At 35.4% G+C, this 105,335-nt stretch overlaps 3 protein-coding genes across 11 annotated transcripts in view; 1 reads left to right on the forward strand and 2 right to left on the reverse strand.

Moving 5' to 3' along the window:
- Positions 1-9,767: 9,767 nt before the first annotated feature.
- LOC127875925 (myocyte-specific enhancer factor 2-like) lies at positions 9,768-35,269 on the reverse strand. Of its 4 annotated transcripts, none has more exons than XM_052420682.1 (10): positions 35,121-35,269; positions 32,174-32,267; positions 29,177-29,380; positions 21,280-21,405; positions 20,526-20,700; positions 19,826-19,989; positions 19,078-19,162; positions 18,020-18,137; positions 16,325-16,559; positions 9,768-15,452 (listed from the first exon to the last, which is right to left on the reverse strand). In XM_052420682.1, exons 2-10 carry the CDS (start codon positions 32,225-32,227, stop codon positions 15,309-15,311), a joined length of 1,305 nt encoding a protein of 434 aa, XP_052276642.1. In that variant the 5' UTR covers positions 32,228-32,267; positions 35,121-35,269; the 3' UTR covers positions 9,768-15,308. The 4 variants fall into 4 exon arrangements, with proteins under 4 accessions (XP_052276642.1, XP_052276638.1, XP_052276640.1 ...); XM_052420678.1 differs by having other exon boundaries at positions 21,262-21,405; XM_052420680.1 differs by lacking the exon at positions 35,121-35,269 and adding an exon at positions 34,968-35,089 and having other exon boundaries at positions 21,262-21,405.
- Positions 35,270-40,423: 5,154 nt separating this feature from the next.
- LOC127875922 (uncharacterized) lies at positions 40,424-75,593 on the forward strand. Of its 6 annotated transcripts, none has more exons than XM_052420674.1 (10): positions 40,424-40,519; positions 56,364-56,775; positions 59,969-60,004; positions 61,156-61,473; positions 63,406-64,221; positions 64,908-65,043; positions 65,844-65,895; positions 72,932-73,057; positions 74,986-75,137; positions 75,408-75,593. In XM_052420674.1, exons 2-10 carry the CDS (start codon positions 56,427-56,429, stop codon positions 75,520-75,522), a joined length of 2,100 nt encoding a protein of 699 aa, XP_052276634.1. In that variant the 5' UTR covers positions 40,424-40,519; positions 56,364-56,426; the 3' UTR covers positions 75,523-75,593. The 6 variants fall into 6 exon arrangements, with proteins under 6 accessions (XP_052276634.1, XP_052276632.1, XP_052276635.1 ...); XM_052420672.1 differs by lacking the exon at positions 40,424-40,519 and adding an exon at positions 40,712-40,855; XM_052420675.1 differs by lacking the exon at positions 40,424-40,519 and adding an exon at positions 51,312-51,706 and having other exon boundaries at positions 64,911-65,043.
- Positions 75,594-102,148: 26,555 nt separating this feature from the next.
- Positions 102,149-105,335, reverse strand: part of LOC127878960 (uncharacterized) — a 5,161-nt gene continuing 1,974 nt past the window's right edge. The window contains exons 2-3 of the mRNA XM_052425524.1: positions 105,094-105,335; positions 102,149-104,053 (exon numbers count right to left, since the gene is read on the reverse strand). The exon at positions 105,094-105,335 is cut by the window's right edge and continues 813 nt beyond it. Coding sequence (XP_052281484.1) covers positions 103,677-104,053; positions 105,094-105,335 — 619 coding nt within the window. The 3' untranslated portion in view covers positions 102,149-103,676. The remainder of the gene's footprint in view (positions 104,054-105,093) is intronic.

A 105,335-nucleotide genomic window follows, 5' to 3' on the forward strand; every position in this document is an offset into this window, starting at 1 on the left:
ACATCATCATCATCAGCAGCAGCAGCTAGCATGGCGGGATGTAATGGTTGGTGGAGGGGTGGTCATGCAGGACTATGATGGGGGACCCATGATGAAGCGGGCGAGAATGGAGGAATGGACAACATAAACATAGTGTGCTTCCTGGGTAGGAGAATTAGGGCTCTGGGTAGGAGATTAGGGCTCTGGGTGGGAGAATTAGGGCTCTACTGTCCCAGGCGTCTATCTATGGGGTGTTTCAGTTTGTGTTTTTAATAGCTGCTGTGGTCCATAGTGTGGTATAGTGGAAAAGTGTGATTTGCAGCGAAATGTGTTCTTTGTTGGCTTTCTTTTTATTAAAGAAGAAATAGAGCGATTAGGAGAGAGAATTATGAATGGTGAAGTTTGGGTTGATTCCCTTTATGAGGGACAAGAATTGTAGTCATATTATTTTTATTATTATAAACATTCGTTCTTAATATATTCCAAGTTTCATTTGTTTCTTGTTTATCTTACTATGACTGTTTTTTCTAAGTGAGACACAATTTGCTACAGTTTTTCATATTTTGATGTTGTTTTACTTGTTTTGTGTTTTGTATTTAACTTATAAATAATAACAGTTAAGTGTTCTTGTTGAGTTTTAGTTAAGGAGAACTTGTTTCGACTGTTGTTTTAAAGCGTATTTTAAAATGTGTTTTTTTGTTCATTTTGTCATCACTGTGGTGCTTCTTGAAAAAAATATGCTTGGAAGATGGTTTCATGCTTAAAAGGTTATGTAATTGATGCACATTTAATTGTATTTAACCTGTGAAAGAAGGACATTGAAAGAAAAGTTGTAATTGCTATTTTATTTTAATTAATTTTCATATTTTTATAAGCTTTGTTTAGAGTTGTCAATGATATACCCGGGTATTTATTATTTTTAATTATATGTTAAGCTCCAGGAGCTTCTTGCTTTAAGGTACAGTTCAATAAATTGATTTGATAAAAAATGTGGTAATTGAAATTCATAACTGGAAAACAGTGAGGCGTTTATAACTTTTTGTTCAGTGGAATTAAGTACTGCCGAAAATGCAGAAACCTTTTTCTAAGGAACAAGAGCATCAAAATATGTTTAATTTACCTATGTTTGTAAGTTATTATATTGGAATCTTACGTTTAGAATCTACATTTAGTACTTAGTTGATCATATTGGTATTCAAGTTAACTTTACTCGTATCTAAGTCAATGATACTGTAATTAATTTGAATTTATTGAATCTAAATTTATGTTACAGGAATGTCAGCTTATTATTCTTGAATCTAATTTTACTTTACAAAAATTTACATTTATTTACTGGCATGAAAGTTTATTATACTAGTATCTGACCCTTTAACTGGCAAGTAAATGACAATTGATAAATTCTAGTTGAAGACGCATCAGATATGGCTTTAATTGTTTATTTTGTCTTTGTAAAAAGGGTTTCATTTTCCCACTTAATGCCTTGTGTAATCATTGTTTTATGTGATCATTGTATGTTTGTGAGTTGACGCAAGGGCAGCTAGCCATGTGATTGTCCACAAATTCTTGTTGCTGTGGTGATAAGTCAGGTGGGGATGGGTGGGTGGTGTTGTACTGCATTTATATCTAGATCACAGCAGTTTGTGATGGTGTTCAGGTTTGTTACTTTGGAAAAAACTGTTAATTTGTGTTGTAACAAACTTCAATTACCAAATGTTTCTTTCTTTAGAGATACAAACCTTACGCATAGATTTAAACATATTGGTTAAAATTCGCACAAAAGTGTTTTGCAACTATTTCACTAATGTTATTTACTCTGCCCCTGGCATTTTATATTGTATTTGATTTCCTTTTCATTTAACAGCCTATGTTTTGTAATTTACCTGTCTTTAACTGGTAATAGACCAACTAGTCATTGGGCAGGCACAGGACATCTTAAACATGTTGTGGGGTGAAATGATGTCTGCATTAGACAGGAGTAATTGGGGTTCATTTTTCTTGTAGTAAACGACGATCTTATTGAATGTTTTAACCTCGTTGGGGCTACATAGATGTCACAGTAGTTATTTACTGAGCACATTATGATGGATGCCCTCAGAAATGCTGCAGGCTTGTTTCTTTATTTAGGAACTGAATTGAATTTTATATCAGCTTACATTTGTGTTCAGTGTAAGTGGTTCAGACTTTGCATTTACTTTAAGTATTTCATAAAATGTTTGCCCTTTTTTTTATCCCCGCCGAAAAAAAATTCAGAGGGGATATAGTAATTGGTCCTGTCTGTCTGTCCGTCCGGCTGAAACTTTGTCCGGAGCATAACTCCAAATCTATTCAATGGATTTACTTTAAACTTAGAATATAAACAGATGGCAACTAGTAGAAGTGCAGTGACCAAGAACCATAACTCTATCTACCTTAGTTTTTTAATTATCTCCCCTTTTATATAACTTCAAAGTATTTTTTGTCCGGAGCATAACTCTAAATATACAAAAGGGATTTACTTGAAACTTGAAATATAAACATATGGCAACAAGGAGAAGTGTAGTGACCAAGAACCACAACTATATCTACCTTAGTTTTTTAATTATCTCCCCTTTATATGATTTTAAAGTAAATTTTGTTTCCGGAGCATAACTCTAAATCTACTGAAGGGATTTACTTGAAACTTGAAATATAAACAGATGGCAAGTAGGAAAAGTGCAGTGAATAAGAACCATGACTCTATCTACCTTAGTGTTTGAATTATCTCCCCTTTTATATAACTTTAAAGTAAATTTTGTCCGGAGCATAACTCCAAATCTATTCCATGGATTTACTTTAAACTTAGAATATAAACAGATGGCAACTAGGAGAAGTGCAGTGACCAAGAACCATAACTATCTACCTTAGGTTTTGAATTATCTCCCCTTTTATATAACTTTAAAGTAAATTTTTGTCTGGAGCATAACTCTAAATCTATTGAAGGGATTTACTTGAAACTTGAAATATAAACAGATGGCAAGTAGGAAAAGTGCAGTAAACTAAGAACCATAACTCTATGTACCTTAGTTTTTGAATTATCTCCCCTTTTATATAACTTTAAAGTAAATTTTTGTCCGGAGCATTATTCTAAATCTTCTGAAGGGATTTACTATAAAACTTGAAATATAAACAGATGGCAACTAGGAGAAGAGCAGTGACCAAGAACCACAACTCTATCTACCTTAGTTTTTGAATTATCTCCCCTTTTATATAATTTTAAAGTAAATTTTGTTTCCGGAGCATTAACTCTAAATCTTCTGAAGGGATTTACTTGAAACTTGAAATATAAACAGATGGCAAGTAGGAAAAGTGCAGTAACTAAGAACCATAAATCTATCTACCTTAGTGTTTGAATTATATCCCTTTATTTAATTTCAAAGTAAATTTTTGTCCGGAGCATAATGAATTATCTCCCTTTATTTGTTTTTACAAATATTATTCTACTCTCTAAAACAAATGTTGTCATACAAGCAAACACATTCTGCGGGGATTTGGCTCTACTGTGACAAGCTCTTATTTCTGAATAGAAGCTGAAAGTATTTTATTTTTGTGAATTAATAAATTTCAACAAATAGAATATTATGATGTGGATTGAAATACATTAATACATGGTTAAAATTTAGTTATTTGCTCAAAGCAAGTAAAAGCAAACATAAATGTTGGTTAAACTTTTATTGTAAGAGTAAGAACAATTATTTACTTTATTACTAGTTCTGTTTGGACAACACTTGCACTTACTCTTGGCCATGGAAGCATGGACGCTCAATTCATTGTGATAGCTTTGCAGTTGGAATCAAAATGAGTCTTAATGCATATGCTTAAAGTGTTGTCACAGACAATAGTCTGTGCAGTTCACACAGGCTCATTAGGGAGGACACATTCTACTGTAATGGAATTTTTCGTTTAAAGGTAGTCTTTTCTTTGGGGAAATCTAGTTTAGGTGACAAGCGTCGTCCCTGATTAGCCTGTGCCAAAACACCAAGTTAACCTATAGTAAGGCTCAAATAAAAGCCTTGTTTTAATATTTTTCATCAATGTTTTACCTGTTGTTTAAACTTCTTAAGGTCTTTAAAACGGCAGCCTTCTTACAAATCTTTCATAGTGCTATTGTTACTGAGAAAAATGCTGATTCTTAATTGTATGGTGATACTTTCTCACATGTCCTGGAAATTGAGACCAGAAAAGTATTCCTGTTGATATTGAAATCTTGGGATCAGAATATAACGTTGAACGGACTCAGTCATGAAAATGTGCTACATTATGTTAATTGTATTTTTTTCTGAGCCACCCTCTTGAAAAAAGTGACTTAATTCATGTGCGTTAAGTCGCATCCCATATTAGCCTGTGCAGTTTGCAGTTTGCAGTTTGCACAGGGATGACACTTTCCGCTAGGACAGAATTTGTAATTAGAAGAGACTTTCTTTAAACAAAAAATACGATACACACTGTTTTCCCAGACGTAACTCAAGTGTTGCGAGCACAAAGAAACATGATTTTTTATTGAAAAAGAATATAACTGTACATCTATAGAACTTTACTCATGAATAGCAAAACAGTGGTTTATTAATCAATATCAACCAAAGGTTTTTGAAAGGGTTTCAGTTTTCTTAACCTTTGTTGATTCTTCCATATCTTTCACTATCTTCATAATCGAATGGTTCTAAAAAAGTTGTACAAAAAAGTTAACGCTAAAGTTACATTAATGTTAGTATGTTAATCAAACAGTGTTGTTAATGATCTTAGTTAGAAAGGTTTTATTTTTCAGTTGAAAGTAAATATATTTGATCTCAAGATATGTGACAGGTTTTACAAGATTTAGTCTTATGTTTGTCAAACTCAAAGTATGTAAAACAGATTGTTCAATTGTGTTGTATGTTTTGTAAACGATTGCCTGAATGGTATCATCACATATGTATAGTTTTGTGCTCACCTGTTTTATTAAAATTAATGCGTGGCTTTTTTGTCAAATGGCCTTAGATATATTTCATAACTTAAACTTATTTGAGTATTTAAATTAAAATATTTTATGTGTATGACCGCATTCTTAAATATCATTCAAACATTTTATTGTAAATTCATGTTTTATGCATATGAGAATTTTATCATTTGGTTCTATTAAGCTGTTATATCACTTTGACAACATGAGTTAACACTCTGTTATTATTCAGTATTTTACATCCTCCATCTTCTTTTTCTTGTCATGTTGCACAGATGTGTTTTTTCAATTGATTAGGTTCCATTCTAAATGTCAAACTGACATTAAATAAGCCTCACAGGGAAATCTGGGCTTAAGTCATGTGTGTAAAGTTAAATCCCAAATTAGGCCGCGCAGTCTGCACAGTCTAATCCGGGATAACACTTTCTACCCAAATTAATTTTTTTTTACAGACTAATCCTTTAAATAAAAAAATCCATAGAAGTTGAAAGTGTTGCTGTTTACTAGCCTGTTTGATGACTGCAGTCTGGGATGACACTGTACACTCCTGCATTAAGCCTGCTGACTGCAGTCTGGGATGACACTGTACACTCCTGCATTAAGCCTGCTGACTGCAGTCTGGGATGACACTGTACACTCCTGCATTAAGCCTGCTGACTGCAGTCTGGGATGACACTGTACATTCCTGCATTAAGCCTGCTGACTGCAGTCAGGGATGACACTGTACACTCCTGCATTAAGCCTGCTGACTGCAGTCTGGGATGACACTGTACACTCCTGCATTAAGCCTGCTGACTGCAGTCAGGGATGACACTGTACACTCCTGCATTAAGCCTGCTGACTTCAGTCAGGAATGACACTGTACATTCCTGCATTAAGCCTGCTGACTGCAGTCAGGGGTGACACTGTACACTCCTGCATTAAGCCTGCTGACTTCAGTCAGGAATGACACTGTACACTCCTGCATTAAGCCTGCTGACTGCAGTCTGGGATGACACTGTACATTCCTGCATTAAGCCTGCTGACTGCAGTCTGGGATGACACTGTACATTCCTGCATTAAGCCTGCTGACTGCAGTCTGGGATGACACTGTACACTCCTGCATTAAGCCTGCTGACTTCAGTCAGGAATGACACTGTACATTCCTGCATTAAGCCTGCTGACTGCAGTCTGGAATGGGATGACACTGTACATTCCTGCATTAAGCCTGCTGACTGCAGTCTGGGATGATACTGTACACTCCTGCATTAAGCCTGCTGACTGCAGTCTGGGAAGACACTGTACACTCCTGCATTAAGCCTGCTGACTGCAGTCTGGGATGACACTGTACACTCCTGCATTAAGCCTGCTGACTGCAGTCTGGGATGACACTGTACACTCCTGCATTAAGCCTGCTGACTGCAGTCTGGGATGACACTGTACATTCCTGCATTAAGCCTGCTGACTGCAGTCTGGGATGACACTGTACACTTCTGCATTAAGCCTGCTGACTGCAGTCTGGGATGACACTGTACACTCCTGCATTAAGCCTGCTGACTGCAGTCTGGGATGACACTGTACACTCCTGCATTAAGCCCAGATTTTCCAGGATGATGCTCATATGTGTGGTAAATCTTGAAAAAGATTGTTGTTTTTTTCATACTTGCAAATGTTACCCATATCATGTATTTAGCTTATCATAAAATATTAAACATCTGTTTTAATTGTTAAAAACTATTGTCAAGATTGTTTACTGGTTCCAACACTGTTTCAGATGTAAGTTGTTTTTAAAAAGCAAAATGAAATATTTAGGTATTTCTTCTGCTTCAAGTTTGGCACATTTTGTTACCAATAATCATGTATTCATAAATTTCCAGTTTAGTACATAGCGCTTTACCACTGTAAATACCTCTGTTTGAGCCTTGTTCTCAGAAAACTGAACTGAAGGCTTGTGTGAAGTGTCTTTCCACAGGCTAATAAGGGACAACACTTTCTGCTTAAAGTGGATTTTCATTTAATAGAAACAAATTTTAAATGAAAAATTTCATAAAAGCAAAAAGTTTTGTCTTTGATTAACCTGTGTAGAATGCGCAGACTTATTTTGGATGACACTTATTGCACATGTAAAAAGCCCCATTTTTCCCTTACCGAGGCTCATTTCATTTGATCCATTTCATGTCCGATATTGTTATGGCATTCAGCTGTTTGTATGCACATGTTATTATAGTTGCTGGTAAATTGTTCATAAGTATATTTTTATCAAAGTGTGCTTATTTTTTTCATTAAAAACGTGTATTGAACTGGTAAATAAAGTCTGTGGTAAAATAGTGGTAGTTATGAGTTTTCATTAACATATTTGTATCTATCCAAGTGCCTCACTCTAAGAAAACAGGGCTTAATGCATTTTGCACAACGTGTTGTCCCAGATAAGCCTGTGCAGTTCACACAGACTCATCAGGGACAACATTTCTGATTAGACATGATTTTTGCAAAGAAATTATTTTTGTAAAAACAAAAAAATATATATAAAGGCAATATCTATATTCCCTGATTAGCCTGTGCGAACTTCACAGGCTAATATTGGATAACACTGTATGCACATGCATAAAGCCCTGTTTTCTTATTGAATGGACCCATTGGAAGCTCACTGGTGCAAGAAGTAAAAGGTAGCAGCTTCGATGCCTGTTTCAAGCCTAATATACTACTAGTCTTTCACGCACAACATAAAGGCAAGCTGCAGTGTACTTAGTGCACCTGCAGTGTACTTAGTGCACTAGGAACTTTGAACTGAACCAGTCTTCTGGGACAATGGCCATATGGAATAATCATGGTGCTCATAATTTCAAATGTTGCACATGCATAGTGAGCTATTTTTATGTCCCCCACTACTATACATAATTGTTTTTGCCCGGTCTGTTGGTTGGTTGGTCTGTTGGTTGGTTGGTTTGCGCCAACTTTAACATTTGCAATAACTTTTGCAATATTGAAGATAGCAACTTGATATTTGGCATGCATATGTTTCTCATGGAGCTGCACATTTTGAGTAGTGAAAGGTCAAGGTCATCCTTCAAGGTCAAATATATGGGAGCCATTTTTCCATGGATGTCTGTTAATCACAAAACTTGTCCACACCAACCTTCAAAACTGCATGTTTCAGAATGGGACACTAAAATACCACTGGAAACAAATATTGGCATTGGAGAAGTGAAGAAAAGCTTCAAATTCATTTGGCTTGTGAATGACTGTTGATTAAAGTTACACCACAGGGGAGGAAAATAACCCCATTACTGTATTCACCCTAAGTAGCCTTCTCCCATTACTGTATTCACCCAAAATACCCTTCCCCCATAACTGTATTCACCCTAAATACCCTTCCCCCATTAGTGTACTCACCCTAAATACCTTTCTCCCATTAATGTATTCACCCTAAATACCCTTCCCCTATTACTTTATTCGCCCTGAATACCCTTCCCCCATTAATGTATCCACCCTAAATACCTTTCTCCCATTATTGTATTCACCCTAAATACCCTTCCCCCCATTACTGTATTAACTCTTAATAGCCTTCCCACATTACTGTATTAACCCTAAATAACCTTCCCCAATTATTGCATTCACTCCTCATTACATTCAGAATGTTAAATATCGAGGATATTTCAGCCTCGCTCTAGGAAAACAGGGCTAAGTGCACATGCCCAGTGTCATTCCCAATTAGCATATGATGGTCGCACAGATTAATCAGACACTTTTATTATGAAATCTTTGTTGTAAAGACATTGTCTTCGTACAGTGGATTTCGCTTAATTGAATAGCCCATTTGTCACGTCCGAATATTCAATTATCCGGAGTATTCAGTTACAAGGAATCAGTTTATTTCCAATGTTATCACTGTTCATCCGAATTACCGATGATGTTTGTAAAAACTCTTCTACGTCACAGCATGCGCATTTCCATTTAATAAATAATGTCTTTTCTTCTGGTAAGTTGGTATTACTTTCGGGTTTTTAACCTATTTCAAAGCTATATTGTTAAATATATTTCGAAATAAATTTGTTTTGTTAAAAAAACGCATAGAAAAGCGCAGATAGTCGTTTGTTATTCATTATATGGTGCATTGAAAATAATCCACTCGTAATAGTCACTCACCGGTTACATTACATACCGGTACTACATTGTGTAAATTGGCACTGACGAGTATACTGACGCGAAACATGTACAAACGATTTAAAACATATTTTGTTGTTCTTGTTTATAAATGGACACATGTACATTATAACCATTCAGCATATTAATTGTTTCTAAGCGACAACAAACTGTTGAAATGTGTTACTCGACAGTTTGCGCCTGACTGCACACCGGAGACTCCAGTGTTTGCATTGTACATGCTTGCATACTACACCTGTAAGTCACGTGATGCTTGACATACGTTGCATACATGCATGGTGTGAAATGAAAACAAAGGCAGTCAATTGAGCGCGTCTGTCAATACGATGCGTATCCTTGAAGATTTATGACATTCTTTGCTGGATTATAGTGTGCAATACAAAATTGGCTATTCAATTAACCGAATTATTTGATTATCCGATATTCAATTAAGTGGAATCTACAGTACCATAAATGCAGTCCAGGTGGAAAGTTTCATCCCTGATAAGCCTGTTTGGACTGAACTGTCTAATCTGGGACGACACTTAATGCGCATGCATTAAACCCCAGTTTTTTCCAGAATGAGGGTCCAACTGTATGTTGTCTTGGTAACCAACATGGTAAAAATTGATAAGAATTCATGCAACAAGCCTCTTTCCTAATCAAAACATACTGGTTGTTCATGAAGATTGCTTAACAAACTACAGACAACCAATAGGCTTTCAGTGTATTTAATACTCTACAATTCATTACAGCCAACAGTTGAAAATATACAGGAATAGAGAATGCATAACATTTTCTTTACAACACTATATACAATGTTAGAAAATGAATTCTTCAATGAACAAGTACACACGATAATGTAAATATACCTGGGTAAACTAGTTTAAAATAATATGTGTTATTTCTATCTAGTTCAGAAAGCAACAAATATTCAAAAATAATCTATTTTGAATATTATTTTGCCATTTGAATACATGATTCTTAGGTTATACATGTATTTTGTTGATAAGCATATTAAGTAAATTTCTTGTAAGTTTTCATGATGTTTGCACTTTTTCGTAAATAAATGGCATACTGTCAATCCCAAGCTTTCATCAAGCACACAATTCCCAATCATGTCCTATTTAAATACACGCTAAAAGCATGAATAAACTAGGCAATAGACAAACGTGTAATCTGGTTCTGATAGAGAACATAAAGCTGTGCTATGTTCCATGATGCCACAAATCTTAATAGTTATATCAGTGCCTGGTATACTTAAGTAAATATTGCTCCTTTTTGCAGATTTAATGTTTTAGCAGAAATCTTCCATGTAATAAAGTGTTGACATGTATATAGTTAGTTTGTATACTAGTCGCATTCTGGGAAAATGGGGCTTAACAAATTAAATGCTGTCCCAGACTAGCCTGTGTAGTCTGCACAGGCTTATCAGAGTCAACACTTTTTGCTTTTGTGGAATTTGTTGTTTAAAGGAAAGAGCTGATGTAAGCAAAAAGTGTTGTGCCTGATATGCCAGTGCAGAGGGCACAGCCTACTCTGGGAAGCAATTGAATATAAAGTTACTTCCTATTGATATTTGTAGCCATCCTCAATATACAGATTCTCAAAAACTCCCAAAAGCAGGATGAGGATACAAACTACAATTTCAAAATCTCGAAATAAAATCACTTCAAAAACCGGAACAGATGAAAGTATGAATCATTAAAAACACTATGTACAGCTTAAATACCAGCAAACAATTTAAATCAAAGATACTATGTTTTCAATGCATTCTTAAAACCAGCATTTATAAATGTGATCAACAAGTTCTGTAACTAAACACATTTGTAAGTTAAATTATAGTCCTCAACCATGAAGTAGCAGAATATCAAAAATATTAAAATCAAAATGTAACAAGATTTGTCCCGTTTAAGTACTCAAAATTTTAAAGTAAGACTCCTCACAAAGCCCTGATAAGCTTGTGTGGACTGCTTTGGCTTATCTGGGACAACACTTAATGTGCATGCATTAAACCCAGTTGTCCCAGTATGTGACTAATATATTTTCATATTGGGATAATGTGTGCATTCCTATGTTTGTACAAACACATAACATTTAACATGTCACAGCACTTTATATTCCATAATGTTCAGAGTACTTCTGATAACTGTGTAACTACATTTCAGACTTGAATCATGACATTGAACAAAAATAAAAGATATACAAAATTAATATTGTTATACAAAATAAAAGTTTTTACCAAAATCAAATGAGATCCACAGCAGGAAATGGTAAATAGGAATCAGGATTTCAAGAGCGTTGGAAATTATTGAAATTTTTAAAATAAAAAAACATATACATTTATTAAACAGATTGCGTATTGAAAAAGCTTTAGAGCATGAATAGAATACATAATGATGAAATGTCCTGATTTTAAGCCACAAATGTAAATGCCTGAAAACTACCAAGTAAACATATTCTTTTCTAACTTTGCAGACTATTGCAGATTTGCATCTTTCCTTTAATTGACCAATGGGCCTTCTGATCTAGTTAATGTAAAATGAAAATACACACATTTTGGTTTTGAGTACAAGATATCTTTTATTTTTAACTAAATGAATAAGTTGGGGAATTGTGGTCAACAAGGTTTGTCTTAAGATTGAACGTGCTTAGAAATCTCAAGATGTGCCACTTTTAGTCCAGTTCTTCAAACTCACAAGTATCAAACTATTTCAACAGCAGCATTTAAACAATTGTTACCCAGGATTGTAACAAGGTCTTCCATATATGCTAAACAATAAAACCGTTGATAATTGATCAAGCTTGCACACATGATTGAATGTGAAAAAACAATTTAAATACTGACATATAAATATGTGTGTAACAATTGCATAAGATGTAAAAGCAAATAAAATTATAACAAATCTAAAATTGTATAATTTACTTTGCAACTTCTCCGACTCACCATGATTAAAGCACATGTTCAAAATAAAAGAAACACACTCATGTTATTGTGAAGTGCAGATGAAAACATTTGGAAGATGAACATTATATAAATATATATGGGCACAAACATATTTTTTAAATGAAACCTTCAAGGGACTTAACACAACATGTCATGATGATAATTAACAAAAGCACCGCCTTGCGGGTGCAGACCGCTAATCAGTTTTTCTTTTTAAAGGTGAAGGGACCAATCTAAATTTTAATCACAAAGGAGGAAGGGGTGGAATGGAGAGGGGTGTATAGTGTGGGGGTGTGGTCATTTATTTCATTATCTTCCAAAAAATGCAAAAAAAAGTTTTGGAAGGGGGGGATTCTTGGACGGTATTTCAAAAATAACATTAAAAAAAAATTGGGGTGGGGTATAGTGTGAGGGTGTGGTGGTCATTTATTAGATGAGCTTTAAAAAAAATTGGGAGGGGGGATTCGAGGGGGGGGCGTGGGGGATGGTTTGGGTGGAGTCTATTGTGGTATGTCAGGTAAGAGTTGTTTTGTCAAAGTTTCAATCAAATCTAATCATAGATAAAGAAGTTATGTCAATTTTAGCAGAATTTAATAATTTGACCTTGAGATTCAAGGTCATTCAAAGGTCAAGGTAAAATTCAACTTGCCAGGTACAGTACCCTCATGATAGAATGAAAGTATTTGAAGTTTGAAAGCAATAGCCTTGATACTTTAGAAGTAAAGTGGATATAAACATAAAATTTAACCATATATTTAAAGTTAATAAGTCAAAAAAGGGCAATTATTCCATAAAACTGACAACCAGAGTTATGCAACTTGTCCTTTACTGTCCCCTTATGATAGTTTGCGAGTTTTCCAAGTATGAAAGCAATATCTATAATACTTTAGACGTAAAGTGGACCAAAACACAAAACTTAACCAAATTTTCAATTTTCTAAGTATAAAGGGCCCATAATTCTTCAAAATGCCAGTCAGAGTTACATAACTTTGCCTGCACAGTCCCCTTATGATAGTTAGTAAGTGGTGCAAGTATGAAAATAATAGCTTTGATACTTTAGGAATAAAGTGGACCTAAACACAAAACTTTACCAAAGTTTCAATTTTCTAAGTATAAAAAGAGCACATAATTCTGTCAAAATGCCAGTAAGAGTTACATAACTTTGCCTGCACAGTCCCCTTAAGATAGTGAGTAAGTGTTGCAAGTATGAAAGCAATAGCTTTGATACTTAAGGAATAAAATGGACCTAAACACAAAACTTAACCAAAATTGTCAATCTTCTAAGTATAAAAAGGGCACAGAATTCTGTTAAAATGCAAGCCAGAGTTATCTAACTTTGCCTGTCCACCAGTCCCCTCATGATAGTAAGTAAGTGCACCAAGTTTGAATGCAATAGCATTGATACTTTATGAGAAAAGTGGACCTAAACGCAAAACTTAACCGGACGCCGATGCCAAGGTGATGACAATAGCTCATATTTTTTTTTCAAAAAATAGATTAGCTAAAAATGGTTAAAGGCGAGCATCAACAGAAGTTACTCCAAGTTATAGTTCAGAGGACTTCTTAATTAGCAGTTCTGGAAGTTCCAAAACTTATAAAATAACAATCAGGGAGGTTCTATCAAGTATGGGTGGAAGGACAAATATGTTTTGTTAAATTTCTTATGTAAACATGTTTCCAACATTTTCTGAATGAACTTGCATATAAGCAATTATTGATATAGGACTGAACTTCAACACTTGAGCCTCCCTCAGGGAGAACAGTCTTTAATGCATGTACGTACACTATTGTCCAAGATTTGCCTTAACAGAATTTTCACTAAGAAAAGACTTTCTTTGAATAAAAAATACCATAGAAGGTGAAAGTCTCAACCCTGATTAACCTATTAGCCTATGCCTACTGCACAAGCCAGTCTGGGACGGCACTTTATGTACTTGCTTTAAGCTCTATTTTCCCAGGACGGCACTTTATGTACTTGCATTAAGCTCTATTTTCCCAGGACGGCACTTTATGTACTTGCATTAAGCTCTATTTTCCCAGAGCACTGCACATTTTAATTCTGTTTGTTTTTTAACATGAGTCACATACTGTCAAAACTTGCAACTATATGTGCTACACTTCAAATATTAGAGGCGATAAGGACAAGACTTTCATTTTTTTATATTAAATTCAAGCCCTGACTGAATTATATTAATTTAAATATACATTTTCTTAATTAATTGTGTCTTGTGTTTAAATATAGTCCTTTTTCATCTAAGTATTACTGAAATAAAAAGTTTCATCAATTAAGCATAGTAAGGATAACAGCAATGGCCCTTCAGAATGATAATATATATTTGAGTACATACAAAATTTCAACTTTACACTTTACTTCATTGGTTATGTATGAATGACAGCTAAAGATTTAACAAGGAAGCCTAATTTGCTGAAGTCACCACCCAATTATTGTTGATAAACAAACAGTTTATTTGATATGGGAACAACTATAATTGCAAACAGATATAATGAGCGAAAAAATCTGAAATAAGCAATCATAACTGTTTATCTTTCGTATAAATGTCATTGAAAATGTCCACAAAGAGGATATTTAACTAGGCGTCAAATTAATTGTCACAATAGTAAAAAGCTACAATTCAATTTGTTAAAAAAAATCAACCCTCCATTCATTTAAGGCCAATTGAATGAGGTAATCAAGTAGAAAAACAAAAATAGTTAACACATGAATGATGAAAAGTAACCATCAAGTGATGACAGTAAGATTTGTATATTTCTCATCACAAAAGCAGAAGCATTGCTTCCATCAAAATGTTAAAATTCAGTGAGTAATACCATAACAGATAACTAACAATACTACATTGGATACATAAAGCACAAACCAGGTTTCAACAAACATCAATATGTGTCTGTCAAAACAACCATTTTATTAACATGAAAACATGATTTATAAAAAAACTTAGATGCCAGACACTGGGGCATGTAGCTTTGATTCACTTACAAATACTTTGTAATTCTAAATGTTATTTTCTGATTTTATGAATTGCTCAAGTATATTTTTAAATAGTCGGTGATCTATAAAACATATTTAATGTACATAATGGATAAATCTGCCAATTTCAATTCAAACCCCTTGTAAATCCACTTTGGATTAATAAAATAACTTGTTTTTTCAACAGCTTCATAAAGCCAGCAAGAGGACTCCCCCTGTCTTTATTCGCCTTTTATCCCCCCCCCCAAGCCCGGCTCAGATGATAAAATGATAATGGTAGGTATCTATGTACAATGCCCACTACCCACAGCAGGTCAAAGGTATCACGTATCAGAGTCAGTGGTGCGGGCCCGTTTGGCTGGAGACGGGTCCCCGTCCTCTCCTGACTGGTTCCCCGTAGACAGCTGCAGGTTGGGGTTGCTGGACAACATCACCGGGACCTGCATACCCTGCATACCCTTCAACATCTGCTGAAACATACGCGGGGGATTTGTAGTGGAGAACACACTTAACACAAAATAGTCTATAGCACGAGGATTTCAAGACCGTTGGAAATAATTCAACATTAAAGGGATCTTTCACGCTTTGGTAAATTGACAAAATTGAAAAAAGTTGTTTCAGATTCGTAAGTTTTCGTTTTAGTTATGATATTTGTGAGGAAACAGTAATACTGAACATTAACCATGCTCTAATATAGCCATTATATGCATCTTTTGACGATTTTAAAACCTAAAAATTATAAAGCGTTTGGAGAGTTCTGTTTTTGTCGTTAAATTTTGTGAAACTACGAAGATTGCTTATATAAGGTATAAAATACATCAAGGATGTGTACTCGGCGGAATAGCTCAGTAGGCTAGAGCGTTTTTACTTCAGGACTCTGGCAGGACTCCAGGGGTCACTGGTTCGAAACCTGCTCCGGGCAATGTTCTTTTCCTTTTTTTATTTTTTTTCTTGATTTTTTACTGGAGCTTTTTCGATCCAATGTTTACATTTATCAATATAAAGCATTTAATGAATAAGTTAAAAAAATGCCAAAATCTGTGAAAAGGCCCCTTTAAAATGTGTCAGAAATTTCAGATTTAGTATAAGGGACAAGATCTAGAATATGAAACCATACTGAGCTGAGTAGGGTACTCACAAGGAATGTGACAATGATGGAAAACACTTTGGTAAAACATGGAATGATTTACATCTAGATTGCTTTTTTCCAAATATCCTCACACAAACAAGAATATAATGTCTTTAAAATGCGCATTTTCATCAATAATTTGTTTAAAAGATTCTGCTCATCAAAACTTGTATTCAAAGAAAACATGTGAAACATAACGCACACACTTACATGTGCCGGCAATGTTATGGTGTTTGTGTTGATGCCAAGTCCTGCCGTGGAGACGAGACCAGAGGACATGAGGCGGGACAGCTGCGCCTGGGAGAGGCCCACGAAGTTCTCGGCCTTGCTGGACTCTGGGGGCTCCAACTTGATGTTCTTGTCAAGCTGGGCCTTCAGCTGGGACATGTTGATCATCGGGAACTGAAGCTGGCCTGAACTGGTCGGTGTCAGCGTCAGTCCTTGACTGAAACCAGATGACAGATTGTTATGAATCATATCTCTGACATTTTCCTTGTTTTTAACTTATATATGCATGCAGCTTGCAAAAGGGACTGTATTAAACATTTACATATAGTAACTTTATAATATTGTTTATATGCTTGATAATGAAATATGAAATTTTATACATGACAAATAAAAAATTTGAAAATATAAAAGTCTACAATCTTCTTACAGTGCTCTTATTAATAGTATCAATACATCAAAACAGGCATCAGAACTGGAATCTGCAGGACAAATCCTATTGATACATAAATTTTGATAGAACAATGTTTAAATACAAAAAATATAAAGGATATTATTTAAAAGCACCCTTTTTGGGGGTCCACATCTAAAGTGATTGATAGGTTTTTAGTACACGGAGCAAATATTCTAAGAAAAGTCGCTTTAATATGATATCAAAATCTCAAAAACTTTCATATTTTTAAAGATATTAAAACAATTAAACCGATCTTGTCAAAGTTGAAAAAAATAAATTTAAATACAAGTTACAGCAAAAAATATTTTTAAATTTTTATTGGAGTTGTGACCTAAATTAGACAATAAATTTGCCCTTATTTCTGTGATCCAGCTTGCAAAACTCTGCTTGGAAAGGGCGATTATACATGAATAATAATACAACAAAGTACTTCACAACAAGATAAATCACTTGTTTTAAAAGAGGTAGCAAACGGAATAAGTACACAAAAATGCATTGACTACTTAACATTGCTTTTGCATCCATGGGAGGCAATCAATCCCAACATCCCAGCATATCTAAAAAGTGTTCCAAAGCAATTACCAGGTAACATATGTTTAGCTGAGATTGCACGTTTTTATTAGGAAAAAATCTTGCTTTTAAATAGAAATCCTACCACATAAGCCATATGACACATATATAACATTAATTGGATTATGTTATACAGTCACAGAAACATAATCACTGCACTACTGTATATCAATTGATGACATTCAAACCACCTCAAAGTTTATTTGTGCAGCTTTAGATAATCTTACAGTAACTTATGTGGAGGTTGGTCTTGAAATAATGTCTAAGGTCATCCTGCCCTTACCTCTAATACATTTGTCACTATGAGATGTATGTGCACTCAGTACTGGTAAAATACTTGAACTTGAAATAATAATTGAAACCCTAACAGTATGGTGTAATATAGCGCTTGAATGTAGATAACGGAATACCTGACACTTTATCGTTTAATGGTTCACATTTAGTCTTGAAAAGAAATTTATATATTTGTATGACGTATACTTTGGTTGTCCGCGCGGACTACCGTTTATGTGAGGCCCTGCTTAATTTAAAAAAATAAACATGCCTTTTCAGACATATTAAGACATATTAAGTAAAATAATTTTTTTTTATCTTTAGCTCAAAAACCATCCCTGAAGACTCCCCCACCCCATTTGACCCCCGACTACTTGACCTACTTGAAGAGCCCCGAGGCCTGTACGGCTGCTGTGAGGGGCCCAACACTCATCTGGGCCCCGCTCATCTGGTTCAGTAGGGGCTCCATCAACTTCTCAAGGTCAGCAGTGTTCAAACCACCTGCGCAGAATGTTTTAATACAGGGCATTAAAAATTATATTCTTAATTTGTAATATGAACATTTAACATTTTTAATCATACAAACCAATCAATAGTCACTTTTGTGATAACAATTTTGTGTATTTCTGTTGTTTAATTAATTCATACAAGTGAGTATCATATGGCCTGCTGGGCCATGTCTTGATTGCCATTTTATACCATAAAAATTTGCACACAATCTTATTTATTTTTCAAGAACACAGTTGAACACATTCAATAGAAGATGGGATGACACTTTCTGCTCTAATGGAATTTTTTGTTTTAAGGGGAGTCTAATCTCAACGAAAATCTAATCTAGGCATAAAGTATCTTCCCTTATTAGCCTTTGGGAACTGCACTGGCTAATCTGGGACAGCACTTTACACACATTATTAGTCCTCTACCCGTTTCACAGGAGGGGACTTATGGTTTTCACTCTGTGCGTCTGTGAGTCTGTCACGCTTTTCTGGATCCTACGATAACTTTAAAAGTTCTTAATATTTTTTCACGAAACATGGAACATAGATAGATGGCAATATGGACATTATGCACGTCATTTCATCTTGTTCCCATGTTTAAAATTCTGGTTGCTATGGCAACAAATAGACTAGAAATACTGCTGAAAATGGTGGTTTTCTGGATCCTGCGATAACTTTAAAAGTTCTCAATATTTTTTCACGAAACTTGGAGCATGGATAGATGGCAATATGGACATTATGCATGTCATTTCATTTTGTTCCTACATCAAAAATTATGGTTGCTATGGCAACAAATATTTATTTTTTTAAATCTGAAATTGTTGGAATTTCTGACAATGGTGGAGCCGGTAGGAGACTTATATTGCTTGACAATAGTCTTTTTAATTCCGTTTTTCCAAGAGCTTCTCAAATGCAGAAAGTATACAAAGCTTTGTGAGACTTACTGGTGAGCAGTGCCGACTGCATGGTGGCCCCGCTAGGTGTCTGGATTGAGACAATAGGGGTCTGAAGGGCTGTACTCTGCTGCTTCTACAACACACACACACACACTTAGAATGCAGGCTCTAATTTCTTGAAAATCGTACATTTTTTATAACAGGATTAGCTTCCACTTGCAGCGCATATGACAATAAAGTATGAACAGATTTATTTAAGCAATATTACAAGTTTCAATTGAAAATAAGTATATTAGATAAACACTATGAACACTATTTTGTACAACACCTTTAAATTTAAACAGTAATATGAATCAATGAAAAATGACTGAAGACAGTTTTTTTTAAAGAAATCAGACTTGGAAATTAAGCAGCAGTATGGATAATACCATTTATTTTCACCAAGCATTAATTCTCATTTACTCTGTTTCATACAGGCAAAGCCATACTATTTTGTTACCCTCAAGTAAAAATTGTAAGAATTACGGATTGCTTTGGCTAACAGGTAATAAAAGGGATTAACTTTATCCTAATAATTTACTCCAGCAGCCGAGTCAACTCAATTTGATGGCTGGAAAAAAAATGCACAAATCTGCTTTAAAAATTGTATTCCATATTACTTTCTTGTCACTTAAATACCATAAAGTAACTTAAATTGGGATACTATCACTATGCAAAGAAGGCTTGTCCCATTCGAACTAACATTTTGCGTCAAGTAAGCATAACCTATACCAGCCTTGTACACAGATTGTCCTACCTGTGATGGAGGGCTATCCTTGTTGGGTATGACAACGCGCAGGTTGGGTCTGCCCTTGCCCTGCCCCTCGTCCTGACTGGTCCTCACCTGGTGAAGGGCCACCGGCTGGGGCACAGGGCTGGAGCTGGGCTGGGGGCCAGGGGACACGCTGGCACGACCTCCATCTGCAAACCATGGACTAATTAATAGGCATGTGATAAAGCAGGGCTAACCACCTGTACAAGTTACTACACACCCAGATTTTAGTGGATTCGTGCTTAAAACACATTTGCAAATGACTGAGACAAATTCCAAAGATTCTTTTTCAGAATAAAAAAACAACAACACTAATTAACATACCTAAGAAATTGTAATTATTTGAAAATAAAACAACACAAAATTGAAATGATTTACGGAATAATGGCACTCGTGGTCATTAAAAAATTTGGGTCAAGGATTTATTTGTAGTGAAGAGGCCTTTTCATTAGACTTTGGGTCAGTAGTTGTTAAGAGTTTACCAAAACTTAGGGCTAGTTACAGTTTGGGATTTTCATGATGACATGTTGAAAATTTCAGCTATAATCCATATATGTAAAAACTTACGCAAGTCTAATATTACATTTTTAGAAGTGCTGGGACACTTTCCAGGTCCTCAAATAATGCAACCTTAGGAGTGAAAAGACCACACAAACTTCCGAAAACACACCCCTGTAAGCCTTACCTCCAGGACTGAGCATGGGCCTGGTGTTAGTGGCCTGTAGCCCCCCGCCCGGATGGTGCTGTAGCAGGACAATGTTGGAGGCCCCGAGGTCCTGTGTGGAGAATTGCTGGCCCTGTGTGAAAGCCACGTTGGGAACCGGCACAGACACTGGCATCACCCCGGGCTGCTGCCCAAACTGTCACAACAAAATTCAGCATCAGTTTAGGGTACTCAGTCAAAAAGTAAATATACACTTCCCTTTATAGGTTTAAATTGTGAAAAAAACTTTTGTATAAAGTTTTGTATAATTCTTTTCAGTTCAAGAATTCTTTATAATTCTCTTCAAGCAATGACTCCAGACATCAGTTTTAGTTACACTCAAGGACCTATTACTTTATTAAAGTCTTAAGTTTCTGCCTGAATCCAAGCCGTTTAGGGGACAGATATAACTAAATAAACACAAACTTACTGACCATATGTTTTTCTTCATAAAACCCCATTTTTGTTAGTGATAATAAGAATGATTTCAATGTTATGTACACAAATTTGGCAAAAGAAATATTTAGCTATGAGACTCCCTTTTAGTTAATACATTAATTGCTTTATGGCTACAGCATCTCTAAATAAATTATATTTAATTAAGCTATTTCAAAAGATTCTGAAAATAGTTCACCACTACCCCAAAACTGACAATCATACAAAAGGCTTTCAATGAAAGAATGATACAATTGCAGGTAAATGGGTAAAAGTGACACACCAATAAATGCGGGACTACCTGTCCAGTCATAACGCGTGCATACTGCTCGTCGACATTTTTGTACTTGGCCTCTGTCTGTGGTGTCAGCTGGTAGGAGTCGTCATCATCCATGTCTCCCTTCTCATCGCCTTTCTTGTTCAGCATCTAAACACATGGTGTTGTTTATAAACAAGAGGGCCTGAAAGGCCCAAAGTCGCTCATCTGAGATAAAAAGAAATGACCTGTTCTTTGCAGCCCAAGATATCAATGGAACAAATGTTCTAACCAAGTTTCATGAAGAATGAACAACAAATGGCCCCTTGGCGGCCATGTTTTTTTAACAGACCTGCACCATTTTTTAACTCTTCCAAGATATGTCCAAATTTCATGAAGATTGGGAAAAAATGTGTCTTCTAGACTGTTCACATGTTGTCACTATATACATATAAAGAAAACTGCCCCACTCCCTGGCGGCCATGTTTTTTCACTGATCACGACCATTTTCAAACTCGTCCGAGACATCCACATATCTAATGTTTTGACAAAATTTCATGATGATTTGGCAAAACATGTGACTTCTAAAGTGTTCACAAGCTTTTTTACTATATAAATATAAGGAAAAAGACCCCCCCTGGTGGCCATGTTTTTTTACCGATCCAAACCATTATCGAACTCAACTGTCCTATCCAGGTGTGGTAGTGCGGTCTCCTATGAATGAACCGGTCACAGGACGGTTACAAGTTATGTAACTTTGTAAGCACTTATGTAATGCGGAAATATTTATTTGACAAACTCTTATTTCCGGTCAGGATGAATATACTGACTGGTTGTAATTCAATAAACTAAAGGCGTTCAGTCAGGGACTCCTAAATACACTCAAAGAATTTATTTATAAGTGAAAAAAAAGGCAGCTTTAACAAAAATAACTAATTTTTATTCCAAGAACTCGGAAAATGAAGAACAATGACAGAAAATTAAGAACAGGTACAAGCCAAGTCAAAAGAATCTAAGTATTGTTACAAAAATGAACAACATACAGCAAATACCTTAATGAATGTAAAAAGAAGATCAAAATCTGTCAAAAAAACTGATATACATTTGTAAATATAAATTACTGTTAGTCTAGAAAGTGCTTCAAAAATCTAGTTTACAAAATATGTCTAATTTAATCTAAAGAACAATATTTATGGAGATTAGGAAACTTCAGTGAATCAAATGTAAAAATAAGAAAAATTTACTACAGACAGTTATTGAAATAGAATAGAGTCTTTCTAATTTAGAAAATGCCAAATAAAAATATTCTAAATAATAAGAATAATTTAGAAAATAATGCAAAAATGTCTTGATGCTGGTGTTAAACATAATTTAGAGTATAATTATTTCAAAATTCCAACCTTTTTCAAGAGCTGTTAACTTTTAAAGAAAGCATCAAGAGGTGTTTAAATCAGCCCAAACAGCTTATTTTATACAGTTCAGAAGAGATCAATGGCAGAGTAGTCAATTTTCCCTCAGAACAGTGCATTTATCAATGATCAATATCTTCCCAAATTCCAGAGCAGAACTAAAAATAGATAACTGAACCAGGTTAAACTAGAGCTTTGTCACAGGCGTGACGAATACCCCCACATGCCGCATTGACACATATTATTTTGCATGTCGTCTTCACAAAAAACAGCGGACACCATGGTCAATTTTGAAAACGCACTTAGTGACACCTTGACCTAGTTTTTTACCCAGAAAGGCCCATGTTCTAACTTGGCCGTAAGATCATCTCCATAAAACTTCTGACCAAGTTTGGTGAAAATCGGATGTAAACTACATGAATTAGAGAGCGGACACCATGCTGAATGTTAAAAAACGACCTAAGTGACAGCGTGACCTAGTTTTAGGCCCGGAATGGCCCATGTTCAAACTTGTCCTAGAGATCAGTTAGATAGAACTTGTGACCAAGTTTGGTGAGGACTGGATGGAAAGTACTTGAATTAGAGAGCAGACAACATGGTGAGGTTTAAAGCGCACTAAGATACCCCTTGTTCTAGTTTTTGACCCGGCATGACCCATATTCAACTTGACCTAGACATCATCAAGACACAACTTCTGACCAAGTTTGGTGAAGATTGGATGAAAACTACTTGAATTAAAGAGTGGACAACATTGTGATGTTTAAAACGCACTAAGTGACTCTGTGACCTTGTTTTTAACCCGGCATGACCCATTTTCAAACTTGCCCTAGACATTATCAAGATACAACTTCTGACCAAGTTTGGTGAAGATTGGATAAAAACTACTTGAATTAGAGAGCGGACAACATGGTGAGGTTTAAAACACACTAAGTGACCCCATGACCTAGTTTTTGACCCGGCATGGCCCATGTTCGAACTTGACCTACATTTCATCTAGTTACAACTTCTGACCAAGTGTGGTGAAGATCGGATTTAAACAACTTGAAGTAGAGAGCGGACACCATGCTCAATGTGTAAAACGTTCTAAGTGACCCTGTGACCTAGTTTTTGATCTGGCATGGCCCATGTTCTTCAGATCATCTAGATAAAACTTCTGACCAAATTTGGTGAAGATCGGATGAAAACTACTTGAACAAGAGCACCGCCTTGCGGGTGCAGACCGCTCATCTATTTTCTTTTTAAAGGTGAAGGGACTCTCATTTTCAATCACAAAGGAGGGAGGGGTGGAGTGAAGAGGGGTGCATTGTGTGGGGGTGTGGACATTTATTACATTATCTTCCAAAAATGCGAAAAAAAGGAAAAAAAAAATCGGGGGGGGGGGGGAAGGGGGTGGAGATTGGGGAAGGGGGTGGGGATTCTTGGGTGCGATGGTTGGACGGTATTTCAAACATAAAATAATAAAAATAAATATTTGTGTTTTTTAACCGTTTCAAAAAAAAATGGGGGGGGGGGGTGAGGTGGGGGGGGGGGGGGGTATAGTGTGAGGGTGTGGTGGTAATGGGTGGAGGGGGGGGGGTGGTGGGGGGGGAGGGATTCTTGGGTGCGATGGTTGGACGGTATTTCAAACATAAAATAATCAAAATAAATAGTTTTGTTTTTAACAGTTTAAAAAAAAATTTGGGGAGGGGGTGAGGTGGGGGGGCTATAGTGTGAGGGTGTGGTGGTCATTTGTGAGATGATCTTAAAAAAAAAAAAAAAAAAAAAAAAAAAAAATAGGGGGGGGGGGGGGGGGGGGGGAATCGGGGGGGGGGGGGGGGGGCACGGGCGATGGTTTAGGTGGAGTCTATTGTGGTATGTCAGGTAAAAGTAGTTTTGTCAAAGTATCAATCAAATCTAATCATAAATAAAGAAGTTATGGCAATTTTAGCAAAATTTAATAATTTGACCTTGAGAGTCAAAGTCATTCAAAGGTCAAGGTAAAATTCATCTTGCCAGGTACAGTAACCTCATGATAGCATGAAAGTATTTGAAGTTTGAAAGCAATAGCCTTGATACTTAAGAAGTTAAGTGGATCGAAACACAAAATTTAACCATATATTCAAAGTTACTTAGTCAAAAAAGGGCCATAATTCCGTAAAAATGACATCCAGAGTTATGCAACTTGTCCTTTTACTGTACCTTTATGATAGTTTGCGAGTGTTCCATGTATGAAAGCAATATCTATGATACTTTAGGGGTAAAGTGGACCAAAACACAAAACTTAACCAAACTTTCAATTTTCTAAGTATAAAGGGCCCATAATTCCGTCCAAATGCCAGTCAGAGTTACATAACTTTGCCTGCACAGTCCCCTTACAATAGTTAATAAGTGTTGCAAGTATGAAAGCAATAGCTTTGATACTGTAGGAATAAAGTGGACCTAAACACAAAACATAACCAAATTTTAAATTTTCTAAGTATAAAAAGGGAACATAATTCTGTCAAAATGCCAGTCAGAGTTACATTACTTTGCCTGCACAGTCCCCTTATGATAGTAAGTGTTGCAAGTATGAAAGCAATAGCTTTGATACTTAAGGAATAAAATGGAACTAAACACAAAACTTAACCAAAATTTTCAATTTTCTAAGTATAAAAAGGGCACATAATTCTGTCAAAATGCACGCCAGAGTCATCTAACTTTGCCTGCCCAGTCCCCTCATGATAGTAAGTAAGTGTACCAAGTTTGAATGCAATAGCATTGATACTTTCTGAAAAAAGTGGACCTAAACGCAAAACTTAACAAAAATTTTCAATTTTTTAAGTATAAAAAGGGCACATAATTCAGTCAAAATGCACGCCAGAGTTATCTAACTTTGCCTGCCCAATCCCCTCATGATAGTAAGTAAGTGTACCAAGTTTGAATGCAATAGCATTGATACTTTCTGAGAAAAGTGGACCTAAACGCAAAACTTAACCGGACGCCGACGCCAAGGTGATGACAATAGCTCATATTTTTTTTTCAAAAAATAGATGAGCTAATAAGAGAGGACACCATGCTGAAGGTTAAAAAACGCACTAAGTGACCCCGTGACCTAGTTTTGACCCGGCAAGGCCCATGTTCAAACTTGGCCTTAAGATCATCTAGACACAACTTCTGACCAAGTATGGTGAAGATCGGATGAAAACTACTTAAATTAGAGAGCGGACAACATGCTGAATGTTTAAAACGCACTAAGTGACCCCGTGACCTAGTTTTTTACCCGGCAAGGCCCATGTTCGAACTTGGCCTAGATATTATGTAGATACAACTTCTGACCAAGTTTGGTGAAGATCGGATGAAAACTACTTGAATTAGAGAGCGGACACTTAATACGGACCGACAGACAGACCGACCGACAAGTTCACTCCTATATACCCCCTAAACATCGTTTGTGGGGGTATAACAAGGGAGATAAATACTGCATAAATACGGCTAAATCATGTACATGTTGTCTTTCTTTCAGTTATCTCTTAGTTGAAAGGCTTATCATAAGTGTTAATGACTAAAACAGTTATGTTAACTATGAAAATTCTGTGTTATGAAAAATTACATAACACAGTTAATGTCACATAATACTGACATAATAAAACCAAACTTTACTACATGTACACAGGAAACCAATGTTCTGACCAAATTTCATGAAGATTGAGCAAACTAGAAAATTAACAAGATTTTACTATAGCCATATAAGGAAAAATACCCCGCTCCTTGGCAGCCATGTTTTTCAAGCCAAGGTTACCATTTTTGAACTCATCCAAGATATCATTGGGACAAATCATCTTAGCCAGTTTCATGAAGATAGGAAAATATATGTGGCCTCTAGAGTATTAACAAGGTTTTACTATAGCCATATAAGGAAAAATGCCACGCCCCCTAGCGGCCATGTTTTTCAACCAACGGACATCATTTTCAAACTCGTCCAAGATATCATTGGGATGAATCTTCTGACCAAGTTTTATGAGGATCGGACAATAAATGTGGCCTCTAGAGTGTTAACAAGATTTTGCTATAGCCATATAAGGAAAAATGCCCCGCCCCTTGGCAGCCATGTTTTTCAAGCAAACGTAACCATTTTCAAACTCATCCAAGATTTCATTGAAACCAATCTTCTGACCAAATTTCATGAAGATTGGACAATAAATGTGGCCTCTAGAGAGTGAACAAGGCAAATGTTGACGTCCCACAACGCATGACGGACAACAGACAAAAGGCGATCACAAAAGCTCACCATGAGCACGTTGTGCTCAGGTGAGCTAAAAATAAACCTCCCTCTGGCAGTGCCTTCCCCAGGAATTTGTTCAGGCGCCCCGGGGGTGGGTTGGGGAGGGGTGTCCCCTCCCGACGTTGATTTTTTTTTTAATTTAACGTGTCAATTCACGTTCTGTGGTGCGTTATAACTCAAAGAAAAACAGCGTCAAAAGACGTCATTTGGTGCGCTATGACTCTTCAAAAAAATCCCCCAGTCATTTAAAAATATATATTTTTATATTGTTTAATTGTTTTAAAACTTTTCCGCACAGCTAGTAAATTCCCGACTCGAACAATTCCCCAATACATCCGTTTCAACCCGAATCTATTACTGTATACTTACTATTTTTCAAGTTTCTATTTATTACCCGATAATCCCGTTTATTCCGTTTTTATCAAACTCTTTCTGGTAAATATTTACGATAAAGCTTTCAGTTATTTCTTTAACACAAACCTTGTCATTTTTTAAGTGACTATTTATAGATTTGATGAAATATTGCCTCTGAATATGCGTCAATCCCCTGACCTGTTGTGTGCTTGTTAAAACGCTCAATACACGCCATTTGTATGCAATAGACGCGACGTTGTACATGCTGCATAATTTTCGCGCTCTTTTTAATTGAGAAAAAGATTCGACACAAAATAAATTTGCGCTGCTAATTTGAAGCAAAAATATTTAACGTTGCGGTAACATTTACATTCGGAAGTGTGTTTCGGATTAAAAACGCGTTAACATCGACTTACGGTAATGGGTTTCGGATTACAAATTTAATTATTCCCATTTGAGATTTCAACAAATATTAACCGTTGCGTTATAAATTCAACGATAATTTGTTTACACACTTTACGAGTCGAATAAATGTTTTGACGGAATTATGCATGAAATTCACGTTGTCCACGAGGATCACGGCCGGTCTTCTAACTATCGATTATCGGACGAAGCATTTACAAGTGTGCGTAATTAATTCAACGAAAATTTGTTAAAGCGCATTACGTGTCGAATAAATGTCAGAAAAACGAGGTGAATCAGTTCTATAAATGGACATGTTGAAATATACATGTACTGGAATTAAATAAATTGTTATCACATAATTGTAACCGCTATAATAATTAATTGTTTACCACTTGCAATTAATTTCTCGTATTAATTATGAGTCATAGGTAACACTTGTTTACAGTAAAAAGGTGTGATGATGATGCCCGAAACCGTCTTTAATGTTCTGTACTGTTCTAATTACCGGTTTTATATTACTCAAATGGTACAACTACTTGCTAATCAAGCTGCGATAAACTCTTACTTCATGCCCGACGTCAGTCAAAAATAATGGTCGATAGTTAACCCCGCCCTCATAAGCATTCGCATAACCGATTAGACGATGAACTTCACAGTTTGACGACTGGAAAGTTACCAGATACATCCTTGTCAGCATTTAAATGACCGTGTAATTCGGCTAGAATAATCGATACGCGCGTCATGCTATTCTCTTATCAGTGGATTATCCATTACCCCATGTGGTGTTTATGGCGATTACTTGTGAAAGTAGGTACCGAGTGCTCTTTTAAAACAGGGAATATTGATACACTGATAGGGAAACCTTGATTTTTTTGGACAATCTCCACTTTCTTTTACTGAAGAATACACTGATCGGAAAATTTCAAGCGCCCCGGGGACTATGATTTCGAAATTCAAGCGCCCCGGCAAGGGGCGCTTAAATGGCCTGGGGAAGGCACTGCTCTGGTAAAACAGGGTTTCATGCATGTACATTCCAGATTACTTTGTGCAGACTGCACAGACTATTCTGGCATGGCACTTTACTCACGTACATTTTGCCCGATTGTTTTAGAGCCAAGTTAAAATGCAATTCTATGAATTGTGTAAAATTTCAATTGCCTAAAAATGATTTTTTTATCATTATCTGCATTTTTTGTAATTTTTGAACCAACTCAGTGGCAGCCATGAACATAGCTGATAAAGATCCCCCACATTGACTGTAGCAGGGAGACAAATCAACGCAAAGAAGAACAGGATAGAAATTAGCGTTTTATTTTTTTTTTCCTTTCATTACAACTATTGTATTACCCTTATAATATCATTACAATTATAAATATTATTTTATTATTATAAAAATCATTTTAATGTTATTAATTTTTTTTTTTAAATATTAATGGGGAAAAACCAACTCATAATTTTCAATATTAATAAAAAAATTCGTAGAAAATTCAATTTCAATTAATTTTATATATTTTTGCATTCCAACACCACCCACCTCTACGATGTCTTTGTTGGTCTGACTGACCACCGTGTCATTGTACTCGGTGTATTTCAGCAGCACCTTGTCCATATCCGAGCTCGCATACTGGTACAGCTTGTTGTTGGAGGTGAAGATGATGAGAGCTATCTCACAGTCACACAACACACTCAACTCATACGCCTTCTTCATTAGGCCAAACTTTCGCTTTGTGAACGTCACCTACAATGAAATGTAGTAGTGATGAGGATCACAATTGTAACTGTGTAAATGGATGAAAATAAATAACTTCATTTTTAAAACCAGCGATTGTTTTCCTTTTTTTTAAGTATCTTTAAACAGCACTTTCCCAATCACTCAAAATTGATAAAATTCCTAATTGGTGTCCCCAAAAAGTCAAAAACATAGGAAAGTTTCTGCCGTTTTTTTCCAAATCTAACTCCTTGAGAGTGAACAGCTCATATCAATTAGTACAACAGCACAAAAAAAATTGTACTATAGTGGTGCGTTAACATGCCCTAAATTAGTTAGGGTTTTACAAAAGCCACACAACGAATTCATTCAATAGAGCCTTTTCAGGTATATTTTTTCTATTGATTTTAGTTCTATTTTCTAAACCTTATTGTTATTTTTACAGAAATGAGTCATAGAAGTAAATACTACGCAAAAATTTAAAGAATTGCCATCAGTCACACAGATGCGTTCCATTGACAAAGTTTGTACAAAAAACATGAACCATCTTTCCCATGACATATTAGCAACTTCAGTGAATAACATAAATCCAAGATCACTTATATTTTCAAACAAATGAAAGAGAGAGACATTGTTTTGTGAAGGTTGAAAAACAACAAGTTTTCTATTGTGTTTGTTCTTTATTTCTTTGATACCAAATTAAGTACAAAATGGTCATTATGGCATGCCTGTAAACATTATTTAAATGGGTATGTGCAATTAAGTACTTAGTAATAAGATAAACAAGCAAATTCGTTGAATTGATATCCCCCGCCAATATGCTTCTGGACACAAAAGTATTATATTTGACACTCAAAAAAAGCATTTTTTCAAGATACAAAGGGCCTTAACTCTGTTATTAACAGATGGTGTACAATGCTATTTGGCGTGCATCATCCTCTTATCCAAATATATACTCATACCAAGTTTCAATGAAATCCGCCAAAGCACTTCCAAGATATGGCTCTGGACACACACAAAAAGCATTTTTTCGAGAAACAAAGGGCCATAACTCTGTTATTAACTGATAGTGTACAATGCCATTTGGCGTGCATCATCCTCTTATCCATATACATACTCATACCAAGTTTCAATGAAATCCGCCAAAGCACTTCCACGATATGGCTCCAGACAGACGGAAAGACGGACGGACGGACAACGCCAAAACAATAGCCTGTCAGATTTTTTTTAGAGGTCAGTGACCTTGGCCTTTGACCTAGTGACCCTACAATGGGTGTGGCATGTAGAACTCATCAAGTTGCAGCTACATATGAAGTTTCAAAGTTGTAGGTGGAAGCACTTTGATTTGAGAGCTAATGTTAAGGTTTGAGCATGACGGGGACAGCAGATGGCGGACGACGAGCTGGCTATGACCATACCTTGGGTTTTCTTCAAAAACAGCAGAGCTAAAAATTACCAATTTCACATGGTGAATTTTCCAATATGATGATTTTAAGACTAGAATTTTCCCAAGTTCAAGAATTGGACTAGTACCGGCTCTTTTCCCAATCGGACAAAAAAATCGCTGAACAATTAATATTTTTTGCACATATTGCCTTATTAAGACTTGTTTATATTGCCATAAAATTGTCTTGACATTATCAATCCTTTCCCACTCAGAAGCAAAGCGAAAATGGCTATGTCATAATGTGCAAACAGTATAAAGCCATGCAGTAACAAGTAACTCGCAGTCTGTTCAGGTTTTATGCTGTTTGCTGCTCATCAGTATCCAAGGGTTGGAAATAAAGCCTTAAAAACTTGAATATAGAAAGAAAGGCCTTTAATTAAATTTAACTTTCTGTGGGACTACACATGTGTCAAAATACGTATCTAAGTAGTAAAGGGTTAATTTATAATTTCATGATGGTAGATGGCCAGAATACTGGAAACTAATCCAGAGTCATCCCAAAAAAATCCCAATTGCATCCTTTACTTTCCTCATTTGTGTTATCAACAAGTCAACAAATAAGTGATTTTTAATATACAGCCAGATGCATCTTGCTCAATTAAATAAAACAGATTTTTCAATCAATCTGGCCATTTCTGTTTTAATTTTCTATCAATTTGGCCACCAACGATTAGATTTTTTTAATTTAACAGGAATATATATCTTTATCAAAATAAGTCATACTAGTATGTACTTTACAAAAATAAATCAGAACATAAGTTGCATGATGCCTGCAGTTTCCAAAGTATGGCTTTAAGAAATCTAAATGGTCAATGTTGGCCAAAATCATTGTCACACGAGGCCCTAGCACTTAACCAGAATATTTCAACAAAAATGTGTGTGTATTTCGCTGTTTATGAGGTCCCTCCGCGCCTGAGGCAGCATTATGCGAGGACCCGGAATGTGTCCCAGCACTCCTTCCTAATCAGATTTTAGACTCACGAAATTTGGGACGAATTTTGAAGGATAGCTGCAATTTCCAGCTATTTATTGTTTTACTGAAAGGTTTTTAATTTTGAGGTGGTCTTGTGCTGTGGGGGGAAACCGGAGTACCCGGAGAAAACCCCACCTGTCCAGTATGGTGACCACCAACCAAACTCACATGCGCCGGGAACGGGAATCGAACATTTCAACAAAAAGGAAAGTAAAAGAATATTTATATGAGTTTGCACAATTAAGTCCCAAGCAATTAAAAAAATACCATAATTCCAATTTGAAGATTACACACCACAAATTTTACAAATTCCTCAATTTTTCAGGTTACTTTTTCGAAATTTGGTCTGTACAGGTACTTTTGCCAATTGAGCATAAAAATCCCTTGATGAAGAGCCCATTACCTGTCGGTTTCGCTCATCATTGATTCTTGTAATGGCGATCTTCTTTCTTCCCATGATGACCTATTTGTTCTTGAATTGCCTGCTATGACTTTTGCTGAAAAAAAACACCCAAATATTTAATGATGCATACAGTAAAACACTGCTTCAACAACCACTTCAGGATCTTAAGATTAAAATTATTATATACATGTAAAAGTAAAGGTAGTTTTATCAATGTCGAACTGTAGATCAGAATGTTAATATATCAACAAATGTTGTAGTTTTTTCACACTTTTCAAGAAAACAACAATAAATTGTCATACTTTAAATTGAATGTTTAATATTGATTACATATACATATTATTATTATGCAACCAACGACTATGGGTATGAAGTTATTTATGACGTTTTTGAACAAGAAACTAAGGCAGGCAAATCTAAGAATACTTGCATTTCTGTATAATAATTTTTTTTAAAGAAACAAATGAATAAAAATTCTTACATGTATAAAAACTAATTAAAATCATCAATTTTATAGAGAATTTTAAATATTGAAAAAGCATCTTTGTATTTAATTATTCTTCAAAATCATTCACTATCATATTAGTGTCAATAAGCATTAATTAATGTACATCGTATCTGCTTATCCATTATCAAAGCGAAAGTTGCTTTGTTTTTACACATCAAATTATATTGTACAGCAGTGCAGATGTATCCATCAATTATGTGATTAATCGAGCTGCATCACACCGATTGACGCTTTTTGCAATTACAGGCACAGTTTTGGTGTTATTTCATTGTGTTGATCTGCGCTTAGTTATTGTTATACAGTTCATCAAGGTACCTGTATAATTGGGGTTGAACACAGTTTAATTATTTGGGAAACAGCTAGATTTTTAAGGTGTCTGCATAAGCAGGCCGCCTAGTCATGAAGTTGACTTGGTTGTCAAGCGGAGTTTAAGTTTATATTCACACAATCACAGATGGAGCAATAATGTGTTAACATTTTTTCTTTGACTACTGTACTCAATGTTCAATTTAATTAAAATTAATGTTTAATTGTTTTCAGAGATGTATCGCTTATATAAGTTAAAATAATAAATATTAATCTGCAATCTGGATATCAAGTTAAAGGGATCTTTTCACGCTTTGGTAAATTGACAAAATTGAAAAAAGTTGTTTCAGATTCGTAATTTTTCGTTTTAGTTATGATATTTGTGAGGAAACAGTAATACTGATCATTAACCATGCTCTAATATAGCCATTATATGCATCTTTTGACGATTTTAAAACCTAAAAATTATAAAGCGTGGCAACGCGAAACGATTGAATAATTTGGAGAGTTCTGTTTTTGTCGTTAAATTTTGTGAAACTACGAAGATTGCTTATATAAGGTATAAAATACGGCAAGAATGTGTACTCTGCGGAATAGCTCAGTAGGCTAGAGCGTTTTTACTTCAGGTCTCTGGCAGGACTCCAGGGGTCACTGGTTCGAAACCTGCTCCGGGCAATGTTCTTTTCCTTTTTTCAATTTTTTTCTTGATTTTTTACTGGAGCTTTTACGATCCAATGTTTACATTTATCAATATAAAGCATTTAATGAATAATTTAAAAAAATGCCAAAATCTGTGAAAAGGCCCCTTTAATGGATAAACAGTGTTATAAATATCAGCAAATACACATGTACAGCAATTAAAGATCTATTTATTTTGTGCCCCAACCATGTGGTTTTCTACAATGTAAAATAAGGTATTCTGTGTATGTATATCCAGTGTTTTTTTTTTGCTCAAATTTACAGCCGAATTTCGGCTGCTTCCCAATCGCAAAAATATACGTTTTTTCCCAAAATTCTGACCAAAATTTCCCAAAAAAAGCCCAAATTCCAAAAAAAAAAAAAAAAAAAAAAAAAAAAAAATTTTTTTTTTTTTTTTTTTTAGAAAGAAGTCTCATATAACTTAATTATGATTTCTTAAATCTAGGTCTCAACTTTATTTTTTAAACATTTTACAAAATATATAACTTGAATTTAGTCATTTTTGTCCATAAATCATTCCCAAACTTGCCACTTTTATTGATTAAAAAAAACAACCAATTTGACCAGACTCCTTTTCTAGAAAACTCCCTGAAAATGCACTTAAAAACAATATCACTTCTGTTACTTATAATCCTATTTATTATGCTTAATTTTTCCCAATTTCATGGTTTATCGCGCTATTTTTCCCAATTTCACGGTTTATCGCGCTAATTTTCCCAATTCAAATGGCACTGGCTGTAACAAATTAAAGCAAAAAAAATCACTGATATCATATGTATCTCTCATTGGAGGAAAATGTTTTGCAGATCAATGATTACGTTGCAGATTTCTTTGGATGATCCAGTTAAGAACAGATTAAACACCCACACAATAAGTCACAGACACCAAACATCACATTTTTACATAGCACCACATTTTTTGAAAATGCATTACATTTTATTTATTAGAAGATTTTCAATAATTAATCTTTATGTTTGCATCATTATTGTTTGTATACAAATAACAAACAATTTAAGCAACAAATGCATGTTATGCAAAGTGTTTCCAGTTAACAGAATAACATGACTATGATAAAAGTTTTCAAGAGTTAAATGACCAGGTCAAATGCTGATCTCATCCCAGAGGCTATACCAGGTAAAGGAGCCTTAATTATTCAAATTTCAATGCTGATCAAAACTGCCTTCCAGTGTTTATTTAAAGATATATACCAGCAGTGACCATCAAACCACAACATACTATATATATGATATAAACAAACATTTTAATTTTAGAATTGTCTACAAATAATGGCAGAGAAGCGACATCCCCGTCTCGACATGGCGATTTTAGAGGGAAAGTTGAGTGCAATGTCCGTCTTCCTGGTTCAGCCCTGAAAACATTTAGATTACAAAATACCAGATTACAATTATAAGGGGTTTAGGGGACATATCTTACCAAATTAATGCGAAATGATGTGTATAAATATCCCCAGTTGCTATTTTTACTGTCCAGTCAATTCTGTCAAGCAATTCTATGATTTTGATCTATTTTGGGCTGGGAAATTCACTACGGTAAAAATAGCCATGAACCAGACGCGTATGAAAGTAGTCCGTTTTGCGACGTTGGCACTGATTACTAATAAATAAGCGTTTATACCATGGTTATGTAACATTTTTAACTCTTTTGAAACATCATTATATTATTATTTTTTCTGAGAATACTCTAAAAGAAAAACAAAAAATAAAAAAATATCGCGAACTATTTTTATCGCAAATGGTTTAGAAAAAAGGTCCAACATTGACCAAAATAATTTTTCCATAATGTTATAATTCAATTAATACAAATAAATACTTTCATTTCAAATTGCATAAGTGACTTTAAAATACACATGATTTATATTTTCAAACATTTATTTTCAGTAAGTCGCGTTGTCATGTGACGTGGCATGGAAGGGCTATTGTCGATATTGTCTATATCACTAACAATTTGTTTTATCCATGCATGTAACATAGCAGGTTTGTATCACAGGTGGTTAGCGTGTGGCTATGATATTAATTAGTGAAAACATCATTTTGAATGATAAATAATCATATTATAACGAAAAATTAACTTTTCTGAAAAAAAAAATATTTCACTATCAAATATATATATAACAAGGTATGCAACTCAAAATCAGCCCAAAACGGGGTGCATCGCTTTGAACAGCCATATCTTCATAAATTTTGCAGCGATTTTCACGATCTCGGTCTTATTCAACGCAGAAATGAATTTCCTTTCTGGAAATGTATATGTCTTGCAATATTTTAACAAATGCTGGGTCAACTTTTAAGAAATAACACGATACACAACACGCATGACCCAGTTGACAGTGATCATGCTTTCTTTAAGACTGAAATCTTCACGGAGTAAAGGGCAACTTCCCTACAAAGTTCATGTAGTTCGATACCATAATTCAATAAAACGTATGAAAAAAACATTATTACCGTTCTTGTCGTTACATTCTGCATCAAGACTAACTGTCCAGCGCCGTTTGAAACCTTTGTTTACATACATTTCAACTAACTGACATTTTAAACATACGAGTGATTTCATTGGTCCAATGCGGAGGTGTGTCTTTACAACTGGAGATTTCATTCATAAAGAATACATGATCACTGTCAACTGGGTCATGCGTGTTGTGTATCGTGTTATTTCTTAAAAGTTGACCCAGCATTTGTAAAAATATTGCAAGACATATACATTTCCAGAAAGGAAATTCATTTCTGCGTTGAATAAGACCGAGATCGTGAAAATCGCTGCACAATTGATGAAGATATGGCTGTTCAAAGCGATGCACCCCGTTTTGGGGTGATTTTGAGTTGCATACCTTGTTATATATATATTTGATAGTGATTTTTTTTTTTCAGAAAAGTTAATTTTTCGTTATAATATGATTATTTATCATTCAAAATGATGTTTTCACTAATTAATATCATAGCCACACGCTAACCACCTGTGGTTTGTATAGGTCCCTGAAAATAGTAAAAAAAAACGACTGTTACACAAAACTTACAAAGAAAATGCATTCTTTGTTTTGTAGATGAAGATGTGTTAAAGAATTTTAATTGTTTCGTGATTTTAAAAAACACCATGGCAACAATTGTGTCATATTCAGTAACTCATAATCATCATCATCCATTGACCGACTTAGCCGTTGTAGGGAAATTAGGGACGACGATAAAGAAATCCTCCTTCAGTCAGGTCTGTTGTGTGCCGCTGAGAGTAATTCATCCATGGTAAGTGATGTCCAATCTTTAACATTATCAATCCAGCTTTTCCGACAGGTTTTTCAGTCGGGCCCCCTGCAGCCCTTTAGTGAATAAAGGCCCGCGAGACTATGGAGGTAATGCCATCCTGCTGAAGAAGAACTGGGACCTAAAGAATGATCTCCCTGATGATGGCAGTGATAGAATAGTCGTCATGGAGATAACCGCAAATCCAGATATCTGCATTATCAGTGTATACTTACCTTGTCGGGGAAATAGCACCAAGGACAATTTCTGTAAGGTCATCTTAGAAATTGAGGAACTACTGGAGAAATACAGCGACACCCATGCACTCTTCATCTGTGGAGACTTCAACTCCTCGTTGTCTAGACAACCTCCCAATGACAGAGACCAAATTCTCAGAGATCTGGTAAGAAAGCATAATCTCCACACAGACTAGGATGGTGAGCCCACCTTCTTTCACGCAAGCGGCTAGCAATCGGCTGAGATAGATTACATCTTAAAAATACGCTGGCACGAGAGATCTCCTCCCCTGTAGTTACTGCTGGACAACATCACTCCAATGTATTAGATCACACTCCTGTCTCAACTGAAATAATGATCACCTTCCATGATAAAATAAATGACCTTATGACATGTCCTAAACCGAACCGGAGCAAGTGTAACAAAGATATTTATAGAGCCAGCCTTCGGCAATTAACCAAGCCTATAGGCTGCCAGGCAATATGCATCCCCGAGAGGGACATTGAGCAACTCAGGGTAGCACTCACACAAGCCACAGTCGCAAGCATACCCAGATTCAATCCTACAGCTAAGAAAAAAAAGAGGCCTCCCAAAGCTAGAGGACCAGACATCAAAGCTGCAGCAAGAATCGGTAAGCATGCGTGGTGGGTGTGGAAGTGTGACGGAGCACCCCGAGGGGACAGCCACCTAACAGCCGTAGAGATGAAAAAAACCAAGCGAAACCTTCGTAAAGCCCAAAGGAAATTCCATGCCGAGAAGAGGTGTAGTGACCTGGAAGACATCATGAATGCTACTGATGACACCACCTTCTATAAACTAGTCCGCCAGCAGAGATCCACAAGTAAGCATCTTACAAATTGCCTCCTGTATGAAGGAAGAAAACTAACTTCCCCTGAGGAAATCTCTGATGGATGGGACAAACACTTTGAGACGTTGGCAACACCAATAAACGATCAAAGATATGACCACTTTTATTTGAAACAAGCAACTGAATACAATCTTTAAGCACAATCAGATCCCAGATAGTCTGAAGAAAGGTGTAATAACCCCTGTACACAAGAAGGGGAGTCTGCAAAACCCTGATAACTACAGAGGGATTACTTAAACGTCCATTCTGCTCAAGATTGTGGAACTATCCTCAACGCTAGACACAGACCTGTTTTCTTGAAGACCCAGTTTCGCCTACAATCGGGATTCACGCGCGGCACTTCCTTCATCAAATCAGCGTTCCTAGTGTCGAAATGTCAACTCGAAGCCAAAAAAACCCAGCTGAACCTTATAACACTGGACACACGGAAAGCCTTTGACGTTGTTAACCACAATATCCTATTGCGCAACCTGATTTTAGATGGAATTTATCCAGCTGAATGGTTACTTCTTTGCAATATCTACTCAAACACAAGTTCATGTGTGAAGTGGCAGGGCCTATTGTCCGGGCAATTTAACATATGTCAAGGGGTGCGCCAGGGGGTGTCCTCTCCACAGAACATTACAAGAGATTCAACAACCCTCTACTCCTCAGTCGAGAAGAGAGATTTAGGGGAGCTAGCATTGGCCTAATTAACATACCGCATACTACTGGTGCGGACGACCTGTACTGTCCCACTCCAACTGGGAGATGAACCTCACGCTCAAAACAGTTGAAGAATTCAGTCGAAGACACAGGTATGACATCAACCTGTCAAAAAGCAGCTGCATCAGGGTTGACCCGAAAAGCCCCGACCCAAGTCCTGACTTTATACTTGAAGGCACTTGCATTCCACCAGATACGTCCACTACTAATCATGGAGTTTACCGAGACACCAAGTGTAAAGTGAACACGAAAGATAAAATAGAGCTAGGAAGACGTACAGCCTACTCGCTCATGGGAGCAGGCTTCAGTGGAAAGAGTGGACTGAAACAATCTGTAAAAGCCAACCTCTGGTCCACCTTCGTAGTACCTAGAATGTTATACGCCCTGGAGGTCCTACCCTACAGCCAGGCCGATCTCAAAGCCTTAGAAGCATTCCAATTGAAAACTTTAAAACAAGTGCAACATCTAGCAGACGGGACTTCCAACATTGCTGCCCTGTCTCTACTAGGTATTTTACCTATTCGAGCTCAATTACACAAAAATACACTTAATCTGTAGTACAGTATAATCCAGACACCAGGGACAGTTGAATACAAGGTGGCAGAGAGACAGCTGGTCATGAAATCGACAACAGATCTTAGTTTCTTCTCCAGTATCTGCAGACTGCTCCATACCTATAACCTACCGACAGCGTACATACTCTTCGAGAGCCCTCCTAGCAAAGAGGTGTGGAAAGCCAAACTAAACTGTGAGGTGGACCAGCATACCATTGCGACCTGGCAGGAAGAAATCAAGGAAAACCCTCTTTAAGGTACATCAATTCAGATGCCCTCTCGGTTGGGAAAACCCACTACCTGTACTCCTATGTGAGGCCAAACAGAATTGACATCCTAAGAGCAGAAACCAAAGCGAAGCTGTTAACAGGAACCTACACCTTACAAGCAAACAGAGCAGTCTTCAATCAATACGCTGTAAATCCAACTTGCACACTTTGCAACACGTACAGAACCTGAATGCAGAGAGCACTTTATAGCTAAGTGCCCCACGTATAATGGCAAGAGAGATAAATATAGAGCCATCTCGTTGAGTGCTTGAGTCTACACGGAAAAGAAGAACCGCTGGAGCTAGTGAACAACGCTGATAGCTTCACACAGCTGATCATTGATAGCACACATCCTAATGTCAACAAAGGACACATTCCCTCAGACAAGGAGATAGAAACCATAGAGTTGCTGTCCAGAGAGTACATCTGGAGTATCCATCTTCTTCGGTGCCGTGAGCTAGCAAAGGGGTCATGATATCCCTTTAAGGGTAATGCTAACGCATATCTGTCGCTATTCGCGATCTTATATTTTAATGTACTTGCTTTTAACTCTTAACTTTTACCATAATTATATGCGTTGGCTACGACCGGTACTATGCTTTTAAGCAAATATCGTCTTTTACTATTTACTGTACTTAATAGCGGCACACCAGACGAAAAAAAATTGTATATATCTATGTAATTGTGCTAATCCGTCGTTCCGTATTATACTTTAAGTCGGTGTACCAGATTCATTTTACATTTTATGGTGATGGACACTTTTTAACACCCGGCGACTTGATATAATGTACAAATGCATGTTTTTATCGTGTACGTATATATCTCTGTGATTGTGAGGATTCGTTCATTCAGAGCGACAGCATCAGACACTACCAGAGGCCGCCAACCTCAAACTACCAATGGCAGAACTACTAGATCTACACCTTGGGTACTCCGATAAGTCAACGGGGTAATCTTACAACAACAACAACAACAAGGCACACTAGCCTGATTTCATATCTGTTAGTGTGGTTGTTATTTTTAAGTATGTAGACGCCAGATTTAATACATGAAGATAAATGGGCGACACGAAATTACCACGCACGACAGGGCGCAGTCGAACCCACTGTGCGTCCGCTGCATACATTTTGTTGCTGCGTAACCCTGATACAATTCGGCATTATTTTTTATAATAACGGTGCTGATATAAACATTTCCCATTAAAATGGGACTAAGCAGTAACTGTGGACGCTAGTATCGTACAATTGTTTCTTTTCTATACATAGCCATTTACTGATCAAAATAGGTAAGTTGAATAAAATAATTACCTATGTTTAGAAACTGATATGCCATTTCTATATAACAGCGTTTGCATATTCTTTTCTGAAGACTTTTTTGCAAAAATCAAGTTTCTGCATGTTTTTGGCGCATTTTGGTAAGTTTAAACTAAATAATAAGATAATTTTTAACAAAATATTGGTAGGACGCTTTTGAATGTCATAAGAAGAGAATGCAATGATTTGAGCAAAACAATAAATATCTTTAAAAAAGATATACAGCGTTGATTGTTGTTGGAGTTGGTGAAAGGTAAAGAGTTTAATGAATGAGATCAAAGATAGTGCATGTCTTTTCTGTAGACTGTACAGTTCTTAGCTGCACTACACGGAGAACAGGATGTTACGCAGAGTTTTTGCGGCTTATTTTAAATTATTACATATTGCTTATCATATATCTATAGATACAAAAATGAAAAACAAAAGAAGAATGGAAGTGAAATTAAAACTTGTAAGTCAACCGGCAACACGCTAAGTATACATACATATTTTAAATATTTATACTCGCGTTCTTCGAACAAATCTGTTTAAGTGGTGTGTCCTGCATTGCTATTTGATTTGATTATTAACAGTATAGGGAATCATCGCGCTCATGCTTAACAAATTGGTCAAAATGGTTGAATAATGCTTGTTTAATTAATCAAAAATAATATTTATCATGGTATTGTTGAAAACACATTAAAAATCTATGATCGACCTACCATAGTTATATCGCCAAATATCTTCATTGAACATATTTCTGATCTAAATACAATTCCAGTTCACCTAGTTCACGCGATTGACCTTATCGCGATGACGTCACAAAAGGGGCAGTCCCTTAGCGACGGTGAAAACAATGCCCTAGATACGGTCAATTTACTATGCTGATTGAGCACCTCTGCTGATATTCGTCAATTGCATTCCTATTGGGAAGTCGATAGGTAATTAAATGTCCTGTAATTGGTGTTTAAAATGTCTTTTGACTATTATGAAGGGTTAGATTGCACTTCGAAAGCCCGATACAATCAGAAAATAAAACTTATTGGACTTAACAAATGTCGGTACAAATTCCAAGCTGGATGTTGGAAAAATGATAGGCCAAGTGGCCGATGATCGAGTACGGCGACATTCATGATTAACTTTCTCACTGAGACACCGGGTAAATTCGTTTATTCTGTAATAATGGGAGTATCCTTGAAGATGTTGATGTAATGTGTATTGTCGTTCTTTTCAGGGTTCATTCATCTTCGAACATTATAATTATATTTCTACTATGTCAATTTATCATGCTAATGTGAAGCTGTAAAATACGTAGGGACATGACTTACTGAAAGCCTTAGTTGTGTTCATTGTAATGAGTACGAGTGACAAATATTAAAATTAACACACATATATCTGTATAAATATTTGTTTTTCAAAACTTTTTTACCCCCGTTGCTGTCAAACGTAATTTCTTTTTTATGATGTCGATCATTTATTGTCGTAACATTAAATCTTAATAAGGAATGACGTCTTTTTAATTAACTGATACACGCTAAATACGTTACTTTGTTTTTTTACGTAAATTTTATAATTATTAAATACTTGAATAAATTAATCGGGCTAGTATCTTTACGGTGTAAATTTCTGATAATCTAAATTGGACATGACTTTATATTTGACCATATGTCACAATTTAATCTAATTTAAGCAACTGTTAAGTACATGGGCGTTAATTATTCATCCAAATGACTGCTTAATACTACCAGAAAGAGGAGACATGGTGGCATCTATCGTGTTAAATGACACTGTCTGGACCACCCAGTGTGGTTTATGACACCTTTTTGTCAGTTAAGTTTGGACAATATTTGATCAAAACGAGATAATCGGATTATGCAAAACAAAGGGGCAATTAAACACCAGAATACAAAAGCTTACACGATTTTAAGACTGATGCAAACAATCAAATGAAAAATATTGCATTTAATTTAATTAAATGTTTATTTAAGGTGTCGGCGTGTTTTATACAGCAATGGTATATTCAATTATTTCGGCATTAAAATTTGGCTTAAATGACTGCTCAGTATGACAAGAGATGACATAGAGGTATCATAAATTGTGTTTAATGACCACATGTGGTTTATGCAGAGCCCCAAGTATAGGTCCCCAGCTGGCTTTATGACACCGTGTTTTCTTTGTCTGGACAGTATCCGACCATAACGAGATAATCGGTTTGTGATGAAGAAAGGGGCATTCAAATACCTAACATGCGGAAACAAAAAGTGTCGAAATTGGTGTGAATTAAATAAAAACAATAACATTTATCATAAGAATTTATTTAATACGTAACAAGGTAATAAGGTAACAAATATAGAGGTTCAAATCAGCTACTATATGCTGCATATATTTAAAATTTATTGGTTGTTTGTTTTCATCCTTATTTGTGTTCGTTCATTAAATTAAATTTATTATGAAAGAATTTCTATTTCTGGGTATTTTTATTCTAAAAAATGGTCGCGAAGATGTGCCTTAACTTAAGAAAATTGCGAGCAGTGTTAAATATTTCAATGCAAATAAAATGGCGACAGCGCTTTTGTTTTCACCGTCGTCAAGGGGCATGTAACTCTAACTGAAGCAAGTGCCCGGATGTTGCGATAAGGTCAATAGCGCCTATATTATACAACGATCCATTTACTGGCCGCGAACTGACCCTGTTACCTTGCGGGTTGGAATGCAATGCATTAAAGAGAGGTCACGATTCCACTGCTGGAACGACAGCTTGTTTAAAACTTTATACTTTTACATGTTAAATGTTCAATTTCGAAAACAATTTAAAATGGTTTCTGTCCAAAACGAATATCAGGATATGGAAAAATGATACTTTTATGAACTTAAATATACTAGTTCACAGACAGGAATATGGAAGTTATTACTCAATATGAGAACTTAGCCTTTAAGTACAAACGCTCTGGTGCAGACAATCCTCTGAATATAAAGGGTGCACGCACAAACTGTATTGATGTCAACAGTTGAGTGTGAAACTGTTCTATCTATCAAGCCTTTTCATTAGAGATAAAATTGTTTCTTGCTGAGCACGCAGTAAAACAGTGTTACAAAGACGCAGACATGCTTCCAATGTTCTGGTGGTATGCTCAAATCAGCCTATGCAATAAATGAAGTGTATTCATTCGTATCTAGCTGAGGGAAATTTTTTATTGGACACTTACAAAGGTCAAGTAAGGTGAAAAGCTGACTTAGACAGCTACACCGAAAAAAAAATAATATTTGGTTAAAACATGTATTTTCAGTTGAGACAAAGCTTTAGCCTTTAGTAAATTGGGATCTTCACATTTTGTAGTTTGACCTTTGGGCTTCAAAATAGTACACACATTTATGTGTAATATGTGGATTCTGAGCTATTTTCAGTTTGGGGAATAATCAACGTGCATCTGTTTGGGGCTGAATCCATGTTGCGTCTTAGTATCTAATGCCAATTTCCTGTAATAGTATCAAAGTAATTTCACATGAACTTTGATTTTTTCTGATCAAACTTATATCAATATCATATGAAGACATTATTAATCCATTAAATGCAAGCAGCTACCACCACCTGCTAATTGCAATAATCATGTCTATAATTATCCCCACGCTTTTTGAAAAAAAGGTGGGGATATTGTGGTGATCTCCGCCGTCCGTCCGTCCGTCTGTCCGTCCGTCTGTCCGTCCGTCCTGGCCACTATCTCCTCCTACACTAAAAGCACTAGAACCTTGAAATTTACACACATGGTAGCTATGAGCATATGTGCGACGGTGCACTATTTGGAATTTTGATCTGACCCCTGGGTCAAAAGTTATAGGGGTTGGGGTGGGGCCGCGTCAGAAATTATCACTCATTTTTTTAGGTTATTTTACATTTACTTCTTTATTTCTACACCGATTCACTTCAAATTGATACTGGACCTCACCTATGACAATACGGTCAATCTCAACCATGCATGGCCCCATTCCCAAACCTGGGGCGCCCCGCCCACATAGGCCACACCCACTAAAAATTTCCATTTACTATAATTTTTTCATTTCTACACGGATTCACTTCAAATTGATACTGAACTTTTGTTATGACATTAGGGTCAATCTCAACTATGCATGGCCCCAATCCCAACCCTGGGGCGCCCGCCCACATAGGCCACACCCACCAAAAAAATCCATTTACTATAAAAAAAAAATTAGGTTATTTTACATTAACTTCTTCATTTCTACACTGATTCACTTCAAATTGATACTGAACCTCTCTTATGACAAAACGGTCAAACTCAACTATGCATGGCCCCGTTGCCAACCCTGGGGCGCCACGCCCACATAGACCACACCCGCCCAAAATTGCCTTTTACTATAATTTCTTCATTAATACACTGATTCACTTCAAATTGATACTGAACCTCTCTTATGACAATACGGTCAATCTCAACTATGCATGGCCCCATTACCAACCCTGGGGCACCCCGCCCACATAGGCCACACCCTCCCAAAATTGCCTTTTACTATAACTTCTTTATTTTTACACCCATTCACTTCTAATTGATACTGAACTTCTCTTATGACAATACAGTCAATCTCAACTATGCATGGCCCCATGATCAACCCTGGGGCGCCCTTGGGTCAAACATGCGGCGTGGGGATACGCGTCGGCCTCTGCCGCGCCATTTCTAGTTTTTGATTTGGTATAAAAGCGTTGCATGCCAATGTGTTATTGTAAAATACACCAAGGGTTTATGAATGGATTTTTTTTTGCATATGAGAACTTGACATATTTTTATATTTAGTGTAACTGAAGGAGCATTGTCCCATTATCCCTTTTTTTCTATGACAAAACTATAGTTTGTTCAATGATGGCTCGTTCGTTTAGTGAACATAATTAGGCTTGATTGATCCTTGTCGGCTTGGATACTACTTAACAGTATCCTGGGTACGGAAATTATACTAAAACAAGTTGTTTTTTTAAACCTTCAATTGGAAATTGAGTACTATTTGGAAAAAATTATACTTTTTCCATTGCGAATACGGGCCAAAGTTCAACAACAACAATAAACACACTGATGGCCTTAGTAATATGGAATAATATGACAATTATTAATGCATTGTGTATGTCAAAACAGATTTATTTGTACTGTACCAACTTTAATAATCATTACTGGAAAGTAGCTATCATTTCAATAAAACTGTTATTAATTTAAAAAAACAACAACATGCAATGCATGAAAAAGTGAAAGTCATGTACACATAACATAGTCCTATTTTCGTGCAGATTATGCTTGTATTAATAATTTTACATCCAGATCAGTTTTAGTAAACAAATAGTATTACTTCTGTTTATCATAAAACAATTTAACACTGGCTAATAATACAGTTATAATCAAATCAGCACTTTAAGGGTTTAATTAGTTTTTCCCAAATCAGTGGACTTTTTAGGGAAAAAGAATCCCAAACCTGAAATTCTATTTTTTTCCCAAAATTGCAAGAAAAAATCCTCCACATGGACATAAAAGGTTAAATTTAGTCATAAAGCATTTTGTCAGGGCTGTTACTTTCATTAATCAGTTTAAAAACAACTTATCACAAATTAGGAGACTGTTTGTCACGTGTATCAACCGTCGCCCTGCTTCAAAGGTCAAGGTCACACTTACAGGTCAAAAGTCAAATTTAGTTTTAAAATAGCTTGCTTTTTTTATATGATTTGAGTTTTGAGGCAAAAAGGATTTTGAGTGCATCTATGTCCTATAAGTAACTGTAAATACTAAGGGATTGATTTTTAGTCATCATTGTAGTTAATATAAAAAAGTCAGCAGTTTGTCTCAGACAATTTTAGTTTTTATTCATTAACTCATTGATGACTTAACTACATCTGTGGGCGTAATATGTGCTGTTTCATCATGTTTACTACTAAAACAATAATAACATTGTTTTTTCCAGCCATTTATTATGCCCCCTTCGAAGAAGAGGGGGTATATTGCTTTGCTCATGTCGGTCTGTCGGTCCGTCCACCAGGTGGTTGTCAGACGATAACTCAAGAACGCTTGGGCCTAGGATCATGAAACTTCATAGGTACATTGATCATGACTCGTAGATGACCCCATAGATTTTGAGGTCACTAGGTCAAAGGTCAAGGTCACAGTGACCAGAAATAGTAAATTGGTTTTTGAATGATAACTCAAGAATGCATACGCCTAGGATCATGAAACTTCTTGGGTAGATTGATCATGACTTGCAGATGACCCCTATTGATTTTGAGGTCACTAGGTCAAAGGTCAAGGTCACGTTGATCCCAAATAGTAAAATGGTTTCCGGATGATAACTCAAGAACGCATACGCCTAGGATCATGAAACTTCATGGGTAGATTGATCATGACTCCCAGATGACCCCTATTGATTTTGAGGTCACTAGGTCAAAGGTCAAGGTCACGGTGACCCGAAATAGTAAAATGGTTTTTGGATGATAACTCAAGAACGCATACGCCTAGGATCATGAAACTTCATAGGTAGATTGATCATTACTTGCAGATGACCCCTATTGATTTTGAGGTCACAAGGTCAAAGGTCAAGGTCACGGTGACCTGAAATAGTAAAATGATTTTCGTATGATAACTCGAGAACGCTTTTGCCTAGGATCATGACACTTCATAGGTACATTGATCGTGACCCGCAGATGACCCCTATTGATTTTCAGGTCACTAGGTCAAAGGTCAAGGTCACAGTGACAAAAATAGTATTCACACAATGGCTGCCACTACAACGGACAGCCCATATGGGGGGCATGCATGTTTTACAAACAGCCCTTGTTTGTGATGCTTTAATGTAAAACATAATTCTGTCATTCAGTTAACAGTTTTTAATGACCGGTATGCAAGAAAATCTGATATGTAATGATTAAACTCAAAATCTGCATAAGGGTAATTAAGCAGATTTTTACTACCTGGTGTATTGATAGAACAAAAGTGATTAATGCATGACATAATGAGATGTGAGAGTGAAAGAACTCCAATTTTCCTTACGTTAGTGTCATATACAAGCACTGATAGTATAAAAAATATACATTTTGTCAAAATTGTGTACATTACTGCGCATATGTACATGAATTGGAAACTGATAGTAGCCCACTAGAATGTTTGCTCAAATAATGTTTCTGGGGTCAAAATTGGTCATACAGGGACCGCCAGCTGGCATTTTCATGGTATATTTACGGGTCAGTTAATCAGACCCATTCCCAAACTGAAATTAATTTTAAAAAATCCCAATTTGATTCTTTTTCCCAATTCACCCCCACCCCCAACAAAATACATCAATAAATGTTTTAGAAAGAAGTGTCTAATGATTATTATATCTCAGTTTTATTTCAATTATATATAACAAATTATATAGATATAATGTATATGATTTTGTTCTCCCAATAAGTAATTAACATTTTTATAAAGAGTTATATTAAATTAGTTTTTCCCCAGCCAGTATACTTTTCACACAAAAAAATCCCAATCCTGAAAATGATTTTTTTCCCCAAAATGGCAAGGAAAACGCCTGCCCAGGAGTCTTATAATTTATAATAAATAATTTATTTAGATTTATAAAGAACAATTATAACTTTTCACATTATCTTCTCTTTAACTGCTAGGTCTAGAATATTTTGCATGCAACTTCCCATAGTATTTCTCTACAAAATTGTTCAAATTATGCCCCAGTTGTGTAAACTGGCCAAACCCTGGAGCATATGGTACATATAGACTAATTAGGCAAAACCACTTCATTAAAAGGAGTTTGTTTAAAAAGGTGGTGGTAGTAGTTTTTTTGCAATAATGGTAGTCAGGGCTCAATTGTAAGTTTTTTTGCCACACAGACATTTTTGCGATTGATTTATTTACCAACTCGCACAAATTCATCTCTACTAGCAATTACAGTCAGCCTAGTGAATTACTCCCTTTCGACAAAGTTTATATATATTTCTTCTACAAATTGTCCTTTAGCTGCAGTTTTCTAGTGTAGTATTTACATTTGAGCAATTATACCAACTCCTTTAGGTTAATCATAAAACCAAGCCCACTTTTATTCTGGTAGGAGCTACTGCACACTGTTTATATACACTGTAACTCCAATATAGTGCGGCACATTTATAACGCTGTGTCCAATATAGCGCGGGGGGTCCTTGGATCCCATTTTTTCTTCAACCTTCCATTTCTGATTCAAATCCATGTTATGCAACTTCATGTATTTTCTGAAAATTCAAAGAAGCAGGCGATCACAGCTTGCTACATGTAGCTTTATCCGTCTGTTTAACTGATTTTAATCCATTAGAGGTTAAACGACACTCGACAGCTAATTGGTTCTAATCTGTTGTGTAATGTCAATAAAGGTGTGAAAACTCGTGAGTCTGTGTTTATAACATGTTGTCCCTATCAGAGCGGTTCTGTGCACTAATTTCAATAAGGCAAGTGCAAGTGGAATAATGATCAAATTAAAGTTATTTAAAACGATTACCTGTTTATGTTTTGTATTTATTGTGTATTGTATTTCATTGGATAAACTATGGCTGTGTAAGTGTGTTATTGTTTTTTTTAATGCTATACATGCTTGATAAATGAAAAGATCTTTGTGTATGTTTAATGTTTCACTACGTATACGAAAAATAAATTAAAAAACCCTGACGATTTATTTACATGCTAACGCAGTGTAATGGTAAACAGAAATGCACTTCAATTTTTGCAATTTTTTTATCAGAAAGTCCACGGAAAGCACGTTTTTTACATGATGCGTATGACGCAATAAAACATTAATTTGTACATAAATCCTATTGCATTCAATCTAAATTTAAATTCGCTCGTCCCATGAAAGCTGTGTCCCATAATGCACTGTACTATTTTTTCTGAAAAATGGCGTAGGCATATGAATTTGTGTATGAAATTCGTAAACATATTTCTTGTCATAAATGTTTAACATTATTTTTTCGTAAGTGATGTTGTAATTATATTGGATTATCGGATAAATGTGCACATTAGAAAAGCGGTATGTTTACTGTTATCGTTCGATTCGGTTTATATGCATGTATTTGCTTATGACAACAACCATGACAATACACAGGACCTATATTATAGGCTATACTATACCTGTTTTTATTGCCCCCTTAAATAAATAAGCTCAAAACTTATAACGCTGTCTGCAGAGCTCCAGATAAGAGGCGTATCTGCGTATTTACGCATTGAAAAAATAAAAAAACGCATTAAAAATCGGCCCAGTACGTAACGAAACGCAATACAAATATTGGTACGTATTTTAAATCTATTAAAGTGCGTAACCGGTTTAACCAATAATCCAGTTGAGTTTTTATTGTAAGTTAACCTTTGAATCAAAAGTAAGTCAATCAAAATACGCTTGCAATAAAATTGCGGCCCATCATGTTTGTGGATCAAAAAAGGGACGTTTTAAGCGACCATTTTCTTTGTCAGTTTTCCACGGAAATGGAAAATACCCCCTCAATATTCCTAAATACCCTTTATGGCTGAAACAAAGGAGTAAAATATGCTTTAACAATAATATCAGGGGGTGAAATACCCTTTAGACTAAATCCTTATCTGGAGCTCTGGCTGTCCGTTTATAACGCTGTTGCGTGGCTTGAACCCCGTCATCCACGTTATATTGCAGTTACAGTGTAGTTAGAAATGTTTTTTTCTCAAAAATCCTAACACAGGTGAGCGCTTTAGCCTCAGGGCCGGATCCAGAGAGGACTCAGTTGGGGGGGCACAAGAGTTGTTGTGCATATCTAGGGGGGGTCCGGGGGAAAATTTTTGGTTCCTAGATCGTCTGTGGTGCGTTTTGGGGCTATTTCCTGAGCAAAATAAAGACTATTTTTATACTTTATAATGGTGCTTTCAACATAAAGAAGTATAAGAAAATGCTGTGTATAAATAATGTTAATTTTTTATTTCCAATTGTGATCGGCATTCAATTGTTCAACAAGTAACAAATACAAACAAACAAAAATATCACAATTTTCAAACTGTTATCAGGAAAATGTACAAGCTATCACTCTCTTTAACTTAACACAAGTCATTGTCTTTATTGCTAAAATCAGACTCCAAAATACAAGGCAGTTTCATTTTTCTTGGATTCTGTCTTTCAAATTGCTTGACAATGTCACTAACATTCACATCAATGTCCCTGTGCACTGACATCAGACACAGACCAGTGAGTCTTTCTTCCCCCATTGTTGAACGACAGCTTGTTTTTACATTCCCTAACGTTGAAATGCTCCTTTCGCATTCACAGCTTTTCACTGGAAATGTTGCTGCAATTTATGCAGCACTTAATGTTGAAGGGGGATTGGGATCATTTACCCACTTACACCTCCAGCACTCAATGTCTGCCTGAAGTGTTCCTGGTGAAGGGAGGTCATCTAAGTAGTACTCCAGACTGGTGTTGTCCAGGTCCTGTCTTACTGATGGAATAAGGAGGAGTGCAGAAGAAGCCCTCTCATGAAGCGTTGTGAAACGCTCACTAAACTGCTGCAGCAGGTGGTCCAGAAATGGAATGGTTAAAACCGTCTTGTAGTATGTTTCTGGAGTGTCTGCTGGGATGTTGTTTCGTTGTGTCTGTCTGCCAGTCATCGCCTTGGGATTGAAGGGTCCACTCTGACAGCTTTGGCTACAACCACAGCCTCCTCATACAGACAGCCATGAAATTTAGATTTAGATTTAGATTTTGCATCTTTCCAGTCCCTGAAAGGGCTGTTGGTTAGAGCACCACGAGTTCCATCTGAGAAGGCCACACAATATCTACAGAATGCCCCATCTGTCTTTGCACTGTACACAAGACCAGGATACAAAGTGAGCCAATTTTGAACAAAACTTCTGTTCTTAGAACCAAATTTTGTGGCTGGAAATGTTGCTGGCATTGGCCAAAATGTAGTTAAAAGCGCAAACCTTTGATGTAGGGGGCTGGCAGCTTTAACCTCACTTGAGCTGGTTGGTTGGCTCTTACAGTCATGTTCATGATGTGTTCTGAAACAAAAAAAAGTGTTGTTAGAAATGCAAAATTCAGTTAAATTTACTTTGCAAATATATTAATTTTCAAAATATTTAATTATACTGTTGGTCCGATTATTATTTCAATAACCATTGTTTATAATAAGCGTGATAAAATATGTATGTTATTAATTGAAAACTCAAATGCTGAAAAAAGTGCATAAAATATTCAATAAAGTTCAATTACTGTCATAAAAATAATTTCTACAATGCTTATATAGAGCAGAACATGCATATTTAATTGAATTGTCTTATTTATCATACTATCAGTATAAAGAAAGTTGTTAATAAATTTAAACTTTTTGTTCTTTCATTGCAATATTTTAGAGTTAAAAATTTAACAAACTGAATAAACGTAATGCAATTAACGGATTATAATACCAAAATATTTTTTTAATTAATTCTCACCTTAGGCTCAATAACTTTGGCTCCGAGTCTGTCTCTGTGTTTTTTGTTTTTTTGGATGGACCAAAAAATCGATCCAGCGTTGTTGCCTTTCGCTTCATTGTGATGAAGACAATGCTGTGAAACGCTGTATTATATACCGCAAGAAACGTCTCCATATATAACGTCCCCATGGTTATGACAATACACTGTTAATTGTTATACTTGCCTTCAAAACAACGTTCAAGATCAACCAGACGCTTATTGAATGTAAATGACAGACGCTCACTGTTATCTAGACGCTTTAAATCTACGGCCGCAAAGAGTTTTTGCTACGGTGATAATTGAGTGTTAACGTATAAAAGGTGCCCCCTGTGGATAGTAGACGGTAAGGTTGTTAAGATAAAAAGCAGGGAGGGGAGGCACTTCCTTTGTCGGAAATCGGGGAAATCAGAACATCTGGCCATGTTGGTTTCACAAACACACACAAATATTTTTTTTGTCTTCAGCCCCTCGTGCCCCCCCGGTAAATCCGTGCCTGAGCCTGACCCTCTTGTATGAATGAATAAGATGTAATTTACTCAAAAATGGTGAAAATGGTAATTTAACATCACTGAAAAGTGTGTACAAGATTATTTGGAAGATCAAAGTACTGACAGTACTGGTGTGACGATGCTTTTGAAAAGGATGGATATAAAAGCATCAATTTAAGTTTATCTACATCTCCACAATTGTGTTTGTGGGTACGAACATTTTGGGTACGAAAAAAACGGGTACGAACATTTTGGGTTAAAAAATTATGCCCCAAAAAATTGGGTATGAAAACAAAATTCTGGAGTACGGGGAAGTAGTACCCGTGGGGAACTTTACTCATTCAGCGAAACTGGGAGGCGGGTTACATTCTGGATCAAATATAACAAGAAATACGTTAATTATACACGTTTTCATTCGCAATTTATTTACAGAATCACGACAAATGTCAAATACAATACAGAAAATGCATAGTTGTTTCATTGATTTATAAACATATAATGGATTGAATATAACCGATTTAAAATTAACGTTTTCAATCTATTATGAAATCTTTTCCCCAGAATATGCTGTCCTATTTATAGCTGTGCTTCCTTTACCTTTATCAACGATAATCAGCGAGGTATGCCGATTAGAAAAATCGAGCTATCTCAATTAGACTGGCTCGGTCTTTTACATAGGTCGCCATTGTGAAGATTTTTTTTCATGGAATGATAACTTAGACGAGCTGCTTCGCAGCATCGTCAAAAAATGGCAGGAGTAAAGATACATCATTTTCCCTATTATAACCTTCAAATATATAGACTGGATGATATTGGGTTTTGTTTGAATCAACAGACAAAATATTGTTTAATGATCATCTATTGTTGAATGATTAAATGTCAGGAGTACAGATGTGTGTTATCAAATTACTCATGATCCATAAACATGATTCCTATTCATCTCTACCCATGACAATGGATTATTTAATTTAACAACATGATATTTTTCATGGTATTTTTCATTTAATGAAGTTTCTTCATAGCAAAAATCTAGTTTAGGCAGCAGTGATTTTTATGTTCCCCACTATAGTAGTGGGGGACATATTGTTTTTGCCCTGTCTGTTGGTTGGTTGGTTGGTCTGTTGGTCTGTTTGCGCCAACTTTAACATTTGCAATAACTTTTGCAATATTGAAGATAGCAACTTGATATTTGGCATGCATATGTATCTCATGGAGCTGCACATTTTGAGTGGTGAAAGCTCAAGGTCAAGGTCATCCTTCAAGGTCAAAGGTCAAATATATGGGTCAAAATCACTAATTTAATGTACACTTTTGCAGTATTTCAATATTCAAGATAGCAACTTGATATTTGGCATGCATGTGTATCTCATGGAGCTGCACATTTTGAGTGGTGAAAGGTCAAGGTCAAGGTCATCCTTCAAGGTCAGAGGTCAAATATATGTGGCCAAAATCGCTCATTTTATGAGTACTTTTGCAATATTGAAGATAGCAACTTGATATTTGACATGCATGTGTATCTCATGGAGCTGCACATTTTGAGTGGTGAAAGGTCAAGGTCAAGGTCATTCTTCAAGGTCAGAGGTCAAATATATGTGGCCCAAATCGCTTATTTTATGAATACTTTTGCAATATTGAAGATAGCAACTTGATATTTGGCATGCATGTGTATCTCATGGAGCTGCACATTTTGAGTGGTGAAAGGTCAAGGTCAAGGTCATTCTTCAAGGTCAGAGGTCAAATATATGTGGCCCAAATCGCTTATTTTATGAATACTTTTGCAATATTGAAGATAGCAACTTGATATTTGGCATGCATGTGTATCTCATGGAGCTGCACTTTTTGAGTGGTGAAAGGTCAAAGTCAAGGTCATCCTTCAAGGTCAAACGTCATATAGGGGGACATTGTGTTTCACAAACGCATCTTGTTTTTGCTAAAAATTACCACCGATTTTCGGCTGCTTCCCAATCGCAAAAATCAACGTTTTTTCCCAAAAAGCAGACCAAAATTTCCCAAAAAAGCCAAATTTCCAAAAAAAAAAAATTTTTTTTTTTTAAGAAAGTGTCTTTTATGACTTATGATTTCTTAAGTCTATATCTCAACTTTTTAATTAAACATCCTTCAAAATATATACCTTTAATATAGTCCTTTTTGTCGATAAATAATTCCCAAAGTTGCCACTTTTATCAATTAAAACAATCACAATTTGACCAGACTCCTTTTCCCAAAATGGCTAGAAAAACCCCTGAACATGCACATAAAAACAATTTTAATTCTGTTACTTATAAACATATTTATAATGCTATATTTTTCCTAATTTCATGGTTTATCGCTCTATTTTTCCCAATTTCATGGTTTATCGCGCCAATTTTCCCAATTCAAATGGCACAGGCTGTAACAAATAAAAGCAAAAACAAATCACTGGGCAGAAAGTTCTGTCCCTGATTAGCCTGTGCAGACTGCACAGGCTTGTTTGGGAAGACCATTTTAATATGCACATGCATTAAGCATTGTTTTCTCAGAGCAAGGCTACAATGTATCAATTCTTAAATAAGCTCCAAATGCAGTGAAAACAACAATTATTGCAATGTTCATTGTTACACTGATAAGCTAGAACATTTCTTCAAAACATGTATTGTTTGTTCAGTAGATTCTCTAACTTATAGAGCCTCCTTCAACTCCTTGGAGAGGCTCTCAATGTTTTATTGTGGAAAACACTTTCAAATTAGCTCAATCTTTGTGACACGACTCTCTTATCAGGGACTTATTTACTGTTCGATAGGACTCATTGATTTTGGGTGTTGTAAATTTGCATTTTTTTCTCTTGTTTGGTTAACAACTTGATTTATTGGTAAAGAATTTGTAGTGATATTGGTGTAAATGATTAATTGGATGGTAATGGTGAAAATAGGTTTATGATATTATAAAATGATTCTCATTTATCATTTATTATATTTATATTATTTTTGCATGCTGAAATAAGCTTTATATTGACAGACTCTAGAAAATGTAAATAATAATATTAGTTATCTTAACTTGAGTAATTTATCTGTAATGTTCACAGCATAATATCAGTATGTTTGCTTTGCAAACAAATCCACCATAGGACTCTTTTTGGATTTCGTCACATTCTATGCGGCTCTCTTTTGTTTGTGTTGGGATCAAAGTTGGTCAATGAAAAGGCAGTTGCTAGAATACATGGGGTTATGTGCTTTTCAAGTAAGCTGTGAGATTGAATGTTATCAATGTAGAGATTTCGAAAATTTGTATCAAAAGTTTAATGGGTGGAAATTAGAAGGTAAGAAATATATTTTCATAATGGACAGCACTAACACTGCTTTAAAAACAGAATGCTTGAATTGGAAGGTACCTTTTTTATAACAGTTCATCAGGCAGATAACTTTATTTTATTTTTATCCAATATTTTGGTAAATTTGAGGAAAATAATGCCTAGAATTATTAATTATGATGCCAAATTCTAAAGAAGCTTTAACGAAATAATCTCTTCTGTGTTCAATGTATTTATTATATATTTTTTATTACAGGTATTTCAAGTGAACTCAAAACATTTTAATGAAGTCAACAAGTTATCTTCAGATTGTATAACCATGGCAAACACAAAGCTACCATCCACCATTGGCGCTCCAAAATCGCAATACAAGATTCGCTGTACGCCGGGATCAGTACTCATTGGTGACCGAGAGTTTCTGTCAGCTACCGATGCTCTTGAAGCTTATCTCAGTCAATATGATCCACTGGGATTTGCAAATCAGCCTGTCTACAAGCGCACTGTTAATGACCTTTTGACCCCTAAGTCGACCCTGCACATGACCGCTGAAAGGTCATTGGAGACTGGGGTCAGGGCAACTGGAACAGAGATGCGATTGGCCGATCAGAAAGATGCCATTAACGAGTCCTTATTAAAGATGAAGAAATCTGTGGCTTTAAAAGCAGAAGGTATGTTTTTTAATAATTCATACATGTTTTTATTGACCTAAATTTCCACATTGAAATTGTTATGTGTTATGTGTGGAATGTAATGTATTGTTATATATTAGTATGTGCACTGAGGTCCAAACTGGCCATACCCCAGTGGTCACCTGGGCCCTTATTCACCAATCCATTCTAACACTTAAGAATAAAGAATAGAATTAGAACAAAGAAGAATACGTCCAGCGTTTGAATATAAACAGGCTACCACTGATGTTTATGTCATTAAGACAATGTTCTACATGAAGAATGTTGTAAATAGAGATCTTAACGCAAGGTGAAACTAAAAAATACAGCAATTCTTGAATATTCCATTTTAAAGAATATTCTTTATTCTTAGACTCAAGTGTAAGAATTGTTTGGTGAATACGAGCCCAGTTTTACGTAGACACAGGCCTTTTCCGCTCCATTTTGGGAAAACAACACCATGGATTTTTGGAAAATTTGTGTCGTGAAAACCCCCATTTGGGGAAAAAAAATAATCGCAAAACTAGCTCAATTGGGAAAAATAATCGCATGTAAATAGTGTTTCTTATATTTCAAAGAAGCTGGTAAATAAGGACTATTTTGATAGAATATTATTAAAATTTTACAAAATATTATAAATATGTGTGATAAGTGCAGGGTTTTTTATTTGATTTTGGGGAAAGGGCCTGGACTTTTTAGAGGGGAAAATAATCACGCGAAACGCTGGATTATGGGAAAAATAAGGAAAGTCTTAAATTATCATATTTTACTGTTTTTAAAACAAATTCAAGGCAACAGATAATTTAATTATGCAAATTTTTCTATTTTCTACACTGGATCAGGTTAACTTATATATTTAAAGGTTTAAAAAAAAAATAACAAAAATTTGTTTTTTGGAATTGGGAATTTTTTTTTCAATTGGGAAAAAAAACAACCAGATTTGAATTGGGAATGGGGCCGATATTCGGACCCATGGCATAGGGCGGAAAAGGCCTTCAGACATATAATAGACTTAAAAATCCACTTGTCTGAAATTTCAAAGCCCATTTCTTTCATATTTTTGGTACGTAGTATTTAGAAGTTGTCTACAAATTTTATTGAAATTATGCCATTTGGGCCAAATGATTCTTTGTTATGGGTGTCACTAGTTTTACATTGACTGTTTTTGGACAACCTTTTTAAATCTTCTTGACAAGTCTGAAACTGCAAAGCTTCCATATTTGGTATGTAGTTTCAACTAGAGGGTTATCTACAAAACGTTTGTTCAAATCTTGCCTTTGAGGTCAAAGCAAACCACGCCTCAGATGTCACATTTTTATACCCCCACAAACGAAGTTTAAGGGGGTATATAGGAGTGAACTTGTCTGTCTGTCGGTCGGTCTGTCGGTCTGTCTGTCGGTCCGTATTAAGTGTCCCCTCTCTAATTCAAGTAGTTTTCATCCGATCTTCACCAAACTTGGTCAGAAGTTGTATCTACATGATGTCTAGGCCAAGTTCGAACATGGGCCTTGCTAGGTCAAAAACTAGGTCACGGGGTCACTAAGTGCGTTTTAAACATTCAGCATGTTGTCCGCTCTCTAATTCAAGTAGTTTTCATCCAATCTTCACCAAACTTGGTCAGAAGTTTTATGGAGATGATCTTCGAGCTAAGTTCGAACATGGGCCTTGCTGGGTCAAAAACTAGGTCACGGGGTCACTAGTGCATTTTTTAACATTCAGCATGGTGTCCTCTCTCTTATTCAAGTAGTTTTCATCCGATCTTCACCAAACTTGGTCAGAAGTTTTATCTACATGATCTGAAGGCCAAGTTCGAACATCAGGGCCATGCCAGATCAAAAACTAGGTCACAGGGTCACTTAATACGTTTTACACATTGAGCATGGTGTCCGCTCTCTATTTCAAGTAGTTTAAATCCGATCTTCACCGCACTTGGTCAGAAGTTGTAACTAGATGATGTGTAGGTCAAGTTCGAACATGGGCCATGCCGGGTCAAACACTAGGTCACGGGGTCACTTAGTGTGTTTAAAACCTCACCAAAATTGGTCAGAAGTTGTATCTTAATAATGTTTAGGGCAAGTTTGAATATGGGTCATGCCGGGTCAAAAACAAGGTCACGGGGTCACTTAGTGCGTTTTAAACATCACAATGTTGTCCGCTCTCTAATTCAAGTAGTTTTCATCCAAGCCTCACCAATCTTGGTCACAAGTTTTATCTAAATGATCTCTAGGACATGTTTGAGCATGGGCCATTCCGGGCCTAAAACTAGGTCACAGGGTCACTTAGTGCATTTTTTAACATTCAGCATGGTGTCCGCTCTCTAATTCAAGTAGTTTACATCCGATCTTCACCAAACTTGGTCAGAATTTTTATGGAGATGATCTTAAGGCCAAGTTAGAACATGGGCCTTTTTTAACTAGGTCAAGGGGTCACTTAGTGCGTTTTAAAAATTGAGCATGGTGTCCGCTGTTTTTTGTGAAGATGAAATGCAAAATATTATGTGTCAATGCGGCATGTGGGGGTATTCGTCACATCTGTGACAAAGCTCTAGTTTATATAGACAATGTAGGAAAATAACTTTTAAAATCTCCGCAACAACAAGGCCCAGAGCATTGTAATATTAGTTTGTAACATCAAATAGCAGTTCTCCACAAAGTTTGTTCAAATTATGTTCCATAAAATGGTTAAAATGGTATTTCCCAATGTTTCATATTTTTAATATATATACATAATTAACAAAATGAATTGAAAAATCTAGATAAGGACACCGCCTATTGGTTCAATATTTTGTATATTACATCAGATATGGGTTCTCTAATAAGGTTAATCTAATGGTGAAATAGGCCACACCCGTGTCATGGTATAAAATATTTTAAATAGATTTCTGTCGTCAAAAGTAGCCCCAAACCAAAGGTTTGGAATGTTATACCAATGAGTGACATTTTCTTACGTAAAGTTTGAGGATCCTCAGGGACCTCTAGTTATTAAGGTATTTGATACTACTTTAAAAGTAATCTTTCTTTAAAGAGTTTTCTATTTTTCAGATATGAAGAATGGTTGTATGTTTAACTCCTCTGTTTAACTCCTCATAAAAAAATGTGTTGTTAATGCACAATCTTTATCTTCAACACAGCTAGTATAATACAATTTTCTTATTCTTAGTAACCTTAGCTCTGTACATCTTCAATTAAAATAGAAAAGAAAAACAAAATTCGTAGGACTAAACAGCGTGGTAAGTACGGCAACATGTTCTTGGTTTAGGGGCATGGACATGATAGAGGTAACATTGGTAAAACACAAAATGTAAACGATAATATTTTGCATGATAATTTGACATGCTTATTTTCAACGAAATGCACATTGTTTGCACAGTTCTGTTTTCAAAACTATACATAAGAAATTACATGAACATAAATGCAATCATACTGGCATAATAAATCCATGTCAATTTTAGTATAACTTCATTCAGCTACATGTTGTTTGATACCAGTTACTGTCCTTTTAAAGAACTCGGCCTATTGTTATTTGTAATTGGGCTCAAAGTTACACACACTGTCATTTTGCTGATTGGCTGGATATCATAAGTGGCTGGGGATAAACACTGCAAATCAGTATTGCACTATTGTTAAAATGAGCCTTGCTCTGGGAAAACGGGGCTTATTGCATGTGCGTGAAGTATCTTTCAAGATTAGCCTGTGCAGTATGCACGTGCTTATCAGGTATGACACTTTCTGCTTTTATGGTATTTTTCATTCAAAGGAAGTTTCTTAGCTAAAATCCAGTTCAGGCGGAAAGTGTCCTGATTAGCCGTGTGTACTGCACTGGCTAATCTGTTATGACATATTACACACATACATAAGCCGTGTGTACTGCACTGGCTAATCTGTTATGGCACATTACACACATACATTTCGTCCCCTTTTCCCTGAGCCTAGCTCATATTGTTAAGTGTTCACTTTGGGCTGTTTGTTGCTTTCTTTAATTGCAAAAAGTATCACCCACACTGTTGGCTGCATTTATACATTCACATATTTAAATATGGGATATGCATGTGTTTTCTTCTTTCATTAAGTGTCAGTATATATGAAAGTAATGTGTTTTAAACAAGTAAACCCTCTGAAAATGTAAATTATATATAAATTGAATGTTTAAAAACAAAACAAAATGAAATTCAGTTTCTCCAGAATTAAAAAGATATTGAATGATTATTTGTTAATTTTATAAAAATTAATGTAATAAAAATTATAAAATGTTAGAAAATTACACAGGAAAGTGTAACAAAAATTAAAAAAAATCATTAAAAAAAATATGCATATAAAACAAACATGATATATCCTAATACATATTTTGTTATAAAGCAAACCAAAACCTTACCTGTTACAGTGGAGGAAGCATTGAATAAATCCCAGGAGTTAATACGCCAGATCAACTCAGACGACTTTGCAAAGAAAACTGACTGCCCAAGCGATATCGGGAGCCTCACCACAGACATCCTGGTATCGATGAACCCTGCTGAGGGCTACACTGACCCAGGGGCGTTGGATGGAGCCCCACCGCCGTGGAAGAGCAAGCACATATACGGGTACAAGAGGCCAAGGGCTCGACGCTCCAAGACTTTGAGCAGTCTGCAGATCGCTCACGATATGATGGGTCTTACAGACCCTGTGCCCAATCAGAGCTTCACAGCACAGCCTAGCAGCGGTATGATCCAGGCAACTGTCTCAGCGGAAAGCGTCCTCCCTGATAAGCCTGTGCAGACTGCACAGGCTAATATGGGACGACACTTTAAGCTCATGCATAAAGCCCCCAAGGCTCAATTCATGCTGTAATCTTCCTAGGCTCCGTATAAGTCATAAACTTGTTGACTTTTCACCGCAAAAATTGAATTTTGAGGTTTGAAACTGGCTTATGAGTCTGTACACAAGATTATTGAAAAAATCTTTGTAATGTTAATGGTGTATTACACACTATGATCCTCATTTTGGTTCTCAATAGTACTGTTATTTGATTGTTTATATCTGAAAAACACTTTTTGTGAATGTAGGATATTAAATAACAACAACACTAGAGGTTATTTTAAAGCTAAAAATGTATTTGTCTTTCAAATGTATTTTTATGCCCCCGGATCGAAAGATCGGGGGTATATTGTTTTTGGCCTGTCTGTGACAGTCTGTCTGTCATTCATTCATTGTGTGTTTCCCAAAACTTTAACCTTGGTTAAAGTTTGATAACTTTGGCAATATTGAAGATAGCAACTTAATATTTGGCATGCATGTGTATCTCATGGAGCTTCACATTTGAAGTGGTGAAAGGTCAAGGTCATCCTTCAAGGTCAAAAGTCAAATATATGGCTTCAAAGCGGCGTAAAAGCTTTAACCTTGGTCATAGCTTTTGCAATATTGAAGATAGCAACTTTATATTTGGCATGCATGTGTATCTCATGGAGCTGCACATTTTGAGTGGCGAAAGGTCAAGGTCATCCTTCAAGGTCAAAGGTTAAATTTATGGCTTCAAAGCGGCACAATAGGGGGCATTGTGTTTCTGACAAATACATCTCTTGTTCACTTAGTTATGCTTTTAATATTCACACATTTTGAAATTAAGTGTAAAATATAATGTATTTAATAGGGATGTGAACACATATTTGAAAATCGACTAAATATTAGAATACAAAATTCATGTTCAAATCATCATTTTTAGGCAAACTTCCAAAGAATGTGTAAGTGCAAAGTGGCTTTTTTTTCAATTCAGATGACTTTAATGTATCAGTAATTGTTAGGATATTAGGCTGTCATCAATTGATGAGATGATAATTGCAGTACAGGAGTGTATCAGGAAAGGAATGGTGTCTTTATGGGTTTCACATGGCAATTTTCATAGGTGTTATAATTATCTTTTGACTAAGACAATTGACATGTTATTGACAGTTCAGCGTCTTGCAATTAAGACAATAGAGGCAACACAACTTGCGTTAACTGAAAATTGCCAATTGTGTTGATTGCTTTATCCATGTATTAAATCCATGATTATCTAAACAAAATTAAGTTACTCAAATATCAACCAATTAATTTTGTTTGGAATAAGTATCAATTTATTTAGACTGGAGAGTGTATATTTCAACGTCGCCATATGTTCTAGATACATCTAAAATTTAGAGTTAAAGCAAGTCAAATCGTTTTACAATTCCTCCCTCTTGTGTCAATAATTATTTTACTCGCTCAAGGGTAAGATGATATACATGAGAATCATTTTGATATGTTTACCGGAAATATCTCATATCTTTTGAAAATTGAATTATTAAAGGAAAATAAACACTATAAAAATCAATTATCGTTGTAACATTATTACTCTATTCCCTTTATAAAAGCTGCATTTAAGGTTGTAGTGGTATTTGAGCCAAATAGGAACAGTACTTCAATTCGGACGTTCGTAAGTTCGTACATAAATGTAAGGTCACAGAATCAAATATTCATATATATTCGTCTCATGACAAAAGAATATTGAATATCATTTTCAGTATTCCTTCCCATCCCTAGTATTCAAAAAAAAAAAAAGTATGCATTGTTAACGGAAGACAAATGCTTTATAAGATTTTGAATGGCTTTATTGTTTTTGTGTTGTTTTTTTTTTCAGAGAAGGCAGCAGGGCATGTGACGTTCAAGAATGACACCAGGAAACCTGACAGCAAATATGATGACGAGGTTTCCGTCTTACTGGGAGAGTCACCACTAGACTCACGAATGACACGATCTCCAAACAAAAATCTACGAGAGAGAAGTCGCTCAGTGTCTCCTTCGATTCTTAAGCGAGAACGACAATTGTTTGAGTCTGGATTACGGGAAAAACCCATTCCAGATTACTATACAGAGTTCAATACCTCAGCAGCAAAGGCACCCAGCTGGGTAGATACGATGAACATCTCAGATGTATCAGATTCTGACTGGAAAAAGCGTGACTTTACAGTGTCCAAACCACCCCCAAGTTGGGTGAATGATATAGATAATTCAGACATCACCAGCATCGTGTCACCTTCAAAACCAGTCAAGAAGCTGGCGTTTGAAGACCTTCTCAGACCTCTACCTGTGATCAATACTCAACAGGACTCGTCCTACAACAGTGATGTAAACGACACCCTGCCACCACCTGGGCTCACGTATAATGACTTGGTGGGAGACGCATCGAAACGGAATACTCAAAATGCTAACAGGAAAGGTTCCCCTACGTTATCGGAAAAACTTTCAAATCTGAAGTCGAAAACAACAGCTGCTTTACAGAAATATCATGAAAGAGATAATGACGATTTAAATTTGGACACCCCATCCAGGGGAAGCAATCCATATAGTGGTAATGACGTGCCCAGATGTTCGAGTCTCGATACTGCGGCTCTTATTGCTGGGATTGCTCCCCCACGTGGCAGTGATATTGTAGGAGCATCACCAATCAAGCCAGGTGAGTAGCAGAAAAATATTCTGGAAAAAAGGTCAATTGAGCGGTGTAATGGGAAAACTGGGCATAACTTGTGTGTAAAGTGTTGTCCCTAATCTGGGGCAACACTTTACACAAAAAGTGGATTTTTTGTTTAATAAAACTTCTTTAAAACTGAAAATTTCATTAAAGCAGAAAGTGTCGTCTCTGATTGGCCTGTGCAGATCGCACAAACTAATCTGGTATGACACTTTACATATGATGATACAGACCCTCCGATTTATTTAATTGGACTTACTTGAATGTAAAGATTCATTTGTTTGGTTGCATGATTTCATTTAATGCAAGTTTGTTTCGAAGTTGTTATCTGTTTTCTTTTGAATTTGTATACACGTAGAATGTCACTGGCAAATTTCTATACTTGGCAGAATGGCAGTATGAAATTTTGATCTCAGGTGTATGAAAAATAATTTTTGATAAAAAAAACACTAAAAGTAAATTTCTTATATATTAAAATATTGTTTGGCTATTTCCTATATCTTTATGCATAAAAATGTGATCTTAAGTTTTCTCTTAAATGCAATCAAAGTTCTCCTTTAGGTAATTTACAGTATTCTCTGTAAATACAGGCCCATTTAAAGAACCTGAAAACAAGCTATGTGTCTCCTGCAACTTTAAATCTGTGATTCATTCCTTGCTGCACATTGCAGTAGCCGGTGACAATGACAGCACAGTGACGGCCCATGGCAGCCCAGACCGAGCCCGCGCCCGGAGAGCCCGGTCCAGGAGCCCTGATACTGACATTGTGTTAGAAGGCGACCGGCCTTGGGAGAAAACTGTCCCTTAGTAAGATTATTAGCTTCTTTTCTTGTGTTTGTTTGACAGCTTGAACAATGTGGGCTAGTAAATAGAAAAGTTAATCAATTTTTCCTTAAGCCATAAAATTTATACACTAATAGTTATTATCGGTATACTCTTTTTATTTATTTGCCAAGGACTGTTACTAATTTCCTCATTCCTTATCAAGAGACCTATATATGATAATGTAACTGACGATTGCTTGCTTGAATCAGAGGTAGGAAGAGAATGGTCGAAGAAATAAGTTCATGAGCAATCCCTTCACAAGTTATGTGGTTACGCCTTGACATGAACTAGCAAGTCCTTACTTGACAGTGCTGTATTCTCTGAGCTCTTGGAAAACTGAGCTAAATGCATGTGTGCGCAGGCTAATCATTCTTTTTGGCATTTGGTGTTTTTCCTTTAAAGGAGATGTCTTTTTTTAGTTAAGGCGGAAAGTGTCTTCCTTTACTTGAATTTACTGACTGCACAGGCTAATCTGGAAAGCCATTTTACACATATGCATTAAGTCATCTTTCTCATTCAAAGTTCAAAGCTTGACTAATGGTCAGTGAGGTCAAGTAATAGGCACCTTTTAACCAGATCCCAAACCAACATCAGCATAGACATCAAAGATTGGGCAGTGCTGTAACAGCCATCAAGAGCTTTCAGCGGAAGGACCACAGTTTTCATAGGCTGAATTAAGTCACTTCTATCAGCTAGGAAGCCAAACAAGCGTGCTGACTTACAGTGGCTATATGTGACTTAGACCAAAGTGGACTTTATTATTGTTTATATTTATGTTTCAGTAAGCCACCAGTGTCTGTTGGCGATTTGAGGAAGCCAGCTAATGATTCACAGGTAATTTTTTTGATAACTATTATGATAATATTTTATGTGGTGGAATGGAATACAAAATCAAGGATGTTTAAGAATTGTTCAAGGTGAGTTATTGTGGTAGCCCTAGGTCTGGCGTCATGCAGTTTTAAGTGTATGGTGTGTGGTGTGTGTAGTGTTTGCACTCTACAGGCCACATTTTTCCTCCAATTTTAATGAAACTTGTAGGTATTGCTATAATAGAGGTAAATAAAATCTATGCATAACATTATATAGATACTAACATGCACACACACCAGCACACACAGAAACATACACAAATGCCATGTTATGATAGTCTGGACAGAAAAATATATAGTTTAAACAAACAGTAATGGTATTAAACATTTAAAGCAAAACAATACAAATTACACCTAGATTATTATTGATCTACAAATAGCTTTACAACTGCCCAGTTTAGTAATTCCTTTTCTTGATATTTTGTTTTAGCTTGAGTTTCCCATGCTAAGCAAAGGTTATTGTTCAGCCCTCTTATTGAAGGAAGTAAATTCTTTCTCTTGCATTCAAATATATACTTTTAAATTTCTAGGATAAGGATATTAATATCAGTCATGTTATTGCTTGTACTCCCAAATAGCATTGTTTGACAGGAAATCTCTGTATATTTTTGCACATCATGCAATCCTAAAAATTCTAAAACATAATTTACAATTCTCTTGGTAAAAATACAGTCCCAGAATATGTGTAGTATGGTTTCTTCATTTTTTTTTACAAAAGCAACATAAATTGTCATTTACAATATTCATTTTATATAACAAAGATTAGGTGCCTAAAATTCTGTGTATAATTCTTGTCTGGAACCACTGAGTGTATGTGTCTCTAGATATAGTAAAAGTATGTGTATGCACTTTTGACCATTCAATGTTATTAAAAAGGGTATTCCATTTTGAATGGCAAGTGGGTACATTTGTATTATAGCGAAAGCATTTATAAACAAGTTTATTTTGATTATGACCCAATACTATGTTATTTAAGTAAAACGATATAAATGCACATTGTATACTGGGCTTTCTTATAACTGAAAATCCTGATAATTTGAAAAATGCCTTCACAGTTCTGATTAAGCCTTCATGAAATAAAAAGTTCATTTTAGCACCAAATAGATTTTCTTATTCAGATTGTTTTAAAAATTCTCCAGAAGTGCATACTACTAGTATGTCCTTTACATACAATGTATCTTATTCCCCTGTCATACATATTTTTATTATATATAAAATGCATACCTATCTTGAAATTGTGGTTGTAAAATAAAGGCATATCAAGGATGTCTTCACACTGATTGATATTTTGTTTATTAATATACTCAATATAGAAAGTAAGGACATCTCTCCAAAAACAATTTGTTGAACCTATCATAATTTGTTCTATGTAACATTTTCCCAAATTGAACATTTTCTTCACATCAAACATAGAATACACCAGTTGGAAACATTTTCCATTGCTTGATACAATTTTTCTTAACCATGTCATTTTCATTGTTTTTTTAAAAGCATATATATCAGTCATGGCCACTCCATCATCATATTATTTAACAGCAATAGAATGTTTAATTTTTGCTGGCCCATCCCATTCAAAATTTGAAAACAGGCTATTTATCTGTTTTAATACTTTTTCTTCTGGGCTAGGAAGAGCTATAAACAGGTGTGCAAAAAAGGGAAGTAAGAGTGTTTTAACAACAGTTATCTTTCTTAGGGGTGTTAAAGTTCTCCTTTTCCAAAAATTTATAATATTGTGCAGCTTTTCAAGTTTACTGGAGAAGTTTATGTCTATCATTTTCTTTAAGTCAACATCAAATAATATTCTTAAAACTTTAAAGTGAGTTGTGCCCCATACTAGTTTATATTCAGTTTATATTGATTGTATGCTGAACTTTTTGGAACCAATCCATATAAGATTTGTTTTGTCATAATTAATTTTTAATCCAGAGCAAATGGCAAAGTTATTTAACAGATCAAGGGTAGCATTTAGGGAGACATCGGTGCCATCTAGAAATAGAGATGTATCATCTGCAAACTGAGAAATTTTATATTCAATATTTTGTATCACTATCCCTTTAATTGCATTACAATTTCTTATTTTAATTGCCAAAATTTCAGCACAGAGAATAAAAATATACGAACTTATTGGGTCTCCTTGTCGGCAGCCTCTTTCAATTGTAATAAATTCTGATAAAAACCCATTGATTTGAATTGCCGTTAACTTAACGGTTAAGGTATGATGTAGGAAAAGGGAAATCCATTTTTTTCGGCGTAAGCTGCATAAGCCAGCTTTTCACCTTAGCCTGACCTTTGTAAGTGTCCAATAAAATTCCAATAAAATTTCCCGCGGCTAGGTACGAATGAATACACTTCATTTATTCCATTGGCTGATTTGAGTATACCACCAGAACATTGGAAACATATCCGCGTCTTTGTAACACTGTTTTACTGTATGAAACAATTTTATCTCGAATGAAAAGGCTTAATAGATAGAACAGTTTTACACTCAATTCTCGACATCAATACAGTTTGTGCGTACACCTTTAATTTTCAGAGTATTACCAGCGCAAGAGCGTTTATACTTAAAAGGCTATGTTCTCATATTTAGTACTTACTTCCTTATTCCTGTCAACATGTTAACATGTAAAAGTATAAAGAGCAATGGAAGCGAGGCCTCACTTTAAAGCATTGCTTTTCAACCCGCGAGGTATATCGGGTCAATTCGCGGACATTCAGAGTTTATATACAGGTCATCACCGGAGTTGGCGGCCAGTAAAATAATCGTTATATAATAAAGACGCTATCCGTGAACTAGGTGACCTGGAATTTTCTTTAGACCAGAAATATGTTAAATGAAGATATTCAGCAATATAATTATGGTATGTAAATAATAGATTCTTAATGTGTTTTCAACAATACAATGATAAATATTATTGTTGATAAATTTAACAATAATTATTCGTCCATATTGCCTAATGTACTAAAGTGATATTATGAGCATGTAACAGTTTATAGGTGTCTATCGCAACCGTTGATTATTTTTGATGTTTCTACTTCATATACACTTACATTAATTAATGCAGCATCATCATACTAAAACAATATACCAGAAAGAGAAAAATAATGCATTTGAATATCAACCGTACTTTCGTTTGACAACTGATCATGCGTTTACGAGTTGAACCTAAATTTAGTTTTAGTGCAGATTTGTTCATACGACACAAAGACACGAAATTGTTTTACGGATCATTTCAGCTTACAGGACTGGGTGGGTCACGTAAGAATATCGAATATAAAATATATTTTTATAAACAACTGGTAGCAAGGTGAGTTGCAGATAATTAATCAGTAACCACATTTTAACTAACTATTTTGACCTGTTAATTCTTTTCAGCTCAATTCAACAGTGCAAAATGCCCATAATATCACTTAAAGCATTAGCACGATGATAATTGATACTGTTAATAATCGAATCAAATAGCAATGCCCGACAAACCACTAAAACAGGTTTGTTCGAAGAACGCGCCTATAAATACGGATACTTCTCGTGTGGCCGGTTGACTCATATGTTTAAATTTCACTTCCATTCTTCTTTTGGTTTTCTGTTTTGTATCTATAGGTTTATGACCAGCAATATGTTATAATGTAAAATAAGCCGCGAAAACTCCCCGTAACATCCCGTACTGCGTGTGATGCAGCTAAGAACTGCACAGAAAAAGACATTCGCTATACTTGATCTCATTCATTAAACTATTTACGCCGTATATCTTTTTTAAAGATATTTCTTGTTAATGTTGTACCAAAATTAAAATAATCTAATGTTTTTTCTATAAAATCAAACTCAAGGGTATCGAATGCCTTTTCAAAGTCAATGGTCATCAAGAGTCCAGGGTTGTTATTATCTTCTGTATATTTCATAATGTCATATAATAGTCTGGTATTCTCACCAATATATCTACCTTTAATAAATCCTGTCTGATCTTTAGAAATAAGAGTGTCAAGGACAGTTTTTAGTCTATTTGCAATAGTCCCAGATGCAAGCTTGTAAACGACATTTAAAAGCGTTAGTGGCCTTAGGTTTTTTAGAAAATGTCTGGGTTTATTATCTTTAGGTATACATGTGATTATACCTTGTTTTTGAGTAACTGACATGGTTCCAGAGGTAAAACCATAATTAAGGCTTCTAACTAAAAAATGACCTAGATCATTCCAAAAGACTTTTAAAAAATCTGCGGTGAAACCATCTGATCCAGGGCTTTTTTCATGTTTCATATTTTTTAAAGTGACTGGTATTTCCTTAAGTGTTAGTAATCCTTCCAATGATTGAGATTGTGCAGTGCTTAATTTAGTAGTGTTTATGCCTTTAAGGTCATCATGTACATTGTACGAGTCATTGAAAATAGAGTATACAGTATAATTTTTTTTGTAGAATCGGGCTGCTTCTTTTAAAATACTTTGATTGTCAAGTAGCCGTTGACCTTCATCGTTTTCAATAAAAGGGATGTTTTTACTAGTAGCATATTGAGATTCTAAGTTACAAAAGTAATTTTAGGGTTTTTCACCTTCATCAATCCATTTCGCCTTTGCTCTAATAAAAGCCCCTTTCAATTTCATGTTCCGAATGTTTATAAGTTCTTGATCTAAAATATTGAGTTTTTCAATGTTATCATTCGTTAATTTTTTTTCAATGTCTTCAATTGCTTTTAAAATGTGATCTTCCCTCTCTTTTCTCTTTTTTGATTTGAAGCTTGAATATGATATGGTTTTACCTCTGATTTCCATCAATAAAGTTTCTAGAAACAGTTGATCATTGATATTAAACTGTATTAAGTCATTATTTATAGTATTAAGAAGTTCAATATTATATACAGGTAAGGCATATTGCTGCTTAACTTCTTCAATTTTGTGCTTTATGCAATTAAGATATTCTTGGTCATAAAGTAATGAGTTATTAAATTTCCACAGGCCTTTTCCATGTTCTATTTGGCTAAAGTTTAATTCCAAGGTTATAGGGGAGTGGTCTGATCTGTAGCTAGCCTGTATGTCAGATTTCCGCATAAACTGATGAAAATCATAAGTAGTTAAAAAGAAGTCTAGTCTGCCTTGTTGGACGGTATTAGGCTTTCGCCAAGTAAAACATTTTGCATTACCTTTTATGACCCTAAAAGTGTCTATTAGATTTTTATCACTGATAACAGAAGATAATAATTCCCTTGAATTCTTATTATTATTAAAAGTTTTATAGTTGGCATAATCAATATTCACATCAAGTACAAAATTGAAGTCTCCACATAATACATATGAATCGTTACCTATGGTCTCTATTATATAGAAAAGTTTACTATAGAACAAAGGAGTATCATTGTTAGGTCCCATAAAGAGTGCACAGAGTAAATATATGGTGATCTATTGTTAAGTCTAGAATTAATAAATTTACTTTGGTATCTTTTTTTTTTGTTAATGCACTTTAAAAGACATGTTTGTTAAACATTTATTAAATAAAATACATACTCCTCTTGAATTAGAAGTGCCGAAACTAAAATAGCATTCACCACCTCATTGTGAGTAAATATGTTTTTCCATTGAAGAAATTAAATGACGATCTTGCAAACAATATATATGGGCATTAAGACTTTTCAGATTTTCAAAAACATCAGATCCTTTAGAAACATCATTCAGACCACGACAGTTGTATGATACAATCTTTACATTATCCATTTGTATTATAAACGATTACATTTTCGTTGCAACACCATATATATAAAATAGCATTCTCATCTACTGCAGTCACTATACAGTTCATTTTATATTCATCCAAACAAACAAACAGGCATTGAAAATTTAACACAAACATACAAGAACATTAAACATACAATTTAAACAAGAACACAACAGTAGGTCAAATAGTTTGATAAATTGCCCTTCATATTAGACAATACGGTCTGGTTGCTATGCTATTCAAGATGTAAAATTGAAATATAAAAATATAAACATAAGCAAGTGTAGTAGTAATCATAATCACTTGTCTGTCTATAGGATTTTTATGAAACTTGCTCAGAATGTTTATAATTTGATGAAACTTTCAATGTTTATCTTGACAAGCCGCGGAGGCATCTTTGTCATGTGTGTCCAAAATCTAGGTCACCAGGTCAAATCTTATAAAACCTTATACCCACTCCAGAGGCCACTTGTAGGACTAAAAAAATAAAATAAAAGTGTCTACTTTATGCACACTTTTATGACTCGGTCTTTATGAAACTTGGTTAAAATGTTTTTCTTGAAAATGTGAAGGAAATATCTGAATCTCAGATAATTTATATACCGTAAGTCCAGTGTGGTAAAAACACAGGAGATCCACTGGTCAAGGCTTCAACCATTGGTGTCCATGAACATACATAGAAATTGTGCTTGAGAAGGCTGCATTAGTTGGTGCCCTCTGATATGAGGAATAACCACCTGGACGTACAAACAGTCCATAATGCCATCAGTCTAATAATACTAGCAGAGTAGAATTCAAATATTGTTAACCAGATAACACAATTATACCAATATCCTCTAACATCCAGCTTCTAGCTTGGCATAATGATAATGCCAATCTATGAATTTTATGAAATCGCAGGATGCATAGTAGTTTGAAACACTGATACATGTACTTGAAAATATACCTTATTTCCAAATACCAGCGGCAGCATTTAAAAAAGTTTAAATAGACATTTGCTCTGATGCATGTTGGTATTTTTAACATTCATCCAGTAATTTGAATGGTAAAGTGATTAAGTTGTCTGCCCCCTTGTAGCTGTAATATCCCCACTCAGGGAGCTTTCTGCAAAGATAACAAGAACTGGATCTGCCCAGGAAAAATTTATGATTTTCTCTGTTAGTCGAATGCTTTTGATGTAAAAGAGTTAAGCTCATTAGTTTAGCATAATGCACAGGCTAATCTGGGATTGCACTTAACACAAATGGGTTAAGCTTGGTTTTCGCAGATAGAGGCTTAATCATTACATGTTCCCACTTTGCAGAACTACTCTGGCGGGTCCCAGCCGGGCAGCCTGGAGGCATTGAAGAACATGATCTTCAAACTGCAGCAGGAGGCCGTCACAACTGACAGCGAGGATGAGGGCAGTCGGTCACAGCTCTCAGCCAAGGTACTGGGTCCAGTTTTAGTAACACAGTTGGAAGATACTAACATAAAGAGACTCCCACTAGGAAAACTGGGCTTTGTGCATGTGCGTAAGGTGTCGTCCCCGATTAGCCTGTGCAGTCCGCAGATGTTAATCAGGGAAGACACTTTCGGCTTTCATTGTAGTTTTCACTGAAAGGAAGTCTCTTTTTAAAATCCAGTGTAGGGGGAAAGTGCTGTCCTTGTTTTTCAGCCATTGCGGACTGCACAGGATAATCTGGGATAACACTTTTCGCACATTCATTTAGCGCCATTATACCAGATTATAGCAGAGTGAGGCTGATGTGTACATGGTGTATGTGCACTGAGTACTAATAAACCAGCATCGTCAGGAAAAGTATAAGTGGGAAAACTAACTGCCGTGATATTACTGAAATACTGTTTAAGGGATCTTTTCACGTTTTGGTAAATTGACAAAATTGAAAAAAGTTGTTTCAGATTCGCAAACTTTTGTTTTAGTTATGATATTTGTGAGGAAACAGTATTACTGAACATTTACCATGGTCTAATATAGCCATTATATGCAGCTTTTGACGATTTAAAAACCTAAAAATTATAAAGCTTGGCAACGCGAAACGATTGAATAATTTGGAGAGTTCTGTTGTTGTCGTTTAATTTTGTGAAACTACGAAGATTGCTTATATAACGTATAAAATACGTCAACCATGTATACTTGGCAGAATAGCGGAGAGGGCTGATGCGTTTTTACTCCAGGACTCCGGGGGTCGCTGGTTCGAGCCCTTCTGCGGGATACTTTTTTTCCTTTTAAGCTCGACTATTATATATAAAATATATATAGTGGAGCTATCCTACTCACCCCGGCGTCGGCGTTAGCATCTGCGTAAGCGTGCAAATGTTAAAGTTTTCATACTACCCCAAATATTTCCTTTGTCCCTTGACATATTGCTTTCATATTTTGCATACTTGTTTACCAACATGACCCCAACCTATAAACAAGAGCAGACAACTCTATCAAGCATTTTGTCATAATTATGGCCCCTTTTCCACTTATGCAGCACATGTTAAAGTTTGCGTACTACCCCAACTATTTTCAATGTCCCTTTACGTATTGCTTTCATATTTTGCATACTTGTTTACCATCATGACCCCAACCTATAAACAAAAGCAGACAACTGTATCAAGCATTTTGACAGAGTTATTGCCCCTTTTATGCTTAGAATATGCATATTATTGATAAATCTATGTTAAATTTTGACAAAACAACACTTACCTGACATACCATAATGCACTTCACTCAAACCATCCCCCACGCCCCCCCCCTCCCCCCCCCCCCCCAGAACTCCTCCTCAGAACCCCCCCCCCAACCAAAAATTTTTTTTTCCTTATTTTTGAAAGATCATCTATTAAATGATCACACACCCACATTATACCCCCCCACCCCCCCCCAATTTTTTTTTTCTTCTTATTTTGAAAGATCATCGATTAAATGATCACACACCCACATTATACCCCCCCCCCTCTCCATGATGGCTTACGTTATACTGTCAAGCACTCGAATAGTCGAGCGCGCTGTCCTCTGACAGCTCTTGTTTAAATTTGATTCTTTATTTTTTTACTGGAGCTTTTAAGACCAAATGTTTACATTTATCAATAGAAAGCATTTAATAACTTACTTCAAAACATGCCAAAATCTGTGAAAAGGCCCCTTTAAAACAGTGAAAAATTCAAATAAATAAACAAACCACTAAAGTTGATCACAGATCTTCACCAATAGTCCTGCCTTAAGCAGTACAAGCATTCTATACAATTTTACAAAGCAATCTAAAACGCATCCAATGATACATTTATTGGGAAAACAATGTCATCACCTTCAACGACTGGTTAAATCCTTTGAGAAACTTTTATGTAGCCAGAAGAATATTTTCACTGCAGGTGCACAAGTTACGTGCAGAAGCCGCCAACCTTGGAATCAACATTCCTGCAGCCGATGTCACGGACCCCAGGACCGGGAAACCCATGGCGCCTCTACCTGAACTGAAGGACTATGACTTCCAAGGGGAGCCTGGGGGTCAATCTCTGGAGAAGTAAGCCTGTCTGATTTGTGGATTTCAGTAGTGCGATGTTCATGATAAGCAAACATGTATACCCTTTGTTATGAGAATATTATTTTCTGCTGTGTTTTATGAGTATTTAGTAAAAACACAATAAAAACAGGTTAATGATGATAAACTTTCAATATATTTGGAATCAACTTTTTTGTTTTTGGTATAAAATGGTCAGTTTAATATTTATTGATCTGTTTGATTAGTTATTTATTGCAAGTTCACAGAATAACAAGGCAAGTGCAATTTCAGAGCACTTGTACATCTTGATCGACTGAAGACACTCGTTAATTCTCGAGAGAAGGACGTGAAACAGAAGAGTGGAGTTACCCCATTATGTGCTCACATGGATAAGCAGAAAAAATAAATGCAACAATATTAGCCTCATTCTTGGAAAACCGGGCTTAACGCATGTAAATAAATTGTGTTCCCAAATTAGCCTATGCAGTTTCCACTTTCTGTCTAAACTAGCTTTTATTAATTTTTAAAGATACCTTCTTTAAGCAAAAAATTCATAAAGCTGAAAGTGCTGTTCCTGATAAGTGTATGCAGACTGCACACACTGATCTGTTACAACTTTTTACACACATGTATTGAGACTGCACACACTGATCTTGTACAACTCTCTACACACAGGTATTAAGACTGCACAGACTGATCTGGTACAACTCTTTACACACAGGTATTAAGACTGCACAGACTGATCTGGTACAACTCTTTACACACAGGTATTAAGACTACACACACTGATCTGGTACAACTCTTTACACACAGGTATTAAGACTGCACACACTGATCTGGTACAACTTTTTACACACAGGTATTAAGACTGCATACACTGATCTTGTACAACTCTTTACACACAGGTATTAAGACTTCACACACTGATCTGGTACAACTCTTTACACACAGGTATTAAGACTGCACAGACTGATCTGGTACAACTCTTTACACACAGGTATTAAGACTGCACAGACTGATCTGGTACAACTCTTTACACACAGGTATTAAGACTGCACAGACTGATCTGGTACAACTCTTTACACACAGGTATTAAGACTGCACACACTGATCTGGTACAACTCTTTACACACAGGTATTAAGACCACACACTGATCTGGTACAACTTTTTACACACAGGTATTAAGACTGCACACACTGATCTGGTACAACTCTTTACACACAGGTATTAAGACTTCACACACTGATCTGGTACAACTCTTTACACACAGGTATTAAGACTGCACACACTGATCTGGTACAACTCTCTACACACAGGTATTAAGACCACACACTGATCTGGTACAACTCTTTACACACAGGTATTAAGACTGCACACACTGATCTGGTACAACTTTTTACACACAGGTATTAAGACTGCACACACTGATCTGATACAACTCTTTACACACAGGTATTAAGACTTCACACACTGATCTGGTACAACTCTTTACACACAGGTATTAAGACTGCACAGACTGATCTGGTACAACTCTTTACACACAGGTATTAAGACTGCACAGACTGATCTGGTACAACTCTTTACACACAGGTATTAAGACTGCACAGACTGATCTGGTAAAACTCTTTACACACAGGTATTAAGACTTCACAGACTGATCTGGTACAACTCTTTACACACAGGTATTAAGACTTCACACACTGATCTGGTACAACTCTTTACACACAGGTATTAAGACTTCACACACTGATCTGGTACAACTCTTTACACACAGGTATTAAGACTTCACAGACTGATCTGGTACAACTCTTTACACACAGGTATTAAGACTGCACACACTGATCTGGTATAACTCTTTACACACAGGTATTAAGACCACACACTGATCTGGTACAACTCTTTACACAGGTATTAAGACTTCACACACTGATCTGGTACAACTCTTTACACACAGGTATTAAGACTGCACAGACTGATCTGGTAAAACTCTTTACACACAGGTATTAAGACTTCACAGACTGATCTGGTACAACTCTTTACACACAGGTATTAAGACTTCACACACTGATCTGGTACAACTCTTTACACACAGGTATTAAGACTTCACACACTGATCTGGTACAACTCTTTACACACAGGTATTAAGACTGCACAGACTGATCTGGTACAACTCTTTACACACAGGTATTAAGACTGCACAGACTGATCTGGTACAACTCTTTACACACAGGTATTAAGACTTCACAGACTGATCTGGTACAACTCTTTACACACAGGTATTAAGACTGCACAGACTGATCTCGTACAACTCTTTACACACAGGTATTAAGACCACACACTGATCTGGTACAACTCTTTACACACAGGTATTAAGACTGCACACACTGATCTGGTACAACTCTTTACACACAGGTATTAAGACTTCACAGACTGATCTGGTACAACTCTTTACACACAGGTATTAAGACCACACACTGATCTCGTACAACTCTTTACACACAGGTATTAAGACTTCACAGACTGATCTGGTACAACTCTTTACACACAGGTATTAAGACTTCACAGACTGATCTGGTACAACTCTTTACACACATATTATTAAGCCCAGATTTTCCAGAAAGAGGCTCTTTTGAATACCTGACGTAACCATGCATATCCTACACTTTGTACTTACTACTTGTTGATACCTGACGTAACCATGCATATCCTACAATTTGTACCAACTACATGTTGATAACTGACGTAACCATGCATATCCTACAATTTGTACTAACTACTTATTGATACTTGTCGCAAGTTGTAGAACAAGACACTTTCAATGTCTTCATACCAAAAGTTGATAGTGACTTACTTTGAGCACATTTCAGCAGAACGTGTGGGGATGGTTTATTAAGAAAATTGTAGTTCGAGAGTAATTTCTGTGAAATGCAAGTATGTATGTTTCTAAACAATGGGTTTTATTTAAATAAGTGGGTAGTTTCTTGGTTTGCGTTTGAGCACATGAGTTAGACTTTATTTTTAATATGGCTTGTACAAGTATGACTTCATATTAGCCATGCCATGTGACAATGGGTCTTGTGCCAAATGCGGTCCTGCAGTCTGGTCAGAATTTACCAAATCTCCTTACTGGGTAATTGTACAAGTTGGTCTAGAGCTATGCTGGTCCTATATGGCATAAGACCAATGTACATACAACCTGACTCATATTAACTTTTGTGATAAATTATGTTGACATTGATTTTACTGTATTTCAAATACTCATTTTATTTATCAATGTAAGTGACTGTAATAAATATTGAAATGATTGTTTACTGCATATATATTATATCTTTTGACCTTTACACAATGGACGAGTTATTTTCACTGGGCTAAAGATATCGTACTTTGGTGCTCATCTTTTGACTCTACAAATAACTTATGTGCAAATGCATTTTGGGCACATCATAATTAATGATGTCATGTAAATAACATTATTGACTATAACACGATCTTTGAACTCATTATAAACAAGAGATGTTTACAATACATTTACCCCCTTCCAAACCCCAAATTTGCATGACGTTTAATATGTCAGTCCCTAACAGTTATGACGCAGCAAGCAATGTAAACTATTACATGTATATGGTTACATACACTGGCTGGAACTTTTTTTGGTTAACGCCCTTTTAAATCCCATTACATATTATTCCTTGAACGCATTTTATTGCTTTCAGTATAATAATTTATACAATAAATATGGAACTCAGTGTCCAATGTTAGATGATAATTTTATATCACAAGCCCCAGTAACGTTGACCTAAAATTCGAAGAGTCTTCCGTTCCTACCAAGTAACCTTCATAACCAATAGACCCTTATCACAATAGGCCAAATTGATAAGAGCGCAAAGTCACGTGACTCACAGAACTCCATAACGAGGCTGAACGTGTAAAAATTTCCAATACTCCCGCGCAACGCCGCATCTGATTGCAACCTTTCACTCTTTTGAACATTTGGCGATGTAACGACCTAGAAAACACAATATGACATTGTCAGAATAAGTTATTTATGTATTGCCCAAGGTCGGGGGAGAGATAACAGTCTAGGTCGAACTCGATTATGGGAAAAAGGGAAAACAGAAAACTATGTTTGAATGAAAACTGGGCATTTATTATAAATGCCATAAACTGACAAATACATGATTACGTAATACATAATCAAAGCAAACATATGATAAATGTTATCCCTAATGTACATAACTGGAAGGCAAAAAACTGCCGACACAAAGACTAGAATCATACATGTATTCAATCAAAATTGGCAACTTTGAAGACTAGAATGGCATAATTGCAAATCAAATAAAACAATAGAACTAAAAAGGCTATAATGTAGAGCAAAGTAAATCATTTAACTATCTTGCAACTCTGTAAAACACATATAACTAAAATAGCTAGAATGTAAGCATGATAAACTAAGAGGAGGAGGCATGGAAGGAGGTGGATTTTAAATCAGTGAAAATTGACGTGTAACTACGCACGTCCAGAATTATGCAAAGACTGGTTTCTCGAAAGTTCCAAAACTGCTAGTCTATCAAAGCTTATTCTAACAGCTTTTTAAATGTCAAACATCTATTCATGAACTCAATTTGCTGCAGTATAAACAATAGCATGGTAAAATTAATGCTCTTTCAACAGAGTGTGTTAATGTAAACAATCTTGCAACACAATGTTTTTATAAACTTTATGGTTAAATGCAATTTCCCTTCAGAACATTCCCGGCTAATACCCTTACTAAACCGTGACACTCACGTATAAAATAGAGAGTGGGGAGGTCAATGACATAAAAAAATTTAATGTTGGCATAAAATGTTATTTATGTATTGCCCAAGGTCGGGGGAGAGATAACAGTCTAGGTCGAACTCGATTATGGGAAAAAGGGAAAACAGAAAACTATGTTTGAATGAAAACTGGGCATTTATTATAAATGCCATAAACTGATAAATACATGATTACGTAATACATAATCAAAGCAAACATATGATAAATGTTTTCCCTAATGTACATAACTGGGAGGCAAAAACCGCCAAAAGGGAACCGCCGCCCAGAGAGACTTAAGACTGGAACGAGCTCGACCGTGGACAGAGATAATATGAAGCCAGACAATTAGAAATGGATTATTATATATGAATTGACCTACATATAAAAAAGACTGCAGCCTCTTATCATACACACGTTTAAACACAATACTTAAAAGTGGATTTCAGCATATCATCAAACACGTGGATGATACATGTAAAGGGCATTAATTATCTAAATCTATACATGTACAACTTATACAGAATAAATGGTCAATACTAGTAGACAGAAGGCAATGTAAATGATCATAAATATAGATAAAGGACTTGCCCATCCATGACAAAGACCACATATATGATACATAAGTGGTTATTGCTAACAACTTTGGAGACGAAATATACGAATTACAAAAAATACTGACAGAAAAATAATATACAGCTGTATAACAAAGACACATGATAACGACAACTGCGGACCATTCTGCTCTTAATTGTTCGTATTATGCAAGCACATTTATAACAAATAATCATATTAACTTCATACATGCCATACGTCCCGGATTGTCCGGGACAGTCCCGGAAATTAAGAACTTGTCCCGCTGTCCCGGAAATCTGTCAAATGTCCCGGAATTTACAAAATCCATATATACATGTACCTTATCTTAGGCTTAACTGCACCTCGAATCTGTGTATATCTGCAGCGTCTCCATGACAATGCCTACCCGAATAGGCAGACTACGCTACGTGTCAAAAGCGATCAATTAACAGGGGTCCTGTTATCATATCGATTGTCTCACGTTCGCGGTCAAACCGAAAAGGCGGCATTGTTTAATGTGGTTGTTAATTGACTTTAATCTACTACGTCATTATGTGACTGTCCGGATTTTAAGTTGACGATCTACCGGTACTGTTTTGTTGTATTTGTTTTATTGTGATTGGTTGTATGTATTGTGAATTGATTTGAGTTGACGATCTAACGGTACTGTATTGTTGTATTTTTTATTATATAAATGTTATAAATGAATAAAGGCGTATCAACAACTACGCGTTACACACCGGTCTTAATAACAATAACGCAGTGACGTCACCATCTATGTTTAGAACACTTACACTGAAAACACGTGGCTTGTGTCTAGTAACGGAAGTAGTAATGTTTAATTTGACGTTAATAGATCAAGTGTATTTCGATAGGCTTTCGAACTTTTGCAATTAACGATGCGAAACGAAAAAAAAACGTACCAAAAATGCATATGTCTATAAATATCGCTACATTTTATACATGTCCCGTAAAATCGGCAAATGTCCCGGACAATTTAACTCTATGTCCCGGAATTGGTCTGAAAAATTATGGCATGTATGTATTAACATTGACTGTCACTGGTACCCGCACTTCTTTACTGTGATATAATACTAGAGTTTGTACAATTGTGGCTTCAAACTGAGATCATTTAAGACAAATTTCGTGACTGTGGCCTTAAACCATCAGCCAAAACAAATTACACAGCAGTTACTGTGGCCTTAAAACCACCAGCCAGGTCAAATTTCAAAACTGTGGCCTAAAACCATCAGCTAAAGCAAATGTTTCAACTGTGGCCTTAAACCATCCGCTATGTTCTGTACGTTATAATGTGACAATCATTGAAAGTCAATATCATGGCTGCGGCGTTCACCGACAGCACTGAGAAGGTTGGCAATGGCATTCAGTTCTCTTATGATATTATTTAAAAAGATCTGCTGCCTAAAACCGACAGATCTTAAAAAACATCAAGGAATTTTCATGTGGTCAAAATTATGAAAAAATTGATCTGCTGCCTATGACCGTCAGATCATCTGAAAAATTAAGATTAAAGATTCAAATATGTAAGCAGAGTATTGTTGCGACTTTATCTTGATTTATATAGGGAGAGCCGAGGGACGGATATATTTTAGGTATGCGTTGGTCTTCCAGCGACCTAGCTTCTGTATTTGTGATACGGACATATTGGAATTGTGAGCATGAGTAGCACCACAAATGCGAAATGAATGGGCTGTAAAGAACTTTGGATCCATGTTATTAGCTAGAACACACAAACGTAAGACCGATCTGAAATACGTGGTAGAAACTGGTTGATTGTTATTGTCTCTAAATAGCTGGCCATTACTGGGTGGTGATATGCGTAAATATCTCATCAACTCGTGAACTGGACATAACCTTTTGTTTGTTTGGCGTGCAAGGGGAATAATAGAGACTTGGCCATGCGAATGTTTATAATTGCGTAATGTAATGGAGATCGAAACAACTTGCGACTGTTTATATTATACTTCGAACATGCCGGCTAACACAAGACGGCGGACTAGGGCCATGATGTTAGGTACTTTACAAGTCTGTTTATTGATAATGTGTACACCTGCTCCATTATCTGTATGAAGTACTATAAATTGATTTCTTATCTTAAAACCCCAAATTTCTAATGAAAGAGTGATGGGTAAAAGCTCTTTGAATGTTATGTCGTAGGGAGACCACAATGTAGGCCATGTACCATAAAACCAATGGGACTGAAAAATCGCAGCGAAACCTAGAGAACCTGAGGCGTCTGTGTGTAAGTGTAATGTATCTGAGGTGAGCCAACGTTTGTGTAGAAGAAGTTGTTTACCATTAAAATGATCAACAAACAATTGCCAAGCACGGATATCTTTCCGACTTTCCTTATTTAGTGTTATTCTATGGTGTGGGTGTGTTACTTTTTTAGTAAGATCTATAAGGCGACGCAAAAAAACACCGACCAGGTGTTACTACCTGGCAGCAGAAATTTAACAAACCTAGAAGGGATTGTAATTCTTTAAGGGTGACCTTAAGATGCTTTGCTACTGAGGCAAGTTGCATCCTCAATTTTTCCATTTTGTCTTGAGGCAAGCGGGCTTCCATCATATTAGAATCTAGTTCAAGACCCATAAGGATGATAACAGTTCGAGCATTCTCTGTTTTTTCCTCTTTAATCAGAACGCCTATTTTTTAACAGAAATTAAGGAACTTGTTAAGATCATTTTGACAGCTGTTTGAGTTTGCAGGGCCTAATATGAGAAAATCATCGAGAATGTGTACCATGTGTTTAATTTTTAAGATATTTTCCGAAATGTGTTTAAGGCTACAACTAAAACGTTCAAAAATTGCACATGATGAGGACGCTCCCATTGGAAGACACGTATCAAAATAATAATGACCCCTAAATTTGAACCCTAATAAGTGATCATCGTTTGCATGAATAGGAATTAAACGAAAAGCAGAATCTATGTCCCTTTTACAGAATAAGGTTCCTGTACCCAGTTCCAGTAGTTTGTTGACTGCATCATCAAAGGAACTGTAGTTAACACTAGATAATTTAGGATCTATAAAATCGTTCACGGAATTTCCGCGTGGGTAACTTAGATGATGAATCAACCTAAATTGTCCCGGTGTTTTCTTGGGAACAAGGTCAATGGGACTTACCCGGAAGTTTTCGAAAGGAGGGGACGTAAAGGGGCCTTTTACACGACCTGAATTTAGTTCTGCCTGAAGTTTACTTTGCACTACGTCAGGGTTCTCATCACAAGACTTCAGATTTGGGGACGTGGAAGCCATGTGTTGACCTGTGTGACCAAATTAAAAACCATGTGTATAACCTTAAAACCTAGAATCAGATATTGTGCTAATGGATAGTTCTGAAGAAATGGTGTTAGTGCAGAGACTTTAATTGGGGTAACTACAAGATTGTTACTTTGTTGACTTAGCAGGGTCGATGTTTGATTGAGACTGGGCTTTGGCTGCCTGTTCTTTATTGCTGAATTTGCAGTTGTATGCTGCATGTGGACCTCTACAAAAGCCACAGATGTGGGGCTGTGTGCATTTTGGGTTACGACAAGAGGTTCGCTTATTGAAATGCCAGCAGGTTTTTTCGAGAAACCGTTGGAGGGGGGGTCCAGTACTGTATGACCTGTTTGGTGGTTGCTTGGGCCGAAAGGGCTGCTGGGGTTGATGGAAAGACATGCAGGCCATTAACCAATATTCCGTATGAATACGGTCCCAGGGCATAAGAACTGACTCGCACAGCAAGCGAAACTGCGTGTCGTAATAGAGAAAGGCCATCCCGGGGCGGCGCCTGGCAATGTCGCGTACAATCTCCATATATTTCAGGAGCTGTTGGGCCTCAAAGGGATATTTGTGTAGGTAAACGGCCATGAATCTAATGAATGCTGTGGTCTATGCTTCAATGGTATTGATTTTTTTGCTACGTGAAGTTGGGTTAATGGTGAAATTGTGTTGGTCGTCCAGTTGGAGTGTTAATTGCGGAGTGGACGGATTTTGCGAGGACGGCAGCAGAAACGCCATATTCACAAACTTACTCTTCCAAATAAGTTTGCGCGTCTTACTTTTAATTTGATTAATGATTGGAGTGCCAATGGGTTCTGCAAACTGAATGCCATTACCTGCGAAGGAATTTGTGTGTTGACACACGGCCTGTTGTAAGCTTGGGAACAGATAGTGATCGTCTTCATCCGAATCGGAGTCTGAAGAAGAGTCTGATTCTACTGGTAGATGCGGGGGAACTGCTGGCATGTGAGGACTCGCAGGAGGATGTTTGGACACCAAGGGTTGTTGCTGTACTTGGAGCAGCTGGCAAACGAACCGATGTTTCTTCATCACTGCTGAAGTTGTCATTCACATCGTCATCTAGATTGGCCTCCAGGGGCAGAATGTTGTGAGTCTTTTGTTTTTTCGGGCCTTTGCCTGTTGTTGAGGTTGGGGCATCATTGTTTTTGCGCTTGTGTGCTTGTTTTTGTCCGGAACAACAGGTGCACGCCGAATGCGTACCCTTCTTAGGACGGCTGGTACGTTTCATGATCTGAAATGAATGCATGATTAACTGTAAGGGATGAAACTATTTCGAGGGCATAATCCCTTGAATGCATTATAGTCTTGTTTGTAAGAAAAACATAAAAGTTAAATTGAAACTTTATGTATTTAACCATATGTATGAATCTATAGCTCTAAATTTGGTAGACTAAAAGTAACTCCACCGTCATAAGTGTTAATTCACAAGACTATTTTTGACCTTGATATTGTGTGTTGCGGAATCCGCAAACTAGCTGTATGATTACAACAAAGGCGTAAACTTGAAAATAATAAATCTGACGCTAATTAGCATGTCAAAAAATAAATTAAAGTAAGCGAATTGTCGTGTAAACAACATATGTGAAATTCACACCTTCATGGTATGTAAAACTAAACCATAAACGCTCTGCGTAACATAAATTGCATGTAGGCATATAAAATAAACCCTGTATCTACACATTCTGTGTGATGTATAAAATAACACTCATAAACATGGCCAGCAAAGCTAAACCATGATAGTAAAGCGTGAGTTATGAAACTAAGCACGCATACGTGGAGAATAACACTAAACATGTGTTCGTAATTTGCGTGTGATGTGTAAACTAAATCACACAATCATAGCCAGCAAAGCTGGTCAAGCTAATCTATGATACAAAATTAAGCGTGAGCTATAAAGCTAAGCACGCTTTCATGGAATATAAGGCTAAACCATGTAAATATAATTTCCGTGTGATGTAAATCACACTATCATAGACAGCAAAGCTGGTCAAGCTAATCTATGAAAGAATGTTAAGCGTGAGCTATGAAGCTAAGCACGCTTTCATGGAATATAAGACTAAACCATGTAATTATAATTTCCGTGTGATGTAAATCACACAATCATAGCCAGCAAAGCTGGGCAAGCTAATCTATGAAAGAATGTTAAGCGTGAGCTATGAAAAGAAGCACGCCTACATGGAATATAACACTAGACCATGTATTTGTAATTTTCGTGTGATGTGTAAACTAAATCACACAATCATAGTCAGCAAAGCTGATCAACGTAATCTATGATATAAAGTTAGGCGTTAGCTATGAAAGTACGCCTAGATGGATTGGGAAAATAAAATATGTACAGAATTAGTGTGAAATGAAGACCAAATCACACCGTAGTGACATTGTTGGTATTAATTAGAGTGTGAACTCTTTAATAAATGAGATTCACTAATAAATGAAAACACAAACGTTACAGCAATTCTTGCATAAAATTAAAAAAAAGCAAGAACACTTCAAATGTAATTAAGAACATTGTAATATAGCAACATGCGCTATGTATTTGTATATAGAATAATATACATAATATAAATATAATTATATATAATGAATAGATAATTTTCTTTTGAAATTATCTATATCCGAGAAAAGGAAAGATAGTATCATACGTATCTTATGAATGGCAAATAGAACCCTTCAGGGCGGCGACCACAGCAGCTCTGACATTTGTAATGAGGCGGAGCTGACCGGAACTGGACAGGTGACAACCATCGTCTGCAAAATTTTGTTGTTTGGAAGCAGGAGACCAAAACACCTTCATACGCCATAGGTATGAACGACCATGACCAGTGCGATTGAGCATCCCTATCAGATGGGAATTCAGATCGTCAACACGTGCATTGAACCAATCCACGTCGACTGGATATCTTGTATGAGATAACGGAACCTGTCTGTGTAAAACTTGTAACACTATGACTTTTCCAACTCCAATCACAAACAAAAGAGTGTCTATTAAATTCTCAATATCCCGAGCAATACTTTCCGGAGTAACATCCGAATTGTAGATGTCGATTGTCCCAATGATCAGCACAAGAATGTCTGGGCTGAAATCACGAACAACATCCAGATGTCTCCTCAATTCTTTTACTGTAGCGCCCGGGAATCCGCAATATTGAACAAGAGCATTTCCTTGCAAGTTTAAATCGTGACGCTGTGAGCTGTCATTCTGATCCCACCTTTTCACTCAAATTTTCTGTAGAAAACGGGGTCGCCGCCCCAAAAGTTGATATGCAAAGTATTCCTTATACCAGAGTTCAAAATAATACGTAAAATTATAACCTTTTATTTGACATATAATGCCTTAAATTACAAATTTTAAATCAGTGAAAATTGACGTGAAAATACGCACGTCCAGAATTATGTAAAGACTGGCTTCTCGAAAGTTCCAAAACTGCTAGTCTATCAAAGCTTATTCTAACAGCTTTTTAAATGTCAAACATCTATTCATGAACTCAATTTGCTGCAGTATAAACAATAGCCTGGTAAAATTAATGCTCTTTCAACAGAGTGTGTTAATGTAAACAATCTGGCAACACAATGTTTTTATAAACTTTATGGTTAAATGCAATTTCCCTTCAGAACATTCCCGGCTAATACCCTTACTAAACCGTGACACTCACGTATAAAATAGAGAGTGGGGAGGTCAATAACATAAAAAAAATATGTTGGCATAAAATGTTATAAATATGTAATTCACATTACAAGTGTCAATACGTTAAATAAATTGTCTTGATTAAAGTACTTGTTTTTCGCCATTTTTTCACACAGGGACATAACTGGGTGAATATTTGATTAGGTTCCATTCTTAATAAAAAAAATAATTCAAAAACACAATTAGTAAAGCAGTGTCGACAGACCGTTTATCAGTTAGGTACATGTCAGACGGACGTCAACCTAAGCTGGGCACGACCTAATGTGACCCAGATCGCGATTATGAAGGCTTATTTGACGCACGTCAAAAACTGTGAAGAGAACACCGTTACGGACATAAATACTTGTTTGATAATATTATTTTATTTCAACTTAATTTAAATGATTTTTTTGGCGTTGTTTCATTGTATAAAGTGATCATGAGTGGCTATTACATCAATTCCAAATCGTAAGTGACTTTATCAGAACATTTTTAAAGTGCGTAACGGTGTAAATACACAATTTAATTACGTCTTACAACTTTAAGAATTTCTATAAAATGTTTGGGTACATGCTTATATACTAAATTCTTCTTTCATTGGACACCTTTTTGAAGACTTAATGATGTTAAAACACGTTTGCAGTTTTTGTTGAATCTTAATGTATATCAGGGACCTATACAAAGTTTGTATAGGTTCCTGTGTATTTAAAAGTCTTCTTTTTTAAGCGGCGTAACGGTGTTGTCACATTTGTAACGGTGTGGACAGATTATCTTATACTTTCATATTCTTGTTTATTCGCATCGTGTTTTTTACTAGAAAGTATGTCAGATAAGTTCCATGTAAAATTTGTGATGTTGTTTAAAAGACAATCGGCGATATGAATACGAACTTTATTCGCATTAGATCTATATTGTTTGTATAAATTTCTTCACACCGTTACGATGTTGTCGACACCGTTTCTCATTCAGCGTAACGGTGTGGAACGTAACGGTGATGACATTCGGGAATTCTGACAGAACTGATTCCAATTGTATAAATTCTCCATTTTTGTCTGATAAATTCCATGTAAAAGTTTGCGATGATGTTTGAAAAACAATCGGCGATATGAAAACGAAGTTTATTCACACCATAATGTGTGTATATATTTGTGCACACCGTTACGATGTTGTCATCACCGTTACTCATTAAGCGTAACGGTGTGGACTGTAACGGTGATGACATTCAGGCATTTGATCATCTACAAACATCATGCTACTTGTCTCAAAAACACATTACGCACACATTATTTTGTGTCATCTAAGAATACATAATATTTGAAAATCATAAAAGAACAGGACGTGGAAATAGCAAAGAAAATGGAAGAACGGTGTTGACACTGAATAAACGTACGCTCAATATTTTACTTACTTTTTGATGATTTTCACATTTTTCGCGCTCTTTTCATTGCTTAATGACGTAAAAGGTTGAAAGAATGTTTACTTTTCGGAAAAAGTTGTATCCCCGTATCATTCCCGTGCGGTAGATGAAATTTTCTTTGTAACAGTGTCGACTTGAAAAATTACGGACAGAGCCATAACTGACCATTTATAAATATTCTGCATATAAAGCTACTAAATGTAACTGTTATTAAGTTAAGTTTAAATATATTTAGCTCCATATGGTTGGTTTTTTTTATTTTCGTTTGACATTCTTTTATAAAACAATCAAGAAAATTGCCCTTTAAGAATTCGGACAACACACCGTTACTAAAATACATGGGGGTTAGTTGCTTCGACAAAGCATAAAACTGCGTTAGGCGTGTGATCTGCTAAGAACTCTTATCTCATATTGTTTACATATTATTTAACATTGTAATTATGAAACTTATCCATGTTAATGTCTACCATTTAGATAATTGTTGAATATGGACAGTAAATGGAACCTAATCAAATATTCACCCAACTTAAGGTATCGCCTACATTCATGTTCCTTCCACATGGGCAAATCCAAAAATCAGATAAGGGGACTCGCTTTCTAAAATCATTCAGTTTACTCAATGCTTGAACGAAAAAAGCACGAATTCAATTTAGTGTATACATGAATGGTGGGAACAAATGACTTACGGCCACAATTCTGCTGTAATCGGTTGCTACCATCATCTTTACACAGGTATGTGTATAATACACATACCTGTCTTTACAACAAGAATAAAGCTGTAAACATTTATTTCGCCCACAAGTTGAGTTGAGTACTCACAATTAATGGGAGTATCTTGTGCAGTGGAAAAAACACAAAGGGCCTTCATTCAGCCAAATGTGTTCGCAGCAAAATTGTCTCAAAAATCCACCCACACATTAGGGCCTAAGGTCATCCAGCGTGAACGTATGAGAAATAGACCAGTTGAATGTTATTGTTTACATTCGGGATTTTTCGCGCATGCGCACTGACTGGTTGGCAAAAAACACTGGTTACAGTAATTCAAAACATGTATAAAGGGCTTTTGTTTAGTCAATAAATTGGTCATATTAAGTACCGAATAAATGTATATTCACAAATAAAATTTCCTCTTCATAAAAATACAAAGTAGATATAAGCATAGAGTAAACGTGATCGGAAGACTAAATTCCGACAATCCACAAAACAAAACAATACATAAGCCGTATTCTTTCTGATAGTGAGACTTAAACAAATTAGATTTTAACAATAGTAAAACATATATTAATTGTATAATAATTATAAGTGGTGTGGATTTTTTTTATCAGCGATCGATAGTGTTAGCGGTGCATTTAATCAATTATAAAACAAAGCCCTTAAAAGCGGAATATATTACAATTTTTATGTCCCCCACTATAGTAGTGGGGGACATATTGTATTTGCTCTGTCTGTTGGTCTGTTGGTTGGTCTGTTGGTTGGTTGGTTTGCGCCAACGTTAACATTTGCAATAACTTTTGCAATATTCAAGATAGCAACTTGATATTTGGCATGCATATGTATCTCATGGAGCTGCACATTTTGAGTGGTGAAAGGTCAAGGTCATCCTTCAAGGTCAAAGGTCAAATATATGGGTCAAAATCGCTCATTTAATGTACACTTTTGCAGTATTTCAATATTCAAGATAGCAACTTGATATTTGGCATGCATGTGTATCTCATGGAGCTGCACATTTTGAGTGGTAAAAGGTCAAGGTCAAGGTCATCCTTCAAGGTCAGAGGTCAAAATTATGTGGACAAAATCTTTTATGAGTACTTTTGCAATATTGAAGATAGCAACTTGATATTTGGCATGCATGTGTATCTCAAGGAACTGCACATTTTGAGTGGTGAATGGTCGAGGTCAAGGTCATCCTTCAAGGTCAGAGATCAAATATATGTGGCCCAAATCGCTTATTTTATGAATACTTTTGCAATATTGAAGATAGCAACTTGAAATTTGGCATGCATGTGTATCTCATGGAGCTGCACATTTTGAGTGGTGAAAGATCAAGGTCAAGGTCATCCTTCAAGGTCAAATATATGGGTCAAAATTGCTCATGTAATGTCACTTCTGCAATATTGAAGCTAGCAATTTTATATTTGAAATGCACGTGTATCTCATGGAGCTGCACATTTTGAGTGGTGAAGGGTCAAGGTCAAGGTCATCATTCAAGGTCAAACGTCATATAGGGGACATTGTGTTTCACAAACACATCTTGTTAAATAAATTGTGGTAATTTTATTTTACATTGAATGAATTTTCGCTTCGTTTTCATTGAATGGCAACATTAATATAATTTATCATACAAACGGAAAACCCCTGCATATTATTCAAATTTAACTGTCTGCATGTATATTAAAATCTCTTTACTAGTTATGAAGGAGTGATACAAATCTAGCGTTTCATGAAAACTGCACATATGTAATTTATTTAACGCAATTATTTACCCGTTTGTGATTGTTTGTGTTCATGATGGTGCTTCGTACACTGCAGTAATTTACAATCTTAACACGTAATAGCGGAGTTTACTTTTGCCGGTACCCGTTAAATACCTTAATTGCGTAGCAGTAAAATTGCACAATATTTTAAATGTATAATTATTAAACAATGTATTATTATGATTAAACTGGCTAATATATATACACTAGTTCCTGTTAATCCATTTCCGACAAATGTCTTCTTTTTTAATGTTAAAATATTTTATTGAAGCAACTGTTCAGTATTTTAGCTTCTAAATTTGGCTTAAATGACTGCTCAATATGCCAAGAGATGACATGGAGGTATCGTAGCATGTGTTTAATGACCAGACACTGATCGACCACGTGGTTTATGCAGGGACCCAAGTATAGGTCCCTGGGTTTATGACACAATGTTTTCTTTGTAATTGTTTGGACATTATCCGATCATTGCGAGATAATCGGGTTGTGATGAACATAGGTGCAATTAAACACCGGGATATAAATGCTGCAACAAAGAGTGTAAAAACAATTTTTTAAAGTAAAATTCATTTTAATTATTAAATACTTACCTGTTATCTCTAGCTAATCCCTTTCCAGGGAGTTAATTCTCCGGAAAACTTAAAGCGCTGGGAATCATCCACCTCTAATAAAGTAAACCAAGTCAGGCTTGTTGCATAGTGTAACTAGATACAGACTATAGATAGCTGCATGCTTGAATAACCTTACTATTACATTGTACAGTGAGCTGATAAGCCAGTCTCACTTGAGCCACCAACGTAGTAACATCATTAAATAGTATAGCGCACATTTGTGTTTGTTATTACTAAGACTATTCACATGAGTGAAAGAACAACTACGCATAACATCAAATATGAAACATCAAATATGAAACAAGGCTAAACATAGTACAATCTAACCTAACCGGAAAACAAGAACAACAACTCATCTTTCCTTTACAAAAACATAAAATGTCGATGAGCGGGGTGGGAGGTGGGACTGACCGATAACAGGTAAGTATTTTATAATTAAAATGAATTTTACTTAAAAAAATTTGTTTTAATATCATAAATACACACCTGTTATCTCTAGCTGATTTTGCAGCTGCGGCGGGAAGTTTCGCATATTTTTCGGCGTAAGCTGTATTAAGCCAGCTTTTCACCTTAGCCTGACCTTTGTAAGTGTCCAATAAAATTCCAATAAAATTTCCCGCGGCTAGGTACGAATGAATACACTTTATTTATTCCATTGGCTGATTTGAGTATACCACCAGAACATTGGAAACATATCCGCGTCTTTGTAACACTGTTTTACTGTATGAAACAATTTTATCTCGAATGAAAAGGCTTAATAGATAGAACAGTTTTACACTCAATTCTCGACATCAATACAGTTTGTGCGTACACCTTTTATTTTCAGAGTATTACCAGCGCAAGAGCGTTTATACTTAAAAGGCTATGTTCTCATATTTAGTACTTACTTCCTTATTCCTGTCAACATGTTAACATGTAAAAGTATAAAGAGCAATGGAAGCGAGGCCTCACTTTAAAGCATTGCATTTCAACCCGCGAGGTATATCGGGTCAATTCGCGGACATTCAGAGTTTATATACAGGTCATCACCGGAGTTGGCGGCCAGTCAAATAATCGTTATATAATAAAGACGCTATCCGTGAACTAGGTGACCTGGAATTTTCTTTAGACCAGAAATATGTTAAATGAAGATATTCAGCAATATAATTATGGTATGTAAATAATAGATTCTTAATGTGTTTTCAACAATACAATGATAAATATTATTGTTGATAAATTTAACAATAATTATTCGTCCATATTGCCTAATGTACTAAAGTGATATTATGAGCATGTAACAGTTTATAGGTGTCTATCGCAACCGTTGATTATTTTTGATGTTTCTACTTCATATACACTTATATTAATTAATGCAGCATCATCATACTAAAACAATATACCAGAAAGAGAAAAATAATGCATTTGAATATCAACCGTACTTTCGTTTGACAACTGATCATGCGTTTACGAGTTGAACCTAAATTTAGTTTTAGTGCAGATTTGTTCATACGACACAAAGACACGAAATTGTTTTACGGATCATTTCAGCTTACAGGACTGGGTGGGTCACGTAAGAATATCGAATATAAAATATATTTTTATAAACAACTGGTAGCAAGGTGAGTTGCAGATAATTAATCAGTAACCACATTTTAACTAACTATTTTGACCTGTTAATTCTTTTCAGCTCAATTCACCAGTGCAAAATGCCCATAATATCACTTTAAGCATTAGCACGATGATAATTGATACTGTTAATAATCGAATCAAATAGCAATGCCCGACAAACCACTAAAACAGGTTTGTTCGAAGAACGCGCCTATAAATACGGATACTTCTCGTGTGGCCTATTGACTCATATGTTTAAATTTCACTTCCATTCTTCTTTTGGTTTTCTGTTTTGTATCTATAGGTTTATGACCAGCAATATGTTATAAATTATAATGTAAAATAAGCCGCGAAAACTCCCCGTAACATCCCGTACTGCGTGTGATGCAGCTAAGAACTGCACAGAAAAAGACATTCGCTATACTTGATCTCATTCATTAAACTATTTACGCCGTATATCTTTTTTAAAGATATTTCTTGTTTCCCATCACAGCAGAACCCATATTTAGGGTTTTCAGCCAGAGATAGTAGATCATGTCCTCAGATTATCTTCGTTAGTACCATATTGTACGTACTTAATTCTCAGATGGCCTAGAGTACTTACGCCATAGAAGAAATTACAGTTTGAGCCACAACAAGAGGACCCAACATATACAAATTGTATTGTTGGCACTCAAGAGAACGAAGATAAAAAGAGGAGAAGGTGGTAGGATTCCTCCAGAAAGCAGCTTGAAGCACTTCAGACAGTGGGGTATAATTAATATTAGCCCACAAAGCCGAAAGAGCTCCTAATTCATGCGGTCTTATCTTAAACAGGGATAAATCACTGGATGAAAGAGAAGAATAAGCTTTTATAATTGTCGAGGCTATCCAATGGGAAATAGAAGCCGCAGACACATCGCCCCCCCCCCTTTTAATGGAATGAAAAGTCTTTTACGAGAACCTCGAATAAACTTAACTCTCTTAAGGTAGAACTTCAAAGCCCTTATCGGGCAAAGGAGTCTATCATCATCTTCATGTCCACAAGTTCTAGAAAGACTTGGAACTTTGAAGGGTTTGGAAGCCATAGAGGGAAGTTTATTTTTAGCAAGAAATCTTGGCTGACATAATAATGTAACAGATCCATCGACAGCATCAAAACGAAGATGGTTATCTTCTATAGAAAGAGCACGAATTTCACTTCTCCGTTTGGATGAAGCCATAGTTAGAAGAACAAGGACTGTGTTTGTGAAACACAATGCCCCCTACTGCGCTTTAAAGAAGCACGGCAGCTATTTTAGAAACAAGATTATATTTTAAATGTAAAGGTCACAGTGACCTTGACCTTTGACCTAGTGACCTCAAACCATTTTTGATTGTAGATCTCAATGAGATGCATGCACATGTGAAGTTTAAAGAACATAGACCCAAGAGTTTTCATTTTATGATTAAGGTTAAAGTTTTGTCGATGATGTCACCAAGCCCAATCAAGGGCTCATCAACAGGCTCCACCTTCATCCAGACATCGAAAGTGCCTGGTATTTCAATGGGGCGGTGTACGGGCAAACTGTCGTGGGTGAACGCATTAAATTCGACATCTATGACAATGTGAGTGGTGTCATAGAAGATTTCAGACAGTACAGACGTAATGGCACGCAAAGACGCTAGAAGATATTTAAACATTACAAACAGACATGGTATGTTGTTTACTATGGAGAAATTACTGATATCTATTGACTATCTACATATTACTTTAACATTCATAACTAGTCTTATGCTGTTGTTTACGTAGTTTTATATAATCCAATTTATTATAAAAGTCTGCTTTTCAGAATATGTGAGAACGTATGTCCTTTAAAAATCACTATCAATGAAAGGAACTACATGACATCATCATATGTATACATGTACATACATTTAGGAAACAGACTATACAATTTAAAATTGGCCTACTTATAACCGTGGTTATAGCCTGTAAAAATATTTGAATGGCTACCCCAAATATAAACAAGTATATAGTCTTTATCAATGTATATTTATACACACGGGGATTAAAAAAGCAACACACACACAAACAATATTGAAATTTTATACAAACGCATACGGAACAATGATGTCTCACAAAACTTTTCAATCACTTTTGTAGTTAATGCTATTCTACACCTTTTTTTCTTGCATTTGTTTGTTTACATTATTTGTTACTGGCTGTTAAGAAGTTTACCGGTACTTGCACGATGACGTTTACATGCATGATTTTTCCATGGACAATGTAGGATAATGTTCATTGGAGTGTTTCTTCAAATAGAGGGCTGTTTACAAAATACACACCTATTCGAGTAAATTTTTGTATAGAATTAATTGGCATCCCACTTTGAAAAAACTTAACCGTAAATAACAGTTTTAAGAAGTAATGTAATTACAAATGAACATTATGTGTTTAAAAAATCGCAAACGCGATGTAGTACACATTTCAAGTATAACATAACACACAGCATGTTTTTATAGACAGCCCTCATCTTGTGTATAGGACAATTGACATGAATGTGAGAAATGCAGTTTTTCACTGAAAAGCATGGGCATTATTAACAAGAATGTAGGTCACCGTTACGAAATACAAGTAAACACATTCAATGTTTATGAATCTTGTGACTTGGAAAATCGATGATATTAAGGTATATTCGTACCCAAAACCAGTTATTTCTTAACTGTAAAACATATATCCAAAACCAGTTATTTCTTAACTGTAAAACATATACACATTTTACATAGTTCTTTCAAAATTTTACAATTGTTTTTTAAATGTTGCATGATATGCTTAATGAACAAGACATATATTTTTCAATAATACAAATAAGCAACTAAATTGTACAATATAACTTGGCATTCCCATTGATGTCAATCTATAATTATTTGACTATAGATACATTGTATGATTTTGATGCCTAAGTAAAGGATTTTTTTCTATGCTGTATTTAAAGAGGCATCATTTAGTATTATTACGGCAACAATACATGCATTCTTGTATTTATTATAGGACAAAAATCATTTATGTTTCACTTACGATGTCGGTGTCTGTCTATAAGTATTATATATGCATTAAAACATGTATAATATACTTATTTTTGTTATTATATATTTGTCAATTTTTTCTTTTTTGCATGGCACTGATTTTTGAGGTGTGTTTTTGTTTGCTTTTTCTGTTGTCTTTTGTTACTTTGCTTATACCCTTACCAGAATACATACTATATTATCTGAAATAATTGAATTAGATAACTTAATACTGACTAATTTTATTTTTACATTTTAACAATGTGAACAAATCTTTCTGCGAATACATTATTTGTAATGTATGTATGTGTTTGAATTTTGAATTTTCATCAAGATAGTATGCAGTTAGGAATTTTAAATTATTATCTTAAACAACTGATTTAGATAACTTAATACTGACTAATTTTATTTACATATTAACAATGTGAACAAATCTTTCTAAAATACATTATTACACATTATTATAATTTATGTTCAAATTTTTGTAGAATTTTCATCAAGATAGTATGCAGTTCGGTAGGGAATTTAAAATATCACCTAACCTCTAATATAAATCAATATATACATAATTGCGGCTTACTAGATGGTTTTCTTTATTTTAAAGACCATTAAGAGGAAATGTCTGTCTATAAGTATTATATACGCGTTTAAATATGTATAATATGCTTATTGAAAAACTTATATGTTATTATGATGTATTTGTCAAATCTGCGTTTTGCATGACACTGATTTGTGGTGTTGTTTTGCTTGCTTGTTTTTTCTGTAGTCGTTTGTTAGTTTATTTATACTCTTACCAGAATGCATTCTATATTATCTGAAATAATTGATTTATATAACTTAATACTGACTAATTTTATTTACATATTGACCATGTGAAGAAATCTTTCTGCGAATAACTCATTTGTACTGTCTGTATGTGTTTAATTTTTTTAAAATAATACTTCATCAAGAGAGTATGCAGTTAGGTAGAGAATTTAAACTATCATCTAACCTGTAATATAAATCAATATATACGTAATTGTGTCTTACACGATGATGTTTTATTTTTATCTTAAAGACCATTAAGATGAAAATGTTAATTTTTCTTTTAAGGTCACTTTTCTTTTGTTGTAAAATTCATGTATTATTAATGTAAATATATCACTCAGTGGGTGCTTGAAAACCACATCAACTCGGATCAACCTTGAACCTTCTTTTGTACATTGTTTCATTTTGATTATCTTTTTATTTTTTTCTTTCTTTAAATTATTTTTTTCTCATTTTTGTGATTCTTTTTTTTTCTACTTACTCATTGCCATGGAACACTCATCTTTTTATATCCCTAATTTTTGTTCTCTTTTTGTTTTGTTTGTTTGTATGGACATCTTAGGTATTATAATAGAAACCAACTGGACATCATTTAAAATAGAACCTACACCCTACACCTCTTTAAATGATTAAATTATGTACTTTGAATGTAAAGGGGCTAAACAATAAAGATAAACGCATAAAAATCTTCAAATGGTTAGACAAACAAAAATATAGTATATGCCTATTACAAGAAAGTCACTTGACACCTACTTTAGCACAAACATTGAAAGATGAATGGGACGGAGATATCTATCTTAGTGGACAAAATACTAATAAACAAGGCATTGCCTTTCTGATAAAAAATAATATAGGGATCACAGTGGATAATTTTAACGAAATAATAATTGGCAGACAAGCAAGTATAGATATCAAAATACATGAAACACAATTAACATTAATCAACGTTTACGGCCCTAACAAAGATGATTCCACATTTTACGAAACATTACAATCCTTTATAAATAATAACAAAGATAAAAACATAATTGTCGGTGGTGATTTCAATACTGTTCTTAACCCATTATTAGATAAAAAGAAGGGAAACCTTTATACTCATCCTAAAAATAGAAACATTTTAAATAACATAATTGAAAACTACAATATGATAGACATCTGGCGTACAATATTTCCAAACGAAAGCAAATTCACCTGGCACTCAAACACAAAACCAACAATATTTTGTAGATTAGACTATTTTTTAATATCTGAGTCGCTTTGCAACATTATTGACACATGTAACATAAAACCAGGATTTATGACTGACCACTCTCTAGTTGAACTTAAACTGCACAATATACAACCTGAAAGAGGCCCAGGATACTTTAAAATTAACAACAGCATCTTATTAGATACACAATATCAAACACAAGGTTAAAGTTTTGGGATAGACACACACATACAATGACAGACAGACAGACCCAAAACAATATACCCCCTGATAATTCGATCTTGGGGCATAAAAAAAAATCCGACCAAATCTGGTAGGATTTTCTTGCGATGGCAGAGATTGTATGTGAGAGCAAGAAACAACAACTCTGCGTGGAGATTGTTACTGAGTCTGCCTTAATTCTAAACTCAGCTGTATTAAACAAAATTATTGGCGATTATATTTATTTAGAATGCATCCAAATTAACTTTGTTTAAATTGATCATGTATGATACGAAACTGTAAAATTATTTCAATTTTAGATGTTGAATTGAGTCTATTTCTGGGTTAAAAGATTGTAAGCTTAGAACACTAAATAAAATCAACAAAACCAACCAATCGTCCTTAATTTTTTTTAAATCCAAATATGGTTACCAAATTTTTTGCTGTATGATTTTTTTAAACCCAGACCTTCAATTATTAGAACAAAAATAAATACACTTCATTTAACTGATCAAGTGAAAGTAAAACTCCAAAATACATAACTGATTATCATATATTTCATGATTGTTACAGGTTTGGTCTATTTATACTTTATCAGTTTAAACAAAGTTCACTTTACTTTTGAAATAAGGCAGTCCAAGAGACAGCTATATTCCACTTTGCCACTCTTCTGACCTTCAGGTGGTCTGGACTTTTAAGTTGAAGTGATGTAACTAATGCCTTCTGCAGATTGTCTCCATGACATAAACTTTTCATTACCATCCTTACATAGTTAAAGGAAAATAACAAGTGGACACAAACCTTTGACCTTCTGCAAGTCTTTTCCGTGATCTTTTCGTCGAATTTGATAAAAATGCTTCAAAGAATAAAAGGGCTTATTTTGTGTTTATGTTGGTTTGTATTGTGCTGTATTGTGCTGTTTTGTACTGTTTGGGCAAACGGTCACTTGCCTTAAATAAAGGACCAACTAATTGTTTTTAATGAGAATTCAATACTGCTCCAGCAGCTGGCGTTTCACTTCTTTATATTGCATAAAACGATTGAAGGATGTGCATGCAAAGTTAATGTCATGGAGACAATGTGCAGAGGGTCAAAGGTTTGTGTCCACTCTGTATGTCCTAGGATATAACAAGTGGACACAAAACTTTGACCTGCTGCACACTTCGGATGCCGGTCAACTCGTACCTAAGTAAACTCGCACAGTAGTCAACTCGCACGTTTTTAGGTCAACTCGCAGTCTTTTTTGGTCAACTCGCACTTTTTTAAGTCAACTCGCACTTTTTTAAGTCAACTCACACCCCCTAAAAACTTTTCAGAAATAGATGTAGGATATATATATATATATATATATATATATATATATATATATATATATATATATATATATATATATATATTATGATCATTAGTTTATAAGTGTAAATCAGTGGGTTTGTTACCATTTTGGTAATGGGCTGGGTCCCTTTGAACTGGGAAAATTTGTGGCGTTTTGACTAAAATTGAAAATAAGTATTGTTGCTGTTTTGCTAAAAATGCGTCAAATCGAGAATAGAAATGTTTTCAGTAATATTTTTACTAAAGTTAATAGACATGATGTTTTTTTATTATCTGAATATATGGTTGTCAAAATTAAAGGGACTTTCTGACGTTTTGGTAAATTGGCAAAATTAAAAAAAAATGTTTCAGATTCAGAAATTATCGTTGTAGTTATGATATTTGTGAGGAAACAGTTGAGTAATACTAAAAATTTACCATGCTTTAAAACATCCATTATATGCATCTTTTGATGATTTAAAAACCTAAATATTATAAAATGTTGTAGCTCAAACAATTGAATTATTTAGAGGGTTATGTTGTTGTCAATATAAAGCATGTGTATGACAAACTTCAACACATGCCAAAATCTGTGAAATGTCCCTTTAACGTTTCTTTTACACTTAATTGTGGTCGGTGTTTTTCAAGGGTAATATGTGTAAGAGGTGTGTTATATGCAACGAACATTCATTAAAATTGCCAAACATTATATATATAATCAATAAAAGTTATTCGGTATGTTAATAAATCAGTTTTGCTGTAATGTTTGTCACAACACGGATAATGGTGTAAAAGGTGTTGTATACCGCACAAGATTCAATTAAGTTAATTTATCTTGAAATTAATCATTTTGGTGCAAATCTGAAAAAAATATATGAAGAATACAATTAAGTGTGTGTTTTTTTTAAATATAGATTTTTTTATTGAACTAAACTCTTAAAGTGTTTTTCATTTGAGTGTTTGCATAAATTACTCATCTAGAACTCATTAACACGTCAATATTTCGACTAAGGTATGAGTTGACTACCGTGCGAGTTGACCAAAAAATGTGCGAGTTGACTACCGTGCGAGTTGACTTAGGTACGAGTTGACTGTAAACCTGACCTTCACCTTTTAGCCAAGTTTCATGCAAATGCTTCAAACAGTATCAGGGCATTTTTTCCTGTTTTTGTGAAGCTGCCTTGGCCCCCAAATGAGTTGCAAACTTTCTAAAAGTGTGAAAATTAGAGTCACAAACTTCTTAAAATTGTGAACATTTGAGTTGTGAACTTCTTGAAATTGTGAAAATTTGAGTCGTGAATTTCCCAAAATTGTGGAAAAGGGCTATTTTCAAAAAAGGAAAAAAGCCCTGCAGTATAGGAGAACTCGATCAGACACAAAAATAGACAGGCTTTTGACCTTAAAGTGTGACTTTGAACTTTACTTTGCTTGACTAACTTATCCCTTTTGTTTGCTTCATGACCTTAAAAATTGATCCAAGTTTCTTGAACATCCATGAAAAGGTATAAGAACAACATCACGGACACAAAAGTGTTGCAGACTCAAAAGTGTTACGAACAGATTGAGGAAATTACTATAATACCATGTCTCGCTTTGCGGCCCCGGATTAGAAATAGTTTCAAAATAACTGGTTCAAGTCTGGAGTGACTGCTGAATTGAATACATCATCCCCCTTTTGGCCATTATTGATTCTTTTTTACTCTTTATTATACACTACATTGATATCTGCCTGATAAAACGCTACCAGGTATATTGTTTTATATAACTTCAACAGGAAATTGTTTAATCAGCCTATGTTTGGTAATATTACTTGGAATCAACACCTAGATTATCAATTTTTGGTACAATTTATACGGAATATTACGCTAGTCAATTGTTCCAAGAGTTTGTATCACTCGAGTGGCTTACGTGATGACGTATCACACGAGAGGCGGAGCCTCGAGTGTGATGCGAAATAGCACAAGCCACGAGAGTGATACAAACTGTCGGAACAATTGACTAGCGTAATATTCCTTTTATTATATACAACAACTAACAAAAACAGTTAATAATTGTATTTTTTACTTTAACAAAACTGACAAAACAATGACTAAAACGGTACGCCATAGTTTATTTAATACGCGTATGAATACAGTTTATGTAAATTAACGTGTTAACATTCAAACCGGGAAAACACAGGTTTCCAACACGCTTAACTTAATGCCATCGTTAATCCAATGTTTATAACAATTTAGTTGACAACTTTAATCCGATGTTTATAACAAAAACGTTGAAACAATATGCACTTCCACTTCTATCTTCCATGTCTTAATCGAAACTTAGTTTAAACCACACTATTTTATTGTATTCCTATCGAAATATACATTTATGCATGATAAACACACACTCCAAAATACGTTATGAATTCGTTCGATGTTTTTAACAAATAGTTTACTGTTAAAAAACACCACGTCCGACAGGTCCTTAAATTCCATTGTGTTTAGTTAAAACTATTGTGTTTCATAACAGAAATGACGTCACACGATGTACTACGTAATATATTTTGTAATATAAAATATTTCTATTTTCGGTGCGCGTAATGTATTGAATTAAATGGGTCAAAGGTGTCCGGCTAGTATGGTAATACGGAATTGGAAACAGCGAGTAGCGTAATACGGGGTTTTTATATCAACGACTGATACAACCTGTATTTTGTTAAAAGCATTAAACAGGTATATAATAAAATCAGATTCAACGAAACCAACAATTTGATACAAAGATGTCAAATATTTTTGACAGAAAAAATTACAAACACAGCAAAACACATATTTTACAAGTATTTTGCACAAGTGCTCATGACGTCATTATTAAGTAGTCAAACATCAAAACTCATATTCATTCCCGCTAAAAATGCAGCATTTCAGCGATAATGTCATTATTTCTTTCAAAATGGAGACGAAGTTATGATGAACGGAAAAACAGACAACTGCCTGATCGTATATTAATATATCAGGCTTGGTGAAAATAAACTTAAGGTTTGGCAAGCTTCACCATTATTTTATTCTAAGCCTCGCCTGATATCATACAAAACAAACAGAGAGTAACATGTTTTTCTCTACCAACTCAGGGTTTGGTACACCATTATGATTAGCAAAGCAAAGCGCAAAATGATGGAAAACAATCATACAAGCTGCAAAACAATAACAACGCATTTCAAAGTTGTTTTAATGTGAAAACTATCTATTAATGACAAAATATCCGCTAGTATTATTGAGCCATAAGTATTCCCTTGACTTAAATATATCAGAGCCACTTAAAGAGCAAAAAATGAACCAATCAACACATTGTTACAATCTCATATATCACATTCTAAACATAGCATGCGTAATAACATTATTTAAAGAAAAAAATAAGTATGTACACTTCAAATTCATTCTTGAATTGTAACATAACACTATTACACAAACAGCTATTGTCATTAATTTCGACTTATTACTACACATCAAATATATATATGTGTAACATAGCACTTAATGACTAACAGATATAGTAATTTATATCACTTTATAGTAATTTATATCACTTATCATTACAAATCAGAAACAAAAATGATAAGCTCTTTCACTTTGTACACCAGGATCTTGTTGTAATCCGTTCCCACAATAATGGAGTCAGTGTTGCTGTTGTAGCAGACCGACCATAGACTATACCTTATTGTAGCCAGAGTGGCCAGAGTGGCCAGCTTCCTACTGCCCTTACTGTCAATCTGTATGATATTACAGGAATCACGTCCACATACCAGCACCTGGCCTGCAGGTGTCACATGTACACAAGTTAGACCTAGCAATTTAGGGTCTTCGAAGATGGAAAGGACTGATCCATCCCTGGCCAGGGTGAGGACCTTGCCCTGATTTAAGTTCATGATATACAACTTGTCACCTGTCGGGCTCACTGCACAACTTTTGACTGCAAAACAGAATACATGATTATAATCGTTTGTCATAATTATGAGTGAAATCAGACACGCATAGTGCATAAATGTATGTGTGAAAAATCATGAATTAAGTTGCGTTTGTTACTTTCACTTAAGGACAATAATGTAGAAAAATAAACAATAATGAAACTTTCCTGTCAAGTACTTTTTCACATATTACAAAAGCAACCTCTTAAAGCGAGTATATACGATTTTTTATATGTGTTAAATTATAATAAATTGATAAAATATGTAACAATAACACAAAATAGGCAAGAAAAATTATACATTAAATACCAATTTCATAAAATGCAGCAAAGACAAATTAGCGCCCCGAGTCGATAATGACGAACATATTTTCCTACAATAACCGAAGTATTCGTCTTTTTATTAGGACCAGAGTTAGTGTTCGTGTGTCGTATGTATATATATATCGTTGCATAAATTAAAAATGAACCGTAAAACTAAGTTTAGATTCACATCGTACATCAATGATATGATGGCGAATTCGACTGCACAGCCGTTTTCGATTTCAGAATTAACAATCTGGCTTATTTCGCATTTTTCAACACATGTTCTTCTGAACTTTTATTTTATTTTATATTGAAATATATATATAATACGTTTTTTACACATCTTATATAATTTCATTTATACTTGAGAAAATCGTATATACTCGCTTTAAAATTATCATCACATAAATTAAGTATTGTTTTTTAATTCTTGTTTGTTGTTTGCATCAATAAAAGACAAATTTAAGAATATAATCATAAGTATATAACATAAAGAAACAAGCTTAATCACATGCCATATTACACTATGTTTATTTGATAACAACAAAATATAAAGAACAGGTCAAAAACTATTCTTTTCACAGCCATGCACTTTCTTTTCATATACCTATCATGGAGTGACAGTCAATATACATGTATATTAATAACTATTTGTATGAGTAATACTGCAGAATTTGAAGGGTCTTGCTGCTATACTGATATGTTCTTGATCATAGAGATAAATCCAATATGAGTCTTACCTGTCGATGTATCTGACTTATTCTCGTGAAGTTTGCTGACTAGTTTACCATCCAGCGAGTAGTTGTATAGTTCAGTACCAGAGGTTACAAATAGGTCTCCCTGGTGGGAGGCAATACCAAAACATTTATGTTGAAACTTGAGCTTTCTGTCTTTCACCAGCTGGTTGTTGTTGACTTTGATAAACTGGACCTCTGAACCGACAGTAACACCAACCTCACTGGGTGTGATCTGACATATGAAA

The sequence above is a fragment of the Dreissena polymorpha genome, chromosome 4 (assembly GCF_020536995.1).
Source record: "Dreissena polymorpha isolate Duluth1 chromosome 4, UMN_Dpol_1.0, whole genome shotgun sequence".
Taxonomy (NCBI): Eukaryota; Metazoa; Mollusca; class Bivalvia; order Myida; family Dreissenidae; genus Dreissena; species Dreissena polymorpha.

Coding starts and splice junctions, on each gene's coding strand:
- LOC127875925 (XM_052420678.1), bottom strand. CDS start 32,227: ATGGGAAGAAAGAAGATCGCCATTACAAGAATCAATGATGAGCGAAAC. Junction 20,701..21,261: donor AGGTAGTCCCGCATTTATTG/GTGTGTCACTTT, acceptor TTGTTGTGACAG/TTTGGGCAGCAGCCCGGGGT. Junction 15,453..16,324: donor CCATAACATTGCCGGCACAT/GTAAGTGTGTGC, acceptor ATGTTTCAGCAG/ATGTTGAAGGGTATGCAGGG.
- LOC127875922 (XM_052420674.1), top strand. CDS start 56,427: ATGGCAAACACAAAGCTACCATCCACCATTGGCGCTCCAAAATCGCAA. Junction 64,222..64,907: donor AGCATCACCAATCAAGCCAG/GTGAGTAGCAGA, acceptor TGCACATTGCAG/TAGCCGGTGACAATGACAGC. Junction 65,044..65,843: donor TGGGAGAAAACTGTCCCTTA/GTAAGATTATTA, acceptor TTTATGTTTCAG/TAAGCCACCAGTGTCTGTTG.